The 125,583-nt window shown below is 32.4% G+C and overlaps 4 long non-coding RNA genes across 5 annotated transcripts; 2 read left to right on the forward strand and 2 right to left on the reverse strand.

Annotated features, from left to right (window-relative positions):
• The first annotated feature begins 7,865 nt into the window (after window positions 1–7,865).
• Window positions 7,866–15,052, forward strand: LOC146994060 (uncharacterized). Of its 2 annotated transcripts, none has more exons than XR_015043988.1 (2): window positions 7,866–7,969; window positions 13,961–15,052. It is a non-coding gene; the product is annotated as an uncharacterized LOC146994060 (long non-coding RNA). The 2 variants fall into 2 exon arrangements; XR_015043989.1 differs by lacking the exon at window positions 7,866–7,969 and adding an exon at window positions 8,347–8,527.
• A 40,813-nt stretch (window positions 15,053–55,865) lies between these two features.
• Window positions 55,866–62,439, reverse strand: LOC146994061 (uncharacterized). The gene is made up of 5 exons (XR_015043990.1): window positions 60,157–62,439; window positions 59,985–60,054; window positions 58,566–58,643; window positions 58,254–58,319; window positions 55,866–56,034 (listed from the first exon to the last, which is right to left on the reverse strand). It is a non-coding gene; the product is annotated as an uncharacterized LOC146994061 (long non-coding RNA).
• Window positions 62,440–76,790: 14,351 nt separating this feature from the next.
• On the reverse strand, window positions 76,791–84,651 carry LOC118179408 (uncharacterized). The gene is made up of 3 exons (XR_004756436.2): window positions 82,868–84,651; window positions 78,729–78,956; window positions 76,791–78,343 (listed from the first exon to the last, which is right to left on the reverse strand). It is a non-coding gene; the product is annotated as an uncharacterized LOC118179408 (long non-coding RNA).
• A 17,512-nt stretch (window positions 84,652–102,163) lies between these two features.
• LOC146994062 (uncharacterized) lies at window positions 102,164–116,514 on the forward strand. The gene is made up of 2 exons (XR_015043992.1): window positions 102,164–104,204; window positions 115,817–116,514. It is a non-coding gene; the product is annotated as an uncharacterized LOC146994062 (long non-coding RNA).
• Window positions 116,515–125,583: the final 9,069 nt, after the last annotated feature.

Below are 125,583 nucleotides of genomic sequence, written 5' to 3' on the forward strand. Positions count from 1 at the left end.
TGCAGACATGAAATCCTTCTGTATTTATATGAAAAGAAAAAGTTATACATTCAATATTAATTACAAAACCCATTTTCATACATGCCTACTGACAAATTATAAGTAATCCTCAACTCATGATGAGTATTTTCCAATAGTTCCATCATAAGTTCATACTGATGTAACTCAGGGTCTTAATAAAATTATACCTTGGTATGTTTGATTATATTGTTATGAATAAGGCTTCTGTTTCACATGAAAATGGTTTAAGGAGATATAAACTTATGTGACATTTATAAACAATTTATTTGCATACATTCACATGAATTTTATAAAATTAATACATATACATCCCTTTCATTAGTTGATAAGAACAAAAATATATACAAAATTCTTTTAATGAAAATAATGGATAAGTAACTGTTACTTATTTGAAAGAATTATTGTAAAATACAACTTAGTGAAAAATTATTATTCAGGTATGATCAGAATCCTATAAAACAATGCATGTATGCATAAGCTGTTTATATTTTTCTGTAAAATAAACATTTGATCTGGACAACTGCATACTTTTATTTCAAGATGCTTTTTTAGTTAGGACTACATAATATACACTAATGTTTGTGAAAATCACAACCATGAAGGAATTATGCACTTTGAACCAAAATTACATGAAATGTAAAGTGAGTTAAGACATACAAATGATTAGAATTACAAAGGGATTATGTATGCATGAAATGAGAATTGGCAGTTGTAAAGGACTGTAAAGTTGTACTGAAATCTGTTTAACATCCTCCGTCTGCAGTGAACATTTCATTTGTGCTCAGTATGCCTCGTCAACAGCGGAGGATACCATACCAACAAGTTTGAACGAGGCCACATCGTCTGTATGCAAGAGGGTGGACTTTCATATCAAACAATCACAGCCCGCACGCAGCACAATGCCACAACAGTGATGCATGTTTGGAAGAAATGGACAGCGAGAACCAAACAAGGTAAATCCTGGCAATGGGGCACACAACAGCACAGGACGACAAACACCTCATTTGCATGGCTGTGATGAATTGTAGAGCATTCTCTCGTATGTTAGTACAATATTGGAGCACGGTTACAAGTGTTCGTCGCTGTCTGCTGCAACATGAACTGCATGCAAGGGTTCCTCTACGCAGGATTGCCCTGTCGCTGAGTAACATATGCCTCCGACTTCAGTGAGCACTGCAACTCAGTGCGTGGCGTGCTCTGTGGCAACAAGTTGCTTTCTCCAACAAATCTTGCTACAATCTGGAGTATAATGATGACAGACTATGCATTATTTGATGCAGTCCAGGCACTATATTTTAGGGAAAAAATGCCTATGCACAAGCCTTCTTTAAGGTACAACAGGTTTTATATCTTCCCCAGATATGTTGCTCAATCAGCATGCCTAGGATTTCATCGGTCAGCGACTCGCATGTACAGGTAGTGGGGCACACACTGAAACTGAACTTTCACATTAAGTCAAAGCCATTCCCCAGGATTACATTCAGAATCTATACGATTCAATGCCACGATGTGTACAGGCTCTCGCTCAGCATGACAGAAACCCAAAGTACTGATTTTCCAACTTTCGTTTTTTTTTTTTTTTTTTTTTTTTTTTGTAAATGTGATCATTTACTTGTATCACTATCGGTAATATGCGGAATAAATTTCATTCATTTCCGACAATTCCTTCATGGTGTTGCATTTTTCACAAACATTAGTGTGTCTACAGCTTCCAGTGCCTGCTAAGCATCCTCTCGTATGTTACTGAAGATAAATGACTAACTGAAGACAATTTTTAATCTCTATTGAAATGCCCGTAATGATTCATTGCTAAGCACAGAATCTTAAATAACACTTGTCACTCCTAGCAATGCCTCATTCTGCCTCTAGTCCATCATCAGAAAACTCCATCAACCTGCTGTGGAGGAAGCTCCACGTATATAAAATCATTGCCATCATCTTCAAAGCCAGAATTACAGAGGTTCTAGGAATCCCATATTATCTTTAAATTCTTTCAAAGCTTTTCTCAAGCCTTTTCTTGTACAATGCAATCATAAAATGCTTGTTGAAATTCTACTCAGTATCAACTGTAATCTCCAAATGCGGATTTATGAATTTGTGTCCCTCATCTATACAAATTACACTGACCAAAAAAAAAAAAAAGCATTATCTAATTTTTTAAATCACATTATCTTTCGGCTATGCCGAACTGGATGACGAAAGGGGCAATTCTCAGAACCCGCACATTTCCAGGAAACCCATGTAGCTAGGTTACCATTTTCACTTACTACAAAGACAACGCCAAACAATAATCGATTATCACTCAGATTGGGACCACGTGATCCTTCAGAAACAGAACTTTCATCTGATTGGTTCATTTCTACCCGGGACAGAGTTTCAGCTGAGACATTTTTGGCGAGGTTTGAAGAAATATCACATAGCCGCTACATTGTTTCTGTAGGTAGTTGGGATTCTTTTTTTTCTAAGAATCCTCCCATTTAAACCAGTGCTACCAAAAATTTGTTTCTCAGGAAAGTCCCGTCTAGCAGGGACTGTTGCTAGAAGTAAATAACCGCTTTAATCAACACTCACTAATAATATAGTAAAATCACAATGACCAAAATTAGCCTCAATCCACTATGTCTAATCCGTTTTCAAAACAGATGTTTTGCTTTTGTGATAAGAGGAGAGTGGAATGTGGAAATGAACATGAGCTCAGCATAAGAGCGTATAGGTAGCGATCACTTTAGGTGTTCTACAAATGACATTCAGTGGATGAGTTGAATGTTGCCATTTTTTCCCTCCGAGATAGCTAGATTGTGTTACTAGGTGGCTTAAAGTACAGTCAAAAGTCTTTAATCCGGAATGATCTATAATCCGGACCTCAAAGCTACAAACTTTCTGTACATGCTTAAACGCATGCGCATATGCGTTTAATGTATAATGGACGGTATAAGCTAAGCTAAAATTATCTATTTCAGTTAATGTTGCAGATCGCGTTGTGCCTTATTCTTCTAATTGGATTCGGCTTATTTTTTTTTTTGCAGACTGTTAGAGCAATTTTATAAAAAGTAAGCTTGAACTTTCGATTATGTCAAAAAGAGTTTCCGATTCTGGAGATATCAAAGGATTTACAAGCGAAAGCATGTTTTGATGTCCATCAAACAAAAAATAGAATTGCTTCAAAAAATGGTTAAAGGCATGAAGAAAGTGGCAGAGAGGTGATTTGTTTCTCTAACCATTCCGAAATCTGTTTATCAATTTCGCGCTGCTCTGCGGGAGAGGGGAGGTACGTTGCAGCGCACAATGAACTGGAAGTTGATCTGTCAGCACTATCCTCATCTTCAGGGCAGATGTTTTTATTTTATTCGGCTTATAATTCCTCACTAAATGCAGTATTTCATCTCGATGTACTCCGTCTTTCATATGATTTAAATCAAATTCATCATTATAAATATCACGAATACACATGAAATTTTTTCTGCTTGCAATTTTCTAATTTCAACTATGCGTAATGTATGCTTTACGCATGCGCACTTTGAAAGAAAAGTTTAATAAAGTAAACAAATAAATATTAAACTTTTTTTTGTAAATTTTGATACCCTTTAGATCATAATTGCTCTTTATTTCATATTTTTAATTTTATAATTTCTGCATGTCATCTTAAAAGATTTAAACTGATGAGCTATAATACAAAAAAAAAAAAAAAAAAAAAAAAAAAAAAACGATAATCCGAAATCGCCGAAGAGTCCAAATTAAAGACTTTTGACTGTTTATGATAACCAAATGAGCACCACAGCATTTAATGGGTTAATATATGACATAATTACACAGATTGGAATTTGCTAGCAAGTTTGCCCTTGAAACAGAAAAGAAAATTAAAAATCCTGCTCCAGAGGACATTCCAGCTGGCAACTTTATGAAATTTATATACTACTGTTACGAAATAATTTGATCCAGTTTTGTGAAATTAACAAAATATATGGCATTAATGAACTATACAATCATCTGATGCATATTTTAACTTTGAATGCCAAAACAGAATAGGGATTTTTTTTTTTTTTTTTTTTTTCCACTGTGGCTGATTCTTACCTTTAGTCATAAAGATGATTATTATGATGCATGTTGCTTTATCGAAGACCTGCCAATGATGGATTACTATATCCCTCCCCCACTTTACAGTGCTCAAATTAATAAAAATATTTCCCTCATTTTCCACTTTTTCAATACATTATTAGAACGAGCTTTCCTATAGTTTAAAATGTATTTGTTGATGTGGTAATCATTGTCTTACTTACAAAGACAAAATCCCATAAATACATACAAAGGTTACATTGAACCTTTCTTCTTGTAATTTTTTACCTTAATGCCAACTTAACACAAGAACTGTTGAAACACAGTGAAGCAAACACAAACTGACATTCATTCTATGATTTCAGCTGCATACTCAACTTCTCGCCTACGACTCTGCAGTTGTGCAATTCTAAGATGTTTCTTCAAGTAAAAAATTGGTCGATGTGTACATGGATACCGAGGATGTGCAATTCTTAAAAATGCGCCAAGCAGTGGGTGATTCTTCATTGTTTTTCTTGAAATCCTGTTTTACATATTTTTGCATGTTTACAGAATTAATTCAAATTTGTAACCAGCGATATGATGAGTTAGCGATTTTCTAAAACACACGAAAACAATCGATTTGGCGACTTGGCAATTTTTTTAAAACTCGCCAATCTGGACCGTAATAGGTAGTTTTACCATATTGCTGTTGTGAAAAGACATGTTTGAAGATGAGTACAAGTTTAACAATTTAGAAATACTGTAATCCTAAAAACAAATCATATGGACCATGGCAGACAAAAAAAATAAGAAAGGCTCTGCAAAAGCATATGGTTAGACATGGCCAAAATCTCATAAAAAATAGCACACATTAGCTTCTTGGCAAAACATACTTTGGCTCAACTTCGATGTTAATGTTTCTGGTTAAGTAGAAGCAACATTAAAACTGGTTTGCAGTAAATGCTGCCAAATGAACACATAACTGAAATATTTGCTGATATTAAGAAAAATATTAATTTGTTCAGCTAAACATTTAGCACCAATGCTCATCCAATAACAACAACAAAATTATAAATTTGTTCACAGAATGTAATAAGAAATTTGTGTAAATAAGTACATAAGCATCAACAACAACAAAACAAAAAAAAAAAAAAGGCACATCAATATCACTGCCACACCATAAAATTACGTTTGAATAAGACAATAGAGTTATGCGCACAGCATTGAAAGAATACCTTTGAAGTACACCATATTCATTTCTTACCCTGAATCGAGCAGAACCAGGTAATTATTTAATCTGCAACTACATTCTGAAATTTAATAATGCATACAAATTATATACATATAATACACATTTTGTACCGAAATTAAATAATTACAAATATAGTTTTTACTAACCTATACATGCAGAAATTCAGCGAAAAAAAGATCGCAATCACCAGTTTGCTTTAAAAAAAATGAATTAACATAAATAATTACAATTGAAACCTATTCATTTAAGCAAATAATGAATTATAATTCCGTAAATTCCACCTCATAATAATTTAAATTGCGAAAATGTCACAATTAGCACCTAAACACACTATTCAGCAGCACAGTTCTTTCGAAAGCGCGCCGTAGTAGTCAAAAGTGGGGTAGGCGTCTTGCCAGGTGAAACTAGTCGATATTTCCGTGACGTCAAAAATTCGAAAAGTGGGGTAGGGTTTGGAAATACGCTTCCTGGCCATAAGACAAGACAGACAGACAGACAAAGTAGACAGATGTCTTTTGTTGCACCCGCTAAGTCTTTCTGCACCGATGGGCGAAAAATCAAGCATAGGTGCGAAGAAAAGGTATATAGAAAGAGGGGCAATTTCGTATTTCAGAGGAGAGTAAAAAGGAACTTCGTATATTTTATACGAGTTCGAAAAGCCAGGAAGAAAAGATGGGACAAAATAAAGTAAAAAATAAATGGCCCAAAAGAAATGGAGGAGGAAAAAAAATTTTTATTTATAATTAAAAAAAAGGGCCTATAGAAAGAAAAGGAAAGGAAGTAAGAGAATTTTGTTAAAAAAAAAAAAAAAAAAAACCACGATTGCGTTCATGAGTGTAGTCAAAGATGTTATCATTTACATTAAATACAGTCTTCCAGGTGTGTGTATTGAGTGTGTTTTGTAAAGCTGAATAGATGTAAAGATGGGAGAAAATTAATAATAAAATAATAAATATTGGGGGTCCAGTCACATAACAGTATAAGTCAAGTTTAGAAGCTAACTTTTGCTATAACAGGGAAACTAAAATTTAAAAATTTTTAAATTTAAACTTTTATTTTTTAACATGGAAACCAATATTAGCCTCTACCTTGAGACACAGTAACAGAAGACACATAAGATCAAGATACATATAATATCATGCAAAGTTATACATTAAACTAAGTAACATCATCTACTGCGGTTTCCAACATATTTATATACTCAGAAAACACCATCAGATAAAATCATAAATCCAAAACAAGGCGAGAACATATCAGCAAAAATAAATAAGTAAATACATTACGGAGTTTTTTTTTTAATTAATTATTTTTTTTTAAAAAAGCACTTTATTTATTTATTAAGTTAATGGTCATAATTTATTATATGCGTATTATTTTATCAATTTGAGGCACACTGTATTAATATATGCTTTTAATTTAAATAGATAGGAAATATAGATTAAAGGAGCAAAAACTACAACTCTGTACATACATTGAGGCCCGAGATCGTGTTTTTCCCTCTCCAGAAATTCCTCAAAGGGGCCCCAATGGGTAGGGCTAACACTGGGCTACTGATAATTATCAATGCTCCTTGGTATATTCCCAACATCTATATCCACAGAGACCTTCGAATGGAACTTATTCAAGAGTATATTAAACGATTAGCGGTCAACTTCTTTTATTCAGTACAAACCCACAGTAATAGCCTTATTAGCACTCTCAGACACTCCCCACGTCCCAGAGAAAAACATCGCTATCCTTCTGATATCCTCCCCATATAAGATTCACAACCTTAATTGACTCATTCACGCAAAACTGACTCTGCGGTTTTACCACCCACGGCTTCATCTTATAACGACACTGAACTTGACACCCGCCTTTTCTCGCCGCCGCTAGTGTGGACCTCACCAACACCGACTCTACTTCAAGCCTAAGCGCGCGGTTCGAAAATTCCTGTGACATCACGACTTCTGGTCATAATAAACTTCGGAACGCATGCAGTGGCTCTTTGCTGATTGCTGAAGCTTCTTACGTTGTGCGAACGCTGAACCAGATTACTTTGATTTTTTTATGGTTTTAAGGTTGGATGTATTTTAGAGAGGTAAGAATACATTACTTTACTTCTGTAAATTTATATTTTTCTAATTATATCAACATTTTTAGGCGTATGTTCTAGTATACATGTGTTATTTCTGGTAGAGACAAGGCTGCTGTGCTATGTATAATATAATGTTTTTATAATATATTCTTTTTGAATAATGTTGTGTCAGCCCATCGTAGAATAAACGGGCTTTGCCTAATTATATTACCTGATCTGTTTCAGAATAAAATATTTTTTTATGGACCTGTATAAATTTGATGTTATAATATAAGCTAACACAGCTTATTCTTAAAATTTTACATCCCATTAGCTATACACTATAACTATTTACTCCTTTTTATATTTAAAAATAATTAATTTATATTTTATACATGACTGTTTACTCCCTTTTATATATTAATTTAAATAAAAACATTTCATTTATTAAAATGCCGGGTAGATGCTCTGTACCATTATGTAAGGGAAACTACCCAACAGGACCAAAAGTGTCTGTATTCTCCTTTCCTAAAAATGAAGATTTGAAGAGAGAGTGGCTTTCTGCAATCCAACGGAACGACTTTTCACCCAAAAAGAGTTCAAAGGTAAGTAAAGTAGAGTTATTAATTAACAGTGTATATTCTAATTACATATAAGGGTTCATTCAGAAATTTTTAAATCATAATATTTTGTTACATAAACCAGGATATACAGAAATAAAGGATTGAAATAGAGCTTTAATCACTGCAGATATTCTCTGGTTCTATCTGTGAAATGAATATTCTTTACTACAAATGCTCAGAATGAACCCTCTGATTTTTAAACTATTACTATTAACATAAGGGTTTTTTTTTTTTTTTTTTTTTTTTTTTTTTTTTTTTTTTTAAATTTTCTCTAAAGGTTTGTGAATTGCATTTCAAGGAAAGTGATTTTAAAGTTGAAGCTTCAGCTATTGATTCTAAGAATGGAATTTTAATTTCTGCTCCACTTCAGATGCGTAGATTAAAAGAAAATACAGTGCCATTGATATTTAAAGACTATCCATCTGTATACAGTTCAAAAAGTAGCACCATTGTACGAGAAGATCCTGATGCAAAAAAAACTGCCCGCGAGTGCCATAATTTACAGAAAGCATTGCGTGAAAGCCTTAAAGAATATGAAATGTATAATAATGATTTGAAAATTAATTGTTCTAATGATATTTTGTCATGTATTGATCGCTATGGAATATCAGCATTTTGGCATGTATACACAGTTCCAGATACCTCAACTGTTTGCTTTATTCATATTGTTTTTAGTCCTGGGCCATCATTTGATTATTCTGTAGTTGTGAATGACAATCAAGAAATGTCTGTATTTATTAAATAAAAATCGATTATGCAATTATCTCCTTACACATTCCCACATAAAGTTACAAATTTTAATGAAATTAGGACTGTTTTAGATAAATTGGCTAATCTTCAAACCAAAGAGTTAAATTCAAAATTAACCATAACAATTGATATAATTAATGAATTACTGCAAACTATCTCTAACGACAAAAATGAGAGCATTATTAAATTTTTGCAAGACCTGATGAATCTTTTACTTTGCCCTAAAAATAATTTTACATACAATCCTGATGTCCTAGTGTTAGCATGCTTGTTAAATACTATATCACCACATGCATATAAATTTTTAAGGGATAGTGGCAGTATTATTATGCCTCATCCTTCGACTTTAAAAAAAAATTTGTAGCAATTTAGTATTGTCACCGTGTAATGAAACTATTGATGAAAATTTTTTTAAATATATAAAAAATCGTGTAACTTTCCTTGAGGATCGAGAAAGAAAAGTGATTCTTTTGGTAGATGAAATTTATGTTCAGCCATATTTTGATTACAAAGGAGGCTCTGTCGTTGGGGCTGCATTTGATTCTTCCAGTCTGGCAACCAGTGCATTTGCTTTTATGATATCCAGTTTGGAATCTTCATTCAAAGAGGTAGTACATATTATGCCTGTTAACACAATAAATTTTGAAACATTACATTATGTAATTAAAAAAGTGATTAGAGGTCTTGAAAATATGGGAATTATTGTTATTTGTGTTATTACAGACAACAATGCAATAAATAGAAAAGCCATGAGTTTGTTTTCAAATCCACCACGTAATTCATTTGTTTACAAACATCCAATGAATGGGAATAGGCCTCTTTTCTACATAATAGATGCAGTTCATTTATTTAAAAATATAAGGAACAATTGGCTGAACCAGAAAAATCCTGGTACATGTATGTTTTTTCCAAATATTGAAGGTCTTTCAAATAAGCACTTCAAAACTGCTTCGTTTATGTCTTTGAGAAGGCTACATGAAATTGAAAATGACCAACTGATTACATTTTCTAATGGTTTAACTCTAAAAAGTCTTTCACCTTTTAATTTAGAGAAACAAAACATTAAACTGGTTCTTAAGATTTTCAATAAATTTACTATTGAAGGTCTGATTCATTTGGGTCCTTTGCATGAAATACCACACTATTCAGATACATCTGAGTTTATATCCATAATATGCAAATGGTGGGATATTATGAATGTTAAAACTATGTTTAAAGGTATACATCAAAAGAGTGAATTTATGAAGCCATTAACAGCAGATGATTCTGATCCAAAAGTAATTTTCCTCAATCAGTTTCTTAACTGGTTAGATGCATGGGAATCAATGAAATGTTCAACAGGCATGCTTACAAAAGAAACTCATGCAGCTTTTAAACAAACTACTTATGGTATACTGGAGTTGACTAGATATTGTGTTGAAGAGCTTGGAATGAAATATATAATTCCAGTCAAAATTCAGACTGATGCTCTTGAAGCCCGGTTTGGTAAATACAGACAACTTTCTGGTTCTCAGTATCATATTTCAATGAGACAGTTATTAGAATGTGAAAAAAAGTTAAGAATACAATCAAGTATTAAGTTAGAATTGATTGTTAAAAATACTACTGTCCCTTTAACGTCATTTGAATATGATGATAATCTTCATGATATTATAGAATTAGATAATACAGTATATTACCCATCATGTGATGTGAAGGGAATTAGTAGCCATCTGCCAGTTCTGACTTATTTGGGTGGTTACTGTTGTCATGCAGTTTTAAAGAAAGTAAAATGCTGTAACTGCAAACAAAACATTACAATAAATTCCACAGTTAATCATGATCAAACGTATGATCTTATAAAGAATCTTGATCGTGGTGGACTCAGGTGGCCAAAACCATTTATTGTAAATATAATTATGTATAATTATTTAATTGTAAATAAGCTGTGTAGTGAAGAATATAAAGATTTTTTGTTGGAACAAAATCAGAGGAAAATTGTAGCAAATTTGACTTTAAAAATTTTAGAATTAAAAGAAATGCTCTTTGATGATATTATTTGTGATAATGGTCATACAAAAGTATAAGCAAACTGATAATTTGGATATCAACAAATATCATGCTCAAGAATCTTTGCAATAGGAAAAATGACGATATTAAGTCCAATAAAGAAAAAAAAAAAAAACTTCAGACACTTGCAAAGTAACATTGATGCTGTCTTTAAAAGTAATTTTTAAAGTTCTCTCAAGCTGCATCTTTGCTAAATATCTACGTGTCATCTTTGGTGAGCAGCTGAGATTTAAAAAGCATGTTTGTTATACATTTAAATTGCTTTATACCAAAATTTATTTTGGACTTGTATATATTATTCTTTGGTTATTTAACCAAGTTTTTAATATTACTCAAGATTTTATATAATTTTTAATTTGTTTTATACTAAGTTACTTCTCAAGGTCCTGAAATTTCTATATTGTATTTACACAAGCGCCTTTGCTAAATATCTACGTGTCATCGTTGCTGAGCAGCTGAGATTTAAGAAGCATATTTATTATACATTTAAATGCTAAATATCATAATTTATTCTGGACTTGTAGATATTATTCTTTGGTTATTTAGTTATTTAACCAAGTTTTTGGTATTACTGAAGATTTTATATTATTTAAAATTTTCGTTATACTCAGTTACTTCTCAAATTCCCAAAGTTTCTATTTTGTATTTCAAATGTGTTTCTTAAAATGTTCGTCATTATTTAAGATTTTGTATCCTGCAATTACATGGCATAGTGTAATCATAGTGTAGTAGTGTAGAAAGAACATATTACATGGCATAGTGCAGTAGTGTAGAAAGAAGACAAATTCCATAATGTCTTCTTTCTGCACAATCTAACTCTAATATTTCTATTTATGCAATAATTGTATGGACTCTTTCTGGATAGTACTACATGTTCAGCTCAAGTAATATTTGCTCTTCACATTATTCACAGTGAATAAGCACAAATCAATCTACTAATATACCCGTGTGGTGACCGGGTGTGAAAGAATAGTCCCAATGTAGCTCATACATGTCGTAAAAGGCGACTAAAGTGGGTACCCAGCGTCTAGGGTATAGCCGGGCATCCTGCCCCTGGGGATTATATCAGGGAACTGGTCCTCCAGGTTGTGGGTTGGGTGTTGGGCTAACTACCCCACCCCATGAAAAATCTCACTGTTAAGAAATCCAAAGATAGAATTAGCCGGACTGCTTCTACTGGAAAACGACTTGGAAATGGCCTAGGGAATTTTCGTTTTGGAACATGAAAAATAAGCAAACAGACTAAAAGTTTGAAAAGTTATTGAAATAATTAAATAAAGAATGATGAAGTGTGACTGCAAGGGATGCCCGGTATCCTTTTCTGTCATTGCACTTTTCCTGACATGATAAGGCTCTACCACGTACACTTTGGTAACGAGGCTTGGAAACCTCGGCTAACACCTTGTTGTTTATTAAAAAGAAAAAGAGACATACAGCAATAATTATATTTCATAAGAATAATTTTGACCCAAGCTCTATAAATATACAGTCAAAAGTCGTTAATTCGGACACCCATAATCCGGAATGATCTATAATCCGGACCTCAAAGCTACAAACTTTCTGCGCATGCGTTGCGTTCACGCATGCGCACAGGCGTTTACGAGTGCGCGTAAGACCTTTACGGCTGCAAATATGTTTGTGCGCATGCGCGTGTAATGTGGAACGGAGGTAAGCTAAAATTATCTAATTCAGTTAATGTTGCAGATTGCGTTGTTCCTTAATCTACGAATTGGATCCGGCTTATTATTTTTTGCAGACTGTTAGAGCAATTTCATGAAAGTAAGCTTGAACTTTCGATTATGTCAAATAGAATTTAAATATTACACAAAGATAAATTAAATATTACACTACACTGAACTATAACTTCTGAAAACTGGCAATTACAGTCAAAAGTCGTTAATTCGGACAACCATAATCCGGAATGATCTATAATCCGGACCTCAAAGCTAAAAACTTTCTGAGCATGCGTCGCGTTCACGCATGTGCATAGGCGTTTACGCGTGCGCGTAAGATCTTAACGGCTGCGAATATACATGTGCGCATACGCATAATACGTTTAAACATGCGCGTTTAATGTATAACGGACGGTATAAGCTAAAATTATCTATTTCAGTCAATGTTGCAGATTGCGTTGTTCTTTAATCTTCGAATTGGATCCGGCTTATTATTTTTTGCAGACTGTTAGAGCAATTTTATAAAAGTAAGCTTGAACTTCCGATTATGTCAAATAGAATTTCCGATATATATTTACTAATTTGTAAAGGATCTACAAAGCGAAAGTATGTTTCGAAGTCCATTAAACAGAAAGTGGAATTGCTGCAAAAAATGGATAAAGGCATATCCTTTGATTATCTAATCATTCCGAAATATGTTTATCAATTTAACGCTGCTCTGCGGGGAAAGACAAACGACACGGCGCGCAATGAATTGGAAGTTGATCTGTCAGCACTATCCATATCTTTAGGGCAGATGTTTTTATTTTATTTGGCTTATAATTCCTTACGAAGTGTAGTATTTCATCTCGATGTACTCCGTCTTTGATATGATTTAAATCAAGTTCCTCGTCATTATAATTCGCTTCCGATAGTGAAGAAAGTGACCCAGAGGTTATTGAAAACGAAAACATTTCGATTGACAAAAAATTGTCGGTATTCTCAACACAGCAATTATAGGACTTGAACAGCGGAACTTTGTAACTAAACAAGAAATTATGTCTGTTTAATAGAATTAAAGAGAAAGTATTATCACATGAAACGAAGCAACTTACATTGAAAGAAATGTTTAATAAAGTATCAAATAAATGTTTAGGTTTTTTTTTTTTTTTTTTTTTTTTTTTTTTTTTTTTTTTTTGTAAATTTTGATACCCTTTAGATCATAATTGTTCTTTATTTCATAAATTACCGGTTTCATATTTTTAATTTTGTAATTTCTGCATGTCATCTTACCAGATTTAAACTGATGATCTATAATCCGGAAAAATCGATAATCCGGAATCGCCGAAGTCCCGACGAGTCCGGATTAACGTCTTTTGACTGTATTATGATATTAATTTATAAGTCTTTACAAAGTTACATACATAGGTCTTTATAACATTTCACCTGTATAATAGTTATATGATATATGATTTTAAAGACTAAAAAATAAATTTGTTCTGTTTTTCTTTGTTTGTTTCAGATATTCATAACGAAGAAAGGAGTGTTTTTATCATGAAATGGCTCTCAGGTGTAAAAATGCATAGGATATATCTTAGTATGTTGAAGTTAAGAATTGGTGCTTTGTGGACTAAAAAATATGTGCAATATCCATTGTCACACCACTCTGTTCAAGAATATCGATCAGTCCTGAATGATAAAGAAAATGATTAACAAAGGAATATCTAGAACTTGATTGTGTGCATGATTTAATTCCAAATATAAGTATTGGAATAATTCATCCTCCTTATTTTCAACAAAAACTCTTCATTTGGTAATATAAATTTGTTGTCAAGTGTGGTGTCTTGTGTAACAAATCGTCAGTATTATAAAATAGATGGAAAGATCTTTGGTTATTGCAAGAGCTTTATGTGCTGAAGAAGTAAAAAAGTCCCAGATAATTGTGGATATTATGAAACTGAGTATCATAAGAATGGAAAAATATTTCTTAAACAAATTACCTTGTGATGCATGTAATGGGTATATTTATTTTATTTCATATAATTGTGAATTTAATTATTGATAATAAGCAAACTTTTTTTTTTCCTAAAATGCCATTGGTGTATTGTCATTATTCTATATTGACATGTATTCTCTTACAATTATCATTGAAACCAGAGATTTTATAATAGAATATGGGAAACTTGTGTTGAAGGCCTGTTGATTGAAATACAAGTGACCATTACGTCTTTGGAATTTGCATTCTCATTGCCAATTTTGAAAAGACATTCTTTTACATTTTCTTAAAAAAGTTAACATTATAATGACTTTAGAAGTAAACATTGGCGACTTCATATGAACCAGTCTCATGGCGAGTTTAGCAAAAAATTTGCCGATGGCTTCTCCATAACAGAACTGTACGGGATTCTATATCTGAATATTGCATTAAAAGGAGAGAAAACCATTTATTATGAAGATAATAAATGATTCATATTACGAATGTTCATTTCTTATAATGATCGAGTTTTATATTCTTGCATTGTATTTCTTTTGTGTCAACACACAATAAATTGTGTCGGATTTCAGTTATAATGATAGGTGTAAAGATGCTGTAATAAAATTTGTTATAAATGTACTGTTGTGTATTTTTCTTTAGCAGTTGAATTTATGAAAATTTGTATTATTTTCTAACAAATAAAATTTTATATTTTAATATAAATCCATCTATGGACATTACAACAGATATTATATTCTGGATAATAATTTATTATGCCTTTCCAAAACTAAGTTTAAAATGAAAACAAACTTAATTTTTAATGAATAAATAAAATGTGAAATATGAAAAGTATTCTGACATGTCACATTAAGACTGCAATCAAATAAAGAATTCTTTATACGTGCATTGGTTTTTGTTTACAATTTGCATAGTCTTGAATATTTTACTGATCTAAATTCATTTTAAAAAATTTGGTGTCATGATGAGTAGTGATTTTAGGTAAAAGTTTACAACTGGGTGTCCCTTGTATTTTGGCGCTTCATTTTTGACGCCAAGATCGGCGTCAGGAAGGCACAATTTCAAAATGGCCGCTATACAAAACCAAAATAACAAGTCAAAGAATCGCACAAGCCCACCAGTGGGCAAGCGGTAAAAGCCGCTGAACACTGGTGGTTCGGTCCAGGGTTCGAATCCCGGCAAATGGGCTGGCTGCATGAGCGTTTTCGTGGCTTTCCCCATGTGTAACGTAGATATGAGCCAGTTTACCTTAAAAAGACCTCGGTTTAATCCTAGTATCCGGTGCACACAGGATTTGGCTACTTCTGGCGACTTTATGATGAGCAGTAAAAACGGGACATATGTGATGAGTAGTAAATGGGTCATTCAAAGAATATATATAGTTATACATAGCATATACTATGTATATAGTGTATAGTATATACATAGACGTTCTTTGGGTCATTTTTGGTGTTGGCGATAAGTTTCAAAATCGCACCAAGGCTGCACCGTATACTAGGATTTTACCAGTTTAATCCTAGTATCTCGTGCACAAGGGATTTGGCTACTTTTGCCCACTTTATGATGAGCAGTAAACGGGACATATACGATGAGTAGTTAAACGGGTCATTTTGGTGTTGGCGATAATTTTCAAAATTGCACCAAGGCTGCACCATATACTAGGATTTTACCAAGACCTCCACGGGGCATTCCTCCTTTTCCTGTAGTGCCTAAAGGCGGAGCATGTAGTAAGTAAAAGGAAGAAAAAAGAATTGCACGAACTCTGTGTCCATGTACACATCGATATGTTTTCACTTAAAAAAGCATCCTAGAATTGCACAGACTGGGCATTGCGCACTGCCTTACATTTGTCCATGTACACATCAATCTATTTTCATTTAAATAAGGAAGCTAAAACAAAGTTAAAACTATCATGGTAACCTGAAACGAGGTTTCATCGCCAAAAAAAAAAAAAAAAAACTGTCGCTAATCAAAGGGGCACCCAATTCTACACTAAAGCCTGATTTTATTTTCTTAATATATATATATATAATGTTTAAAAACTGAAATCATTTTTACTTTAAACAATATTCCCGAAAATATATGCTCTCTTGTGTGAAATGTTTACTTTATAATCTGTGCAAAATATTACCATAAATAAAAAAAACTTAATTATTTCTTAAATATAAAGTAATTAAATACTTTCATTGTCCCTATGATTATAAGAATTATAACTGAAAGGGCATAAACAAAAACACAATTAAAGGAAATGCACTACTGAAAGTTTCTGGTTAGCGAAAAATTTGCAACAGAGCAAGCTATTACAATACTATAAGAATTGATTAAAGTAAGTAACATTAGTTGAGCATTCTTCCACAGTAGCAATAATTTTTCATTTATAATTCTTAAAAACATGCCAAAACAGATTCACGATTGGTGCCTCTAATTTAAGGTCACACAAAAGTAAATTTGATTTAGCAGACCAAGAGATATTCCATGTCAAATTTACGAGAAAGATCTTCACCAATGTTAAGCTTATTATCTAATATTCATAACAGTTTGGTTAGTTGACTATCACAAAGCTCAAAAGTGCTATCTGCTCATGGTGAAGGACTTTCTAATGAGAACTGGCTTGTATTCACATTATACGTAAAAAAAACTAAAAAAAAAAAAAAAAACCATGCAGCCAACATGTTCAGAAAAAGAACAGAAAATGTACTCTTAGCATTCAGTAACCTTAACCATTCAGCTACTCGTGGGTCTAACTATTGTTCTAAGAGATAAGCAACAATTTTTCAGCAATAACTAATGTACTTTTTCACAGACAGAACTGAACAGTAAAAACTTCTTAAACTGCCGATTCAGATTCTAATTTAGTTTCTTCCTTTTAAAAGCAGGAGCTTCAAAACTTTCCTCATGCTGCTTTTTATTTTGAATAAGCTTCTTGAAAAAAAAAAAAAAAAAAAAAAAAATTCCACATGCAGTCAAACATTTTGTGATCTTTGTTTTGATATTGTAACAGGAGGGAATATTTACCTCCTCTGCATTTGCATATTTATAAATTTTTCATCCATAGTTATATTTCCACATATTATTTTGTCTCGAAAATTTTGAATTATTTTTTCACATAGAAAGCATAATTTAAAAATTTCAAGGGAACTTTTAAACCCCACCTAAATTTGCAAAATTAATTAATTAATACTGCTAATTAAAACATATTTCCTGTTCACACATTGAAAATAAATTTAAAGTGACTATAGTTAAAAATACAACATGAAGGTTTACTATAACATAAAAGCATGATAATAGGATCAAAATGATGCATAGAATATTTAAATTAATACTTCTTCAAAATGCCTAGAAAAATACACAATTTATTTATCTTAATATAACGAAAAACCTAAATAATTTATAATTTAGATCATAACTATGTATCCAATTGTGAGAACATTGTGGCTACATCGATTCTTGTATCGTTATCACGCGCGAGCACGTGCGTCGAAAGGTATAAATACTGGAAGGACTGGTTTGTCTCTCTCTCTTTTTCGTCTTTCCCCTCTTGCTGCCTGACGTCGAGTTAGCGAGTGTGTGGGCCTTCGGGCCATTTTGTTCCTGTCTAATTTTGCCGAGAAAGAAGCAGAATGAAGAAATCCAGTACTTAAAGTAGAAGTTTGAATTGTGAATAATATAATATACGCGCAAGTGTGTGGAATTTGTGAATAAAATAAACGCGCAAGCAGAATATAAGTAACTGTTCGACTTCAAGATGTGATTGACCAGCAATGTGTCACCACGTGCGACGTGTGTAAAAATCATATGAATGTAAAAGGAAAAAAGAAGAGCTTATAAGTGTGTAACCAGACAGCGCGATAATATGAAGATAGAATGGATCAAGTCTCAACCGCAAAATTATTCGATGGAACAGGATTGCGCGAATAGTCACGCGTCGGCACTCCACGGACATTCCATTTGAGTTATCGCATTGCAAGTATCTAAGTTATGATATTTTAGTATGTATATGTGTGTGATAAATGTGTCTTATTTAATCCAGAAAGTATGTGTATTGAAATAAATATGTGATTGGAAAAAGAAAATAATCGGCGAATGCATGCATCAGTGGGTAAGTCTTGTTAATCTATTTAGTAATGATTAAGCAATGTACTAAACACCAAATTTTAGTTTAAGTATTTACGCAAAATTAATTTGTACTTGATATTCTTAGTATCGACACTTTATACGATCAAGGCCAGCAACACCACATTAATGGTGCCGTGAGCAGGATTATAATAATAAAGGCACATTATGGTGCCATAACAAAAAAAAAAAAAAGGAAATTAAGTTTTAACTGTTTCATTTCAGGTAGAGAACCATTTTATGCTTATGCCTAAAAATATAACTACACATGTGATTCAGTTTGATAATTGCTTGAATATTTTGAATTTTGTTATGATGTCTGATATCAAATAGATGAATATTAGTAATGATTGGATAAAGATTTTGAATTTTGTGTTTATCTGATATGAATCATTAAGAAAAAGTTGAAAATTGCATATGTAAAAATATATGGAATTCTATATATATATATATATATATATATATGACTGTTTCCTGCTAATGTGAAATAATTTAATGATAAAAAATAGATATGTGAAAATGGTAATATCAATTCAAAATTGGTCAGTATTTAAGAAATTATTCCTGAATGTATATCATATTGTGTGGTAAGGAGTATGTAATAACTTGTATCCATGTGAAAAATTTCGATAAGTTACAATAGTGTATTTATGAATGTACTACACATTAGAAGTAATAATAATAGTAATTTAGAGTGGTACTAAAGTATAGTAAATTGATTCAGAATGGCTAAGAAAAATAATGTAATGAATATGAGTCTGGCTACTGCTCTGCCTAATTTTTCAGGGGAGCATGACGAAAATATAACGTTTTTTTTAGATCAGTTATGGCAAATTTAGAGAACTGGAATGAGAACAGAAAAAGTTTGGTGTTAAAAATTCAATTGAGGGGTAAAGCATTAAAATTTGTAATTGATAATGAATCGTGTAAAGATATGTCATTTGATGATTTAAAAGCATTACTAAGTAAAAAATTTGCAAAATCTCAGTCATTTGACACAATTCAAAATAACTTTAACTCAATTAGACAGACCCCAGATCAGTCAGTCGAGGACTTAGCGGAAAAAGTGAATACTTATGCCACAAAATATTTTGGGTGCTATCCTAGTTCGAGTGAAGAGGTACATAATCTCACTCAAAAAGCAATGCTTTCAAAATTCTTAGAAGCTCTCAGACCAGATTTAAGACTGGAGGTTAAAAAACTAGGACCTATTGATTTTGCTACTGCTGTTAAACAGGCAAAGAACATAGAAAAAGCATTGGAGGATTCTGGTAATAGCTCACAGACACATGATTTTTCACCTGAATTAAATACATTAATTATGCAACAAATGCAAAATAATAGAGCCATTGAGGATTTGTCAAAAAAATTCAATGAAATTTTACCTAATGGTAGTGTAAACAATGTAACTAGCCTAGAAAATAATACTACACCAAGTAGTAGTAATAGTCTTGTCATATTTGCCAACAGAATCATTGGACTACAGAGTGTCCTTATTTTCCTTCAAACAATAATTTTCAATATTATAGACAGGCTAGAAACAACCAGAGAAGAAATTTTTATAGGGGTAACTTTATCAATAGAAGGAATAGATATAATAGTCGGTATGCTTTCACGCAAGGTAATAGACTACAGAACAGTAATAGAAATAGGCCACAATACAGAAGATACAATACTCGTACAAATAATTTAAACTAATGAAGGGTACTTGCAGATCTCCCAGATACACAAAGTATTACTCAAGTGCCCATAAAAAAATTTGGGGGAAACAAGACAAAATTAAAAAAATAAGGAACTCAAATAGGCCAAATAGACATGAAAGATTCCGACACAAAATTAAAGAAAGTAATGAACAAAAATTGGTAGCTTCTTGCCAGACTAATAGTATCACAGAATTACCAGTAATAGAAATCAAATTTGGCGACTTTGTGATAGAAGCATTACTTGATACAGGTGTAAATTTAAGCTTAATACAGCCAGACACCTTGCAAGTAATAAAAAATTACACAAAGATTCATTACTTAAGCAGATCTGTAAGAATACATACGCTAAATAATGCTACTATCCCATATGTATCTGCTGTAAACTTAAAATTTCGTTTAGGAAATAAATGGCTTGCCAGTCAATTTTTTGTTACACAACATAATTGGAACACATATTATCAAATGATTTTAAGGTATGATTTCATTCAAAAAAATAAGATACTTATAGATGCAGATAAAAGTCAGTTAATCATTGATAACACATATTTTGATCTTTTGGACAAAAGAAAAAACTGTACTAATATTAATGCAAAAAAGGTAGACAAGAATAGTAGACCAGAGGAGTCGGGTATTGTAAGAGTAGTATTGAATACCAGAATTGCGCCAAATACAGCAGAGATAGTAAAGTTAAGCATTCCAATTAATATGCAGAAAGAAAAGCAAATAATGTTCTCACCAGACAGGCGAAAAATGGGCAAGATAGGTGTGACTGATTCAATTCATGAGATAAGTGACAGGCAATATATATTCACCATAATTGAAAACAATTCCAATGCCGCAATATAAGAAAGGGTGAAAAGATTGGTAAGGTATATAAAGTCGAAGAAAAACAATTTGAAAAACCTAGAGAGCAACAAAATTTGCAGATTAACCATATAACTTTAAAAGAAATTAAACAATTAAGAAAGGAGGAATTAAGCCCAGATGATTTTGATTTAAGTCATTTAGAAGCAGAACAAAAAAATAAGATGATTGAAATGCTCATGAAAAATTCAGCTGTGTTTTCAAAATCTTACACCACTCTGGGTGAGACTGATGCTGTCGTGCCACAATTTAATTTATTACATAACTTTCCAATTCAAACTAGACCATACACTATTCTTCGCATTGCTAAAAAATATGCCCAAGAGGAGATAGCCAAATTGTTAGAAGCAGGTATTATAGAGCCATCGACATCGAGTTAGTTTTCCGGTAATTTTTGTCAAAAAGAAAGCACCACCTAATACTGATCCTAGCAAATTAAAATTTAGAATGGCAGTAGATTATAGATTGTTAAATTGCATAACTGAATCATATCAAATATGTCTACCTAAGATTTCAGATATTTTGCATAATATAGCAGGTAAAAGTTATTATTGTGTGCTAGATCTTAAGTCAGCATTTTTTCAAATAAAGTTAGATCAGAAAGATAAAGAAAAATTAGCCTTTTGCACGGAACTTGGCAATTTTCAACCAACTCGGTTACCTTTTGGGGCAAAAAATTCATCTGCTTATTTCCATACTCTAATATCAAAATGTTTAGGTGAATTGCAGGGTCCAAATTTACAATATTTTCTAGATGACATAATTGTTGCAGCTAACAGTATAAATGAACTAGTAATTATTTTACAAAAGGTGTTTGACAAGTTAAAAAAATTTAATTTAACATTAGACCCAGCCAAATTGCAGTTATGTAAACAAGAGATTACGTATTTAGGTTTTTCGGTTAATAAGAATGGTTTTGCTCCTTCAGAGGAGAATATTCAGAAAGTAGCCAAATTTCCTAGGCCAAGAAATGTGAAAGAGGTTCAAACATTCATAGGCATGGTAAATTATTTTCGACACTTAATTTTTAATTATGCAGAAATTGTCAAGCCAATAGTAAATTTAACAAGAAAGAATATACCATTCGTGTGGAACGAGAGATGCCAAAATGCATTAGATAAAATACAAGAATTAATTTTAGAAAAACCCACAATAAAAAACATAGAAAATGATAAACCTTTATATTTAGTAATCGATGCTTCTAGATCAGCCATTTGTGGCATATTAATGCAAAAAACTGCTGAAAAGTTTTTCCCAGTACAATTTTACTCAAAAATTTTAACACCTGCTGAGGCTAGATATCCTTCAATTAGGAGAGAACTTTATGCAATCTTCAGATCAGTAAAGCAATTTCACGAACATCTGTATGGGAAAAAATTTGTAATATTAACGGATGCTAAACCTCTGACTTTCCATATTAGTCTTGACAAACAGCCAGATATTAACCGGACCTCTTCTCGCTCCTCCCACTAAATGGCACCGTCTCATTGGTTATAATGAATGTCAATCACGCATGACGTTCAGATGAAGAGTTTTGGCTCCGGGTTACTAGAAGAACTTTATGTTTGTCATAGTAATGAAGAGCAACTCAAATGTCGCCAATTGTCGTGATTTTGGGATCTTCGCGCATTTTCTTTGTTCTTAACTGAAATTTTTTGTTCGTTGTTGTTCGTATGCAGACAGAAATTTTCCATAAGCTAATCACTAATTTTAATGCTTTAACGTATTAAACGCTATTTTATAAGGAGAAGCATTTACAGTATACTCTGAAATATTTTTTAATCACTTAATACTATAACGATAATTCGTATCACTGAAATAATTTTTCAGTATTTCCTGAATTAAGTTTTTATCAGGATCATCAAAAGTCTTTCGATATGAAGCACGGTTTATTAATCTTTGAACAAATGTCGTTTCAAAATATTAGTCCTAATTTTATTTTCTAACATCTCATAGTTAGATTGTTCTTTTATAATTTTGAACTTACGTTATCTTTTCTCAAATAAAATTCGTAAATTGTGAATGATCAGAATAGCTATTACTCTACACCGATTTCAGCAGGTGTTTTATAACACAAAACAAGTATAATAATAAATGTTTAATAATTTTAATTTAATTTGATCCTGTGTTTATATAGTAACAGATATGCAACAACAAAATATCCTTGATTCAACTTACTTATGTAAACTTGTCATTGTGATATATAAATTATACTTTATAATTGAGATTTTCATCAAATTTCTATGCATCTCATACAATTAGTTAATAATAAGTAAATGGTGTGTCATGTTGTATATGGTTAAACCTTGTAAAAAATTAAGAAATCATATTGCATGGTTTCAAATTATAAATAAACTGTTTAAATCTTCTTTAATTAGCAAATTAAAATGGTTTGGATAAATTTATGTTACTTTTGTTTTGGATAAGTAATTATCGTTTCTTTTAGAATTTTCTGTTCAATAGCTCATTTTAATAATTAAACATATGTTTGATTTGGATCCCATCAGTGGCCAAGCACTAAAGTTACTGAATACTAATAGTTTGACCTGAGTTGGATTCCAATCGAAAGGGTTGGCTACATGAGCATTTTTGCAAATTTCCAATGTGTAACTTGGATACCAACCAGTTTCCTCTAGAAAGTCCTCCACAAAAGCACTCCTCCCTTTTGACAAATAGCACTCACATGCTTTGCTGAAGAATTTTCTGTTGAATAGCTAGCTTCATTTATAAAGCAAACTGAACTATGTTTTATTTGAGATTAATTAAAAAATGAAAGGCAACTAAAAGCTAATTATCATTTATTTTAATTTTTTAATTTTTCTCTTCAAGTTAAACAGCAAAATACAACTAATTAGTTAATATAGTATAGAAACTAATAGTACATAATTATCATACTGGATATTTTCTGGGCACTTGATATAAGAAATACAAAAAAAACTGTTGATTGACTCCATAAAAATAAACAGATTTAAAGATTTTATTCCAGTTATTGAAAAATTAGTATATATATATTGATTAAATCTGTGCAAATTAAAGATTAAAACTTTAACATGCAACTGATTTAATAGCAGAGTAGGTAACACTGATTTCTTGAATTTATGGGTTCCTGTGCTAAGCGAGAAAATGCTGACATTCTTAGCTATTTGTAATTCATTCTAAGGAAGCTTTAGATTTTTGTATAGTTAATTTTCTTTTTAAAAAATGTACATTAAGATGGTAAATAATGATTTAATGTTTCTACTGGGTTACTAGAACTTTTATTTTAAGGTTATTTTAGTAATGAAGATCAACTCAAATATTACCAGTTTGTCCTGATATATTCTTTGTAGATGTATTCTGTTCCTTTCAAAATGTTTGTTGATCATTTACTTGTAAGATAGTTATAAAGCATTTTCTCCTGTCCTTCCACATGTCTTCATGGTGTAATTGAAAACAGACTCTATGTATATTCGAGAATTCCAGGGTTCCTGTGAGAACACTACACATTTTTTACACCTCCTGCTTCAAAATAATCTAATGATGTCACATAGTACTTAATTGTTCAAAAGCTAGTCAATAATTTTAATGCTTTTGCCATTTTGTAGGGAGAAACATTTATATTATAATGTGAAATACTTTTATAATCACTTTAAATTATTGAGAAATTAGTAATTATATTTGTTATTTAATAGCTGATTTAATAACAGAATTGTTAGTGCTGTGGTTTCGTTAATTTTGGTTCCATTTCCAGCTGAGGAGATGCTGATGTCCTCAATTATTTATAATTCATTCTAAAAAAGCATTAGATCTGTGTAAAATCAAGTTTCTTATTCAAAAATGTACATTAAAATGCTAAATAATGATTTAATGTGTCTGAGTTAAATTATAAAAATAATCCAATTTCTTTGTGATGATCTTGCATTTCATTATTAGCTTAAAATGTAGTATGACATGGATATGTATTAGTTTACTACTCGCACATTTAAAAAATAAATACCTTAAAACTTCCAAAGACTGATATAAGTAAAAGTTCAAGATAGTGTGGTATCTTGATATTGTGCTTACATCAAAATTTTAACTAAGCTTTACACATTTGAGCAATATAAACACAAATTAGATAACTGACCTAAATTTCTGTAACCTAACATTTAATGATTATGAAAAAGCACACAATGACTTAACTATCTAAAGATAAAAATTACCTTTATGGCTGGTATTCTATTTAGGATCCAGAAAAACCACAAAACCACCTTTATGGCTAGCCCATTTCTAATGATTTCAATGTGCTTTGAACTATTAATGTGTGGATGGAGAACCCCAACATACTGTTTTTTTTTACCCAAAAGACTTCTCCTTATCTAAGAAATTAAAATTTTTCTAAAAGACATATATTTCATACATAAAATATCAGTAAATGAAACATTTAAGTTTTATATATATATATATATATATATATTAGATTTACTTAAAACATTTTAATGAACACTATATATTATACTTAGGTTCAAGTCATAGAATATCTAAATATTAATTCTGATTATTGATTTAGTCCCACACGTAGCTGAGTAGTTAAGACTGCTGAATGCTGGAAGTTTGATCATAGGTGAAAGTACTGGCTGTGTGGTTTTTCCTGTGTGTAACGTAAATGTGAGCCATTTTTCCTTAGGGGAGGGAGATAGCCCTCGTGTTCTTTGCTGTATTCAAATATCCTAATCTAAACTTTTATTCATTTTTTCCATTTAGTGAATATGGCAGAGATAGTTATAATTCTTATGTATTACAGTGCAAGGATAAATTGTTGTTAATAAAAATAAACAAATAAGTTTCATCTTTACCCTCCCCCCCCCCTGTGTGTGTGTGTGCATGCATAAAATTTTGATTTTTCCATCTAAATTTGTTTTTGCGTTTAATTATTAAACTTGAAATGTCAGTTTAATGCCGCATGTGTAACTAAAGTGCATTTTTATCCAACCACAACTTTTTTGTACAAAACTTATTTCATTTTACTTTGCATTCACTAGAATTTTTAATTCGATACTGCTATTTTACCTCTGCAAGATGATTGTTTTCAGAGATAATCAAATCTTGAGCTTATGAGAAAACAAATCACTCGCGGTAGTTCTAAATGTTTTTTAGCTTAAGGAACAATGTAATAAAAAACATGAGCATTTCTTAATCTTTTTCTTGAATCTTCATTGGGCTACATTTTGTTATTCTATTGAAGTATTTATCATCCTTGCTGCATAATACAGTCAAAAGTCGTTAATCCGGATTTGTGGGGACTTCGGCGATTCCGGATTATCGATTTTTCCGGATTATAGATCATCAGTTTAAATCTGGTAAGATGGCATGCAGAAATTATAAAATTAAAAAGATGAAACCGTAATTTATCAAATACAGAGCAATTATGATCTAAAGGGTATCAAAATTTACAAAAAGAAAAAGCTAAATATTTATTTGTTTACTTTATTAAACATTTCTTTCAATGTAAGTTGTTTAATTTGCTTCGTTTCATGTGATAATACTTTCTCTTTAATTCTATTAAACAGACATAATTTCTTGTTTAGTTACAAAGTTCCGCTGTTCCAAGTCCTATAATTGCTATGTCGAGAATACCGACTAATTTGTCAATCGAAATTTTTTTGTTTTCAATAACCTCTGAGTCACTATCGGAAGCGAATTATAATGACGAGGAACTTGATTTAAATCATATCAAAGACCGAGTACATCGAGATGAAATACTACATTTAGTAAAGAATTATAAGCCAAATAAAATAAAAAAAATCTGCTTTGAAGATAAGGATAGTGCTGACAGATCAACGCCGTGTCGTTTCCCTTCCCCCGCAGAGCAGCGTGAAATTGATAAACATATTTCGGAATAATTAGATAATCAAAGGATATGCCTTTATCCATTTTTTGCAGCAATTCCACTTTCTGTTTAATGGACTTCAAAACATACTTTCGCTTTGTAGATCCTTTACATATTAGTAAATATATATCGGAAATTCTATTTGACATAATCGGAAGTTCAAGCTTACTTTTATAAAATTGCTCTAACAGTCTACAAAAAATAATAAGCCGGATCCATTTCGAAGATTAAAGAACAACGCAATCTGCAACATTAACTGAAATAGATAATTTTAGCTTATACCGTCCGTTATACATTAAACGCGCATGCGTGAACGCGACGCATGCGCAGAAAGTTTTTAGTTTTGAGGTCCGGATTATGGGTGTTCGAATTAACGACTTTTGACTGTAATTGCCAGTTTTCAGAAGTTATAGTTCAGTGTAGTGTAATATTTAATTTATCTTTCACATTAAAACTTCAAAAATAATGAGTATCCTTTTTTATATCTTTATTTCATTTTGATTTTTATAATAATTAAGAGATAGAAGTCTTCAAAGGAATATAACTGCAATTTGTTTTAAAATTTATTAATATCTATAAAGAAGGCAATACAAGAACATGTCATATATGCATAAGAATTTTGGTCCTTGTTCAGTAGCAAGAGGTTTAAAAAAGGAAGAGAACGTTCTGACTGGCTTCCCAATGTAATCTATATATCTTCAAGATTTTGCCATCAAGTAACTTTCTGAATTCTATTAACAATTAATAGTAATCAAAGTGTGACATAATTCATGAAATTGTTCATTAAATCAGGATATTGTCAAGTCGAGGTTATTTTTACTTAATCATATTTTAGGAAAATGCTCAAACTTTAGTGTATGTTTCCAAACTGCCCAGGTTTTTTATGCATGCAAATAAAAATATTTTTTCTTTTTTATTTTAATATAAGATAAATTTTCCCGATTTCATACACTTCAGATCAAATTAATAAAATAAATTGTTAATTCAAAGTTGAAAACAGCATTCAAAGTCTGGAGCTTAATGAAATGACAATTCTCTTTCAGTATTGTCAGTGTATGGTGTCTAAAACTCAGGACTAGTCACCTTATGTCACCTGTACTTCACCAGGTGACTAGTCCTGAGTTTTAGACACCATACACTGACAATACTGAAAGAGAATCGTCATTTCATTAAGCTCCAGACTTTGAATGCTGTTTTCAACTTTGAATTAACAATTTATTTTATTAATTTGATCTGAAGTGTATGAAATCGGGAAAATTTATCTTATATTAAAATAAAGAAAAGAAAAACAATATTTTTATTTGCATGCATAAAAGACCTGGGCAGTTTGGAAACATACACTAAAGTTTCAGCATTTTCCTAAAATATGATTAAGTAAAAATAACCTCGACTTGACAATATCCTGATTTAATGAAAAATTTCATGAATTATGTCACACTTTGATTACTATTAATTGTTTGAAATGATATTTTTGCATCCTTAATTGACAAACTTAATGACTATAGCACAAGGAATTAAAAAAAATTACTGAATTTAATTCGATGAATTTTTCATTAAGTCACTCGTGGGCAAAATTAAGAGAATTTGCAAATTATGTTTATTTTTAAGAAAAGTTTTGAATCTAAGGTAAGAATTATGCAAATATTCAGAGTCGAATACGTAATCGTACATGTGCGTATCTGCGGAGCTATGATCATGAAAAGAATGTCAGCGCACGAGGGGTTTCAACAATTCATTACAATACTGGATATTAATCTGCATTGTGATTGCACCTGTATATATTGTTGTATATTTGATATCTCCTTTTTTAATATCTAAATTATATTATACTTCATTTGTATTCTTATTTCATTGCCCCTTTGCTGTGTATATCAGAGATTTCGAGGATTTTTTCATCCCTCCATTTCATGTGTTCTACTATAACCACTAGTTGGCACCACTTTACAGTAAATCACCTATCTACATGTTGGAAAATTTTTTATCACCAGTTCGGACTAGCGTCCACTTCTGCGATGGAATCAAAGAGTTAAATGCAATGGTAGCCACAGTAATTTGTTATAGAGTTCCGCCGATTACGGTGTGTATGTATAAAGCCAATGGCCTAGAAGAGTTCTCCCAGATTCGGGTAAAAACCAGTTAGTTACATGCCTGTTTCAAAGCCACGCTCGGCGATTAACGGTAGATTGTCGCCAGATCAATCAGAAGCGGAGGTAGTTAAAGAGCTCAATGTGACACCCAGTGTCGTCAGCAATTTATGGAAACAGTTTCAGGACTTTGAAAAGTTCGACCAAGATCCACAACCAAGGTCCAAAGCCGACCAAAATCCACAACGACGATTGAAGCTCACTATTTGCCTCTTTCAGCGCTGCGACACAGAACTGCTACAGATTCACAACTCTCACCTGAGCTAGCTATATGCTGCCGCTGAAATCCGAGTTTCACGGTTTACAGATGTCTGAAGGCTTCATGAGATAGGGCTGTATGCCAAAAGACCTGCTATTTGCGTTCCGCTCACTTCAATACACATACTTCAGTGCGTGCTTTTTACACGAGCCGAGATATGCCTGGCCATTGATTCTTATTGTGTCTGCATTTGGAAAGAGCCTGGAACACGATACCATCCCTCCCCTCATCATGGGAAAGGATCATTACGGTGGTGGAGATGTAATAGATGGGTAGGTATTATGCTGAACGGCCCCACACCCCCTTCATGTGTTTGACAAAGGCTTTCTGATTTCTATGAGGTATAGAGAGGCAATCTTAGATCGTATGTTTCAGGAGCGCAGTTGGTCCGGTGTTCCTGTTAATGGATGACAAAGCTCGTCCACATAGGGCTCAGCTGGTCAACAGTAACCTGGAAAGTGAGGATATTTGTCACCTGGCTAAACAACGCAACACCTAACTGAAATAATATATCCATATAAAACATGTCTGGGACGCTCTTAAGAGGGCAATTTTCCCCCCTCCAAGAACCATCCTGGAGTTGAAAACTGTCTTGTTGCAGGAATGAGACCGACTGCCATAGGGGCTCTTCATCTGCGTCCTGTCTAGTATGCCGTCACGATACACGACCTGTCTGGCTGTAGAAGAAACCATACCTCATATTAGATCTTAGAGAGATGTTAATTTATTTTACCGGTGTTTATTTAGAGCTTTATTGATAATCATGAGACATAAAATGACTTGGAATGTCACATTCCTTTCTCTGTTATAAATGTATATTCATAGCGTAATTTTAAAATAATTCATATTCAGCAATTTTAAGTGATTTACAATAAATTTGACAGATGAACTCCTGTGTAAATAAAAGGTTTAAGAAACATTAATGAAGTTCTCATATATTTATGTCTTTATTCTAAACAACGCAACACCTAACTGAAATAATATATCGTTAGTTTCGCTTTCAGTTTCAGGATAGTTCTAAAAAATTAAGTTATTTCAACTTTTTTAAAAATTAACAGTATTCAGGATCTTACCTGTTTTTGAGGTGATCCTCTCTACTTCTCAAGGTTCCATATGATTTCGATCTTGTGCGAAAGTGATTTTCAGTACCGATATTAGTCTTAGACATATTTTGTTCTTTTCAGAGATGGACGCAACTAGAGAGTTTACTGCATTTTGTTTTATTCCGTCACAAATAAGGTGATGAACGATTTCATCACGTTTGAATATTTGTGAATGATTTCATGTTATGCCCTGTTAATTAAATAAAGGGAAACTTTTTTAAAATTATTTCGTGTGATATTTGAATATGATGCAAATGTTATGCCATTTTTTTAATCATATTTAAAGACAATATCCACATTTTTTTTTAAAGCTAACTTTTAACAGTTACCGTTATTGAATCTAAGAATCTCTAGAAATTATGCATTTTCGTCTCACAAATATAATAAATAATGTAACTGTTCAATAACAGACTGACAATACTTTTAATAAATTTTAAATAATTCGTACATTTATCAGTTAACCAGATTTTTAAATCGCTATAATTTAAATACATTTTTTTAATATGCTTGCCACTTTTTTCATTTTTGGCATTGCGAACTTGGTATACAACATTATTCGAATTATCGAAAACAGTTTAAAAAAATTATATTTGAGAATGCAGGTCATGATATAAAGAATTATCGCATTTGGCCTTTGCCTGTTCTCATGACTAGCACGTCCAGCTGTCATGAAGACCAAACATTAGCTTATTCTAGCTGATTTTTTATGGCAGTTTATGTAGCACCGATGTGCGTAATAAAAAAAACTGCCCACTAAATTATTCATAAGTCAAATGAAACAGTTTACACAGTTCTTTTTAAGCTGTACAGATATTAAACTATGCACGATTAGCTAAAAAATTATTTTATTTTAGTAATTGAGTTTTTACATGCACTTTAACACATTGACTGCCATGTACATCATCGATGATTCATAGCGGCCTTACTTTTCGGAGCCATGCTCATCGAGTGTGACTCAAATTTTGTATTGTTTAAAGCTGTGTGAGTCATCGGTGCTTCACAAATGGATCAATTTATATGGTTAAAATTATTTCTACATTCAGAAAGTTGTTCGTATTCTTGGTTTCGGCTTCTGGAAGCTTTTTTTCATAGATTATTATCTGATTTTAATACAGATTTTGCTGCAATAAGTAATCATTATTTATGAAGTAAAACAACGAAGTCATAATTAAATGGGATTGTGTTGTTTATTGAAAGAATACAAGACTAGCGATATTTTTTAAGATGTTTACACATTCACTAAGTTATTTATTTTTGGTTATGTATTATGTTTTATTATTTGTATTGTAATACAGTATTTGTCTAATTTTACCAATTTTTCCTATTGAGACATAGAACTCTTGTGTTAATTTACAATGAACTGAAATGAAATAAATTTATTGCTTAAAACCTGTTATTTGTTTATCTATTTATTAAATATTCATAAAAATATATTCAGATTAGGTACTGTTTTGCACAGGCACTACACTATAATTCAATAAACTCAGGAACAATGGACTGTATTATATCTCACTTTAATTCTCATTAATTTACATCGTTCATGGCCACTCGAAGCCACGAATTCTCTCACACGCTCTTAGCTCACAATCTCATGTCACAAACTCCAAGAGCTCAAGACGCATGCGCCGACGTTAGTAATTAAATGCGCGCGCAGGCGCAACATACCGCCCGCCTTGTCATGATGTAATCATTCAAAATTAGATCTTACAATAAAAAATTACAGAGTGACAATACGAAATACAGGTAAATAATTGTAAGCATCAAGTAATAACATCAACAAAATCAAACTACTATAATAAGAAAATACAATAATTAATTACAAACATACATTTTGTTTAACTTGCCATATGTAAAAGACAAATTTTATTAATTGATCTTTTAAAAATTCCTCCTTTCGTTTTCACTGAAACTACTCTAACCTTATTGTCTTTACCTAAGAATATCTCTACGATTCTGCCAAGAGGCCAGTTACAAACAGGAACATTATCAGTCTTTAAAATTACCATAGTTCCAACCTTGACATTGTCTTTTTCAAAGAACCGTTTAGTTCTTCCTTGCATTGCACTCAAATAGTTATTTCTCCAATACTTCCAAATTGTTTGCACTATTTTAGTCAATTTTTTTCCAGCTCTTTAATCTATTATCGTTAACGTTTAAAATATTAGGTTCTGCAATAGCCGTGATAGGTCTGCCTATCAGGAAGTGGCCTGGTGTCAAGATATCAAAATTCTCTGGTTCGAATGATAAAGGTTGCAAGGGCATAGAATTCAAAATGCCTTCAATTTGAGCAATTACTGTAAGAAACTCCTCATAGGTTAGTTTCAAATTGCCTACTACGCGTTTCAAATGAAACTTAACAGATTTGACACCTGCCTCCCAAAGACCTCCATGATTGGGAGCTCTAGGGGGAATGAACGACCGATCAATACTCTCACTCGATAAATAATTACCTAATTCATCATCTGGTTTGTTGACTAGCCTATTCAATTTGTTTAATTCTGCGTTACTACCAACAAAATTGGTTGCGTTATCTGAAAATATGCGTGCACACTTGCCTCTCCTGCTGAAAAAACGCTTTAAGGTTGCAATAAATGCTTGACTAGACATGTCTGTTACCAACTCAAGATGGCAAGCTTTGGTAACAAAACAAACGAAAATGTACACATACACCTTGTTAAGGCGACCTTTTCTCTGATGTGGATATTTTATAAAATAAGGACCAAAAAAATCAACTCAAACACAATTGAATGGAAAAGTCGGGCTGACTCTTTCTTGAGGGAGTTGACCCATAAGTTGTTGACAGGGCACTGGTTTTGCTTTGAAACATACGACACACTCATGTACTATTTTTCTACAAGGGTTACGCCCGTTTAAGGGCCAAAACTCTTGTCTAACAATAGACAGTAAGCCTTGTGGACCAATATGCATGTATTTCTTATGAAACATCACAATAATTAGATTAGTCAACTTATGATTCTTTGGTAAGATTATAGGAAATTTTCTATCAAAATTCAACTTACAATTAGCTAATCTTCCTCCAACTCGTAAAACTCCATATTGATCTAAAAAGGGAAAAACACTTCTTACCTTGCTACCTGGAGGAACCTTACCCTCCTTTTCAAGGCTTGAGATTTCTTTTTTAAATTCACTATCTTGAATTAGCTTAGTCAGTTTAAGTTCAGCTAATTTTAATTCTGAGCTCTGAAGAGGACCTGAAACCTTGTCCTTTCCCTTGCAGTTGTTTACAAACCTAAAAATAAAACTTAAAACACGAATAATTTTAGTGTAATTGTTACTTAAATTTAAGAAATCCTCAATGAAAGGGTTAGCTTTCACATTAAGAAAAATATTAGTCACTAAGGATTTTAAGTTCGTCTGGAAAGTCCTTCACAATGACTTCCACCGGAATCTCTCTATTTGGGTAGTCGTCGTATCTCAGGAACAGAGGGCCTTTCCACCACATATTATTTTCTAGAAGTTTACTGGGATCCAAACCTCGGGATATAAGATCACTCGGATTCTCCTTTGATGACACATGACGCCATTGATGACCATTAGTCAACTCTTGAATTGTTGCCACTCGATTTGCAACAAATGTCTTCAACTGGTAAGGCTCCTTTTGTATGCATGAAAGCACGATCATGGAGTCACTCCACAGATACACTTTGTTCATAGGAATCTCTAATGCAGATATTACTCTAACCATCAACCTTGAAAGTAGGACTGCCGCACAAAGCTCCAGTCTCGGAATAGTAACTCGTTTAATAGGCGAGACTCTGGATTTACTCGTCACTAGTCTTGTCTTCACTTCTCCATCTCTCGAACGGCACTTGCAATATATGGTTGCTCCGTATGCTACCTCAGAGGCATCTGCAAATCCATGAAGTTCCACACAGTCTACTTCTGCAATAAGAATAAACCTTTCAATTTCTATTTTACTTAAAACTTCCAGTTCAGTAGAGAACTTCTTCCATTCATCAGCTTCATTTTTTGGTAGTGATTCATCCCAATTCAGCTTTAACAACCACAACCGTTGCAGGAATATTTTGGCTTTACTTATGACTGGCCCTAGTAAACCAATCGGGTCGAACAATCTTGTAATTGTGGACAATATCTGTCGTTTGGTAACAACTATGTCATTATCAAGTTTCACTCTAAAACAGAAACAGTCTCTTCTAGACCTCCATGACACTCCAAGTGTTGTAGATTCTGCTTCATTAGGAAAGGAATAGGAGTGATCATCTTCCGCAAGTTCAGCATGATTACTGCACCACTTGTGCAGTGTCATTCCTGCACTCTTCAGTATTGCAGTTAACTGAGATTTAAGCTCTTTAGCTGTACTCAAAGATTCCGCTCCACTAAGCACATCATCCATATAAAAGTTTTTAAGTAAGACTGGCGCAGCTAATGGAAATTTTGGACCTTCATCAATCGACAATTGTTTAAGAGTTCTCATAGCTAAGTATGGAGCACTAACTGTACCGTAAGTCACAGTATTAAGCTCGTAGATTTTCACAGGTGCATCATTTTCTTTTTTCCACAGGATTCGCTGCAAGCATCTCTGTTCAGGGTTAATTTCAATCATTCTATACATTCTTCTAATATCCGCCGTAAATGCGGATGGGTACTTTCTAAATCTAAGCATGATTGAAAAGAGGTCATCTTGAATAACCCCTCCATTACGTTGTAAAGAATTTAGCGAAATTCCATTTGATGTTAAACATGATGCATTAAACACTGTTCTCGATTTAGTTGTTGTTTTTTGAGGTCGGTATATCCCATGATGTGGCATATAGTACCCCACCCTAGGCTCATTTTTCTCTTTAACCTCAGTATATGCCCAAGCTCTTCATACTCCTTTAAAAAATCCTGATACAGACTCAAATATTCAGAATCTTTAACTAATCTTTTCCATAGGGAATTTAATCTCTCAAGGGCAAAAGCTTTTGAATTTCCTAAGCAAATAGGATCTTCCTTTAGTGGCATTGTTACAATGTAACTCCTTTCTTCATTCCGCTTATGAGTTTGCACATAATGTTCTTCACATATTGCTGTTTCTTTATTTTTTGGAATGGCTATTTCAACATTCTCTATTTCTCAAAATTTTCTCATTGTTTGTTCTAAGTCATTAGATGTTTTCATTAACCCACAATGTACGCGGCTCTGTTCTTCTGATGTAACGCTTCCCGACACTATAAACCCGAACACGCTGTTTTGTAAAATGAGACTCGAGTTTTCATATCGAATTTGTTCAGATTTTAATATCTCAAAGAAAACCTCAGCTCCTAAAAGCATCTCTATACGTTCTGGAACATTAAAATTCTCATCAGCTAATTTTATGTTACAAAAATCCTGCATTTTAATATCAATTTTCCTTGAAGGAATAAAGTCTTGCGTGATTTTTGATACTACTAATAAGGCTAAATGTCTCACGTAACTTTTATCTTTATTGCTAATGCATGCCGAAACTTTTTTCCGAATTGTAAACAAGGAATCATTTAATCCGGAAATCGCAATGTTTACCTTCTCAGAATCAAAGTTGAATTTATTCGCACAGTCTCTGCTTATAAACGATGAAGTACTGCCGTCATCAAGTAATGTTTTGACTGGATGTAGCTTACCAATACCATCACTAATGAAGCAAATAGCCGTGCTCAGAACACTTTTTTTGGATCTGTTTACACTAGTCGCTGTAAGTAGAGTATTACCGCTGTTAGGCAGAAAGTCTGGCGCTAGGGGGGAAAGCACACTCGAACTACTCGCTGTTTCGTTTTTATTTTTTTCCTTCTCTTTCAATGATTTATTTTCTACTGGAAAATGCAGTGTCATGTAGTGTCTTTTCCCACAAACGGAACACGAAAACTTTGATTTGCAGTTTTTGACGGAATGGTTTAATGCTAGGCAATTAAAGCATAATTTATGACTTTTGATGATTTCAACCCGATCATTCACCGGTTGTTTCAAGAAATTTGGGCATTTTGCCAAAAAATGATTTTCCTCACAAAGAACACACTTTAATCCTTTTGCATCGGCAAGGAATACCTTTGAAACATTTTTCGACGTTTTGTAATTGTTGCGAGATTTTTGAAAACTGTCCATTGCGGCAAGGGACTTTCCTCGAGATGTGAAAAATAAATCTGCTTCCTTCGCCATTTGTTGAGGCGGAAACCAACTTTCAGCTTGCCTTACAGAAATATGGGCTGACGTTTCTCGATCTAATGTCTCAAACAATTTGTCTGATATTACTAACTGCTTCAGAGTTTCAAAATCAGACACTTTCCTCAATTTTAAGTAATATTCGAAATTAGTGGTTAATCGCGACACGAACTGCACATGGGACTCATTTAGGCGTTGAGCCTTTTTAAAATTTTCTAAAACAATTTGTGGTGTAGGTTCGAATTCTTTTAGAATAATAGCTTTTACTTTTTCATGGTCACTTAGCTCCTCATCTCTAATATACACGACAATGTTCGAAGCCCGTTCACCTAACAAGTTTAACAATATTTCCGCTTTAGATTTCAGTGGCACATTTTTTGTCGCGAAAGCTCTTTCTAAAGACGAGAAAAAATAACTCCAGTTTTCAGGTTTACTCGGAACCTTCAATGTTAGTGTTCTTATACTTTTAATAAGAGAATCTAAGGAATCGGAACTTTCTCCTTTAGTTTCGTTTTGATCATTATTAACACTTTTGGTTTCAGCTCGCAATCGAGCAATTTCCAGTTCTGTTTTACATCTCTCTAATTTAATTTGTTTTAACTGTAATACTTTAGCTTCTTCAGATTTACGATGCTCTACTATGGAATTACCCAACTCTATTACCGAATTTGGATCGGATTTAAAAGCTTCACTACTTTTAATCGCTAAATTTAAATCTGTAACAGTTATCTTTTCACTTAATTCTATATTCAGTTCTAAAGCCAATAGCTTTAAATCCTCTTTAAGTGCACCTTTTATCAACATTGTACTCTTAATGAAATAACACAAGATAATAAGTAATTCTTCTCAATTACTTAAACACAGTAACACAGTATATAAATACTATAAATTTTCTCAAAACTCTTACACAGTATCTCAAAATAACAAAATGGCACTTTATTCTTAAATCGAAACTGCTGACTTACTTGTTATTTGTAAATAACTCTTAATCCATAGATCTCTGTCCCATGACGGACCACGATGTTTTGCACAGGCACTACACTATAATTCAATAAACTCAGGAAAATGGACTGTATTATATCTCACTTTAATTCTCATTAATTTACATCGTTCATGGCCACTCGAAGCCACGAATTCTCTCACACGCTCTTAGCTCACAATCTCATGTCACAAACTCCAAGAGCTCAAGACGCATGCGCCGACGTTAGTAATGAAATGCGCGCGCAGGCGCAACAGGTACTGAACTGATTTTTAGGATAAAGGAGACACGAAACCACTAGAATTAAAAAAAATGATCCGACAGACTATTTTACCAGATTTTGCTGTGGCACTGTGGTAAATAAAGATTACACACCCACGTGTTAAATAAAGATTCTTTTCAAGTACCCTAAAAAACTTTGATTTTAGAAAACATCAATTATGTCCGTGAAGTATTAGCAAGTTTGTTATATTAAATAATACCGCTGCCATGGCTGAAGCCATGGCATGCGAGTCCCCAATGAAATATATCATTATTTCGCTCTTTATTATCCATTAAAATGGGGGTATCGCCTCAACCAGAGGTTCATTGTAGCCCAAATAAGTCTGTAGAGTTCCAAAAAAAAAAAGGTGAATTTGAAGATTTAATAATGTCCTTTTTCTTCAGAAACACAATTTGGGTACAGTAAAATTAAATAATCATGTTAGAAAATTAATTTCTTTAAAGTTGCACAGTAAAACCACGTGATGCGAGGTGGCCAATAGCGAGTGAAGGAGTCATAAGACCGCGAACTAAAATTTTCACTGAAAGCAAAGTCTTTGCTTTAAAACACTACACAGTACTAAATAAATTCTTGGTTAAATGAAAATAATAAGTAAGAAATATAAGTTGCAATCAAAGTCCATAAGCTTTGTGCATAACGTAAACTGATCTTGAGTAATAAAGAGTAATAAGATACGTAAAATAAGTAGAAATAAAAGATATACACTGTACACTACCACCATAATGCATTATGATGTATAGTTCGCGGTCTTTTATCTGTGGGTTCTTTAATGGCTAGGTATTGTGAGTTTTTCAGTTTTTCTGAAAGAAGTTGTGTGCTGTAGTTAGTATTTGATCATGAATCGGGAGAATATTTAAATTCTTATGGATTTGCGCGTTCCGCACAAACCAAGGGGCATTTGTTATGCTACGGAGAATCTTATTAGGTAAGACGTTTCTTTTCTAGCGTTCAGTTTATCCGGCAGTTGCCCATGCAGGAACTGCATAGAGTAGAATTGGTCTGATGAGGGTGATATAAAGATTTCTCTTAGTATTCAGATTTAATTTAGATTTCCTTCCAAGCAGGGAGTAAAGAGACATAAATGCTGCATTAGCTTTATTGATGGTATACTGGATATGGTCTTTGAAATTTAAAGCTTTGTCGACGTACACTCCTAGGTATTTATATGAGCTTGCTACTGGAACTGGTGAATTATCTATCTTAATATTGGAATTAACTGGAAAATTTTTTCTGTATCTGCGATATAAAACAACCCAACATTTATCTGCGTTAAGTTTAATTTTCCAAATTTCACAGTATTTGTTGATTAGATTAGCTTGCATTTGGAGTTTGTCAAGACCATTTTGTGGATTTCTAGAGCTGGTTAAGATAACTGTATTGTCCGCATATTTATAAATACTTGAGTGTAGTGGGACAGGCATATCATTTATAAAAATATTAAAATATTTCGGTTCTAAAACAGACCCTTGAGGGACGCCTCGGAAAATCTCTTTCTTGATGAGAGAATTTCTCCACATCTTTACTTGAAACGTGCTACAGTAGAGGTAAGAGTAGGTAAGTTTAATGAAGCTATTAGGCAGAAGGAAATTTGACAATTTGTGGAGTAAGCCAAGCATGCCAGATTCGGTCAAATGCCTTCTCAAAATCGAGAAAGCATGCTGCTACACCATTCTTTTTTCTAAATTCTTGGGCGATAAATTCTACCAGGGGGAGTATCTGATGAGTAGTACAGTGTCCTTTTCGAAAACCAAATTGTTTCCTTTCAATGCCAGTTTGGTAAGTCTTGTACTGATGACATGTTCAAAAACTTTGCAGAGAGCCGGTACCAGGCTGATGGGTCTATAATTTTTGGCATATTTAAGGTCTTTTCCAGGTTTCAAGATGTTAATAATTATTGAATGCTTCCACTGAGAGGGAAAATAGCAGTGACGAATGCATGCGTTGAAAATATTGGTGATAAGTACTTTACATCTGTTAGGCAGTGCTTGTAGCCCTTCATTTGAGATATTATCAAAGCCATGGCTTTACGTTTTTTGATAATTTAGAGGCTTTATTATGGCTTTTAATTATGATAGCATTTTCGCCTCCTCTGTTGTGGGGTCTATCCTCTCTGATAGCCATGAATTCTGAATCTGTCACAAGCTCGAAGATGTGTTTCATTGACTAACATGACATCAATGTCATGTTTGATCCTTTCGGTTGGTTTTCATCTCTGGATGATTGTTGCCAGGCAGGACTACGTTTAGGGATCTCCTTCGGATTGAGCGCCTGGAATTGATTTTTGTCGTAATGGAATAGATTCTTCGTCGCTTCTATTTTGGCTTTAATTTCTTCAATCTGTTTCTGTATATTAAATGGTTGCTCAGAGCAACCTTTAAAAGAAGAAATGTGATCTGCTCCGCAGAGGGCACAGACTGGAGGTTTATCTTTATCATTTTTTGTTTGGGAGCAAGTATAGGTCTCGTGAGGTTTTGCACATTTTAAACAGCATGCTTTGTATTTGCGGCGATCCCGTGTATGCCCGTACCGCTGGCACTTATGGCATTGCATGGAGCCAGGGCGAGATTTGTAAGGTTTCCACGAACACGTCGAGTCCTCTTAATTTCTTTATGTCATATATAGCTTTACCTTCTTTATTGCGGGTGCATTCAGCTAAGTATACAGGTAAATGGATAATTTTCCCCTCAATAACATGAGTGATTTAACGGTTTTTTGGATGGGTATTTCCATTTCTTTTATTTCAGATTTGATACGTTCAATATCAGCAGTCTTTGGCAGTTTCTCGATGTTCATTTTAAAAGTATGGTAGGGAAGTTCAAGTTTATCTAAAAAATCAGTGAGCATTCTGTAATGTTCAGATCTAAAAAATCAGTGAGCATTCTGTAATGTTCAGAGTCGTAAACTCTGATGGTAAGAGTTCCACCGGATAAATTTCCGCGGAATTTTTTGATTTGTAACTTTTCTTCAATAGCATCTTTTAATTTGTTCCAGTCGCCTGCAAAGTCGGCTAGGACAGTGGGAGGGAGATAAAATCACCCTGCTCGTTAGTAGAATCCATATTGTTTTAGAGATTTAATTCCTGGAATTTGTTTTTCTGTGCTGGCTCATTAACCTCTGCGTTTGAATTGTGCGTTTATGTGTTATGCGAGGTGTAGTAAAACTTTCTTTATCCGTTATGTTTTTCTTACGCTTAATTTTAGCGTTAGTAGATTCGGTAGATTTATTAGTTTCCATGGTAGCTGGGAGTAATTAGTGGGTTCATCCTCAGTTTGAGTTCAATAACGTACTGGCTTAGTGCTGCGATTTGATTTTTGAGATCATTAAGATAAGCTAATTATTCCTCGGACTGATTGGGAACATCTCTAAGTGAGTAATATTCTTCCTCTAGTTTTTGCATAATAAGCATAAGATTAGATGGACGTAATTCTATAGTATGATTTAAACACCATTCCTCGGTTCTTCTGAAAGCCTCCTCTCTCTCCATGATAATCTGTTGATCCATTCACCTAACCAAATGGCTAAGATTGAATGAAAAACATACTTCTGGGACTTAATAACCCTTCTGTGCTGTTATATTTATTTTGTGCTCCAGCAAAATCTTGTTTACAAGCAGGTTACATTATAACATAAAAATCAACTTGTGTTAAGAATCACTGAAATGTCTCATCGTACGTACCAGGACCACCAGTATGCCTGATTGCGATCAATTTTCCCCCTTCAATCTTCTACGAGATTTTCCTTCTCCTGAATGAACTACTACAAGTGCCACTTCAGCATTACTAGATAGAGCCGAAGGTATCATATGGCCAAAAAAATTACGTTCTGCTCAATTTATTTGTAAAATAAGGTGGAAAGGTGGGAAAGAGCACATGTGGTGTAATTTTCTTTAATTACCATAAAGAAATCACATATAGTGCAGTCAAATTGTCTTTCTACTATGACATTAATGTAAATTATTTTAAGATATGAAGTCTAACATATCGTATGTCTTTAAAAGTTCTTATGCCTTATGTAACTGCCAGCCATTTAAACATATATACTTGCACTTATAAACATGTTTTGAATAAGACAAATATTCATGTTTTTGTATTTTTAAATTTAAAATATCAGTTTTAACTCATGAAATTATAAAACCTATGAAATTAATTTTGTAACACTTGCATTCTTTGATTTTATTTCAAAATATCAGTTAATAATAATCAGTAGAATGACTTTTCTTTCACATGTACTATTGTTCATTATTTTGAAAAAAAAAAAAAAATTAGTCTAAGCGTTTTTGGTTAAAAAAAGATATTCAAAATGTTTTCAAAATGAACTCATATAAGTATTCGAATACTTTGAAGGAAGATTCAATAAAAAAATTAATAAAATAACGGGACATTCAATACTCATAATGGTTAGATATCTTTTAGCTAAAGTTACACTTTCACATGCATTTATCTATATTTTTTGAGTAACTGTTGTTCCATTCATACATGTTCAATTTGATTTAAGTCTGAAGACTAAATGAAGGAAGAAGTTGTGATAACTTCCGGACAGTTGTATGAAAACCACATGTGAACATTTAGGGCTGCATGTTTAGAATCATTATCCTGATAAAACATGAATGTATTTTGCATTCCAATTTTCTTGCAGATGCTTTCAAATTTTCATAATAGTTATGTACTGATCTATATAATTTTCCGCTATAAATGATACAAGATTCTAGTAAAATTGGCTGCCTTTGGTATCTAGAATACTTGAGAATTGTGTAGCGACTATTCATTGACTTCTAAAAGTCTAGAGCGACAAGTCAAAAGTAGGGTTTAAATATCCTTTTATTTAACTTGAGACCATTTATAGTTGGCCAATCCTGGGCTTACATGAAGTCTCCACTTGGGCTTTAACTTAAGATAGAAAATAAGAAACTAATGCTAACTAACTAAAAACTAGAAAAAGCTGTACAGAAATAACTAACAGAGTTGGCCCTTAATTAAACCTCACTGGTGAATACTAACAGCCACGTAACAATACGGCTGAACGTAGTAAGATTTAGCTTAAAGCAATGACATGCCCAGAAAGGAAGACATGGATTACTAAGCTCTTCCACAGAAGTAACTTCCGTAGAAGAAAAAAAATTGACGTGGTCATTATTTTTCCCTGAGACTTCTTATTAAATACTGGTTCCACCTCGTTTATATAAAACGGGATTTTGAAAATTCATTTTGGTAGGGAGTTGTAGGTGGGAAACAAACAAAAAAAAAAAAAAAAAACAGGAAAGTTGTTTAAAATTAAAAAAAAAAAAAAAACCTACAAAGGTAAATTTCCCATTCCAGGAGCAACGAGAAATAGACAAACCATTTTGCTTCCAACTTCGTGATTAACAGTATGCAGAACCAGATTTAGACTTAATAAGGTCCTAAGCTATTTGAGATATGGGGCCCTTTATAAGTCTGTTATACAGTACAAAGTCCGTAATCCGGACTCGTCGGGACTTGGGCGATTCCGGATTATAGATCATCAGTTTAAATCTGGTATGATGGCATGCAGAAAATATACAATTAAAAATATGAAACTGTAATTTATGGAATAAAGAGCAATTATGATCTAATCCGTATCAAAATTTACGAAAAAAAAGCTTAATATTTAAAAGCTTACATTTCGTTCAATGAATAGCCACAAAATATAATAACTACTACTGAAATATAAATGAATTTTTCTATAAAAAATAAACCTTTATTTATCCCCCCCTTTTTTTAAACCTCCGGTTCTTAAAATACCATTTGAACTTTGCCTACAACCAGGAACTAGCAAGTCTGCTCTAGGAACAGGATTTAAAAATTTAAAAACCTTGCTCCACAGAACATCCCAGCTGGTTTTTTTTTTCTTGAAATAAAATCCAAATATTTTCCTGTGATAAAAGATAACATATCATCATTACAGTCAATAAAATAACTCTGATTTTTTTTTCTATTATGTCATTCACATTTAATGATTTGAGTTCAACTTAATTGCAAAACAAATATTAGATACTTATGCTTCATAAAACAGAACTCTTAGTATCTAAGCTTGAATTTAAACCAAAGTTTTCCTAAAACCCATACACTAATGATTTTAAAAATACTGATAATTCTTATATTGATTTAAGAATGTATAAAATGGAAAATTTATTGGAATACTGAATGCATAATTCACTTTAATACATAATTTATCTTTTTTTAATATGATACATTATTTCAAAAATTCATATATACAGTTTCATTTTTTAAAAGTATGTACTATACTTAAGAAAGATCTCTCAAATGATGTTGAATTTTAATGATGGCTGTTACATTTTTTAGTCAGTTGTACACTTCTATCAGAAGCAAAAATGTTTTATTTACTACATTCCACCCTTTTGTAGTTCTTTGAATACTGTATATATATTAATAAAACAATTTGAAGGCCCAAAGTCCATAGCTATCCTATAACAGTTAATATGCATGTATGATACAAGCTCTTGATCATCCAAGGTGACCTTGGTGTATATTACTTTGAATAATCAGTCTATCATATAAAAAAACTGAAATTTATTAATTCTTGAAATTATTCTTAGCATAAAGAATATCAAAATTTTCTCAGTATCTTGCACAGAAGATCCTGTGAAATTCCTAAACAAATATGAAGTTAACTAAATAATATTACTACAAACTGAACATAAATTTCAGAAGTTTTCCCCACCAAAATATACTGAGGAATGGGTACTTGCCATTTTATTTACCATGTTCACATTCTAGGCGCCTAAATAAATGTAATGAATTAATAGAAAAATCAAATTAAAATTCAATTCAAATTTACATGGACTAGATTTTTGAACTATTTGAAATTCAATTCTGTTGTAAAATATATTAACATTTAATTCTTATATTCTTTGGCTAATTCCATTTTTTAAAAATTTAGAAATGACTACAGATTAAGACAACTCTGACCAAATGAAATTTAATAACGTCAATAAAATGTAACAAGTACAATTCAAATGAAATAGAATTTAAAAATTCTGAAAATCATTAGAGATTGAGGGAATGGAATTTGCCTAATTTAAGTTTAATTAATTAAATACATTCCATTTATTTCTGAGAAACATTTTTCTTTGTTAAGACTAAAAATTAAAAAAAGGAGAGTAGGCAGCAATGAATTATTCTTCAATATCAAAATGTCCTAATTTCCATACTGGCTTTAGTTATCTATTAAATGAAAGTCCACAGGAGACATTCAGATAAATTTCTAAAATTACTACACTCAGATTCCGGATTACAGATCATCAATTTAAATCTGGTAAGATGGCATGAAGAAAACATAAAATTAAAAATATGAAAACTTAATTTATGAATTAAAGAGCAATTATGATCTAAAGGGTATTAAAATATACAATAAAAATTATTTATTTGTTTACTTTATTAAACATTTCTTTCAACGCGCACATGCGTAAAGAATACATTACGCATAGTCGAAATTAGAAAATTGCAATCAGAAAACTATTTGATGTGTATCCGTAATATAATGACGAGAAATTTGATTTAAATCATATCAAAAACGGAGTACATTGAGATGAAATACTACATTTAGTAAAAAATTATAAGCCGAATAAAATAAAAACATCTGCCCTGAATATAAGGATAGTGCTGACAGATCATTAACGATATTAAAATGTTTATGCCTTTAAAATAAAGAAAATCTTAGAACTAACATTTTTTGACAATTTTTATGTGTATTATGTGTTGTTGCCAATAAAGTGCACTTAGTGAGATTTGCGCCAGCGAAACAGAAAACTACCATACTGATTTATACAGAAATATTTTAATGCCTTTATTTTTTAAATTGCTTCCAAATGAATTCGTTCTTAATTATATCCAAAAAATTAAAGATTAAAATTGCGATTTAAAAGGTCTACTAGATATTTCGAGAAATGCACAGCTTATGTTAATTATAATTCTGAAGACAAATTCTTGTAATTAGAAAAGCCACTACCTTTCAAATTGAAACCTTTTCCCGACTGCGATATTTTAAGTTTAGAAATGAAAAGGCAGATGTTATTTATGTCTGGATAAAAGGTACAGAGTTAAAAACTGCAAGCAAAAAGTAAAATTAGCTTCTATAATTAACAAACATTCGAAAGTGAATTGTTGGGCATTAAAATAACACAAACAAGAACTAATTATCATACTTATTCAAAAAAGATAGAAAGAGCAAATTCTATATAGACTAAATAAAAATAATATTCACAGGAAAAGTGCACAGCAAAAATGGATGAGAAAAATACACATGTAAGAATAAATTTTCAAACTGATACTTCAAAAGAACTGCATGACGAACAGCAACAACGAACTAGCTACACACAGAAATGACATTTTTCTTGAATCATTAAATTTGGCACATAATCAGATAAAATAAAAATTTTCACACGTAAAAGGCAGAATTTTATCCTAGAATATAATAAAAAATTCAGTAATTAAGATCAGAAAATCTTTTACCAATCTGTTAGGCCAAGAACTTACCCGCATTAGTTTTAATGAATATTCTCAACAAATCGCATCTCAATCTGTCAAATAAACTGTGTTAATATGCAAAACAAGATATTAAATAATACAAACAATAATTGACATATTTATTCAAAAGAGGCATAAAGAAGATCAATTTTTACGCAAACTAAGTAAAAACGGCACATTTACTTGAAATTTTCTCAAAAATTTACTACCACAATAAAAAGAGACATAGAGGGAAAAAAAATAAAAAAAAAGAATTAATTTTTATATCTACCCCCCCCAAGAAAAATGCAGAATGAGCAGCAGCAACACAAAACAAAGTAGACAATTAAAAATAGTAATTTTAATGAATCTATCATTAATAATGAAATTCTGGGCATATACCACATAATCAGAGATAAAGTACAAATTTTCATACATAAACAGCAGATTTTATCCTACAATATGATTCAGTAATTAAGAGCAGGTAATATTTTACCAATTTGCTAGGCCAAGATCTTACCATCATTGGTTCTAATGCATTTTTCAACAAACAGCATTACACATCTGTCAAATAAACTGCATTAATCTGCAAAACAACACATTAAAAGAATACAACTAATTAACAAATTGGCTCAAAAAAGGCATACCGAAGAGCAACTTCTACATAAATTCAGTAAAAATGGCACATTTACTTGAAATATCCTCAATCAAAAGTTTACTAGTAAAGCTTTTTCATGTGTTAGAATTTTCGTGGTTACTTAAAAAAAATGGAAACAGTAATCTCTACACGACCTAAATGAAAATGGCGCATTTATCTAAAAACACGGTAATCGGCTAGAAATCTACCAGCACATAAAACAGAAAATGAGCATGAAAAAATATACGCATGCAAAAATTACTTTTAATATTTAATACTAAATATAAGATATAAAGCAAACACTTACCAGAGAAATAGAAACCTTGGTTAATTGACGAATAACCTGAAATTTGCTATTGCGCACATCTAAAAACAAACAACTTCAAATTAATCAAGCAAAATGTGTAAATTTGGAAAACAAGGTATTAAAAATTTATGGTAGAATTTTAGCATACTTACGGATCAAAAACAGACCACTCTTCAACCACAGTTCCAGAAATAAGAATGAGCCGATGACGCCAAATTACTTGGCGAGAAAGTTATTAGTAGATCTTCATGCAACCCAGAGAATCTCGTAACTCCTCCCATTTTTTCTCGTGAAGATAACCTGTCAACAACGAATTCCATAAAATACACAGCAAACACATAAAATGATATAGATTTCATACCTGTAAATTTAATTAAGGAAAAGATAAAATTCAAACATATATATGAATAAAAAAAAATTTACATGATAAAAATAAATGCACATAAACATTTACTAATTTTAATATGAAATTTGAATGTGTGACGTCCATAAATGGGTGGGACTAAGCTTGTGACGTCACAATGTAGTCTCGCATTTACACTACGTGTACTTTCTACTATTTTCTCTTAAAAATAACAATAATAAATTGTTTATTATTAAATTAATATCAAATTCTTTACTTTTAATTTACATTTATAACATTTAAGCATAGGCGTTACTGATAATAAGTGTAATAAATTGTTTATATTTAAAATTACCATGATACAGTGAGCGAATTCTACCAATTATTAAAACGATAAACAACGTCGGCGTCTCTAATACTTGTAGAGCTTCAATATTTTCAAAGATTTTTATTAAATTATTATTATTATTATTTTTATTTTTATTATTTTTATTAATTTTTTTATTTATACAAATAAAATATTTTTTTTAATTTAAATTATTGTGGAACATTTCAATTTTATCATTTTTACAAATTACCTTCTTGCTACGTAATGACATAATTCCTTACATACCAATAATTAGACAATTTTCATTATTTCTAAAAATTTTAAACTTTACATTAATAAAAAAAGAAGAATATTTTTATTGCATATGAACATCATTACACAGATTTCATATCAGTTTCTAAAATTCCTAAATCACGCCATATTCTGTGTAGGCATGCTAGAATTCTACGCATAAATAAATAAAAAAATCTAATTTCTCAGAATGAAAGAAAATAATATAATAAAATAAATACTACAAACTTGGAACACTAAGCAATGCTTCACATACGCACACACATATTATCAATGAACTCATATTATCAAGTGCAATTACGATACTAAACACTATGTATTAAAATATGAGGTAAACGTTACGTCAAGAGTTAAAGTTAACAATTTTGCTAATGTTGAGTAGATCGTCGGGCTATCGATATATGTCGTAAGTCGGAAAGCGTTATAAACATATCAAAGCCAAAAAATTAAAAATACAATTTAAATGAAAAATGACGTCTTAAATATAATTCACAATTAAAACAACAATACAAATTTAAAATACACTAACGATATGTTAAACATTGCACATAAATAAAGTTACATTACTGCTCGGTATCACACACAACCTCGTTTTCTCTTTTACACAACGATCAGTATTTGCTCGAAAAACATCAAAGAATTCCACAAACTCGGTGTCCATGTGCTCATCCATCTATTTTCACTTAAAGAAAAATCAGAGAATTGCTCAAACTCGGCATTGCGCACCATATTGACTTTGACCATGTGCACATCGATTTATTTTCACTTAAAAAAACATCCCAGAGTTGCACAACCTCGGCATTGCGCCCCACATTGGCTTTGTCAATGTGCACATCGATCTATTTTCACTTAAAAAACATCCCAGAATTGCACAAACTCGGATCGCGCACAACCTCGGCATCGCGCACCACATTGGCTTGCCCATGTGCACATCGATTTATTTTCACTTAAAAAAACATCTCAGAATTGCACAAACTCGGCATCGCGCACAACCTCGGCATTGCGCACCACATTGGCTTTGCCCATGAGCACATCGATCAATTTTCACTTAAATAATATACCCCTTTCTCATGACGATTTTTAATAACAGATGGTGCTACGAACGTTGAGCGCTAAAGACTCAAATCTGTAAGACTACCTACAGCCCGGTTACTATGGCAACGACGCTTTCCTTTTTTTGTACTCGTTTGGCGGGAAAGTGAGTAAGCCATAAAACACTTAAACACATCCCCTCAGTTGAACAAAAGGACCTGCTGTCATTTCTTCCGTCTGTGGCTCAGACTGCAGGGTATGTTTTGAACAGGAATAGAACTTCTCCACTTTTGTGTTGAATGAAATATATCTATGAGATACGTGCAGCAGTCGCTATTTCTTTTCGCAAAATTTGTTCATCACGCTTTTCAATGTTGCGTAATGTTTCATAATTTGCCGTTATTCTGCGGAAGAAAACAGTTTTTAAAAATAACTAGATTTTTAAGCATTTCGGTAATTTCATCGCGACATAAAAATTATATATAAATGAATTTATACTTGATGATATGTGTATACATACGTATATAGCATGCACATAATATTCCATTTACTTATCCATCCATAATATTCCATAAATATGTGTTAGCACTTTCCAAAGCTTTATATATATTTTTTACTTGTATTATAAAATCGTATAACACTCCTAACTATTATTTTTTTATTTCAAAAGTGGATAAATCATTATCAAATTTTTCTAGTACACGGCACATTATTTGAGATCCGCTTTGAATGAAAACTACATAAAGTGTTATAATGAACAATCAGTTTCAAGATTTCACTTGATACTGAAATGCATAAAATCAAATTGCGTTTCTGTTTCAGGTTTATAAAATACAGCTGATAATTGAAGGGGTAAAGTACAAGCTGATAATACATGATAAGGGGGAAGAAATTCCTAAATTACAAAATTGAATATTATATTTTACTAAAGTAAAATGATACATATTATAGATACATCCTAAAAAACGATAATATATATATATATATATATATATATATTGTATATCGTATATATATATATATATATATTGTATATCGTATATATATATATTATATATTTATATGTATATGTACTCTTTTCCGGATGCAACTGTAATTACGTACTGAGCTGGTTTATCATCTTCCTGTAGCGACGCATTTGGATTTGCTGTGAATGAATTTGTTTCATTGAACAGGAACAAATAGGAAACAGAATACTGAAAATTGAATTTGTTTTAAGCATTAGTAATTTATATATGTTAGATTGACTAAAAAGAGTATATTCATGCATAACGTATAAATAAGCGAAGTGAATACTTTTTGGCAATCATCTTTCTAGGATGATCATTTTTGAAAATAACCAGTACTGTTGATAACATAAACACCGGTACGATCTATCTGCCTAAGGAAAAGGATGCCTTCGTGGAAGACTTTCTAAGGGGAATTGACTCCTATGCACGTTACACAGGGTAAAACCACGAAAGTGCAGCCAGTCGGACCGAGCTACTGGTGTTCAGCTACTTTACTGCTTCGTGCCTCATTTCAGAGCGGATTCGCTATATATGAAACAGAGCAATGTGCTGTTACCGTATTTAGCAGCCTGCCTTTTTCCTTGACCTACCATAAAAAAATAAAATAGCCAAATTATAACAGCGTTTCTAAAAAGATGCTTTGCTATATTCTCATTAAATCTTTATCATTTTGCGCTACTAAAAACGAAGTACGATTATTTCAAATTCAAAATTTTATAACATTAGTTTACAGAAAGTGATCTCATGTCTTCTAAAAATGAAACCCCACATCTGTTTCTATCCAAGCGGCTTACTTTCTAGACAAAGTAATTTCAGTGTAACGTACGTTCAGTTTTATCTAACTTTGAACGAAAAAAAAAAAAAAAAACTATGTACATAACAGGCAAAGATATTAACAGCACATAAATTTACTCAATTATATTGGATTACCAGAGGAGAAAAAAATAATCCGATGAGATAATTCTCTGAGAATTCATAAACGCTAAATTAAGTATAAATTTTATAAAATGTTTGCTAATGAATACATGTATTTGCATAGTAAGTTTCCTTTTTTTAAAATTTTTCCATCTTTATCACGTTTATCGGAGTGTCGTATTTAACTTCACAATTATGCTCCGAAATTTCATTGCTGTAGATTGGATGATTACCAATATATAATCCTACTAGTAACCAGAGCCAGTATTAGAGGTTTTTGCTGCTCACTACAATATCTGTGGCTCTTACTTCTGCCACGCGCCGCCAGTGGCTGAGTGGTTAAGAATATTGATTACTGGAAGTTAGACCTGGTTTCGGTTCGATCCCAGGCGAACCAGCTGGCTGCATGGTTTGTTTTCCTGTTGTGCAACATGAATACGAGCCAGTTTCCTTCAGCAATTAGGCTCACCCGCGCCCAAGCGGTTAAATCGCTGAACACTGGTAGTTCCGACCTGGGTTCGAATCAAGGCGAACGAGGTGGCTACATGGGCGTTTTCATAATCTTCCCCGTGTGTAACGTGTATGGGGAGCTTTGCTATAAACTAAATTAAGCCTTCAAAAACTTCCTCCACGAAGGCATCTGCTATCTGCCACCTCGTGGCTTTGCTATATTCAAAGAGCCTAACCCAATTCTAGCACTCAGTTCCTCTCTAAATTCTAGCGGGCGAGCGCTAAAGTCGCCTATTACTGGTAGTTCAACCTCGGCACATTATCTGAGTTCAGCTTTGAATGAAAACAACATAAAGTGTTATAATGAACGATTAGTTTAAAGATTTCACTTGATACTGAAATGCATAAAATCAAATTGCGTTTCTACATATCAGATTTATAAAGTACAGCTGATAATTGTAGGAATATCAGGTTCATAAAGTACAGCTGATAAATACATAAGTGGGAAGGAATTCATAAATTACAGAATTTAATGGTTGTAACGAAAATTTTAAACACGAACGTTCTTCATAAAGTTAGGGAAAAAAAAACAGTCAGTACCTTTAGTGCGGGTAGTAATCACTACCAAAAATCTATGCTTTTCTGCCAATGTTTTGGTAGTTTTTCAAAGCCTTCGGCCCGGAAACTTGGTGGCCCGAGTCCAAACATAGGTCAACCTCATTTCGATGTCTTGTGCAGAAGTGAAGATAGGACCAGCAAGATGTAGCTGCAAGTGTAAAAAAAGGTAGAAGTCCGAACGTGCGATGTCGGGGTTATATGGTGGGTGTGGTGAAAGATCCCTTTCGAGTCCGTACAGATGCCAGCCGGTGTATGCAGACACGTATGGTATTATCTTGATGGAACGTTACCTTTCTGCGCCGGAACTCAATTCGACTCTTTTCCTTGTTAGCAGCGTCAACATGCACTAGCATCTCGTTGTATCCTTTACTGTCAAGGGTTTTACCTTTTCCCATATACTATTTGTGATTAATACCACGGCAATCCCACCAAATACAAAAGAATGATCTTTTTGTTAGTCAAATTGCGCTTTACGATGCTGCCAACGGACTCACGGGCGCAGATCAACTAAATTTTTGGCCTATGTTGTTAAAATAAATTTATTTTTCAACACAAGTGACTATCTGGTCCAGAACTTTAATTTTGCGTTGATATTCGAGAAGAATAGTACAGGCTCGAACACGTCTGACCTTATCTGCTTGAGTCAGCTCATGCGGCGCACAGCTGACGTTTATGTGATGCATAGTGCGACTAATGGAGAGATTCATTTTATGGGGCCCACCAGCGGCCGAGCGGTAAAGTCGCTGAACACTGGTAGTTCGGTCCGAGGTTCGAATTCCGCGAACGGGCTGGCTGCATGGGAGTTTTCGTGGTTTTCCCCTTGAGTAACGTGTGTATGAGCCATTTTCCCTTAGAAAGCCCTCCACGAAGGCATCCTTCCCCTTAGGCAGATAGCCCTAGTGTGCTTTGCCATAATTAAATACACCAACACCAACCATTTTTATGGATAATACCACGGCAATCTCACCAGATTCAAAGCATGATCTTTTCGTTAGTCAAACTACGCTTTGCGACGCTGCCGACAGGCTCACCGGGCGCAGACCAGCTCCCTTTTCGACCTGTATTGTTTGTGTAAACTTGTCTAACTTTGAACGAAAAAAAAAACTATGCATATACGAGTACACGCAAAGATATTACAGAACATAAATTTACTCAATTTTATTGGATTACCAGAGGAAGAAAAAATACTCAGATAACTCTCTTAGTATTTAAACGCTAAATTAAGAATAAATTTTATAAAATGTTTACTAATAAATAAAAGTATTTTAAATAATAAATTTTTCCATCTCTACATATACCACGTTTATCGGAGTGTCGCATTTGACTTTGCAATTAAGCTCCGAAATTTCCTTGCTGTAGATTGCATGATTACCAATATACTTACAATCCTACTAGTAACCAGGGCCACTATTAGGGATTTTTGCTACTCACTACATTATCTGTGGCTCCTACCACACGCCACCAGTGGCCGAGTGGTTAAGACTACTGAATACTGGAAGTTCGAACTGGTTTGTGTTCGATGCCAGACAAATCAGCTGGTTGCATTGTTTGTTTTCACCGTGTGTAACATGAATACAAGCCAGTTCCCTTCACCAATTAGGCCCTCCCGCGGTAGAGGAATTAAATCGCTAAACACCGGTAGTTCCGACCTGGATTCGAATCAAGGTTAACGGGCCGGCTGCATAGACGTTTTCATAATTTTCTCCATGTGTAACGTGTATGGGAAGCCAATTTCTCTAAGAAAGTTCAACATGAAGGCATCCTACTGTGCTTTGCCATAATAACCTAATCTAAGCCTTCAGAAAATTCCTCCACGAAAGCCTGCCATCTTAAGAAGGTAACCCTCGTGGCTTTGCTACATTCAAAGAGCCTAACGCAATTCTAACAATCAGTTCCTCCCTAAATTCTAGCAAGCGAGCCGCCGAACACTGGTAGTTCATCCGGAGTTCAAGCCTTGATGAACGAGTTGGATGCATGACCGATTTTGGTGTTTTCCAAATTCACCTGCTTTGGCGTAATCAAACTCTATAATTCTGAACAAACTGACGTTCGGTTCGGCTCCAACGGCTCTAGCACCACGTTCCAAATTATAATTACAGCTCAACAAATAAATGTCTGGCGTATACATTCGAATAATCTAAGTAAAAAAAAAAGGGGGGGGGCTTTTTAATTTCTTCCTCAACCAAGCATGCATGCACATAAAGCAAATAAAGAAAAACTTATGGAGTGCAATAGGCTTCTAATCCATAACATATTTAGTTAGTGATCGCCATAATTGGGAGCTATAAATACGCTATATTGACGGGAAGGAGAAAATGTTACTTCCTGAGTGAGCTAATTCAGAACTAGTGTTATTTCATCTGTCATCTTAGATTTAAGATGCCTAGTTACGTGACTAACAAAAACCTAGTATTTATATGAAGCTTGATAAAAATCAAAGTTTTGAAGACGGTATATGTGATCACGTTCGGTTGATTACCATTATGATCAGCAAATAACAGCAATTTAATGATGTCTTTCTTATCTTTATATTCAGATGTAGTTTTCTGGGCAACTAGAGAAAATTTATTCATTACTTTTATTATTTTTGATACTTTATACGTACGAAGATACATACTTGTAGGAAGAGAGATCTAACTATTATATTCGAACAAATAAAAATAAATCGTGACGTGAAGACCCTAGAGATACGGCTTCTGATTGCTATTCAAATTTTTCCCTATTAGTAGCGATATAATCGAATAATCTTTCAAAGATTATTGTTTACCGATTTTAGGTAACAACTAGAAAACATTTTTTCGAACTTATCCTCAAAGAAGTTTGCTATTGGTAATGAATACTGCTGTATCATGAATCAGGTACGGCGCTATGTATTTTGCTGACTTTGTATGCAATAAATTCTGTTGTCAAGTGCTCTTCCCCCAAAATTCTAAAATTTTATTGCTTGATGCTTCGCTGAATTTTACAATTTTTCTGTACCTAAATTCTGCCGTACCGGCAGTGATCATGATTTCAAATCCCCCCCTCCCCGAGATTTACTGTGTTATCTGAAAAACAGCTCACAAGTTGCTAAAAATAGCTATAAAATTGGTTCCACAGCTTTTAGCAACGGCCTCCCGTTGTGCGTTGTGGAAACTCAGCTTTTGAAAGAAAAGGAAGGGGAATAATTTCTCCCTGACTACAGTATAGATCAGTTCCGTGACTTTGTTTGAGCTACTGCAAAATGTTCTGAAGTAAACTTTTTTCTGTTTCGGCAACATTCATCTTGAGAATTCAACACCTGTTCATTAGCCCTTAGTAATTGACAGAAATGCTTTTAGAAAGGGTTGGTATCAATGAACTGGGGATACGTTAGTTTCAGTTGTTGAGTTCAAATGAACCTTTCAAATACCAAAATAGTCCCTTTGCATAATCGAAAGGATTTCATCTGAGAATAATTTTTCTACTTAAAAATGAGTTTTGCAGTACTTTTTAAATACTACTTGTATTTTTATTTTCGAAAATTTTCATAAATATTGTAATTAATTATTTCCAATTTTAATAACTCGCAGAAAAAACACAATTTTCAAGAAATTTTTTTATTATGGTTATTCAAACTTATACTAATATACAGCATCTTTTATATTCCTTATACATTTGACACTGCATGCTTCAACCTGCATGTAAGTTTCTCTTCCTTAGTAACTCCTTACCCAGAGACGTCTCAATGAAAGCCAAATCATGCACAAAATTTACACCTGAAAAAAAAAAAAAAAAAAAAAAAAAAAAAATATGATAAAATATTTTTAACACCATATTCTCGAAAACAGAGTACATCACATACCCCCCCCAAAAAAAAGAGAAATTACAAGAAATACAAATCTCTAACAGAAAAATGCATTTCAAACAGCTGAAATTGTTTCACAAATTAATAATGCAGATAGCAAATGTAACATATGGCACTATTGCCACTCAGTGTAATCTCTGCATATCCTAAATTCTGCTGGCTGATGTCTTCGTAAGTTCTGAACATTTTTTTGCCTCTAAATTCTGCTGCTCAGTGCCCTCTGCTAAATTATAAAATTTTGCTATGCACTATTATCTAAATTCTAAATATTTTGACTACCACTGGTTGCACAGGCCCTGATCAAAGCAAAGAGGCAAGATGCTACCTGCTATTGATAAACTGCCTTAGAAATACCACAGATCTAAATAAATATCAGTTTTATTTCCGAAACAGAATTATCTCACAGCTAAAGCATTGCCTTTGCAGAAAATCTTCTAAATGGAAATAGAATTGCATCCACATTACATGTGCAGAATCCCAATAATTCATTATAAACATAGTTCCAAACCATTTTGAGATCTTCCTCACAGAAATGGCTGGCATTCATGTTACATAGGAGTAAAACCACAATACTTCACTGCAAGCGCAGTTTACAGCAATAAATGGAAAGAAAGGTCTTTAGAGATGTCACTGAGAAGCCAAATGGCTAAACGGAAAATTCAAGTTAGAATTTTCAATAATTAATGTTGGCCAGATTAATTTGGAATAATTCTGCCTTCGTATGTTTATTCACCTCACCAAACTCTTTATTATTAAACAATATTTACAAAATATATGTAGTTTATAACAAAAATTCTACAAATTCAAATACAGAGATTTCAAAATACAATATTTGTACTGATACAATAAAGCTAAAAAATACTTATTCACACCCAGAAAACTCAAATATACAATTGTTATTCAGAAGAAATGCAGTAAACAAAAAAATAAACAAGAGACTTATAAAAGATAAATACAGTCAAAAGTCGTTAATTCGGACACCCATAATCCGGAATGATCTATAATTCAGACCTCAAAGCTAAAATCTTTCTGCGCATGCGCCGCGTTGATGCATGCGCATAGGCGTTCACGCATATGCTCAAGACCTTTACGACTGCGCATATGCATCTGTGCCGTTGTATAAATGTCATAATTCCCAACTAACAACGCTTCGTAGTCAGACCTTGCTATGTCACAAAAACTAGTTTGGGCATTAAGCTTGAAGTTTTCAACTTTGTGCCGACTTGATATAAGAGTTGGCCAATCAGAGCATATACATGAAACTTATTGAGAGAGAAAGCTGTAGACACATATATGCATGCACAAATTTAGCTTCTCTAATTGGCTATGGCTTAGACCCTCTCTCGCAGGTGTGAATGGAACTCCCACATTTTATGCTTTATGATTATGCGTCTATGACATTTATACCATCATCTGAACAGAGCCTTAGGATGGCATACTAAGAAGATGCAATGTCTTGTGGGGATAAGCAATTTATACTCCTAAGCCTAAAAAAAAACTTGGGGGAAAAAAGATCACATGACTTAAATTTGTTGTCTAATTGCTCTAACTTGAGGCACATTACGAGTGGAAAGCAAAGGTAGTAATCAGAATTACTTAAAAAATTTTATCCTTATAGTTTTCTTAAAAATTCTGTAAAATAATAAAATTTTTGGCTTTCCTCAAATAAATATATATGGAAAAAATAATAGCCACATAATCACAGATTTCATTTTGTTATATTTTATTAACAAAATTTAAATTATTAAAAATCTCTTTCATGAAGGGAACATAAAACATCATGAAAACAATGAAAAAGAAGCAATATTTAAAAAAGATAGTAGGCTTATTGATGAGGCTCCCATCAAAAGAATCGAACCCCAAAATATTTTCATTTGCTTCAGTGTCCCGTCTGAAAATTTCACTGATTTCAATGAATATATTTTAAAAAAAATCTTTTATTTTCAAGTTCTTTCATGCAAAACGTCCAAATTTGGTACAAATCAAATTCATCCCCCTCTTTTTGATAGCTACAATATTATATTTAACAGTTTTAATAGCTATCAGTATGTAAACAACATAATGTAACACCATAAAAGAAAAACATAAATGATGACATTTTAATTTTGGCATAGAGAAATACATATTTACCCCAAAAGAGAGCTTGTATTTCTACCTTCTACGTCAGAGTCAATAACTGAAATGTCCAGATCAGAACTGAGAAGACAAGAACCATAATTAGTTTAATTAAGATACAATAACATGCTGACCAAGTATTAATTTAGAAGTCAAGCAACAAAAATCAGCATCATATTTCGAAATATTCACTATTTGAAAATATAACGCTGATTTTGGTTGCTTGACTTCTAAATTAATACATAATTAGTTAACCATAATTAAGTAACTGTAAGAGTTTCAATATCATGCACAGCTAATATCTATTTTTGAAATAAACCAACTTACCTCAAGAAAGCCTGGTTTGTCTCAGGAACAGTAGCTGTAACTTCTGGCGTAGAAAAGTCAAATTTTTCACTTCCAGACCTAAGAATGAAAGAAATAAACTGCTATAACATAATTAAAAAAACATGAATAAATAAATAACACATAACAAATTTAAGCATTAAGCTATGTATGACTACCACCCATCTCAGACAGTGCGACAGATATTGCTGTATACTGTTTCGCCATACCTTGTTATATCATGCTGTATAACCGCAGTTTAGAAAAATTACAAAATGTGTTATTTATATCTATCTAAAATGGTACATTACTACATGATTTGTAAGAATAAATTAGAGGGCTCTGCGAATGAAATTCCTTCCAATTAAAAAATGTAGGAATAAAGAAAATGCAGGAATTGCAAATGCAGAAATGAAAAAGGGATTATATTTTTTGCACGGAATCCAGATGTTATATTTTTCAACATTTTAGAAATTTCAATATTAATTTTAGGGGCCTAAAATATTAGGCCCCTAAAAGCAGAATATTGTTTTTAAATGTTCAGACAATCTTCCTATGAGAAGAATTCCTTTGAGAAGTACACATCTGAACCACAATTAAAAAACATGTACAAGAACAGAGCTAAGGACTTCTGTTTGCAGAAAGTCTGTCACATAACATATGAAAAGTTTCTTATTGGTAGATTTTTTATCAGACAGATATTTTATTGTTATATAGAGAAAGCATTCACTCCTTTTCTACTAGAGATAATTCAATTTGGACAATGGCAAAAAGGCTAAGCATGCCTGAGCGTATTGCCCCCATTCTTGGCACTAGTATCGTTTACGCTCAAAATACACGGCAGATATTTTCTAATTACCTGCATCCCAATATCAATTCAATTCAGCTTTTGGTGGAATTTACCATTTGTGACATATTTTTCAAAAACTACACTTCACAACATGCATACATGACAAATACACAGAACCATAAATAAACAAGCAATAATATATATTTATATATAAATTTTACTAAATGATTATAAAATGTTCCAACGCTAAAAGAAAGTTTTAATATCCAAGTAAATGACATAATAAAAGAGAGCAAGTTGAACAGCGAGCACATGAATGAAATGTGCATACACCTGTAAAAATATACCATAGGTAACTGACAAAGCATTTCGTAGCAAACATATGACTATAAAATTTCCAATAATAGAATGTAATGATGGTGAATTCAATTTAGATCGCAAGAACATGCTCATACTTTTGAAAAGATTCAATTATTTCAGCAATTCCTCGTGAATTGGAATTTACCCTTTCAATATTTCCCAACAATTTTGTGTGAATGGAGGAATAAATTGTTATAACAGAATTGAACAATTATTAGCATCCCCTCATACACACACACAAACATACACATACAAAAAAAAAAAAACCTTACTTTGTAAAAAAAATCATCCGGGCAATGATTCTTCTTTGACACAGATGCAGTTGTATCAATAATTTCTGACCTTCAATAAAAAAAAAAAAATACGCATATTTTACTTCGGAATTAACTTACTACGAAATCATAAACACGAGGTAGTCGATATAAAGAATAAAATATTTCTCACCTTTCGAAAACATCCGCTTGTTTGGAATCTTCCACATCTCGGGAATTTAATTTCATATTTTTTTCTTGAGCTTGACGCTGAATTCTGGATCTCTTATTAACACCAGGATGTTTTTTCGGTCGTCCTTGATATTTTCGCATATTTTTGCTAACTGACCACAGTACAAATAAATGTAAACAAACCGAGTGCGGAATAGCAATGCAATAGGGTTGCCGTAAACGTCATTCCGCTGACAGCTGACACTGTTTAGTGAAAACTGTGTATAAAGAAATATATGAAACGCTTCTAAATATTATTTAGAAAAAAATATGATTTATAATTGATATCAAAATCAATTACTTCGTGAATTTTTGCAGAAATAAGATTACAATACTAAATTTTAACTCGTAGCGCCATCTATTGATGGCTTTCCAAACTACACATTAAAATTACGTATTTCAAACTAATTTTTTTAAAATATAACATTTAAGTAAATTTCATTCCAAACCTGATTCTAACATTTTGATTCCAAAATTGACCTATTGCTTTATATTTTTGCCAAATTTCACGCAACATAGTTTCTTAATTAGCGATTCTGCGTGTAAACAAATTTTTAGTATTGTAATGCTGCTGTAGTAGACCACCTTAAAGAAACATCCCAGAATTGCACAAACTCGGCATCGCGAACAACCTCGGCATTGCGCACCACATTGGCTTGCCCATGTGCACATCGATCTATTTTCACTTAAAAAAACATCCCAGAAGTGCACAAACTCGGCATCGCGAACAACCTCAGCATTGCGCACCACATTGTCTTGCCCATGTGCACATCGATCTATTTTCACTTAAAAAAACATCCCAGAAGTGCACAAACTCGGCACCGCGCACAACCTCGGCATTGCGCACCACATTGGCTTTGCCCATGTACACATCGATCTATTTTCACTTAAAAAATCCCAGAATTGCACCACCTCGGCATTGCGCACCACATTGGCTTTGCCCATGTACATATCGATCTATTTTCACTTAAAAAAATCCCAGAATTGCACAACCTCGGCATTGCGCATCACATTGGCTTTGCCCATGTACACATAGATCTATTTTCATTTAAAAAATATCCCAGAATTGCACAAACTCTGCATCGCGCACAGCATTGGCTTTGCCCATGTGCACATCGATCAATTTTCACTTAAAAAACATCCCAGAATTGCCCAAACTCGGCATCGCACATAACCTCGGCATTGCCCACTATATTGGCTTGCCCATGTGCATATCGATCTATTTTCACTTCAAAAAACATCCCAGAATTGCACAAACTCGGCATCACGCACAACCTCGGCATTGCGCACCACATTGGCTTTGCCCATGTACACATCGTTCTATTTTCACTTAAAAAATCCCAGAATTGCACAAACTCGGCATTGCGCACCACACTGGCTTTGCCCATGTGCACATCGATCTATTTTCACTTAAAAAAAAAATCCCAGAATTGCCCAAACTCGGCATCGCGCACAGCATTGGCTTTGCCCATGTGCACATCGATCAATTTTCACTTAAAAACATCTCAGAGTTGCACAAACTCGGCACTGCGCACCACTCAAAATCGTCTATACGTCTAAAAACCGTCTCTCTACTAGTTTCATATTTGTTCCACAAATTGGGCACTTATACGATATTGCAATCAAACTTTTCTCCATACAACGCTCAATAACGCTCTTTTTGCCTCTTCGCTCCAACTGATTAAAAAAATCCAGATTCAGATACTCATCCATTCTGCAGCACGCACCGATTTTAACACACTCATCAATAATCAAAACATTTTTTAAGCAAAAGAATTCTTTTCTGTATTTTCAGAAGTTACGGTTATAATTTTTAATTCATGCATTCAATATTTTCAGTCGTTTGCTAATGATCGTTTTCAATCGTTTGGTATCTTAATAATACATTTGTGAGAGATAATTCGTTGCGTTAAATGCTAACACTACCACACAACACACAAAAGTAGATATATAATTAAAAAAATCTCGCGCAGAACATTATAAACCTACCATTTCAACTCAGTTAAAATATAATTTAAGTTTTCTTTAAATACGAAGCTATAGCATACTTATAACTTGTTTTTAAGAAGAGGCGTAACCAATATTACGTCATAAAAAGGCGTGTCCAAGCGTAAGAGAAGTAAACACAGCATCCACTGATGCAGCCTATTCTGCGATTTAGCCGAAATTTGAAATGTACAGGAAAATTCAAAAAACGTATATGATAAAAATTAATAAATGTATATGAACACTATAAGAAATTAATGCATGTTTAAAGCACATACAAAATGTAAAGATGTGAAAGAATTTCTTTCTTACACAGTGCTCCATACGGCTTAAGGCTGAAAAAAATTATACTTCTCAAACACGAAAGCATAAAACTGCTTATATACATAAATATTTATAACTGCATTAAATAATTCATGTCCCCCGAGCGGCAGATATAATTTGCATGATTATAAAATCTCCATATTAAATACGAGATAATAAATAAGCAATAAAGGTACCTTCATAGTAAATATTAAATAGCAGATGAGATACAAATGCAATAAAATTACATACTAAGACACTAAGATTTATAATTTCTTCACCGTGACAGAAGTTGCAAAGTGTAAACAAATTTGACTTTTGACATATGCGCGCCGGCAACAGAAGAAAGCGCGTAAGAATATTACTCTCTTCTTCACTATCTGATGATACAATAAAAATACCATAAGGCGCCAAAGGGAAGCCAAGCTTCAAGAAGAAGAAAATAGGAAAACGTCTGATCTTCGTCGTAGCTTGTTGTTCTAGGAATTTTTAAAATAAACATCGTGCTTTGGAATATTGGATGTAAAACTGTTTAAGTTTATTAGAAGAACCATTAGTTCCTGCAAATCTCGAACAACATAGTGCATCATCTCGAACAACATAGCGCGGCATACATCGGGAACAGGAAAAAAAATCTCATGTGTATGAGGTATTGAATCAGTTATACAGGTTAGACGCCGTTTTAAATAAGCATGCAATTTTCCATACAGAAGGGAAGCCTTGTGTGACGCACGTAAGAAAATGTTGTCTGAATAGTGTAGTTTAAACAACCGTATGCTTATTCACACAGGAGAGAAACAACCTTATGTCTGTAAAGTATGTAAGATGTCGTTTCAAAAAAAAAGTAATTTAAATGAGCATCTGCTTAATCACACAAGGGAGAAACCTTATAAGTGTGAAGTATGTAAGAAATCATTTAGTGTTAAGGGAATATTAAAAAGGCATATGCTTATTCACACAGGAGAGAAACCTTATGTTTGTGAAGTGTGTAACAAGTCATTTAGTCAAAAGTATAGATTCAACGACCATAGGCTCATTCACACAGGAGAAAAACCTTATGTGTGTGAAGTATGTAAGAAATCATTTATTGTTAAGCGACAGTTAAACAGGCATATGCTTATTCACTCGAGAGAGAAACATGTGTGTGAAGTATGTAAGAAGTCATTTAGTCAAAAGCATTATTTAAACAAACATATGCTCATTCACACAGGGGACGGAACTTATGTTTCTGAAGCATGTAAGAAATCATTTAGTATTAAGAAAACTGAGAAATGTTATGATTGTGAAGAATGGAAGAATCCATTTTGTCGAAAGTGTAGTGTAAACAGCCATATGCTTCTTCACGCAAGAGAGCAATTTTGTGGGTGTGAAGTATGTAAGAAGTTATGTAGTCAAAGGTTTAATTTAAACAACCATAGGCTCATTTACACAGAAGAAAAACCTTTTGTGTGTGAAGTATGTAAGAAGTCATTTAATTATAAGTATAATTTAAACAGGCATATGCTTATTCACACAGGAGAGAAACCTTTTGTGTGTGAAGTGTGTAAGAAAGTATTTACACGTAAGAATAGTTTAAACAGCCATATGCTCCTTCACACAGGAGAAAAACCTTATGTGTGCGAAGTATGCAAGAAGTCATTTAATTACAAGACGAGTTTAAACAAGCATATGCTTATTCATAGAGAAGAGAGACATTATAAGAGAAGAGAGACATTATTATATGCATGTGAAGTATGTAAGACATCATTTAATTTTAAGGCACATTTAAACAGGCATATGCTTATTCACACAGGAGAGAGACCTTATGTATGTGAAGTATGTAAGAAGTCATTTAATCGGAAGGATAAGTTAAACAGGCATATAATTATTCACACAGGAGAGAAACTTTAGGTGTGTGTAGTGTCTAAAAATTCATGTAGTGTTAAGCATAGTTTAAATGAGCTTATGCTTTTACAATTAATCTCCTGACTACTCAATTTTTTTAACACAATCACTTAAAAAATTGTATATTTTTATTTGATGTCTGAAATCTATATGCCGATTTGGAAACTTAATGCAAATATTAGAAATTTGGGAACAGTCAGTCCCATGTGTTGGAACAAAAATTGTAATTTAAAGTCTGAACACTGCACAAAATATATTACTGATAGCTAAACGTTGAAAGTCTGATATGCATGTTTTATAGACAAAAAATGAATGCCCGCCTTTATTGCATGATGGGCAAATTTTGCTATGATTTCTTTTGCACATAGAAATCGTGGAATAAGCTGCTGTCACGGAGTTAAGAAAAACATCATAGTTGTGAAGTATGTAAGAAGTTATTTAGTCAAAAAGATAGTTTGAAGTACTTGTTAATCTTTGGATTATGGTAACTTGGTGATTTTTAGGCTAAAATTTGGCGACCAACCCTGCTACAGCAACCTGCTAGTTTTGTTTTGGACGCCATTTTGTTTTCACGAAGTAAAGGCATGTTTGTTTTTTTTTTTAACTCAACATTTTTTTCCAACAATCTGCTAGCCGAATTTCACTTATGCTAGAACTTTTATGGAACAAAAGTGCTTAATCATGACGAAGATTAGGTGCGAAATTGGGAGAAGTGCAGAATCCCACTGCTTGCCCCGTTTTTAAGATTTGCACATACACAGTATCCATGTACATGTCGACCTATTTTCACTTAAAAAACATCCCAGAATTACACAGAAATGGCATTGCGCACACTCTTGACTTTATCCATGTACACTGCTAAAGTCTAGCTATTAACCTTTATCGCCTTACCAAAATGTCGCCAAACTACCTGTTAACATTATCCAAAGATTAGCTGAAATACAGTGAAGTGCTTTATGCTTATATGCAGGACAGAAGTATTTGATCTGTCAGCACTATCCTTATCTTCAGGGCACATGTTTTTGTTTTATTTGGCGTATAATTCCTTACTAAATGTAGTATTTCATTTTGATGTACTCCGTCATTGATATGATTTAAATCAAATTCCTCGTCATTATAAATATCACAAATACACATCAAATAGTTTTCTGGTTGCAATTTTCTAATTTCGACTATGTGTAATGTATGCTTTAGACATGCGTGCGTTGAAAGAAATGTTTAATAAGTAAACAAATAAATATTAAGCTTTTTTTTGTAAATTTTGATATCCTTTTGATGATAATTGCTCTTTATTTCATAAATTATAGTTTCATATTTTTAATTTTATAATTTCTGCATGACATCATACCAGATTTAAACTGATGGGCTAATCTTTGAAATATGGTAACAGGTAGTTTGGCGACATTTAGGTAAGAAGATAAAGGTTACTAACTAGGACTTTAGCAGTGTACATGGATAAAGTCAACATTGTGCGCAATGCCATTTTTGTGCAATTATGGGATGCTTTTTAAGTGAAAATAGGTTGACGTGGTATGTGCAATTCTTAAAAGCGTGGCAAGCAGTTGGCGATTCTGCACTTTCTCCCAATTTCACACGTAATCTTTGTCATGATTAAGCACATTTGTTCCATAAAAGTTCTAGCATAAGCGTAATTCGGCTAGCAGATTGTTGGAAAAAAATGTTGAGTAAAAAAAAAAAAAACTTGATTTTACCTCATGAAAACAAAATGGCGTCCAAACAAAAACTAGCAGTTTGCTGTTGCAGGGTTGGTCACCAAAAGATCGCCAAGTAACCCTAATCCAAAGTTTAACAACTGATGATCTCTAATCCTGAATCGCGGAAGTCCCGATGAGGCCACATTAAAGACTTTTGACTGTATTTAAATTTAAGTCTGTTATCTTAATGTAGATGTTTCTGGTTTTATATTGAGATGAATCATTCCCTTTATTTGAAAAATTTGCTGAGACCAAAAACAAATGCTAATTAGCATATATATGAAATATGGATTAAGGGATGAATTTTGCAAATAACTTGATAATTAATTTTTTGGTAATGTTTAATATATGAAGCATAAATATAAAAATATTGAATCAGTAATTTTTAAATTTCATACATATAAGTTTATTTTTACTTGCATTCAACAGATATTTTTGTTAATTTAATCTAAAAGAGATATTGGACAACATAAAAAATTTGAACTACTCTTATATGCACCCTCAAGTCGCCAAACATTTTTGGCAAGGAACTCCAAGGTGCCATATTACTATCTAAATTGTTTACCTACATTTCGAAATTTAAGCCTAAAATGTCTCCAGAAACGCGGTTTTCGCACATGAAAAACCACGTTTTGAACACACAATTTAAGCTAAAAATCTGAAAGAAAAACAAAAAATTTAGAAAGCAAAAATGTAAAATTTCTAATCAAATATATTTGACTAGAATCCATGTACACAGCAATATGTTTTAACTTAAAAAAAAAAAAATCTACGAATTGCACAATATAGGCAGTGAAAGAATCTATGAACTACGCACACCTCGCTTTAATAAATTAACATGACAACAATGAATTTCATGTACACAGCATTCTGTTTCAACTTTAAAAAACATCTACGAATTGCACAATCTAGGCACTATGCACTAAACAAAATAAATTTCAAATGATTCAAAAAAGCAACAATATCGACAGAAATTCATACTATGAAAACAATGAACATAACATTCTACAAAATAAGAACAAGAATAATATAAAATGCACTTATCATGAATGAATGCCTTTTTCAAACAGCAGAAATACCAATTTCACACTGCCTTTAACATGCCCCCATGTAATCGCTATTGTATTTATACGACAGCCAGACACACTATTCAGAAAATTCATACTGTGGTTCACAAATAAATATTCAAAACATTTCTTTTTCCTTAACCCTTGTAAGATTTCCAGCCATCCGAAAAGATAGTTGTACAAGGTTCAATCCACTCTTTAATACACTGCATCACCGTTTTCTTACTTCTATGATGCACAGCCACTAAAAATAATCTCCCAGACCTTCTTACAATAACATCTCTCGTTGCAACATAGGCTGTTTCAAAACGCACACGACAGGAACCAATGAGCAATTAAACCACTACAGGAAAAAAGTTTTCAACGTCAAAAGGGTTGGCATACAATATGCAATTGCGCCAAAAAGCAGCGCAGAAAACATATCACCACATTTGGTGATCTTAGGGTGGATATAAGAGCAGAGCCCAAAAATTAAACTGAAATAGCATTAATCTATGTTAAAATCCTTAATGCCAAAATAACGTTTCTTGTGTTAACTATTGCAGAGAACCCATTGGGACATTGCATTTTTTACTCTTCAAGCTTGCCAACGAAATTTAGCAAAATATACATGATGTTAAGCGTACATAAGTCAAGTGTACCTTCTTAAACCTGATAGGTAGCAAAATAGCATGACATTAAACATATTTAATTTTAATTTATTTTTATGTGTGTGGGGGGGGGATAAAACATTTAAGCCTATATAAATACAAATTAGCTGGTTGAGCATAATATTAAATTTAAAGTTAATAGAAAAGGCATTATATTAAGCAAATCTAAGCCAAATTTAGATTATTAAACATGCTATTTAGTGTACATGAATGAAAGCTTGGAGGGAAAATATATAAAGCATATTAAAATATAATTTAACTTGTTAAACATGATATTTATTGCATGTAAATTTAAGTGAATCGGGGGGGGGGGGGGGAATGCGTAAGTAAGAACAAGCTGTTTAAGCATCATATTTATCATATACAAGTTAATGTTAGGTGATAAAAGCTGGATAATAAGCTAATAAAAATTAGCATGCAAATATAATAAGTTATTGAAATAGATTTGGAGTTAGTTTTGTTACAAAACAGTTAAAATTGTGTGTACACTTATGCAATACTTCATTTCCTTTTTATTACATTTGTGTGGCCCTGGAAAAGATTCTTCTTGCCCAAACTGGACTGTCAAGAATATTAGGTACTCATGTGTTAATAATAATAATAATAATAAAAAGTCATTAAAAAAGGTAAAATAGTTCCCAAGTTTGCACCATAACACAGGTTAATCATTATTGCAATGATCTGATGTCACAAATTTTATGTATGCCCACAAGCCACAGTATTAAGAATGGGTTCTTTTTTCAGAGTCTATAATTGAGATCTATCAAACAATCAAGGGTGTGCTATTAGTTTCTTACAAGAGTATTATAGGTAAAAATATATTTGCAGGTGCCCCTTGGCTATTTTTAGCAGTACATGTATAACGAATTTGTGCAGTTCTTTCACTTGTTATTTTGGCTTTGTGTAGCAGTGATTTTTGCACCAAAAATCGCCTCTACACAAAGACAAAATAACAACTCAAAGAACTGCACAAACTCGGTCTCCATGTACACATCATATTTTCATTAAAAAAAAAAAAAAAAAATCAGAGAATTGCGTAAACTTGGCACTGCTCACTCAGGAGTACCCAGTTCTACAGTAGAGCCAAACAAAAAATACGTCATTTCAATAAACTGCATTTTAAATCAAACTATAAAATAACATCAAAAATGAAATTCCTCTACACAAAGCAAATATCCACTTACCTTATTTAGAAATTTATGCATCTTCAGTCTGTGGCACACATAATTCCTTAACAGCATCTTAAAATTATCTGAACTAGAATCCGTATATTGGTGTCACCACATAAATTCACAAAAATAAGAGCCAAAAACATCTTACGTTTTCTGGACTGTCCTGAAAATGGCTACTAAGTACCTTTATTTACACACCAGTCAATTAATGCACTTTTCTCCTTTCTTTCCAAATCGTAAAGAAACTTCAAATTAATCTTAAAACATTCAGCCATTCTACTGTCTAAACCACATAAAAGCTATGTACTTCGTAACCAACACACACCACCAAGCCCGGTTAGAGTTGACATTAAGGTACCCCTTATATTATCGTGAAGTTGTTTCATTTATGGTAGTCTGAGTAGTTGAATGTTATTGAAACCCTACTGTGACGTAATTGGGTGCATGATTCTGGGAAATTTTGAATCATAGGTCATAGGATGGTTTGTAAGCACAATATAATGCTGATTTTATGATTTTCTGGTGTGTGTTGGTTTTGTTTCATCTTTTAGATGGTAAAATGGCTGAATGTACTAAGATTAATTTGAAGTTTCTGTACCATTTTGAACGAAAGGGGAAAAGAGCATCAATTGACTGGTGTGTAAATGAAGGTTTACTTAGTAGTCATTATAAGTGTCTTGTATGTAGGAAGGAAATACTCCAACGTAAAGACTGTTTTTTTGGGGAGTGGGCGACACTTGCCTATAATGGCATTGGCCACTACTAAGGCCAGAAGTCGAAGCCATTTTGTTATGGAGGCATCTAATATGCGGCCACTGTTACCTCCTATGAAGGGACAGACAATTTTAAATCCATGCTTCTCCGTGATTCAAAACCGGGGCCTTTCGTATTGCAGTCAGGCTCCCTTAACCCCTATACCGTCTGGGTGGCTACATGAAGACAGTTCAGATGGATTTCAATGGGTTTGTAGGAAAAAAGGTTCAGATGGTCACTATGTGAAGCGTAATTTATGTGGACGCCGATATACGGATTTGAGTTCAGATAATTTTAGGAAGTTTTTGCATGCTGTTAAGGAATTTTATGTGCCACAGACTGAAGACGAAGAAATTTCTAAATGAGATGAATGGATATATGCTTTGTGTAGAGCTTAAATGTATAAAGCTGCGTTCATACCAACTTGGCAACGTGCTAACCAATCAGAAGCGAGTTCAGAGGCGGCATTTGTCGGATGGCCGGAGACCGCGTGAGTTGATTTAACTTCAACTTTTGGACGCTTCGTGCGTCAGTTTCTCGATTCACGTGATTGCACCAACCAATGATTATGTTTGTTTACTTATCCGCTTACTACTGCAGTTTTGGAAGCCATTTCCCATTTTGGCACTTTGTACCAACAAAAAAGGATTTTTTCTCTAGTGATGGACAAACTTCTCGTAAATGAATTGCAAAAGTGTCCTTATATATTCAATCTCAATGATAAACGTCATAAAAATTCCCTGATGAGGAGAAATGCATGGATCAGCATAACTGAAGCCATTGGATCTGCAGGTGAGTGGCATAAAATTTTTCTGCATTTTAAACTGATTAAAATTCTTTCTATAATGACATTTCTTAAGCCATTTTTACATGATAAAGAGTAAGATTTTTAAATTATGTACCTTTTCCACAATATTCCTGCATAGTGTTATGATTAACTACATACAATATTATTTTACCTAACAGAACATTTTTTGAAAATTTTAATTTGAAAATGTAATTTTAAGTAATTATTATTTTAAGAATATATGTAGTTTCTTTTGTGTGAGTTTATATGGTTTGAAAATATGTTCGATATGCTTAAGGGAAAAATATACAGATTGAAAATAAGTATCAGTGTCCTATTAAATTAATACCATCACTGAAAGTAATATACAAAAACATCTGAATGAAATTTAACATCAAATTTATTCATGTTAAAATGTAACATATATTTTCAGAAGTGTTTCTGTGAATTTTAAAGCACTTTTTTTACCTTAAAAATTTGATTACTTTCAACAGTTAAGACACAATAACACGTCGAATAAATACTAATTCAGAAGTCAAACAACAAAAATCAGCGGTTGATCTTTACAATATGGTAACTGGTAGTTTGGCGACATTTTGGAGGCGATAAAGTTTACTACCTGGGACTTTGGTAATAATGTGAGCAGTACTCAGTTCCGATTACGCATTATTTTGCGTGAGGGAAATGAGAGATCATGGGATATGTCATGTGATATTAATGGACGAATTATGGTTCTTTAATCGGGAAAAAATGTGGAAATTTTGTATTTAGCTTTATTCTGTGTTGTGTGAAACAGGGTTGTTTAATTTTTGGATCCCATGGCCCTAACTAAAGTGAATTCGGAATGGGTATTTAGGCATTGTGATAAAGAGAAGTTTGCTTTTTATTTAGCGGAAGTATGGAGGAAAAATTCGCAGAAAAAATCTTTCAATAATTTTATTGAATGAATTAGAAAAGTGTATCCGCCACGTAATCAAGATTCTGAAGAAGATTAGGTAACTTAGTATTTTTAATTATTTGAGGATATTATTTTTATGCATTGTTCTAAATGTAAGGTGGAAAGGAATTTGGTATTATTGGGAAAATTGTTATTAGCAATGATTTAGTTTAAAGTAATTAGGATTGTAAGGTAATTTTTATTAATTTAATGTATGTGCTCATTTATATTTTAAGTAGTGTTTTTGAATTTAATTATATTTTAATGAAATGATAGTTATTTTGTGAATTTTATGTTTGTAGGAATTTGGTATACGTTTAAGTTGAAATAAACGTGCATGGAAATAATTTAAATATTTGATACTAAGTATTTGTAATGCTTGCGGTATGAATTCGTTGGTGACGTGTATAATGTAATAGATGATTTAGAGGTAAAAGTTTTTGGATATTTTATTTATTTTATATGTGGAAATGTTCATATTTGTAAAGGGTAAATACTTTTTCGCGATCAGGTAATTTCATATATGTTCTTTTTACCGGGTTTAAAGATTGAGAAAATTGTCATGTATTTTCGTGAAATTTTTCTAATTTATGAGAAAAAAGCAGTGTACATGGATATAGTGAAGAGTGTGCGCAATGCCATTTTTGTGCAATTCTGGGATGTTTTTTTAAGTAAAAATAAGTCGGCGTGTACATGGTTTATGTGTATGTGTTATTTTGAAAAACGCGTAAGGAGTATGGTATTGTGCACTTTTTCCCAATTTTGCAGTGAATATTTGTCATGATTAAGCAGTTTTGTTTGATAAAATTTCTAGCATAAGTGTAATTCGGCTAGTAGATTGTTGGAAGAAGTGTTCAGTAGATAAAAAGAAAAGAAACATGTCTTTACTTCGTGAAGACAAAATGGCGGCGGGGAAAAAAAATAGAGGGTTGCTGTAGGAGAGTTGGTTGCCAAATTTTCGCGAAAAAATCGCCAAGTTACCATAATGTAAAGATCAACCAAATCAGCATTATATTTTCAAAATAACGCTAAGTTTATATTATAAATAATATAACTTTGAAAATATAACACTGATTTTTGTTGTTTATCTTCTGAATTAGTATTTTCAACAGGTCAAGGAACTTTCAAATTTACGCTTTTTCTTTTTTGTATTACCCTTCATCAAATGACAAACATTTAACTGCAATTCTTTTATAATATACTGAGAAGTTTTACTTTAAGAGAAACGAGTGCCTATTTATATTGTGAAAAAAATATTATTTGAAAACTTCACCTTTTGATGCTGGGAATAAAATATAAGCATTATACAGTACAAAGTCCGAAATCCGGAATGATCTAAAATCCGGACGTCAAATATCCGAAATGATCTGAAATCTGGACCTCAAAACCACAAACATCGTTTTCTCGTATGCTTTACACATGCACATTTGATTCCCCACCTCCGCGCATAATAAAACATGTGAAGAGTCTATTCTTAATTTTACTTTGACACTAAATAAAATACATGGGTATTGAAGAAACAATCATTTTAGCATAAATTTGTACAATCAGTAATTTGGCTGCATTGCTGCGTATCTGCTTTGGCACAAATCTCAAACTGATACATAGATACATCTTTGATCTGATGCAAACCTGGCGAATTATTATTTATGTGTATTATACTTTCCTTTCATCACAACATGTTTATCCACACATGACAACTTGAGTAATAACTCACGTAACGATGCCTAAAAAATTTTTTTATGTTAGCAGTTGAATAATAAAGGAGTATGGTAACCTTTTATGTTGACACTACGCCTGGCGATGATTACAGATTTAAGTTAAATGCGCTAAAATATGTTAACGAGGAAAAATTTAACAAAAATTTCTTTCCATATGCTAAAAATAGATTTTGTTGATGATAATAATTAGACCCAAAGATAACATTTAGGGCTATTTGAATTAAGAATAACTGATTTGTTATTCACATAAACCCAGAACCAGCACCATGGCTCGTATGGCCGCACCGGGTCGCAGAATTTAGGACCCACAGAGACTGCGTCATGCGGTAAAATATCTAGCGTCTGCCCTCAATAAGGCTTAAATATATGTGGTTATTCAGAACTCTGATAAGCCTTAAGCTGTAAGAAATAGACATAACTATAATAAATAACTAAACTAATACAATTCAGGCTTAATTGTCTCAGTGCCGCGGTAGAAGCAAGATAAAATTTAACGGAACAACTTGTCATTAGTCGCCAAGCTCATGATGCATAATCAAATAATAGTAAACGACAACTAAATTTGATGATGATAGCCATGAATTTTAAAGGTTTTCGGATATCGCAAAACGAAGGTGAAATTTTCCAATTAACAGATTTTGTGAAGAAATTTGGAAAAGTGGTATTAAATGAAGATGATATAAATGAAGTTTTTCATTGTGATGACAGTGTGTCTCAATCATCAATCAGTTAATGAATAGCGAAATTAGTATGGTTCTAGATCCAGAAAATACCACTACCGTTAGTGAGGAAAATGACAGGGAAGTTACTAAAATCGAAAAAAATTTCAATTGATAAGTTAGTCAGAATTCTCGACACAGCAGTTACAGGACTTCAACAATGTAACTAAACAAGAGATTATGTATGTCTACATATTATTTATAAATTATATGGCTATATATTATTTACATTCTAAAGTATTAGCACAAAAAACGAAGCAAATCAAACAATTTACATTGAAAGAAATATTTAATAAGGTAAACAAATAAATATTAAGCTTTTTTTTGTAAAATTTTATACCCTTTAGATCATAAATACCTGATCATTTCATAAATCACAATTTCATATCTTTAATTTTATAATTTCTACATGCCATCTTACTAGATTTAAACTGATGATCTAATAAACAGAAAAATCCCATCTAGAATCGCCGAAGTCCCAATGAGTCCGGACTTTGTACTGTATTATTCCTGTCGTTTTACTTCAACTTTATGGAAAAGATAAAACATTCACCCCTCCCATCAAATTTATTTGAAATTATTTGTGTTTATATTTTTTTGCATTTAAAATAATGTGTAATAAATAGATATATCTGAATATGAGATTTTTGGGATAGGAGCCAGCATTCATGCAAATCTTCATGTCTATATAGGCCTAAGTAAGTCACATATAGGCCTAAGTGAAAGGTTCGCAATGCCACCACTAGCTAGCACTGGAAACAAAGCAAAAAGCGAGTTGTTATCCAGTTCCCTTGATTACCTTATACTAGATGCATACAGTACAAAGTCTGTAATCCGGACGTCCATTATCCAGAATGACCTATAATCCGGACTTCAAAACCACAAACATTTTTTTTGGTATGCTTTACGCATGCGTGTTGGGAGAATGTGTCTCCTGATACGTTAAAAAACGCTTGGCATAATTTATGGCCAGCTGCCATATTTCATTGCGAGGACGATGAAGATGATAGCCGCGAATTTGAAGGTTTTCGGACATTGCAAACTAAAGGTGAAATTTTCCAGTTATTGGATTTTGTAAAGAAATGTGGAGAAGCGGTAATAAATGAAGATGATACAGTCAAAAGTCTTTAATCCGGACTGTCAACGCATGCGCGTTTAATGTATAACGGACAGTATAAGCTAAACTAAAATTATCTATTTCAGTTAATGTTGCAGATTGTGCTGTTCCTTAATCTTCTAATTGGATCCGACTTATAATTTTTTGCAAACTGTTAGAGCAATTTTATAAAAGTAAGCTTGAACTTTCGATTATGTCAAAAAGAATTTCCGATTCTGGAGTTGCTAAAGGAGCTACAAAACGAAAGCATGTTTCGATGTCCATCAAACCAAAAGTGGAATTACTGCAAAAAATGGATAAAGGCATATCCTTTTGTTTCTCTAACCATTCTGAAATCTGTTTATCAATTTCACGCTGCTCTGCCGGTGCGGGTGAATGTCACGGCGCGTAATGAACTGGAAGTTGGATCTGTCAGCACTATCCTTATCTTCAGGGCTAATGTTTTTATTTTATTCGGCTTATAATTCCCTACTAAATGTAGTATTTCATCTCGATGTACTTTGATATGATTTAAATTCAATTCCTCGTCATAATAAATATCACAAATACACATCAAATAGTTTTCTGGTTGCAATTTTTTAATTTTGACTATGGGTAATGTATGCTTTGCGCATGCACACGTTGAAAGAAATGTTTAATTAAGTAAACAAATAAATATTAAGCTTTTTTTTTTTTTTTTTTTTTTGTAAATTTTGATACTTTTTAGATCATAATTGCTCTGTATTTCATAAATTACCATTTCATATTTTTAATTTTATAATTTCTGCATGCCATGTTACCAGATATAAACTGATGGTCTCAAATCCCGGAAAACCGAAAAGCCGGAATCGCCGAAGTCCCGATGAGTCCAAATTAAAGACTTTTGACTGTATAACAGAAGTTTTTCATTGCGACGACAATGCCCCAATCATTGCAATAATTAAGCTTGATAAATCTAGTTTTTTTCTTTAAATTTTTTCATATATTTGTATTATGTTTTATACAGTTTTTATTTATTTTTTATGCAATACAGTGCATAAAAAATGAATAAAAACTGTATAACATGTAATTCATTTTTTATTTAAAAACATATAATTTAAAACTGAGGTTATTGTTTGGGGACTGGAATGGATTAATGGTGTCTAAATTTTTCTTCAAGAATGAAGCTGTTTTAGGATGAGTAGATCGGATTAGAAACTCGGTCGCAGAGCAAATTAAAAGTAACACTGTATTAAAAGTTTAAGTGTAAATCTTTAGAAAATATATCCTATCAGAGAATCACTGTACAATTTTGCTTGGTTTATTAATACATTTTAGTATCTCTCCAGGTATAATGCACTAACTATATTAATTATTGATTGACCCAGGTAATGAAAAGGTTTATTCCATTAGCACAGTTTAGAAATATGCATTGTAAGCTGGACTTCCTTCCAGGCCCATATGTAATTATATTTGGTTTTTTGTATATTAAAAAGCATTTTAATTTTAAACATTTTTTGCTCTCCTACAATTTTTTCAATAAAACTAATACACTGTTGAATATGAATGAAATGTATCAGCATAAGGTTGATAATCTGTAATTATTAATTTGAAATTGTTTCAGTGCCTCGTCTAATTTGAGTTCCCAAAGCATGAATTCATCATGCTCCACGGATTTCAAGCAGCTAGATGTGCAAGCTAAAATTTCATACAAGAAGAAACAGCTTCTGAGTCTACCTTGCTTTATGTTAATATGAATTGCAATTCTGGTAGATTAAAAACTGTTATTTTTATACATCATGTTTAGATGACGAAAATTTTTTTATTTATATACATGTGCTAATTTACAAAAATATGTTTAAATAATAATAAAAAAATCTAATCTTCTCAAATGCACATGTATATATTCCAAATACAAAGCAAAATAGTGAAACAAATTTTAAAATATTTTCAGTAAAATATGCACAGTGAGGATTGAGATTACTATTTAATAATGAATTTTTTATTTATTTTCAGATTAGAAAAAAAAATATGATTATTATCGACAAAGGCCATTGCTTCTGTCCTTGAAACACAAGAGCACAACAACATCAATGCTGTTTATATTCAAAACGTTGAACGTACTTTGTCTAACAAGAAATTAAACATTTCATTCAAGACTTGTACACTACTTACATTTCCTGAGCAAAACTAATTCCTTAAATTTCTTATGAACATGCAATATTAAATTCAGGTAATACAAAGTTTATTTGAAAAAAAAAAACTATGTATATTCATATTATATTAATTATATAAATCTTGTGGACATTTTTTTAAATAACAAATACTAGGAAGGTCTTATATAAACGCACTTGAGTTTACTTTGGTAACTTAGACAATTAGTGTGATGTGAATTGTGCATATTATTAAGGCTAACTGTTTCCTTCTTATCTACACAGATTAATTATATCATATAGCTATACTTTTTTGATTTCATCAGTCATTTTCTCCCTCATATATGCCATTCTAAAGTAAATTTTTAGTATGCATTCTCTGATGTTGAAAAATATTCATTTTTTACACATATACAGACAAAATAAAATATAATTAGATAAATAAAAGAAAATTTATATAAATTATATGGCAATATATATATACATATAAATAAGAAAGGAAGCTTGAAACCTAGTAAAAGTGTGCATAATATTTGTAAATTTTATTTTTTGGAAACTGTATCATACTGCCATGGTACTGCCCCTTCTCTTGTAAAGTAACTGGTGTATGCAATACGAACAGCAGCTGCATTCCTGCTGTACGTATTTGTGGCAGAACAAGACACTTTGCTTAAATTCTGTATGTTCTCATCTCTCCATCGGCCTTTTAGAATACTGCCACTGCCATCATCCGTATCTGTGAAACCAGGGCAATATTGTCGTTCTTTTGCTGGCATCTGTTCCTCTTTACATTATAAATAATTGTGCAAGCAGACAGAGGCCTTCACAATAAGACCAGCCACAATTGTTTTGCGCAGAATTCGGAATCTGGCAGCCATGATTCCAAATGCGTTCTCAACGCATCTTCGTGCTCTCGATAGTATACTTTTCTGTATTTAGTTCTTGACCAGAATATGGTCGCATTAAATTTCTTTTAAAGGGAAAAGCTTCATCCCCAATAAAAGTGTATGGCAATAAATATTGTGATCCATGAGCTGGAGAACTTTTAGGTGAGTTCAGTGCTTCTTCATGAACAGCTTTACCGAAGGTGGAATTGACAAAATTCCTCCATCACTCAGCTCCGATGTCAACAATTATGAATTTATATTTCGCATCAGCTATGGCCATCAAAACTATACTGAATGAACCTTTGTAATTATAGTAGGAAGATCCAGTCCATGGTGGAGCCTGTAATGAATTTAATTTTGATTAGGAATACATGCCATAATAGTTCAAAAAATAAAATTTTGGCATCCATTTAAATAACATAAATGACACAGCAAACTTTTAACAATATATTTGTTAAAAGTATTTATAAACTAAAAACGTTTTCAGCTGAAGTGCCATTTTTTAAAGTATAGACTGATTTTAAGAAAAAAAAAAAAAAAAAAAGAAAAGAAAAACTAGGATTAATTTTATCATAAAATAAGGAACTACTGCAAATTAAAGTTAGAATTTTATCTTATACACATTTACATACACGCTCACATGTACGTGTAATAAAAACTTTTCATAACCTACTTATGGGAGTAGTGTGTGAAAGTTACATTTATTTCACAACAGTTATATATACCTGAATGATGACATGCTTTCCATCAATGGATCCAAGGCATTGAGGGAACTGCCATAAAGCTTCATATTCCTGGGCAATCCACAGCCACTTTTCTTCACTTAGAACTTCCAAAACTGTAATACATTGCACAAAGCTGCACAAGTGTCTCTTATTATGAGGGAGACTGTGGACTTTCCCATTTGAAATGCAAATGACAAGCTTGTCATTATATCTCCACTGGCAAGAAATCTTAAAAATGTGTAAAAAATGTCATGTACTATCATATAAATTTTACAGTAATATATTTACAAATCACAAAATAAATGATTTATTAATCATGTTAAATTACATTTTACCCCTCTCATAAAGCAAAAGCTGAAGGTCATGTCACTAATAGCAGTAGCATTTTTTCGACATGGTCTCATAAATAGAGTAGAATTATTCGTTAAAGAATGTGCAGCTCATTACAGTAAGCATTTGCTTTAATAAGCTTTTGTTAGTATGTTTATAATTTTCTGTCAATTCTTCAATTCTGTTAAGAGCTAGAACAATGACACATTTGTACAGCACAAAAATGGAATAATTCAATAGATTTTTATCGCATTCCATAAAAGTAACTTATTGCCTTTACATCTGATCAGTTAAAGAGTGGAGTGAATTAGAAATTAAGATATTCTATAGATCTACAAGAGTTTATAGGTTTTGTATCTAATAAGAAAAACCAAGATAAATTTTGAGCAGCTCGGACATTGAAGAAAATTCATAGACAGAAGAATGCCAAGTTTTCAGAAGTTTTAACCAGGGCTGTGGAGTCAGAGTTGGGTGGATTTTTGGGTAAAAGGAGTCAGAGTTGGAGTTGCTAAAAAACACATCGACTCCGACTCCGAATTAAAGTGAATTGAAAAACAAATTAATGACAAACTGAGTTAATATTTTTATTTATGGACTATATACATTAATAAATAGTTATTTTCTATTTTATTGACATATTAGTAAATAAATATAAGGGAGTAGAATGGATGTGATATTTTCCATTATTGATTCAGCTGATTCATTTAGTTACTAATCTCATTGGTGAATTCAGGTAAGCAGCAAAAACTCCCAAAATTGATCCCATTCTTAGGAAGCGAGCAGGAAAAAGAGCAATTATTGATCAAGCAACATGATAAGGAAGTACATATTTGATGATAAAGTATTTGTTAGAATTAAGAACTTTTTCAGAAGATGTAAATAACCCTAATATTTCACTAACAGAAAGACTGTGGAATGATCTTGCAGAACTGGAAATCCTTCTTTCAACACGATATATAGCCACAAAAAGGCTACATTCTGAAGAATTCACAAGAGGCTAGACTGGAAGAATGCAATGTTTGTTCTTTCTGAAATGGACGGTTTATTGCAGAAAGAATCATTTTTTCAATGAAGAAAAGAGAAACTAGTTTGCTAGACAATAAGATCGCGCTGTGTTGAATATGTGTAGATCAAAAACGCGGAAAATTTTTGGATGACAAACAAATTAAAAAGGCAAAGAAAGCCATCTATGAACTTTCATTAAGAAATGAAATTATTCTCAGAACAACTGGAGTATTCAAATCAGGACAGTCAAACTGCAGATACTGCAAATGAGTCTCTATCATCTTCTTCCACTGATAAATCAGAGTTTGAGAAATATTTGGTTAATATTGAAAAGGCTAGGGCAAAGCGAATGAAAATATAGAACCAAGAGCCGTTAGATATAAAAATGAAAAAATACAAACAAGATTTATAAACAGCCTTTGAAGAAATAGATAAATATGATTGCTCTTGCAAGACACATCTTTTAGAATTTAATAAAATGTATCCTAAAAAGATAAAGGAAGTAACAGTAACAGCTCTTCTTCCTACTCAAGTCAGCATGGAAAGACTCTTCTCAGTTCTGAAGTTTATCAAATCGGATTTATGGTCCTCTAACAAAGAAGATCTTCCCAAAGTTTTACTTTTCCTTAGAAATTACTAATGCCAGTTTTTCCATTTCATAATAAATGCTAATTAATATAAAAAATTTGCTATGAATCAGTTTTTATCTTAGCATCTACTACTTCTTTTATATTAAAAAAATAAGCTGTAACCCATGTTTATGGGTTTACATATATATGAAGGAGTTGGTCATTTTCCCTACTGACTCCACAGCCCTGGTTTTAACACCAAGTTAGAATCACATGAATGAGGTGTAAAAAATAGTCTTTTATTTAAGAACAGGTTACTTAGCAACTCAAACTAAATATAATTCTATACAAAGGTTGCCCTCGTAGCATTTAGGCCTGCACAAAAAAGTTTTTTCATCATCCTAACCTAAAAATTCAAAATTTAAAAATCACAATAGAATGTTTTGCAAAAAAGTACTTAATGGTATGATGAAATAATTTGCAATATTGCACACAACACCTCTGTGCATTCAGTTATGTGGTTGGTCATCCTACTCCCTCCCTCAAAGCTGGCCACTACTATTCCTATCCAACATATAAACAATCAATGGAAGAGAAACATACCGATATATTATATAAAAATAGGTAAAACAACAATCTTAATTTGGAGGAAATTTTGAATGTTAAATGAAAAAACATTAATGTTTGTACATATAATCAGCTTAAAATTCACTAGAATTCCCATCAGTGAATAAGATTTCATTAGAAAGCAAAACCTTTTGACATTCTCATAGGCGTTTTCTGAATGCATGATACTTTTCCACTTGCTTGCATCCATTTAACATGTCACAGCTCACTTCTTTGTATTAACTATTATCTTGAAATGTAAACTTACAAAAAAACATAGGGTGCAGATTGTGTCCATGATGGATTATTTTGTCTTACAGCTATGTCTGTCTGCAAGTGCCATCATTCTATCATAAATATCTTTCATTTAAATTTCAATAAGAAACTCACAGTTAAGGCAGGACAAAGGAGAGGGTGATCACCATTTATGAAGCCAGGATTGCAGAAAATGGGAGTATATAATAATATCAATAAAATGCTCAAAGGAAGAAAAATGTCCATAAAAAAAATTTAAAAAAAAACTGCTTGATAATCTACCAAACTTGATAGTCTTTCTAACTGGAACTCTCTTAATTCTTTTTAAATGATTAGTTTTTAAATGCTTTAAAAATTATTGAAGGAAATATGAAATCGAACAGTCTAAATGAAATACTGTAGACAACTGTTAAAAATATATAAATTATTTAAAAGAAAATTCTCAAGTTTATTAATAATAATAACTCATAATTTTCATTCATAAATGAGATATAGTCAATAATTTATACAAAATAATCTAAAGATTGTTGCAAGTAAATAATGCTAGATTTCAAGATTCTTTATTTTGAACTTTACATAGAATCTACACAGTTTAAGTTTCCTTTTCTAAATTAGAGTTCTTAATGTTTAATAACTTGTGAATATTAAGCAATTTGTTTAAAAATTTTAGGATGACTATTACTTATACAGAAAGGAAGCTTGCCAGAATGTGACATTTAAATTAAGAGAAAATTCAAATCTGAATTGATGCTGATTTTATGAAATACTTCTATACATTGTGATCACACCTTGTCTGTTTTCCTCAAAATGCAAGATCAGTTTTGACTCAAATTTTATAAAAACAAAGCCAAAGGTTTAACTTGGGTGACAATCTTTTATTAAAGAACACCTGAGCATTGACAAATTTATTAATATGGGAATTAATTATTCAAAACAAAAACTGCCAGCTATTTTATAAGGAAAAATGATATAAAATACAATTCCTTCAATAAGTTTTATATAAAATTGACTAATTTTAAACAGTGACATTAATATATAACTAATTGGGGTAATTACAATTACATTCAAGAATAAAAAAATATAAACGTAAGGCAGAAAATATGTTTTAATAAAAAGTTGTATAATTTTTTTATTACATGCCTTGTCCAAGTATAATATTTGGTAACTCTATAAATCTTGCACGCATTATACCAAAATATGTTTTAATTAGATTAACTAAATCAATTTGAGGGAAGTACACGCATTATGTAAATATTTTATATGCAGTGCTGTTTCTTATGGAAAACTTGACCTCAGAAGTTAAAAAATGCAATTAAAAATTTTTAATTGACATTCAGAAATTTCGCAAATAAACTATGTTAGATTTATACATACCTTAATGTTACAGCCAAACGATCTTTTTCTGGAATACTTTAACGATAATTAGTATTTTTCTTCTGTATAGATGGTCCAATTAGTGCTAACAATTCCTCCAACTGACCAGGCGACATGCGAAAATAATTAAAAGACTTTCAATATCATTCAGTCTCATATCTTCAATTAAATTATTTGCATATCCTTGTTGCAGTCGTCTCTCAAATATGGTCGAACCCACCATCTTCTATTTCTTTTTCTTCGTAATGCAAGAAGCAAAATTAGTTTCAATTTAGCTGAAACAGGATCCACTTTTACTTAAATTACACAGCCCTAAAAGAATCGGACGCGAACAAAACTCTAAGCCCGGGAATTTTTGGCGGGTACGAAAAACAGGAAGTACGTTTTCCCCCAAGTTTTCGATATTCTATGATGGGTTTTCATCCGCAGAGAACCCGTTGGCGCCGTTGCATTTTTACTCGCGATGAGCCGAGCCGTAAACGTGGTTTTTAGTGTATGTAAATTCAAGTTAGCAGACAATGGTAATAAAAATTCACAGATAATAAGTATGTAGATGTAAAACTAACAGGTTAAACGTGATATACGAAAATAAATTTGTATTAAATTCAAGTTAGCACAGAAAACAATGTATTAAGCATAACGGGAAGTAGAAATTCATTTAAAGAATAAAAATTAGTATTGTTATACTTACGTTTACATTATACTTATGTGTATTTTCCCTAATTCATATAGAATACTATTCTATTACAAGTATCATTTTTCATTATTAAGTACTTGGCCTGTTGATTGATGTATTTCGGTAAGAGCCATGCCCATGTAATAAATTAATGAATGCATGACCTTTAATACATCCATTTTACATAGTTTTCAGTAATTTTTTTTTTTTTTTTTTTTTTTTTTTTTTTTTTCAAGTTACTTGCATACAGCTTAAAGCATTTTACGTTGCAACAAATACCTGTCATTTTTCATAGTATATTTCACAATACAAATAACCTTCAACAGTAATGAAATTTTCTTCAGTAGCATTGTTAAGTTAATAAAACTAGAACTTTATACATTTAAAAATTATTTTAGGATTTGGAAACCTCATAGTTCTGCGTGCTTACAGCTGTTAATAATTAAGAACATAACGTGAACAGCATGTTACAAATTAGCATTCACCCCTCCCGCCATATTTTCTTCCTTTGATCCCGAACTGACGAGCCTAGAACCGGCATCTTTCGACGAAAACTTCTTTAATTATGCGAAAATATTTCTATCTATTCGTTGTTAAAAAATTCAGAAAAAATAACAATAAATAAGAGAAGAATAATATAAATCTCCAAATGCGAACAACGACAACCTTCGCACAAGCGAATAAGATGAATTAGCTAGGTTACCATGTTTGAACTATTATCGCCAAAGTTGGCGATGTTTACATTTACCGGGTTCTCTGCGGAAGTGCTTCCTCTATGATCACTGGATATGTCTACAACTTAAGCGAACAATATTGACTCAAAAAAAGCGGTATAGACAGCCATCACAACTTATCGGCCCAAGGCGTTTGACTTCCGGAGTACCTTTGCAACTTAATGCAATTACCTCCACAACATCGATAAGGAAACTGAGTTGGATAAGAAAAAGCAATGGCTAAAGGAGAGATGAACAAACCATTAAGGGTTTAAATAGAAAGAGATGAATAAGGAGTCCGCATATGGGACGAGCGCACCCAGTCATACGGGAAAGGTATTCCTTGAGTCTGGCGCCTTAGAGCGCTCGGCCATCCTGACACCAACTTATCGGAGAAAGCCATTCTGTGGTCCTCAGTTGGTGGGCGGGTGAGTCCATTTAACTTTAATGGAAGGGGACAAGGCTTCAAGGAGCTTTAGACCAATCGCAGTACAGACCGAGTGACGAAATTTATAGCGCGCGCTGGCTGAAGTTCTAGGAATATTCTCCTATTATTTCACTAACTCACACGTTGCATTTGTAGTTCGAAAAAAATTGCACAAAACAGTATTATGACCAATACATGCTGAATATGCTGCTGTGTTATGTGAAAGAAAATCTCGTTTTTTAATGGGAAAGTTAACGCAGGAATTTAGAGCTAAAAAATAAAGAGTGATATGGGATACCACGAAAGCAATGGTAAATAGATAAGAGTAAATGAATTAAGCTTACTTCAAATCCTTTTAGAAATAAACAATTTTAATTATTTAAATTTATAATATGATTAATTTGCATTACAATCTAATAGCAAACTAAGTTTTTTTTTTTTTTTTTTTTCATGTTTACATTAAAACTGTTTTCCCGCAATTTATTTTACAGTTACTATTCGAAAAATATTTCTTTAAATAAGAAATAGAAAGAAAATAGTTCTTTAAATAAGAAATTAGAAAGAAAATATTTCTTCCCTTTTTTATTTTCTTTTTCTATGAAAATTATTTCTTTCAGGAAAAGAAATGAAATTCATTCGCTATTACAGTATGGCCGATTGCTGCTGCATTCAATTATCACACACGCATCAAAATGCTTTATTTTAAATAATTTATTCTATAATTAACATGGAAGAAAATATTTTTTCAATATAAAATATATAACCAAAATTAAACTAATCTATCCTGTATGTGTGATTAATTTGTTTTGCAATTTTTGTCACACAATTACTAATATCTTTTTTTTCAATATTACATTGCTGTTATTTTAATTTTGTATATATATATAAGAACTGCTCAGTTTAAATATTCTTCCTTCTCAAAAGATTTTGTTCTGTGAAAATAATTAAAAGATAGTAATATTTTCACAATGGAAGTACTAAAGTAAAAATAATCAGTGTAGGTCTCCTGCAGTTCAAGTTCCTTTTCAAACCAGCGTTTCGACACATTTTAAATAGAAAACTAATAATAATCAATATCTCTTTTACAACATAAAAATGAGAATGCTATGAACAGTATTTTTATTATTTATTTAAGTTTGCAAAGAAATAATGATTTTTTAATACTATAATAGGTTACAAAAGTACTATTCCATGAACAAACCCTCAGTCTTATAGCATTGTTACTTTATAGCATAATACAATAATAATGCAGTATAATTCTGCTAATAAGCCCACCAGCCGCCGAGCGGTAGAGTCGCTGAACACAGGTAATTTGGTCCGAGGTTCGAATCCCGCGAGCGAGCTGGCCGGCGTTTTCGTGGCTTTTCCCATATGTAACGTGTATACGAGCCAGTTTCTTTTAGAAAGTCCTCACTTAGAAACCAGTTTTAAAAAGTATTAAAATTACACACACACACATACACACCAAAGAAAAAAAAAATCTGAAAGCCTTCAGATTTTATATTACTCCCAAAGGGCCATTTTTTTAACGTTTTGCGTGTTACCTTTATTTATTAAATATCATGTTTTTCGCACTTAAACCATAAAATTCAATTCAACAGCAATATCATATAATTCAAAAAAAGCATATCTTTAGAATTTCCGATACATAGTCTCACGCGCTAGAGATGAAAATGTTTTTTGCCATTGCTCGCTTTGAAATCGTTGGGTTTTCTTAATCAAAAACTCATAAATGCTTTACAAAATATGATATATGAAATGGATAGTAATACAAATTCCCAGTTAAAATCTGGCCCTCCAGATGCCTATATTAGGATGGAGGATTACGTTATTCAGAATTTCATGGCTCTAGGTACCGTTGTTTTATCACAGTGCGAGAAACATTCATACATTTTGCAGATTCCTCATTATTTAATTTCTTTAAATATAATAGAGTGCGATAATACTTGGTGGCAACGATTTAAAAAGTGAAACGCCACAAAATGCCAAAACGAAATTAATAGCCCCTCTGAGCTAAAACTTATTTTTAAAAGTATCACACTAATAGTAGTACTACTACTAAAAAAATATTATAAATCTATTTTATAGTTTTATAATAATAATAATTATTATTATTTTTAATTTTATTTTACAGTAGTGTGAATTTCGCGTAATAATGAACGACATTTTTGTGTTCACAGTATTATTCGTAAGGTATTCAACTGTTTAAACGTAATTCTTGCTGTACATAAATCGAGTAGAAGCTTATAGGATGTCTATATTTGTATTAAATGAAGAAGATTTATGTGCTTGATAAACTTATTATCTTCTACATTTTTAAAGCGTAGAATTACAATTTATATCTATAATTTCAGGACTATTATAACTTTTCTTTTAGTAGAAATTGCGTTCTTGTTTTCTGAATGTGGCTCCAAATACTCTCTCAGTTCACCCCAAATTAAAATAACTATAAATTTTGGCAATCTGAAATACGCAATGAAAACATCTTTTGGCAGAGCAAAAGCATCAACATATTTTCTATAAATTCGCCACCGATTCAGAGATCTACGACCGTATTCTTCGTTTAAATATGAAAAAATCAGCGGCGAAAACGCATACAAAGCCATTGTCTACTTAGCACGTCAACTGGACAACCCTGATTGACGACGCGGCAACATTTTTTCACGCGCTTTCGACAATTTCCGTACTCAGAGAATATAGGATGTCGGGCAGACCTGTTTTTTACTAGCAGCGACATCTGGCGGCCCACAACTTGCTGTCGACTCTCGTAGCGTAGAATAACCGTTCCTAGAGCCATCTAGCGTGCATCTATGACAACTTTTGACGCGAAAGTTGCCGCGCTGGTGGGATAAGGTTCGGAGAACAGCCTTCGGTGCGCCAACTTGGCTCCTTTAAGGATATGGGCGACATTTCATTATGCCAACGGAAGTAAATATCGTTTGGGGAATAGGTGCTAAGGAGAAAAGGAAAATGCACGGGGAAAAACGGGATTAAGATGTGTTTATATTTGTTTGATATCTGATTGCTAATTTGGTTCTGTTATGTTACTAAATTAGCATTAAAAGTCGAGTAAAGTGCGTCAATTGCGAAAATGCAGGGCAATTACTTTTCGATCCGATTTTATATATGTATTAATATATCACATTCCTGCTCATATGATCTACATATGTATCAGATAACTAGCTACTTTTGACACTTATTTCGGGATGTGTATTATTTTACAACTTTTTCTGCTTTGAAAATCCAAGTATTGAAATAGTATGTGTATGCTTGTGAAAATATTATTTCAGATATTCTCGTATAACTAACTATACTATAATCTCAGATTATTCAGTTCTCATATAACTACGATAGAAATATGCTTCTATTATTTACTTTAAAAATGCTGTACATAGCCTTCCTCATAGAAGCCATTCTAGAATTAGTTCTGTAATGTTATATAATGTTAATTGTCTTATGCATTATTTTGTCTAAATATTCATTTTCATAAAGAATATATAATAAATGTAGAGAATGTGAGTTTAATATATTTTAAAGACAGAGATAATAAACAAGAAATAAAAGGGAGATTACACATGCAACCAGATAAAAGTGACCATATTCTAAAAAAAAGTTAATAAACTCAAAATAATGTGAAAGTATAGCCAGAGGCGTAACTAGGGTTATCAGCGCCTGGAGACAAGTGAAGATTTCGCGCCCCCCCCCCCCATCTGCCAAAATGCAGTGGGGAACGAAAAGAAAACTTTAAAAATAATAACATTGTAATTGTTTAAAATAATAATAATTTGCAAAAATATGAAATATTTTTAATTTTAAACAGTTTAAATTACTAAATATTTTAATTTTTAAAGTACTTTTAAGCGTATATTTTGAAAGTTTCTCTACAGTCACTAACTTAGAATGTAGTAAAATAATTAAGACAATAATGATAGTTCGAAAATATGATTATTCTAAAATATTTAAATTATTAAATATTTTAATTTTTAAAGTACTTTTAAGCGTATATTTTGAAAGTTTCTCTACAGTCACTAACTTAGAACGTAGTAAAATAATTAAGACAATAATGATAGTTCGAAAATATGATTATTCTAAAATATTTAAATTATTAAATATTTTAATTTTTAAAGTACTTTTAAGCGTATATTTTGAAAGTTTCTCTACAGTCACTAACTTAGAACGTAGTAAAATAATTAAGACAATAATGATAGTTCGAAAATATTATTCAAATATAAATTCCGAAAACTTAAACATCATATTGGATATAATAATATAATAACTTGAAAATGTATAATGACAGTTTCATGCATAATGCTTCAAAAGTAATCACTAATTTCAAAGTGTAATTTTCCTAGCTTTAGCTGCTGCAAATTTATCGATTAGTTCATCAAAATTTATACTCTGGGCAACCTGCTGTTCCACACTGAGCAAAGCTAAGGCAGACAATCTTTCCTGTGCCATGGATAATCTCAGGTAGGACAAGATAAGTTTTAGTTTACTGAAAGATCTTTCACAGCTGGCGATGGAGGTTCCAATAGTCAGTAAAATCTGAAGACCAACTCTCAGATTGGGAAATACATCTTCTCCGTACTGTACAATAAAGCGAAGCAGGTCCTCTGGCGTCGAAAGCTTAACATCAGCTCTTGTCTTGAGTAGCATTCGGCAGTCCATTATTTCAGTATACATCTCCAGGCCATCCAAGTGTGTATCGTAAACGTTTTCCATGGAAATGCAGCACTGTTTCAAGCTACTTTCGTTGCCTGTAGCCATTAGTCCGTTTATATCTAAAAGAAAGCCAAAATTAGAGTCTACTTTCTTTAAGCTGATGAATCTGTCTGCCATTTCTATGTGTATTTTGTCCAGCATAATTTTCATCAATCGCATCATTTCATTTTCTGCTGTGAGTCCTACATCTTCTGCAATTTCTCCAGGCATTTTCTTCTTTCTCTGTCGTCTTTCAGCTTGGACATCACAAGCATTACACAGTTCCTTGGCGTCTCCAAGAGATTTCATGCATATCTCATCTCTGTTTTGTAGAAGATAGTCTTGTAAAGCTTGAATATCTCGAGCAGCATTGTGGAAATTCATATGGGGTCTTGAAGCCTTTTCGGAACGCTGTCAATCTTAGCAAGTACTGTATTCCCGAATCGAAGAGGAACAAAAAGCTCGAAAGTTAAGATCCTTTACTTCGTCTAGTTTTTGAAAGGCTGGAAAAAAATTTCCTTTCTGTTCCCGACTGTACAATAAACGGAAAAGAGAGCATGATGAACAGTATGCACCATACTTTAACTGTAAGCCATCAAAGCCACTCATGTTAGAAACTCAATCTTTTTTCATCCAGACATTTTTGCTTTTGGAAATACATAAAAGTATGGAGGCTGAAAATGATTTGTCAAGAATGCGAATTAGGTGTCTTCGCTAATAAATGGTAGTTTGCTTTGAAGGAATATAGTGCTGATGTCCAAAGCATATGAAGGAACAGAAAGAAGAGATAATTTCTGTTGAGAATTGGAATGTTATGACGAAAATGAAGTAGAATTGGAATTGTTCTCTAGAATTTTCTCGGTTTATCTTTTATCTACGCATATGAGAAGCGAATTAATCTTATAAATTTCACATTTTATTTACAAAGGATGCAAAAAATTCTACACAAGCGTACCCTCCCTTCATATAAAATATTACTGAAGTATTTTAGGTGAATTTTACTTAAGTATTTAAATCTGCATAAAGTTATTCATGCTGGAAACAATATTTTACTATCGCTATTTCATGCGCTGATTTTCGTTAAATTGATAACAGTTTTTATGAAGAAACTATAATTATTTCTGAAAAAATAAACTTTGTTCGAACACTTAAATTATGAACAAAATAAATGGATAATATTAAAATATAATAACGTATTTGGAATATTTGTGAAAGAAAGATAAACTTTTATAATAATTTATCTTACTTTTTGAAACTGAGAAGCCACGATTTTGCGTTAAAAAGCGCAATTCATTTGCGTAGCTCTAAAAGTGAAAACTTAAGTTGCTCAGGGATGATTATTCCAACAAAGTTCATGCTTTGCTCCGAGAAAAGTTAACCTGAAACCCTAGAGAAATGTACCAGCAGTACATACCAGCCATGTAAATACATCCTAATAAAGATATTTAGCAAAAACGCTTCAGTTATAATTATTTGTTTAAATGTAACGAATCACACAAGGGCTATGAGGGCTTTCTAAGAGAACTAATACCTACGTTACACTTTGTGGAAATTTAAAACATTAATGCAAGCAGCTTACTTGTCTTGCTTCGAACCCACGTTGAATAAATGTATTCAACGCTCTTATTTATTTGCCCACTGCTAGGCTTTTTATGTTATTAAAAATCATTGAAAATTCTGTTTATAAATAAAAGTAATACACAAATAAATCAGCTCTCATTTGGAAGTCATAATTACAAGGCCGGCAACATAGCGTTTGACCTCGCTGTGCGGCAGAATTTTGGAGCGGCAAAAGTTTTAGATTTAGGAACGAACCGGGCGGCAGAATTTTGGATTTGCGGAGCTTGCCCCGAGCGACAAGCGCCGGAACTGCATAATTAAGCTCACCAATGAACGAAGATGCATAGTGCTGCTCCATTGATATATTTTCATAATTTTTGTGTTAATTCGTGTATTTTGTATTTGTGTTAAACTAACTGTGTGTTTTGTGCTAAATTTTTTCAGGTAAAAAACACATAAGCGCTATTAGTCTTGTTTCGAAATTTTGCATCGGAAACACTTAAATGTCTGAGTAACTTTTTAGATTGTTGCCACTAAATATGTTATCGCTCTGTATTATTTTTAAAGAAATTAAATAATGAAGAATCTGCATGTATTGTAAAAAAACGATGGTACGTAGAGCCATTAAATTTTGAATAATGTAATCCTTCACCTGGTTAGGTTTAGGTTAGGTTATTTAATTACGGCAAAGTCTCGAGGACTATCTGCCTAAGAGGAGGGATGCCTTTGTGGAGGACTTTCTAAGGAAAACTGGCTCGTATACACGTTACACATGGGGAAAACCACGAATACACCCACGCTGCCATCCCGTTCGCGGGATTCGAACCTCGGACCGAACCACCAGTGCTCAGCGACTTTACCGCTCGACCGCTCAATCCTTCACCTAAAAGCGCGAACTTTGAATTTAGAATTTGTTTTGTTATTTTTTCATATTTTTTAAAACTTTAATTTCTAATTAACAATATCAAAGTTTGAAAGCGAGCAGTGGCAACACTGTTCGATTTTAATTTTAACATTTTTATCTCCAACTCCAATTCGGGAAAAATGTAAGAAGAAACAGGTAAAACGACAACCTTGATTTTAGCTTAGATTTTGTAAATTCTCAATCGAAGGCAAACGGGTCCCTTTTCATCGATTGAGAATTTACATATCTACACCAAATACAAGGTTGTCGCTTTACCTATTTTATGTTCTACTTTGGCGCCTTGAAAAATGTAGCATATTTATCTTTCAATATCAAATATTTTGTGATTTTGTTCCTGAATTGAATTTTATGTAATGAAAGTTTATATTTAATAAATAAAGTTAACATACATAAAGTTAGTAATGAAAAGGCAGGAAACAAGTTTTGTAAGCCATCTTTTACTAATATTGAGCATTGATAATATGAAATGAGAAAACACTAAATAAAATATAAAAATATATGGCAACATTTAGCACTGCATCGGGAATTCTAAAAATATGCTGCTTTTAAAAAAATTGTGATTTTGCTGGTGAATTGTATGTGGTTAAGTACATGAAAGCGATGCTTAATAATACAGCTAAAAAGACAAATAAAAGTGGGTTAGCAGGAGAGACGGGAGTTATATGAGTTAGCAGGCGTTAGATGGGAGTGTAAGAGCAGCCTAAAAACTCAGCGAGAGCGCTAAAAATCTTTAACAAACCACAAAATGCCTCTGCCTCAGTCATCTTGTTCCTGGAAATTTAACCTGGATCAAGCTACTAGTGTTCAGCGGTTTTATTTATGAGCATATAAGCATTTGTAAAAGAAGAATGCGTAAAGCTTTGAAACTCTGTTTTTATTATATAATCCAAAATAAAATGTGGTACGTAATAGAAAACATAGGTTACATGTTTTATATAACTAAATTACATAATGTGTTTGTAAAACAAACATTTATTAATTTTTCGATATTTCTTCTGCGCCTGTGCATTAATTATTGACGGAATACTCTCAACTTCTGCACTGTTTGTCGCTTCTTTAAATATTTTATAACTTAGCAATTATTGAATAATAGCCCATTTAGAACCCTGTTCAATATGAAAATTTATGTGTTTTTGAAAGTTTCGAATTTTCTGTCATTTTGAATATATAGCTACTAGGTTTTCAGTACTATTTAATTTAAGAATTTCAAAAAGTAAATCTCTCTCATGTACTTTTTAAAATACTTTACAAAACACATTTAAAGTCAGATTACTTAAATAATTATTATCAGACATAATTCTTTAAATGATTGTAAATATTTATTTTATTTATAAATTACTGAATTATTATAATGAAGCAATTGCATAATAGAGCAATATCTACAATGTTTTTTGCAGTTTTCAGTTATAAATAACTAAAAATTATCTACGAAATAAAATGTCTTGCTTTGGTGAATGACGCGATCTTATGAATTTAGTGTAATCAAGAATGCAAATTTGTTAGCCACCAAAATGTAAGATATAATAATGTATAAATAGTCATATATTTGGACCTAACTCACTTTACTCAAAAGAAAACTTACTTGAAAGAAGGCCCATTTAATAATTTTTTGATGCATTGAGGAAGATAAGAAAGGTCTGAAAACACTATTTAAAACTTATCGTATAATAGTTTCACTTCACATTTTTTACCTCAATATAAATAATGGTATTTCAAATAAAACTGGATTTTAGGAAAGACTTTATCTGCAAACCGAATAACTGTTAAGCTATCAAACGCGATTTTGCGTTTTTTTACGTTCCCCAGACGGTATAGTAATTAAGGTAGCAGATCGAAAGGCCCAGGTTTGAATATCGGAGAAGGCATTGGTGTATATGTCCGTACCTTCATAGGAGGTAATGGCAGCCATCTATCAGGTAATAACCCTGAAGGATTTATAATTTTTCACTTAGCAGTTATCATTTAAACGATTTACAAGAATTTATTAATTTTAATGTACAATTTAAGTGTTTTATTTGTATTATTTAAAAACGTACATTTTTTCTTGATAAATAGTTTTTAATACGTGGATGGGTGTACTCCAACTGCGCTAATGAAAATCCCCCCCCGGGTGGAGCTATAGTCCAACTGCGCCAATCAAAATTTCTTCCCCCCTGCTGCCTACAGGGTTACAATTTAACTTTTCGGGCCAATTGTAGCCAAGAGGAATATAAAAATAAATAAATAGAATTACATATCACAAGAACAAGTAAAAAATATTTAACAAGCAGGCTAATTACTTGAATAACAGTAATAAATGCGAGAGCTAACAAAGAAAATAAAAGGTATTGGTAAACATACACATTAGCATTACAAACATCTTTCATTTATGATAATAATATCATAAATTAAATAATTATGAAGCATTCAAGTTATATTTTTAATAAATTACATCAATAATAGTCAAGATGTCTGAACTAGACTGGAAAACTTAATAGAGTGTAAAACATTATTCCATATCAAAGTGTGTTAAAGTGTGCTAGAAATATTTTTCGTTAATTAAAGCAATCATGTAAATGTTTGCAGAAATTAATAGTTAAATTTTAAAAAAAGCTTAGCAGGAAATCTATTATAACAACATTACTATGCGTTTGGATCACTGACGTGTAAATTGTAAATTTTAAATTATTATGCTAAGAAGTTTTTCTAAAATTTACCTAGAAGAAAAGAATTAGATAAACAGTACTGCAAATTAGTAATATAATCAATCAGGCCTCTCAATAAATAAAAGATTATTTTTTTTAACCAAAAACTAAAAATTAGGATGCAAAAGTTTGTGTAACATACTTGGAAATATCTGAACATATAATTAGTTAGAAACATACAATTAAATTAATAACAAGCTAATTAACAGTAACATTAAGCTTAATTTCATTCAATCTAAAACAAGCAATCGATCAGGAGCTCTGCATAAGTGAAGTTTTAATGCTATTTTACGTAGATTTGTGTATAAAATAAAAGTTGCACTTGTGAAACAAGTGAATAATGTACTAATAGCCAACAGGAATTAAAATACAGTGGTTAAAAATATAACAACTTGTCAGAAGGTATGCAAAGTTGCCATGGCTAGAGAAATTGAATGATTATAGAAAACTCATAAAGTTAAGTGCTACAGTGTGAAAAGAAAATTATGGAATAAACATGTTAAGAAAATTAGATGGAGAAATAATCCTTAATTTATTGATATCCATATAAACTCTACGCTTTTGGAAAAATGTTACATATAATTTGCACCGAGGTATCAATCACCGAAACTGAGTTAATTTCTTTCCTTATTTTTTCTTATTAGAGGGATTTGTAAAAAGATATGCTAAGGTAAAGGTAAAACTTTTTGCAATACTTTTAAAGAATAAATTAAAAAAGTATTTTTACTTCATGAACTGAAATTTTTACGCTACATTTTTATACAGTAAATAAGTACAAAAAAAGAAAGAGCTGGGGGATCACTGGGACTAGAAACTCGGGTCGAACTACCAATGTTTAGTGACTTTTCCACAAGACCTTTTGAAATTAGGCTGAACAATATATCAAAGAAAATAGAAGATACAGCACACGTAAGAACAAAAGTGGGCTGAATTAGAGATTTACATGTTTGGTGAAAGAGTGAAACTTACCTGTATGCCATTATGAAATTTTAGGAATGTAGCATAAAAGCATGAGTGAAGAAGGCAATGGCAATCTAAATCATTGTAATCTAAATGTATATTATTATGAGTATCTGCTATTAATTTCAATACTACTGAAAAAATTATAAATGAATTACATTATAAATCACATGAACTCGTTTCATTATAAATTACAACAGTTAGAAATATTATTAGCGTGATTTAGCGACCATCTTTGTTAACAAATAATTTCAAGTAATTAATTTTACAAATAATTCAGCCTGAAACTAGGTTGGAAAATAAGCTACATGCTGAAGATTAAGCTTTGCCAAGGTGTTAGAAACATCTTCTGTTAACTAGAGTTGTGATGCAAGAATTTGTAAAAATTGTCATTTAAATATAAATTGGCATAAATACAATACAAAGTATATAAATTCTACATGCATGAAAACTTGCGTACAGTGCAACAATATGTGAAAAAGGAATGGATTAAAAGGGAACTGAAAATCCCAGGATATGAATATAAGGAGGTTTATTTAAAAAAAAAAAAAAAAAATTTTGTTAATTATGAAAATTCTGTTCTGACGCTCATAATTATTAATTTATGAATTAAATGTGTATTAGAAATTAAATGTATGCCAAAGTACATCAGGTGGAAAACAGAATAAATATTTCTAGTATTAAAATATGAAATTTGTAACAAAGTTAAATAACCTTAAAATAATTTCAATAATTAAAAATGGAACGTTTAATACGGGAATATATTGCAATAATATTAGTGTGAATTTAGAACGACTTAAGAAGTCCAATTTTTAGATTTAATAAAGATAATTTTTATAATTAAATTAGAAATGTTTACCTAAAATGGTCAATTTGAAAGTTAACACCATTCTGAAATCTAAGAAGATTTGTTAATATTTAGCTAAACAAGAACTTATTTAAGGTGAGCTACAATTCCGATATTTGATACTTTGATTATGTATCAGTTTTGTGTATGTCATTAATCTATCAATTTTACTATTCAAAACTGATATATATATATAACTGATATAGTCGCTGATATATATATATATATATCAGCGACTAAAATCTAAAACTTTAAAAGTTTTTAATTCTTACAGAGAATAAAAAAGATCTGACTCATCATTCCTTTAAGCATCATAAAACTTTAAAATGAGTGTAAAAGAAATTTATTTTTTAGCACACGCCAGAATTTAAATTAATATTTGTTTTACGTGCACAATTCTTACAATATTGATAAACGAAAATAAAGGCTTGCGGTCTCAACAGAATATCCCATTAATGGCGATAAACGACTCTTTGTAGCACCCAGTGTGTGTGTGTGTGATTATGGCAAAGCCTCGAGGGCTATCTGCCTAAAGGGAGGGATGCCTTTCGTGGAGGACTTTCTAAGGGAAACTGGCTCGTATACACGTTACACATGGGGAAAAACCACGAAAACGCCCATGCAGCCAGCCCGTTCGCGGGATTCGAACCTCGGACCGAACTACCAGTGTTCAGCGACTTTACCGCTCGGCCGCTGGTGGGCCTTTGTAGCACCCAATCTTCCTGGAAAGATATGGGGGACAGGAAACGTCGCGCAGTTCGTGCATTAGAAAAGAGGGGGATGGGGATTTTGGATCAAATTCGGCGCAGTTCGTACCCTACCACGTGGATATATAGCGGCAAACATTATACGACCTATTAAATTATACACATTTTTTTCTATAGTTTATTTAAAAACTTATTTCATCGAATTATTCTAACTTAATTAACCAATTCCTCAATCAAGTTGAAAATGATATCAAAAATTTCAAGTTTTGAAATAAAATATTTTTGTCAATTTTTATCGTACGGAAGCCAAACTTCTTATATATATATATATATATATATATTAACAAATATAAAACTTATATTTGTTAAAAAATATATCTAATACGAGGTATTAGATATATTTTTTAAAAAATATATAAATATACTTCCCGGTTTCTAATACGAGTATAGAAACCGGGAAGTCGCAATAAAAGTTTGATTTCGATACTCGACGAAAATTTTTTTTTATTTCATTTTATTTATTTAATACTTTTTTTGTTTAAATCCGTTTTGGAAAAAAATAATTCTTTATTTTGTCCGTACGTACAGACGTCATACAAAAAAATTGTCCGAATTGATTCGCGAAAGGTCAAAATGAATATTTGTATTGAAATACGATACCCGAAATTCTTCGTGATTACAATATATCCTTTTTTTTTTCGTTCAAAGAAGTAAAAATGTTTGCCTTTTATTGTTTTTGAATGAAAAAAATTCAAAAATAATATAGTTTTTATTAACTTACTTTTAAATCAGAGATTATAATTTAAGTTAAAATTATTTCTTAACTTTTATTTTAATTCTGAGTTTACTAATTCATGAATTAGAATTTTGCGATAGATTCTATAATACTTTAAATATGCTCAATTACACTTTAACTCTTTCGTAAGTGAAAAGTGAAATTACATTAATTCTTTTTAATTGATAGAAGCAGCAAAGATTATAACTTGTTTACAGTTAATTCTTCACTGTTAAGGAATTAGAAAGGGGGCTTTATTCTTTTTCCCACATCACTAACTCAGTGGTTCTCACATTTCTTAGAATTTTTAATACAGCATAAGAGTTTCAAGCACTTCAATTCCTGTATATGGGAACAATGAAAATGTTTCGGCATATAGATAAGTATAAGATATTATCCTTCTACAGCTCTATAAAATCAGTAAAGTTCAGGCATTATTTAGCAAATCTTAATTCAATCAATCATTTGTGATCAGCTACTCTTCGAAGAAAAATTTTTACATAAGAATTAAAATAACTATCCTCTCATTAATATCATACATTAAAGGAATAATTTTGTTAAGACAATGAATTTTTAACTGCACAACGAAGGAATCAATAACTGTCTGTGTAATAGCATCACTGAATAGCATATTTAATAAAATTGAGATTATTGCAAAAGAAAAATAAAGTTTCAAGTACAATTCTTAATTAGATAATTAATAATTGAACAAATTACCATTAATAGAAATTTTCAGCTTAGGTAAATACATTTAAATACACAACTACATGAATTTTTATATTGCATGAATCTTTAATGACATAAAAGTTATTTTTCTCATTATAAATAAATAATATAATATCCATAACTTTCAAAAAAGGGGGAATTGCTTACCTATTCCAAAACAGAAGTGCACTGAGTAGAATTCGTTTAGAAAATGTAGAATTTCTTAGAGGACACTCATAAAAGTGTTTTCTCTTTTTTTTTTTTTCTAATTACTTTTATTCAGGACTTCCCATATTAAATTTTTTATAGTAACTCATTACAAATTAAAACATTATTTTTGCAACACACAAGTAAATTTTTATGAAAACTTTCAAAGTATCTTTCGAAGATGTTAGATCCTTATTGTTCACTTTCTCATTCTCGGGTCAAGTTGGCTGCACACCTCCTGCTCCCTTTATCCCTAAGGCTGATTGCGCCTCCTATGGTCATTCTCGCAATTGCGTCCTTTCTATTCCTTCACACGCCTTTGTTCTTAAATAGAAAAAGAGTTTCTTGCGACATTTAAATGTTTACTTTCTGTGAAAAAAGAAAAGAAGCTTTATAACTGGGGGAAAAATTTTTAATAATAAAAAAGTCTAGAATCGAAAAATGAAATAACTTTCATATTAAAATTTTAGAACTTAAATCTAAACTATTATATGATGAATCCAGAAAAAACAAAGAAAATGTTCGCATTCCCGTCTGAGGACATCAGTGATAGCCTTTAATATTAATATTGCACTTTTTTGTTTTTCATTATGATTAAAAGTATAATGCATTTGTTTTTGATAAACGTATTAGAATTACAGTGTAGAAGAGAGGTTTTCAGCGGGGTCGGTATTGACCCCCTGGTTGTCTATAAAATTTTAAAGGAGGTAAATAATGATTAACGAATACAATGAGAGTCGATAGCCGAATTTGCATGGGCAGTTAATCGGCACAATAAAGATCCCATTAATTACGAAACTTTATTTGATAAAAGTGATATTTAATTAGCTATTCATATAATGCTATATCACAGGAAGACAAGACTTATTCAAAACATATGCGAATAAGTTGAATTTTGGAGTATAATTATAATAACTTTAAGTTGTAGAGTTGCGCGCCTCCAACTTGCACGCAACCAAGAGGTGACTGTTGAAACTGGAAAATAGACAGAGTCTTGCTAAGGGTTTAAGTCCCTTTTTATTCAACTTAAGAAGTTACAATTGCGTGCTCTTGACGCTCACAAACTACGCCGACCCGGGGGTAAAATAAAAATAAGAACCTGAAAAGAAATAATAAGAAGACTCTAACTACGAGGTTCTCTAAAAGTAAATAACCTCACCGCGTTTTACAATACCGCGGCTAATTCAGGAAACTTTGAATATCACGTTGAACAATTAACAATTCTCCGAGGCAAGCACACAGGCCGAAACGCGGGGTTCTTCAATTTCTGTCTAACTACCTCCGCGCTCGTGAAGTACGAACAGCACACCTCGAACTCGTTTCCTTTCTATTTAACAGAATACTTCCGCTGATAATTTGAATCCTTGCGCGTTCTACTAAAATTTACATACTCTGGCATTGGCAGTTCCAGGGGAAAGTAAGGCTTGACAGGAAAGATAGTTTAAACTTAAAATAAATGTTAGTAAAATAAATATAAACCCTACAAAGTCTTGGATTAAAAGTCTTCCGAAAGAAGTATCACAAAATAAAAGCTCTTATCTAACCCAGCACCATTGATTTTCCCATCTCCTTACTTAACTGAAGAAAGCTTTAGTCAACTTATTACGGGAAACAAGGAATAATACGGCATAAGCAATTTTATGCTAAATATTTAAAAATTTACATCAATATATGAAGCGCAGTGATTAAAATAGAACTTTTAGGCAATTAAAATCTGTAATTTTTTTCCTGAAAACTTTTTATATTTGTAATTTTATTAATTATACAAAACATAATAAAACATAAATCTAGTAAACCATTTTTTCAAAGCTTTTGTGTATGTTCTTAGTCTGAAAATTATCTTTGAATCATATATGTGCACTTTTTCAAAATTTTTGTTTATGTTCTTAGTTCTAATTATTATCTTTAAGTCACATATATGCAATTATTATTACTGTTATGTTGCAGACTGTATATTATAAAGAAAAATGTAAGCGGGTAGACGAAGAAATCTTTAACAGGGATCGATCTAAGAACAGATTTGTGAATGCCTGGTGTAGAACATCGATTTTTGCAAAATCAAGCCCATACCAAAAATTTATGATTGGAAGTTATTATTCTCTCCTGCATTTACGAGAGAAATTCTTATTTTCTGCATAAAACTAATTTCGTTAATATGTAGGTTTGGCTTGCTGTTGATGATGTATGTAATCTTACAAATACAAACTTTATGTCGCTATAATTAGCATTTTATATATGCTTGCTATTATTGAACTGAGTACGGCAAAGCAAGTGAAGGTTATCCGTCTATGGGAAGGGATGACTTTATGGAAGACTTTAAGACTTTCTAAGGGAAACTGGCTTGTATTTGAATTTCATATAAGGGAAAATTATAAGAGTATTTAAACAGTCAGCCTGTTCGCTGAGATTATAAACAATATCGAACTAGCACCGTTGACCAGACTTATACATTCTACCCACTAATGAACTATATAAACCATCTGCGTATTTAACACCTGCTCCCTTAAGTAATTTTAAACAGAGGATTTAAATTACTAGATGACTAAAAGCGTGAAATTCATTGTACTTAACGCAGCGAAGTTGGCTTTCTCTCTGTATTATAAATAATAATAATAATAATAAAATAAAGTAAAATAAATTAATATTTTTGATACGTTTAATTGACTTAGCTTGTGCAATATTTGTGTAATAATTAATAAATGTAAAATTAAATATCCTAACTTACTTTTTTTTTCTTTTTTGGAATACTTAATTCTCTTAATCATTGTGATTTTAAATATTTGGTTCAAAATGAAAGAGCTTTTGCTATTTTAGTGTCTCCACTTTGAAAGAATCGCGACGCTAAACTTGATTGCTACAGGAAAAATGGGACCGGATACGGAGGGTTATTCAAAACTGTAAAGCTGCGTTCCCACTGGGGTTTATCTGAGCTAACGAACACAATTGACGCAGCCGACCCATCTCCAAAACCATAGGGTGGCAAGTTGAAAAATCTGAACTGCAGGCACAGCGGAGCTAGTCGACACATAGAACTGATTCCGTTAGCTCAGATAAACCCCAGTGGGAACGGGCCTTAAAAGGATAAAAGCTTTACGACTTAAAAGTATCACATAACCTTCGAAGTATTTTCTCGCCGTTTGCTTAGTGTAGAAGGATGACTTTCATTGACCTTACTTTTAAATCGAAAACTTAGCTTTTCTATTCAATCTTTGCTAATCACATGACAAAAAATGTAGGAGAAAGATATCCTTAATATGATGAGGCGATGGACTAAGTATGCGAATTTTTTAAATTTATTTTTATTGCATTTAAACATGAAAATAATTTATTCTAAAATTTCTAACATCCATTTGGCGCTCCCTAAATGCTGCGCCCGAGGACAGATGTCCCCCCTTGCCCCCCCTAGCTACGCCATGGAGGTAGGAAGTAAGATGGAGTCGCCCTAAAGAAGTTTCTCCGTACCCTGCTCTGAAGCACCGGCGATCCCTACGTGGTGACCAAAACATTGGGTCATTTACCATTGAGTTCTATGGGATTTGACGCGTTCGGGTGTAAATATTTTGTAATTACGTCGCAAATATACATATAAATGTATATATTTTCTTTTTCTACAACACTTCAGAGTCCTAAGTATGTGAAAACAACTTATTTTTAAACAACATTTCATTCTGAACGGAATTAAATGCTATACTTTTCACAGGACAGTTTTCTCAGAATGGTTTAATTTGAATGAAATATTTTCACAAGTTTTCGTTAATTACATTAGAAAAAAAAATTAGGATAATTCGATTTTATTCGGTTAAGGTACAAAAATTAAGATCAAAGTTTATTGTATTATTAATATTAAAATGATGCATTATTTCTTTTCTATTTATAGAGCTTCTTCCTAAAATACTTTCTTAAATATGACATGATTTTTTGGCTTCTTTTAAATCGAAAAATGTAAGTCAATTTATAATTAATGCTCTATTCGGTTCATTTTAAATTAGAGAATTATTAGGAATTAGCGAAATACTTTAAAGAAGTATTTCGCTAATTCCTAATAATTAAATAGGTATTAAATAGTATTTGACTTTCTCTGAACATTTCTGAAAGGGAATAAAATAAGTTTTTTTTTTTTTTTTTTTTTTTTTTTAAAGTATTATTTAAAACTTGTAACTGAGTTATTATAAAATGTAAAGGGAATAATTCTTTTAATTATACTTATCAGATTTTTTTTTTTTTACCTAAATTTCAACAATACATATTCCAAAACTCTTTATTACTTTCTTAAGTGCGATTCTCATAGCATTTGCTTTACAATACCTTTTAACAGATTGCTTTCCAGTACGAACAATTCTTGCTTAAATAGTTTTATAACGTATTTGTCAACAGGATTTCAATTTATGTTTACAATTCAATATTAAGGTTATTATATATTTAGATAACATTTATAATCATTATAAATTAGATACATTTAATCATTAGATTTCTTCACAGTACTTTCACAGTTGTTTATAAGTGAATAAATTCTTCATTTCAAATACATTTATAAATAATTTAATGAATATTTAAGTATTTTGTCAAAGGCAGATACATGCTTTTTGCAAGCACAGGCATAAATACCCATACATATTTCCTATTTATCATTTCAGGCATGTGCAAATCTTTAATTTCTGTGCTTTCACTATATTTTTCGTGTAAAGTAATTTACACTAATTTAGCATACACCCGAAAGTTTTACATAAAAAATATATATGAATATAATTTGCATGAAAATTATAAGTATTATTTTTAATACCCACTCAAAGGTCAGTTTTTCTTCAAAATTCCCCCACGATGGCATCTCTCTCTTTAGGCAGATAGCCCTTGCATGCGTTACTCTATTTAAAAACTTAATCTGACCTATGTGCCTAATTACAAATATTTTAACATACATAATTTTATATTTACATTTAGCCATCAAGTTTCAAACTTTTCAAATCTTCTAGAAAATAAATTTTGGCAGATCTCTTTTAGCAATTTTCTTAAAATCTATATTTTTGTAGTGCAACAGCTTAGAATTTTATAAAACAAATTCATAATCAAAATCGCTGTTGTTAGTTATCGAAAAATAACCAAGATGTGATTTTTGCGTAAATGTCAGTAAACTATACAAATTGCTATTATCCATTACACTATGAATGTTTCTTTCATGCGAGAGTGTCCCTTTTTCGATTTCTATGGAACTGTCGTGTGTCGAAATACTATCAGAATCTTGTCAAGCGAGCTTGTGAATGTAAACAAAGAACACCCCGTCTGGTGACCCAAGCTTCAAAGCAGTGCTTCACTTCTAGCGCGGAATGGCCCCTCCTCCCTTTCCTACCTCCATGAGCTACGCCACAAGCATCTGAGTGTTAAAGCAGAACATATATATCTGAGTGCATTTTTTATATCTAAAATAAAATCTGTTATTAGTTGCTGATGAAAAAGTAAGAAAACAATTTTTATGGATAGAAACTTATGTAGCTGAGTATTGAAAGTCTGATACTTCATTGACATTGAAATAGCAATTTATATATTGTATGAAAGTGAAAAAAAAGTGTTGTTCTTTTTGAAAACTTCAAAAATCTGAATAATTTTCAGAACATATTCTTAAAACAAATTAAGAATATACTATTTCTTAGAAGTTATTTTTTATAATTATATGCCATATACTTTATGTACAGATCAAGCATGGCCAAACTAAGACTCGGAATTCATAATTTACTCACGTAATAAGCAACTCGCACTGTTTTGCTTTTGAAACATAATTGTCATTTGAAACAGAGTTTGTGTGTCTTTTTAATAATTACTAATTTAATTTTTTGAAATCACATTGTGCGTATAATAATTTCAAACAATGCCTTATATACTAATCTTTGATAAACAGTGCCATATCTGTAACTACCATGTTGATATTACTCTTGAAATGTGAAGTGGGAAGTAAATTGTTTTAAATTTTACATACTGTGCATGTAAGTAATTTTACAAAAAGTTATATAATTTCATCTTTAAATCTATGGAAGATTTAAGGATGCTTTCAATTAAACTGCTGCCATGGTTTTGGTGCTAAGAAGCATCTTGTTCTAGGCAGATAGCACTTGAAATGCATATGCTTATGATTAATAAAACATTAAATCACATGGTCAAAATTCAGTGTAAAACTTCTCATTTTTTTGTAGAATGTTTTTTAATACTGATATGTAAAGTTGAAAGGCTTGTGAACTTTCTTCTTCTTGTTGCTTTATTTATACAAGATAATCTATACTGTACAATGGTTCTATCTATAACGCATTTTATTTTAGAATTTCATTCCCTTCTCTATATAACATTGTAATTTATAATTTACTACTCTTAGTATTCTGTATAACTATTTACAAGAAATTACTCTTGGTATTATAAAAATTTCTGAAACTATTAATCTCAATGTTTTTGAAAGAGAGAGTTTTTTCCCCTCCTTGAATTTTCCATTTACGGTAAAAGAATTTTAAATGCGAGTTTAATGCAAGGCATACAAAAGTGTCATCAATTATGATAAAGCAGAATTTATATTACTCAGTGTAAATGACAGCACGTCTTATAACTAACAGGTAACCAGTGGCTGAGTGGTAAAATATCACTGAATACGGGCAGTTCCTATTCGATTTCAGAAGAATTGGGTTGGCTGCATGGGTGTTTTCATGGTTTTCCCTACCTGTATCATGTATATGAGCTAGTTTCCCCGAAAAAATCCTTCACGAAGGCATCCTCCCCTTAGAACGAGAACCCTAGTTTGCTTTGCAATAATCAACTAAACCAAACCAATTATGACTCACAGTTCAAAATACCTCTAATATATTAAAAATATACCAAGTTTATGAAATGAATACATGAGGTTACATAATGTGAATGTGCCTAATTTCTTATTAACAGTTTCAGATATATACATATCTTAAAATTTATGATATACTGAGATTTATAATAGCCTGAGACATCTCAATAATTACTTTTGTAAAAATTAAGTAAGTTTAATTAATAAACTGATCACTAAAATTTTGAAATTCTGTAATAAATTCATTTTTTTTAAAATAATGAATGATAATTAAGTAATAATAAAGCAAGTAATAAATGAAGATCCCGTTTTGGCAAACGTGCTCTGAAATGAAAATATATTTGAAAGCAAAAGATTGTGTATGCAAAATAAAGTGCAACTCATTAGCCAATGGTCTTGTATTTATCTTTTTCTATCATCGGTTGCTCTAGGAAAATTTTGCTTCAACAGAATTCAAATGCCTACATGCCAGAAAGAATATGACATTCACGCCTTCTCTGAGATTTGATACATAAAACTGAACTCGGTTGAGGTGACAAATTCTGTTTGACTATTAGGATTATCTGGATTACTTGTAGAAGGCTGACTGCCATCTTGAGGTTTAGATGAATCAAGATGACAATCTTTTTTTTTTTTTTTTACTAGTTACATATTTAGTAGCATTTTTTGGAAGTTTTCTTCTGGAAATTTTAGAAAACCTTTAGGAATGAGTACCTTCAGATTTTCTTCATTACTACCAGAAAAAGTATCTGGTTTCCTTTTAAGATGCAAGATTTCATTACTTTGTGTACTTAATTTATCTATTGTCAGGAAGTGTAGCCTGCTATAGAAATAAAAACCCATTCCTTTCATTGCACAACATTAAGAATTCTCCACTTTTTTTTGTTAAATATTTTTGGCAGTTTTCAAAGGTGAATTTATGCAAAGATCAATATATGGAGCCATGCATAGTATCCCTTGATTAATGATTCCATACTCTGATCCAATTCTTGTACTACCACTTTGATAGTTTCAATATCTATATAATTCAGTAGTATTCTTCAATAAATAAAGTATCTATCTTGTTATAAAGTATTCACGCACAGGCTCATTCCAATCAATGTTTCCAAATGGAACAACATCACTCACTGGCCTTCTAAGGCTGAAACCTGAATGTATGATATATACAAGGTATGTCTTATGAATGTGTACAATTATGATTTTTATGAAGGGAAACTGAATACTTTTAAACTGAATACTTTGAATAATAAGCATTGAGCAAGTTTTTAATTACACAAGTATTATTGGGGGCACACGTATGAATACAAAGCATTTGCAAAATGACACCACAATAATCTCAATATCACAGCTTAAAAACAGAAAATAAGTCCATAACTGTTTCAAAGAAAAATGTAAAAATACAATGCAAAAATTTATTCCATCATAACAAATATGTGTCCACCAGTGCTTGAGCAGTAAATTTGCTCAAAGCTGGTAGTTTGACCTGAGTGCAATTCTAGGTAAACAGATTGGCTGCATGTGTAATGAGGATACAAGTGAGTGTCTTTTAGAAAGTCCTCTGTGAAAGAATGCTTCTGCTTATGCAAATAGCTGTCACATACTTTGCCATAAACAAATCATGCAGATCAAGCCAAATCAAATTAAAATAAAAATGAAAATCACAATAAAATAAGTCAAACTATTACTAAATAAGTAAATGAAAAAGTATGTAATTTGAGTTTAGCTGTAATTCTGTAAAATGTCCTATGCATTATATCTTTTTTTCAAGAAGGGGGGCAATTAGCTAATCTAGAATCAATATTATTGTTAAACATATTAGTTGAATAACTGTATTGCTCTAACATGAATGACAGATTTTACATGTTTCATTATTTACATGCCTTACAGATTTTCTATGCCTCATTATTTACATAGCTTACAGGTGTTAAATGCCTCATTTTGTTTTTATTTGGTAAAAAGGGGGATAATAAATTTCATGGCAAAACATTTTGATAGGTAGTTATGTATATGACTTATGATATGAACTCTATATTCAACTATCATATAAATACTATTCCTAATACAGTCAAAGGTCGTTAATTCAGACACCCATAATCCGGACCTCAAAGCTAAAAACTTTCTGCGCATGCGCCTCGTTGACGCATGTGCATAGATGTTTACGCTTGCACCTAAGACCTTTACAACTGCACATATGCGTGTGCACAAGCGCAGAATACGTTTTCGCGTGCGCGTCTAATGTATAACGGACGGTATAAGCTAAAATTATCTAATTATCTATTTCAGTTAATGTTGATGATTGCGTTGTTCCTTAATCTTCGAATTGGATCCGGCTTATTATTTTTTGCAGACTGTTAGAGCAATTTTATAAAAGTAAGCTTGAACTTTCGATTATGTCAAATAGAATTTCCGATGCTGGAGCTCCCAAAGGATCTACGAAAACGAAAGTATGTTTCGATGTCCATCAAACAAAAAGTGGAATTGCTCCAAAAAATGGATAAAGGCATATCCTTTGTTTATCTAACCGTTCCGAAATCTGTTTATCAATTTCACGCTGCTCTGCGCGGGGGGGGAGGGGAAACGTCGCGGCGCGTAATGAACTGGAAGTTGATCTGTCAGCACTATTGTTATCTTCAGGGCAGATGTTTTTATTTTATTCGGCTTATAATTCCTTATTAAATGTAGTATTTCATCTCGATGTATTCCGTCTTTGATATGATTTAAATCAAATTCCTCGTCATTATAAATATCACGAATACAAATCAAATAGTTTTCTGGTTGCAATTTTCTAATTTCGGCTGTGCATAATGTATGCTTTACGCATGCACGCGTTATCATAATTGCTCATTATTTTATAAATTACGGTTTCATATTTTTAATTTTATAATTTCTGCATGCCATCTTACCAGATTTAAACTGATGATCTATAATCCAGAATCACCGAAGTCCCGACGAGTCTGGATTAAAGACTTTTGACTGTATATATAAAATTTAATTTTTATTTGCCTCTATAGTCAACCCTCTAAGGTATAATATAGCATGGCTTAAGTAATAATTTTCGCAATACAATGTATTGTGGAATGTGAAACATGAATACAGAAACATATTAAGTGCAAAGAACATAGAGAATGAAATGCCATTTTAATTATAGATATTTACAAGAGATAATGCTTGATATTTATCAGAGTTGTTCAGATGAACTGTTACTAACTGCCATACATGCATCACAATGACAAAGAAGTGATTGGCATGTACTTTGAAAGCTATTCAGCAAGTCTCTGCTGCAGTGATGCTAATTGGCTGGCAAGGTCTGCAGTAGAATCAATCTGTTTCGTAAACAAGATCCACTGTCATTGTAATTGTATGAAGTTTGCATTATCTATTTGTACAATTCATTTATAATAATTTTCAAATATCTTGCTGTAATCATAAACAATTACCAAGGACTTCAGTTTACTTAATTAAATTAAATAAATCATGAAGGAAATACTGCAAAATTTTCACTATCACATTCTGTAAGTTGGAGATGATTTATATTTATGACAATTAAAATTAAAAATGAAACAAACTATTTTTAGTTTATTCTTATAGCATTTAAATCCACTTTTATTAACTGTATACAGCATTATTTTATGACATCAGGAAATATTAATTTGTTAAAATTTATTGAGATTTCTCAGTTCATAATGCATTATATATATATATATAATACTATAAAGATGAGGAAATGTTTAATGCAAATTATTCTTTCCATTACATAATGCATGTAACTAAATATGTGTTTAAATACTACAAAATATGTATCCTTTTAGCAGGTTTAAGGAAATTTTTATAATTTTATACTGCAGTTAAAAAATGAAATTGCATTTTGTCGAATTTTGAACAATTAAGACTTGAGAGCATTACCATGTCTAACAGCACACAAAATTATCGCATACATATTTTTAAAAAGTTATTATTATTTCTAATTCGTACAGTAAATACTAAAAATATTAAATATGCTATAAACTAAATATCAGACTGAGGCTACAAATGTCCCAGAACAAATATACTGCAAATATGTTTAGTCTGAGAACTTAGGTCTGTTTAAGCCAGATATTTCTAGCAACTGTGAAGTAAAACTGCCACTCTATAGGCAAATTTAAAGTTCCTCTGAATTCAGATTACTGTACATAACTATGAATATGATATGAAAGCACACATTGACTTATTTTATTGCACTACGATATGAAAGCACACATTGCAAGAAAGAAAGTACAAGAAAATGCTTATAGATTACTTGCAATCGATGCACATAATATAAATACTAAAAAGCTGTAGAATAAACCATGTTTGAACATCGATGAGTACAGAGAAGCATAACAAAGCAAATGAAAATAGAAAATAAAGCATTTAATAAATAAGACACTTATTTATACATATATTATCAATATTTTATATTTTATTCAATTATGTGCTATTTCTAATTTAATACTCAATGCTTGTTAAGCAAACAGCAAACATAATAATATTTTCCGAATAAGTATCCCGTTCTTCTGCTACGGATAATCCCTTAGCAGGGAAAAAGTATCACGCTGTCCTCCTAGAAGAAGTACGTCATCGGATGACAACCATAAAGTGGTCTACCATAATAAGCTGTTTCTCCCCGTTTTGGCGTTAAGGCTGTTCTCCGAACCTTATCCGCGCTGGTGTGAACTAAAGTACACGGAAACGCTTTGACGCTTAACGCCCCAACGGACCAGTGTGAACGCAGCTTAAGAGGGTTTTTCTTTATGTTAATTTATTGTTTGGTTTAAAATGCAGTTTGTTGAGATTATGCATTTTTGTGACTTTTTAAGTAAAAATATATCGATGTATACATGGACAAAGTGAAGGGATTGGGCAACGCAAGTTTGTGCAATCCTGGGATTTTTTGAAGTGAAAAATAGGTCGATGTGTACATGGATAAAGCCAAGGGAGTGAGCAGTACCATTTTTGTGCATTTTTGGGATTTTTTTTAAAGTGAAAATAGGTCGATGTGTACAAGCATATCGAGTTTGTGCAATTGTTTTGTCTTTTTATTTTGGCATTATGCCAAAAATTGCCGCTTTGCAAGCCAAAATAGGAAGTCAACGAATTGCACAAACTCAATATACATGTACAGCCAAAAATCGTCAAGTTTCGCCAAAGGGTGGAGCGTAGCTAGAGGGGGGCAAGGGGGCATCTGTCCTCGGTCGCAGAATCCAAGAGCGCCAAACAGATGTTACGACATTTTAGAATTAAATGTTTTCCATCCTTGGCAAGCAGTAGGGGGCGCGAAATCTTCAGTTGTCTCTGGGCTGTGAAAACCCTAGCTACGACTCTGGCCAAGGGGTACCCTAAAATATACTTTTACCCCAAGCCCTTACAAATCTTTTGTAAAAATTGCATGTTTCTTTCGATACCCTTGTTATAAATACTTTTATTTTATGTTCCAAACTTCAAAATGTTTTTAAAAAAATATTTTTTCTTCATCCACATATTATTGTAACATGTACTTTGTAAAAATTTTTAGAGAGAAGCTTTATAGTTGCTCATTTTAAACTTATCATTTTATTTTTGTATAATTAAAAAATAATCACTTTGGGCTTACACATTTTACTTATTTGCGTTAATTTAAAAATATGATTACCACCAAATGCTGCAATCTTCGTCAAAATTAATAAATATACACGCAGATATGCCAATAAGTTAACTTTACCTTGATTTGTAATCACACATTTGTGTAAAATTATGTACAGTTTTACACAAATGTGTGGAACAAAAGACGGATACATTTGCAAACTCGGCGGATGAAGCAATATTATCCATAGTATCAGGATTACGATCTGATGACAATTCAGTTCATGTCTAAATGTGAAATGGATAGTTATTATGTATTATGCTACTATAGATTTATTAAACTGGGTAAAATCGCCAAAAGAGGTATTGAGTGCTCTGCCAAAATATATTTACTAGAAGATTTGAATTTTATAATGAATGTATCCTAAAATGTGTTTTAAGTCAAAAGTTTGAAACTTGATCGTTAAATGTAAGTATAAAATTATGCATGTTAAAATATTTGTAATTAGGCAAGTAGGTCAGATTACTTTTTATTAAATAGAGTAAGGCATGCAAGGACTATCTGCCTAAAGGGAGAAATGCTATCGTGGAGGAATTTCGAAGAAAAACTTACCTTTGAGTGAGTGTTAAAAATAATGCATGTAATTTTCATTCAAATTATATTTATACATATTTCTTACGTAAAAATGTCAGGTATATGCTAAATTATTTTACTCAAAGAGTATAGTGAATGCACAGAAATCAAAGATTTATACATGCCGAAAATTAAAAATATGGAATATGTATGGATATTGATGCATATGCTTGCAAAAAACATATATCTGCCTTTAAGAAAATACGTAAATATTTATTAAATTATTTATAAATGTATTTTAAATGAAGGATTTATTCATTCATAAACTCCTGTGAAGAAATCTAATTATTAAACATATCTAAATTTATAATGATTCTATGAGATGCATTCTTAAAAAAGTAATAAAGAAGAGTTTTAGGATATGTATTGTTGAAATTAAGGGTAAAAAAATCTGATAAGTATAATTAAAAAATTATTCTCTTACATTTTATAATAACTCAGTTAAAAGTTTTAAACGATATTTTTAAAAACGTCCTTTTTTTATTCCCTTTCAGAAATATTCAGAGAAAGTCAAGTACTATTTAACGTATTCACTATTAAAATAAAAGGTGCTTTAACTTGAAATGGATCGACTAGAGCATTAATTATACGAGTTCGGTTTTTCCATTTAAAAGATGTCTCAGAAGCTAAAAAATCATGACCTAGTTGGGAAAGTATTTTAGGAAGAAGCTGTATAAACAGAAAAGAAGTAATGCATAATTTTAATATTTAAATAATACAATAAACTTAATTTTCATAATTCTTAACCGAATAATGTGAAATTACCTTAAAATTTTTTTCTAATGTAATTAACGAAAACTTGTGATAATAAATATTTCATTCAATTTAAACCGTTCTGTTCTGTGAAAAGTATAGCATTTAATTCCGTTCAGAATGAAATGTTGTTTAAAAATTTATTCTTTTCATATACTTAGGACTCTAAAATATTGTAGAAAAAGAAAATATATACATTTATATGTATATTTATGACGTAATTACAAAATATTTACATCCGTTCGTGTCAGAACCCATTCTTCCTTAATCGTAAATCACTCAATGTTCCGAAGGGATTCCCAGTGCTTCAAAGCAGTGTATGGGGAAAACCGGTTAGGGCCACTCCATCTTACTTCTTACCTCCATGGTAAAAATCCTTCGAATGATTGCTAAGTATTTTTTTACTTGAAAGAAAAAAAAAATATTTTTATCAAATTGCCGCAAAGTTAGCTAATCCTTCTTCTTTACCAGTGTGTTATGAATATTAAACTTATCCGGAAACACACACATTTAAAATCTCCCTGAATGGATCTTAGATATTACATTTATTTTAATGCCGAAATAAGTATTCATATAACTGATCTGGATTTTCTTTTTGATAGTTTCACTTTTAGAAAAGATACTGTAGAAATCATACAAAATAATAATAAATAACTGACGAATAAATTGCATGTGTAAAGGCAATGATGAGTATGATACAATGTGCAAATTGCAAAGATGAATAAAACAAAGCAATAGAAATGCTAGAGAAATGGTCAACTTACGGACTGCCCTTTTATTGGATTTTCTGTTAATTAGAATTTTAGAATTTTCTTTACTGTTTACTGTCAATTCTACATTTGACTATGCAGTTAGCTTTTCGGAAGAAATAATCCTCTACCAATACTCAGAATAGTGCATCTAAGTGAGTATAGAGATGTATACATGCAGAATTATAAAAATATGTGGTACATTCTGATTATCCACACTCCAAGCGAAAAATCGCTGACTCGTCAGTGACACTGAAAAGCATTCGTCAGTTATTGGTAACTTAGTTATTGAGAAGAAATATTCTTTTGGTTTTCTTTACATCTATTTTAATAATGCATCCGGTGCTGCTTATATTGTACGTTCTTCTGATTCCATATTTCCATACAAGTTGTACATACTTCTTGGGTTTTTTGCATTGTTGTTCTTGAAATGACAAATGTTGTCAATATGAGACTGCTCCAAGAACTGTCAGAGAAGTTCACAAACTTGACGCTGAAATCCTTAAAATAAGGACAAATGCCATGTATGAAGACTTTAATTGAGCAACAGTATGCTGTCCACTGTTATGTTAAAATACTGAAATTTCTATAGGAGGGATATTAACACAAGCTTAAATTTGAATTATTTCCTGAATCATTAATCAGGCCAATATTCTGCTACATAGCATACAAATTTTCATACAAAATTATTTCTTTGAGTATATTATAAAGCTCAGTTAATTTTATTATTTGTACAAATTTTAGACAAATGTAGCATGTATCAGTTAAAGATTTATTAAAGCTTACTTGTTATTTGTGGTAACAAAGAAGTGTGAAAGATATTGTCACATTAGCGAACATGACGATCATTGATGCTTAGTTTAGTAATTTAATAATATACTGAGAAATGCTGGGAACTTTCAGAAATGGACATTTTGGAAATGATGGGCTTCATAAGAAATTTACATGGTTTTATTATTTATTTTTTAGTTAAGAATGGATTTTAGATGTTCATGTGAAAAAATTCTGTTTAATTATATGTGAAAGAATTGTTATAAGTTTGTCATTTAAAAAATGATTTAATAGTATGCAATTATCTTTTTATTATACATATATTACTATATATTTCTAGTGCACTATGTGACTGTCCGTGCTAAAGAATTGAGATACTTTTGTCAGGGCAATTTTTTCTTATACATGAAAAATTCTGATACTTTCTGATCATCTGCCCTCACAGCTTATGCTAAAACTGCAAGAGTATGTACACGATAATAGCAAACTATGAATATGCATACCACACACATGTATTTACATGCTTTATATTTAACCTCTATTTCTGAATAGTATTCCGTTGCATGAAAAATATGTGAATATTGACCAATATATATATATATATATATTTGTGTGTGTGCATCCTAAAATTTCTTGTTTCTTATAAAGTGCTTATTTGAATTACTACTTGTGAACAAAGCAGTAGATATGAACCAGAAACTAACCAAATAAACATTTTGCCAATTTTCACAGCTTTGCAGATAGTCAGAAAGCACCAAAATTTGTAATAATGTTAAGTTTAAATGATGTTCTATACTTTTGTGTTAATTTTTCTATTCTATTAATTCTATTATTGTATTATCAAACTTTCTGTGAGGATTTTACTGGTTAAGCTGTTATTACCATGCGGAGAAAAATTTGGTTTTTAAGCTTGAAAAAATAGCAGCTGAAGGATTTTGTGGAAGGTCAGTCAAACTGGTTTTAGTTAATTATAATTTAATTTTTGGTGAAGAAGTCTCAAATTTATTTATCGTATGTGTCTAAAAGTCTTCTAAATTAAATTCTGCTTGTTTTTAAATTTTTCATGACATTCGTTCTTTGATTATTATTTTTTTTTATTTGCTAACTTATGTCCATGCACATAGTTTTGCATTTAATGCCATATCTTAAATATTATAAAATGCTAAAATTATACATTTTACTTAAAAATATGGTTGTGACAGTAAATTTTCCGTTACATTTAATCATATCTATGAACACTGGTATAGATCCTTTTTCAATAATCATTATATTATTCTGTGTATTTCTTTTACAACAAAGATCTGGCATATGACTTGTTTTTCAAATTGATAACATGGTGTAATAATGTAATCTAATGGTTAAAGTTTACTATGGAACGGGACAAATTTAATAAATTATTCTTTGACAGAAATTTATTGATGTGTTCAGTCTGTCTCATCTCTTAAAATTGCTAAAGTAAATTTTTGTACTTGCATTTAGGAATTTTGACTGTATCAGTGTAATTTTGTTTCAGTTATTATAACATGGAAGGGAAAAAATTCATACATAGCTCTGTATTTAAAATTAGTTAATTAAATTCCCTAATAAAGAGGGACGTTTTGTTGTTTTTAAAGTCGATAGAGTTAAATTCAAAAATATCCCCATTAAGGGTTACTTTTTAACCTAATTTATAATTTTCATTACCTTAACATGTCCAATAATTTTTATTTGGAATGTTATTTTAACTCAAATATTGTAATAATATCAAAATTCCTTACTTTTTGATAGGTAATCCAAATGTGAAAGAAGAAAAGAGAATATTAAAATGTAGAAGTATATTTATTTCATAGCTCTAAGAAACAAAAACAACATGAGCACTATTACTGTCTATCTGCATAGTGTGGCATGTCCCGTAAGACTGAGATTTGTATGGTCAAACCCATGTTTCAATTAAAGGAAATGCATGAGGAGTCTTCTCATTTTCACTTCGATTAAGGATTCTGTATATACTAACATAAGAAATCTATTAGTTCATGCAGTGTTATACATCAATATTTATAGACAATTGTTTTGGCTATGTTTATTATAATCTTGTTCACCGTAATGGCTGGAGTGCCTAAACCATCATGCTGTGTAAACAAAGCTCAAATCTTCATCTCTGCATACTGCTCCACTAGTGTTTAAACCACTGAAATTGTCATTATGGTAGAACGTCTTTGGTAAAAATTTACTCTACGGTAACCATTGGCAAATCGTTTGTTGGAGACGGCCGCTGCAGACAGACGAATACGTAACGGTTCGGTGAAGGTCAACAGAAGGAGCGCGACATCTGATTGGACTATTTATTATTATTATTATTATTTTCTTTTAACTGCGAACTAAGCGGTGAAATTCTCTTTTCACTCAGTTATATGTATGCACTTAATAGAGTAATGTAACGTTTTCAGCTTGTGTGAGATATCCATATTAAATCTTTATATTAATAATCCCTGCTGTGATTATTTAATTTGTAACCTGCACGTTGTAGCCCTGAGAGTTGCAGCATAGTAAATTTGGCGTCCGCTACTTTATATTTTTGATAAAATATGGATATAAAAGTCTTGAAAGCAAAACGAAAGTCGCTGAGAACAGCTTTTACGGTATGCTGCAACGATACAGCTCAGAAGATCGAAAACAAAAGTTTAGGAAGTGACGAAGTCAGTATGTTGTTTCGGCAGATTCAAGACAAATTCTCATGTTTAGAAACAACTCAAGAAGAAGTTTCGAATTTGTTGCTGAGTAATGATGCCCTTCAAGAGGAATATTCTGAAGATTTTTTGAAAGCAGAAGAATACCGTGACAAGTTCTGCTTGATCTGTTTGCTGTTAGAAAATACAAAGAGCGCAAATTCGGTTACGGAAGGAACAACAACCGAGCAAAAAAGGAAATTCAAGCTTCCGAAACTTGAATTAAAGAAATTTAGTGGAGAACCGAAAGACTTTCTTGCTTTTTGGTCCCAGTTTGAGAAAATTCACAACGACCTCTCCATTGTCAATGAAGATAAATTTCAATATCTTTTACAATGTGTGGTAGCAGATGCTAAAGCGTCAAGACTCGTAACAAGTTTTCCGCCAACTAAAGAAAACTATTCAAAGGTCATCGCACAACTTAAAGAACGCTTCGGGAGAGATGAACTTTTGGTTCAGATTTATGTACGGATCTACTTTCCATAGTAATGAAAAATGCTACTGGTAGGATTAAAGTAGATTTAGCTGAACTTTATGATTTACTTGAGAGCAAGCTTATGGCACTGGACAGCCTCAGTAGAACTAAGGAAAAATTTGCAGAATTTTTAGAGCCACTTGTTGAATCCTGTTTACCAGAGACTGTTCTTCGTGCGTTGGAAAGAAGCCGCTCGATGGAAGATACTGCGTCACAGCAAGATAGTACGCGTTCGTTGGATAAATTTTTGTGCTTTCTTCGAAATGAAGTGCAAAGTGAGGAAATGATTAAGCTCGCTCGAACCGGGTTGGGAGCTTCACGTTCTGAATATTAGCGTCCACATGCTGATGTTTCAGGTTGCTCTACAGTTCCTGCCTTGGTACATGTTCAAGACAATACCGGTAGGCGAAATTTACGTTGCATTTTTTGCGAGAAATCCCACAATTCTGCCGAATGTTTTTCTGCTCGCAAAATGTCTTCAGATGATAAACGAAAGCTTTTGGTGCAAAAGCGCGCCTGTTTTCGGTGCCTACGAGTTGGACATAGTTCACGGGCACGCAAAAGTAATGTAAAATGTTTAACATGTGATAGATTTCACTATACCATTATGTGCTCAAATGGCGAACCTGTAAAGCCAAATGAAACTGATAGTACTGTTATTTCCAGTAATGTGTTGTCTAATCAGTCAACTGTTAATGAAAACGTGTATTTGCAAACACTTGTTTTACAAATAGTTTTTGAGGGTAGACAACTTACAGTTCGTACGATGTTGGACAGTGGTTCTCAGAAATCTTATCTTTCAGAAAGGGTTATCGCGTTTTTGCAAATCCGTCCTAAATCGAAACAAACCATTATACACGGTTTGTTTGGGGGGAGAGAGACAAGTCCTCATTCCTATTTAGTGTTTGTCAACTTAAGAAATTTTGAGGGCACTTATGACCATAACTTTGAAGTATTTTCTCAAAACAAAATATGTGAATGTGTTCTAGATCCCAATACCCTAAAAGAATTAAAAGAAAGAAATATTACCTTGTCTGATTTGCAAGCTAAGGAGTATGACATTGAATTGCTTTTAGGAGCAGATGCCATTGGGGACATTATTACTGGCAGTTCTCTGAAACTGAACTCTGGTGTAACTGTACTTGGGACTAAATTCGGATACACTGTGATTGGTAAAGTAAACAGCTTACCTAAAGAACCTACTTCAGCTACTATTCCAGCATTACTACAAAATAATTTGTGCAATAATGTAGTTTTGTTACATTGTGCTAATCTTAGCGTAACCGAACTCTGGAATTTAGATGCCATTGGCATAACAGATCCAACTGATGATGTTAAAAGTAAACTTGCTCATTCTGACACCGTTAAGCAATTTAAAGAGAATTTAAATGTTCTTCCAGATGGCCGATATGAATTGCCACTACCCTTTAAATCTGAAATTCTGTTACCTATCAATGAGTCTATGACTTTTAAAAAGCATCAAAGAATGTGTCAAAGAATTAATGAGGAAAATCAGTTAGATGACTATAAGGTAGTTTTTAAGGAATGAGAAGACCTTAAAGTAATAGAAAAGGTTCCTGAAACTAAAATTGATAATTTGAGTTATTATTTGCCCCACAGACCTATTATAAAGCATACTAGCCAGACAATGAATGTAAGGCCGGTGTTCGACGCTTCAGCCCGAGAGAGAAATCAACCGTCCTTAAATGATTGTTTAAATAGAGGGCCGAACTTAATTGAACTCATACCTGATATAATTGACAGGTTTAGATTGTTTTCCGTTGGTTTATCATCGGACATAGAAAAAGCCTTTCTTCAGCTGAGTATTATCCCAGAACACAGAGATTATTTGAGGTTTTTTCTTCCAACTCTTGAAGAACCTATGATTTACAGACACTGCAGAGTGGTGTTTGGCGTTTGTTCGTCTCCGTTCCAACTCTCTGCATCGATAGAGCATCTCTTGGATAATTCCCCTGCCGAGTTTGACGATGTGACCCAAAAATTAAAGCATTCGTTTTATGTTGACAATTGTGTCACTGGGGTTCACGATATCAAACAGCAAGAAACTTTTATAGTTAAGGCTACAGAAGTAATGGCTCGGGGATATTTTAACCTACGGGGTTGGGAAAGTAATGTTCCAGGTCATTGTATTTCCCGTAGTTCAGGTATAACTTCTCTTCTTGGAATCTTATGGGATTTGGATAATGATACATTGAAATGTAATCTTAATTATTCAATGGATAATGAGATAAGTAAACGTAATATTTTGGCTATGGTACATAAAATGTTTGATCCTCAAGGTTTTTTGAGTCCAACTACCTTGTTACCTAAGTTACTATTACAGGAGGCTTGGACTATGAAATTAAAATGGGATGACCCCTTGCCAGAAAACATTCAGAAAACTTTTCAGAAGTGGCAGGATGAAATTAAATATCTTGAGAAAATTAGTATTCCACGATATGTAGATATAAATGAGAATTCACAGCTCCATCTATTCGTTGATGCATGTAAGAGCTCCTATGGTGTATGTGTTTACATTAGAACTGTAACGCCCGTGGGAGTCAAAATTCGATTGATCAGAGCCAAATTCAGGGTAGCGCCGTTAAAATGTCTGACAATACCCCGGTTAGAATTGATAGCCTGTTGCACTGGCGCGAGACTTGTTCACTCAGTATACGCCGCCTTAGACTTGCCTGATTTGAAAATTATTGCATGGAGTGATTCTATGATAGCACTCTGGTGGATTAAGAACCGTGGTGATTGGTCAGTTTTCGTTGCGAATAGGGTAAAAGAGATAAACAGTCTGATTCCTTCTCAGTGTTGATGCTATGTACCAGGTTATTAAAACCCGGCAGATATACTTGAAAGAGGCTGGTGGGAGAGGTTAGTTCGTGTAGTAAAGGAACTGTTGAGAAGGACACTCGGTAACGTGGTTCTTACAACCGAGGAGTTGTACACAGTATTGTGCGACTGCAAGTCAATAATTAACTCTATACCTCTTACCTATGTGTCGGAAAATCCGGATGATTTAATCCCACTTTCCCCAGCCATGTTTCTCATCGAGAATCGTAGCTTAGGTGTTCCTGATGTTGATTTCTGCGATTAGAAAGGTCTTCGAAAAAGGGCTAGACATCGCCAAAAAACTGCTTAATGATTGATTAGAATTTAGATTGATTAGAATGCATAGATTTAGAAAGAATATTTAGGCCTTCTGGTCCAAAATAAGAAGGATCCATCGTCAGAGCTACGGTTGGGTGAGATTGTTCTAATAGGAGATGACATCAAAAAAACGGATGCATTGGCCTTTAGCTAAGGTCATTCGACTAATTCCTGGGAAAGATGGCAAGGTGAGAACTGTAGAACTTAAGACTCAAGCTGGTACGCTGCTTCGTCCCATTCAGCGAGTCTTTCCATTGGAAGTGCAGTTAACGGACACACCCACTGATCCCATATATGATAACTTTTACTAATCCTATTTCTTCTATTTCTAGTGATGAGCATTCAGATTCTAATGACTCTTCTAATGACTCTAGTAACATCCTGCAAGGTGCTAAAGTGTCAAGATTTGGACGTGTGATCTAGGTGCCTCAGAAATTGGATTTCTTCGACCAGGTACTGTATGTCTTTGAGCCAACCTGAAGTTGACTCAGAGAGGGGGAGAATGTTGGAGACGGCCGCTGCAGACAGACGATTACGTAACGGTTCGGCGAAGGTCAACAGAAGGAGCGCCGCATCTGATTGGACTATTTATTATTATTATTATTATTTTCCTTTAACTGCGAAATAAGCGGAGAAATTCTCTTTTCATTCAGTTATATGTATGCACCCAGAGCCGGTTTGGACAGTCGACCTGTGAAGACCACGCTGCGTTGCGCTCCTGCTATATTTCGATTTTTCAAGTGGAAGTTTCACAGTGCGAAGTGCGTGTGATAAATCAAATTGTGCGTGAATGTGGGCTGAATCCAAGGATACATCGCATTAGTATGTGTGCATCGTAGTTTTCAAAAAATTTGTGAAAAAGTGTGTTCAACAATTTTGTTCACCTCATATGCCGTCCTTGTAACGGAAGGGTGCCGCCCGGCCACCACGTGGTTGCCGTACTAGGTTTAGGAAGTCCGTCGAAAAAATTCTAAGTCCAGAAATCTGTGATTTCTTTTCAGAAATCAATATCTTCGTAATTAATGCACTTAGGATTACCGGGTTTTCGGCAAATTGGTAAGTTCTTCATATACTATTATATTATATTTTCAATATGACTAGAACTGCATTATCTTCGATATTAGTATTTTAAAACTAACCTTTTCTGGAACCTAGCTAAAATCTGGACCCAAATAAACTTAATTTTCTGATTGCGGTCTGAAACTTTATAAAATATGCTAATAACCCCAAAGGGTCTATTCATTGGGCTCGGAATACTAGTTTAAACATGATACTTGATTTTGTCGAAACGTTGTGAATTTCGACACAACTCCTTCACGTCGTCGAGTGCAATTTCGACAAACTCCTTACAGTGTATTTTCCATAGTTTTTAAGACTGTTTACTGTTATTTTAACTGTGTTATATCTTTCTGAGCCTTTTCTGTGTGCTTTTACATATCGTATACATATTTTTATTTGATTATACATTATTTTATATAATAATATATTATTTCTCTGTTTATATTGAACATTCATTATGTTTTACTGATATAAAGTATATTAACGTCATTTGTAATTATATTATACCAGTCTGTTTCTTATGGAAATTAATTACCTAGTGTGAACTTATGTAATATTCATGCATCGCTATGCCTCAACAATCAGTTTCGTTTACGGATGACCCAGTGAATGACAACTTTGATCCTACTGCATTGCTTGCAACTGATAACAATTATAGTGACAAAGTTATTTGTTATACGATCATATTCGTGCCATTGCAACTCTCTATCGAGGAGGAAAGTATACACTTCCTTTCGAACCACGAGAAAAATTGCTCCATTCATTGGATGCGTTACGGCAATTGGCTCTTCAGGGCCCGGATTACATCCCGAAACCAGCCACAGTTGAGGCTGAGGTGAATACATCAACAGTGGTCTGCTGTGAAGTTATTCATAACCCACCTATTATTTCATCCCTGCAGCAAGTTCCTTAGAGAACACAACTAGCAGGAAGCTTAGAGATAAACTTTCCCAGGAATTTCCTTTGCCGAAACTTGGAGTCCAAGTTAAACGGATCAAACCTATCCAACGGGGTGGATTGGCGGTGGTCTGCCAGTCGGAAGAAGATCGGAAAAAATTAGCAGCTACTTTAACGTCTGATCACGCAGCTACATTTGTTAACGTAAAGAATCCCACAACAAAAACAACCCTTATTGCAATTCATAATTTATCCCCAGATCTGACACAGGAGGATTTACAGCTTACCATACAAGAAGACTTTGGCCTCACTAGTGACGAAGTTAAACTTATATTTCGTCTAAAGCAGCGACGCAATGTCAAGTGGGTTGCCGAGTGCAGCCCAAGGGCATATCAAACCTTCATGTGCAACCCTCGCACCTACATCGGCTGGCAAAGCCACCTTATCACTGAGCACTTTAATGTCAAAAGATGTTTCAAGTGCCAACGTTTTGGCACCTGCAAAAAGACTGCCGCAGCATCCACTATTGCGTATTGTGTGCTGGACAACACGATACCAAGGACTGTTCGGCCGATGCCGATACAGCAGCATGCATCAATTGCATCGATTATAACAACGGCAGCAGATATCAAGTCCCGATTGACCACGCAGCAAACTCCAACACCTGTTACTGCTACCAAAGTAATATTGACAGAATCCGAAGCATCACCACCTATGAGTAGAGATGCCCAGTATAATGTTTCATGTAATTCTATTCCTAACATCAAATTCTTGCAAATTAATCTTCAGAAAGCTCAAGTTGCAACTTCCCAGGCAATAGAGTTTGCGTTAAGCAACAAAATTGATTTTCTTCTCGTTCAAGAGCCATATACTAGACATGGCAAAGTGGTTGGTTTTCCTTTATTATGGACTGTATATCATCAAGAAAATTCAGAAGATCCTCCACGCTCAGCAATATTTAATTGTAACCCTCAATTATTACTATTACTAAAGATCAAGTAGCACTTTTATTAGAATTAGAAAATTTTACTATAGCATTATTTTCGATCTACTCCAGTCCCTCAGATGATATCAGCACTACAATCTCTTTCCTGGAACACTATACAAGAGTTCTTGGTAATAAACATCAGATTATCAGCGGCGATTTTAACGCTCACTCTGTTGCTTGGGGCTATCGAACAACTGACCCCAAAGGCCGTCTGTTAGAAGACTTCTTATCTTCTAAAAATTATGTATTACTCAATGCCACGAATACAATTCCTACTTTCGACAGATTTTATGCTGTGGGTTGGCCGGACCTGACCTTTACATCCGCCAATACCTCTCACTTAACAAGTAATTGGACGGTCAGAGATGAGATTTCATTATCTGAACATAAATATATCACTTTTGAAGTAACACAACATAGTTCTTTACCTATCTTACCTCGTTATAATCTTCCTGGCAGGAAAATTAATCAGTTTAGTCGAAAGGTTCGTGGAACTCTTAATCGTCTTCGTCACCAAATCAACTCTTTAACCATATCTGAGGATATTGAACGTTTTTCAGAGTCCTTAATGCAAAATCTTCAAGATATTTGTCACGAAATACTTCCAAAGCGAACTACCAAGCAGCTTCATACTTTACATTGGTGGAACTCTGATCTTCGCATACAGCAGCGGAAGTGTCGTGCGCTTAGGCGACGATTAAAATCTGATCAACGCAATGGAATAACATCTAATACTCTTCAAGTTTTTCAAAGAAAGCGTGCTCTGTATAAACGGATGATTATGCAGAGCAAAATAGAAGCTTGGAGAAAATACTGCACATCAAATAGAGAAATATTTGGCTTACCCTATAAGATCGCTCGAGATAAGCTTTTCCAGCCTGCATCAACGTATCTTTCAGAATCATCACTTGCTGGGTCTAGCCCAAAAGAAAATACTATTAATGATATTCTAGCATCAGTTCTTCCTCAGGATGATATTACAGATGACTCCCCAGAGCACTTGTCAATTAGGCAGCAAACTTCTATTCCTAACACAGAGGATGATCCACAGATTACAATTACAGAAATTAAAACCACTCTTCGAAATATTCCAAAAAAACGGGCCCCAGGCCCCGACGGGATTGACTATTCTATAATTCGTGTAATCATTAATTACCACATCTTCTTCTTCTGTGATTATTTTAATAAGTTATTTCTTAATTGTGTATTTCCTCGTATCTTCAAAGCTGGAAGAGTGGTTCTTTTCCTCAAAAAAGGCAAAGATCCGCAATTATCCACATCTTATCGACCTATATGTCTATTATCTTCTCTGGGGAAAGTTTACGAAAGAATTATTGTCTACCGTTTAAAACATTATCTTCACAAAATTCACTTTTTAAGTGATCACCAATATGGCTTTAGACCAGGTAGGTCTACCCTACAAGTATTATCAAAAATTACAGAAGATATACATCGTAATCGCAACAATGGTCACCACAATGCTTTCATCAGTATAGATCTTAAGAATGCTTTTGACTCACTGTGGTGGCCTGCAATACTGGAGGCACTTCGACAAGCTGATTGTCCTCAGAATTTATTTCTTGCATTTCAAAGTTACTTGTCGGAAAGAAAAATTACCTACTCCACTAATCATGGCATTATTACAAGACAACAAAACAGAGGCTGTCCGCAGGGTTCTTGTGCTGGCCCTGATTTATGGAATATAACATTTAATTCTGTTATTGCCGCGAACTGGCCAGCACATACCCGGGCATATGCGAATGCAGATGATACAGTTTTTATCATTCAAGGACGAACTCGAGAAGAGTTGCAAAGAAATGCTATTGAAACCTGTGATCTCTTTTATAACTTATGTTCTAGAATTAAATTAACAATTTCCGAACCAAAATCGCAAATTTTATTAATCCCTAAAAAAGGAAGATCTTTGGTTCGATGGCCTCGAATCACCATTCATGGTACACGTATACCTATCAAACCGCAGCTCAAATTTCTCGGCGTTATCTTTGACCAGAAACTGAACTGGATGCCGCATGTTTTGGAACTAAAGAGACGAACTGTTATAATTGCATGTAAATTGCGTCAAATGCAGGGTCGTGGATGGGGAATTAGTCCCTATATACAAAAGGTTCTTTATCTCACCGTTATCGAGAGAATGGTCACCTATGCGGCTGCTATATGGGCTGAACCCATGCAGGGTCGCAAAGTGCGCCACTTGCAAAGTCTCCAGCGTCAATTTGCCTTACAGATAACT

This window comes from Stegodyphus dumicola, chromosome 11, assembly GCF_044657685.1.
Source record: "Stegodyphus dumicola isolate Sdum_Otavi_A_Nest chromosome 11, ASM4465768v1".
In the NCBI taxonomy this organism is placed as follows: Eukaryota; Metazoa; Arthropoda; class Arachnida; order Araneae; family Eresidae; genus Stegodyphus; species Stegodyphus dumicola.